This window comes from Prunus avium, chromosome 2 (assembly GCF_965620075.1).
Source record: "Prunus avium chromosome 2, drPruAviu1.hap1.1, whole genome shotgun sequence".
Taxonomy (NCBI): domain Eukaryota; kingdom Viridiplantae; phylum Streptophyta; class Magnoliopsida; order Rosales; family Rosaceae; genus Prunus; species Prunus avium.
Window position 1 is genome coordinate 34,317,893 of NC_142285.1, and position 109,304 is coordinate 34,427,196.

At 36.5% G+C, this 109,304-nt stretch overlaps 14 protein-coding genes, 1 non-coding gene and 1 pseudogene across 23 annotated transcripts; 7 read left to right on the plus strand and 9 right to left on the minus strand.

Moving 5' to 3' along the window:
* The first annotated feature begins 2,685 nt into the window (after positions 1–2,685).
* Positions 2,686–3,438, plus strand: LOC110744764 (uncharacterized). The gene has a single exon (XM_021944771.1). It carries the CDS (start codon positions 2,686–2,688, stop codon positions 3,436–3,438), a length of 753 nt encoding a protein of 250 aa, XP_021800463.1.
* A 5,761-nt stretch (positions 3,439–9,199) lies between these two features.
* On the plus strand, positions 9,200–12,109 carry LOC110744755 (receptor-like protein EIX2). The gene has a single exon (XM_088248168.1). The coding sequence runs from the start codon at positions 9,497–9,499 to the stop codon at positions 11,774–11,776; it is 2,280 nt and encodes a 759-aa protein (XP_088104294.1). The 5' UTR covers positions 9,200–9,496; the 3' UTR covers positions 11,777–12,109.
* A 3,798-nt stretch (positions 12,110–15,907) lies between these two features.
* On the minus strand, positions 15,908–15,980 carry TRNAK-CUU (transfer RNA lysine (anticodon CUU)). The gene has a single exon. It is a non-coding gene; the product is annotated as a tRNA-Lys (tRNA).
* A 157-nt stretch (positions 15,981–16,137) lies between these two features.
* SKIP4 (SKP1 interacting partner 4) lies at positions 16,138–18,727 on the minus strand. Its single transcript, XM_021944749.2, has 3 exons — positions 18,534–18,727; positions 17,121–17,613; positions 16,138–16,859 (listed from the first exon to the last, which is right to left on the minus strand). Exons 2-3 carry the CDS (start codon positions 17,600–17,602, stop codon positions 16,262–16,264), a joined length of 1,080 nt encoding a protein of 359 aa, XP_021800441.2. The 5' UTR covers positions 17,603–17,613; positions 18,534–18,727; the 3' UTR covers positions 16,138–16,261.
* Positions 18,728–19,539: 812 nt separating this feature from the next.
* On the minus strand, positions 19,540–25,628 carry LOC110744916 (acyl-CoA hydrolase 2). The gene is made up of 17 exons (XM_021944955.2): positions 25,472–25,628; positions 25,275–25,367; positions 25,041–25,108; positions 24,854–24,935; positions 24,403–24,449; positions 24,023–24,148; positions 23,583–23,660; positions 22,836–22,923; positions 22,625–22,737; positions 22,197–22,259; positions 22,063–22,118; positions 21,032–21,136; positions 20,822–20,878; positions 20,392–20,493; positions 20,196–20,244; positions 20,047–20,115; positions 19,540–19,960 (listed from the first exon to the last, which is right to left on the minus strand). Exons 1-17 carry the CDS (start codon positions 25,485–25,487, stop codon positions 19,886–19,888), a joined length of 1,287 nt encoding a protein of 428 aa, XP_021800647.1. The 5' UTR covers positions 25,488–25,628; the 3' UTR covers positions 19,540–19,885.
* Positions 25,629–26,527: 899 nt separating this feature from the next.
* Positions 26,528–29,790, plus strand: LOC110744617 (uncharacterized). 2 transcript variants are annotated; one of them, XM_088249562.1, is made up of 6 exons: positions 26,528–26,658; positions 27,499–28,209; positions 28,509–28,567; positions 28,702–28,830; positions 28,980–29,115; positions 29,259–29,790. In XM_088249562.1, exons 2-6 carry the CDS (start codon positions 27,505–27,507, stop codon positions 29,574–29,576), a joined length of 1,347 nt encoding a protein of 448 aa, XP_088105688.1. In that variant the 5' UTR covers positions 26,528–26,658; positions 27,499–27,504; the 3' UTR covers positions 29,577–29,790. The 2 variants fall into 2 exon arrangements, with proteins under 2 accessions (XP_088105688.1, XP_021800298.1); XM_021944606.2 differs by lacking the exon at positions 26,528–26,658 and adding an exon at positions 26,673–27,121.
* Positions 29,791–30,049: 259 nt separating this feature from the next.
* Positions 30,050–38,941, minus strand: LOC110744578 (beta-amylase 7-like). 4 transcript variants are annotated; one of them, XM_021944568.2, is made up of 11 exons: positions 38,470–38,931; positions 37,443–38,084; positions 36,934–37,209; positions 36,118–36,195; positions 35,707–35,910; positions 35,189–35,383; positions 34,796–34,960; positions 34,419–34,679; positions 33,899–34,117; positions 30,655–30,874; positions 30,050–30,376 (listed from the first exon to the last, which is right to left on the minus strand). In XM_021944568.2, exons 2-11 carry the CDS (start codon positions 37,896–37,898, stop codon positions 30,342–30,344), a joined length of 2,109 nt encoding a protein of 702 aa, XP_021800260.1. In that variant the 5' UTR covers positions 37,899–38,084; positions 38,470–38,931; the 3' UTR covers positions 30,050–30,341. The 4 variants fall into 4 exon arrangements, with proteins under 4 accessions (XP_021800260.1, XP_021800272.1, XP_021800280.1 ...); XM_021944580.2 differs by lacking the exon at positions 33,899–34,117 and having other exon boundaries at positions 38,470–38,930; XM_021944588.2 differs by lacking the exon at positions 38,470–38,931 and having other exon boundaries at positions 36,934–37,240; positions 37,443–37,618.
* A 447-nt stretch (positions 38,942–39,388) lies between these two features.
* On the minus strand, positions 39,389–44,151 carry LOC110744607 (beta-amylase 2, chloroplastic). Its single transcript, XM_021944598.2, has 9 exons — positions 43,684–44,151; positions 43,521–43,598; positions 42,844–43,047; positions 41,359–41,553; positions 40,938–41,102; positions 40,474–40,734; positions 40,180–40,398; positions 39,793–40,012; positions 39,389–39,663 (listed from the first exon to the last, which is right to left on the minus strand). Exons 1-9 carry the CDS (start codon positions 43,951–43,953, stop codon positions 39,641–39,643), a joined length of 1,635 nt encoding a protein of 544 aa, XP_021800290.1. The 5' UTR covers positions 43,954–44,151; the 3' UTR covers positions 39,389–39,640.
* Positions 44,152–54,723: 10,572 nt separating this feature from the next.
* LOC110744985 (transcription factor EGL1) lies at positions 54,724–59,204 on the plus strand. Its single transcript, XM_021945035.2, has 8 exons — positions 54,724–55,225; positions 55,775–56,029; positions 56,195–56,291; positions 56,444–56,458; positions 56,915–56,971; positions 57,083–57,973; positions 58,318–58,755; positions 58,859–59,204. Exons 1-8 carry the CDS (start codon positions 55,101–55,103, stop codon positions 58,928–58,930), a joined length of 1,950 nt encoding a protein of 649 aa, XP_021800727.1. The 5' UTR covers positions 54,724–55,100; the 3' UTR covers positions 58,931–59,204.
* A 913-nt stretch (positions 59,205–60,117) lies between these two features.
* Positions 60,118–61,708, minus strand: LOC110745003 (2-oxoglutarate (2OG) and Fe(II)-dependent oxygenase superfamily protein). The gene is made up of 2 exons (XM_021945058.2): positions 61,284–61,708; positions 60,118–61,015 (listed from the first exon to the last, which is right to left on the minus strand). The coding sequence occupies exons 1-2, from the start codon at positions 61,643–61,645 to the stop codon at positions 60,391–60,393; spliced, it is 987 nt and encodes a 328-aa protein (XP_021800750.1). The 5' UTR covers positions 61,646–61,708; the 3' UTR covers positions 60,118–60,390.
* Positions 61,709–64,366: 2,658 nt separating this feature from the next.
* LOC110744742 (Calcium-dependent lipid-binding (CaLB domain) family protein) lies at positions 64,367–65,931 on the plus strand. Its single transcript, XM_021944736.1, has 5 exons — positions 64,367–64,433; positions 64,711–64,776; positions 64,882–65,020; positions 65,181–65,316; positions 65,896–65,931. The coding sequence occupies exons 1-5, from the start codon at positions 64,367–64,369 to the stop codon at positions 65,929–65,931; spliced, it is 444 nt and encodes a 147-aa protein (XP_021800428.1).
* Positions 65,932–67,429: 1,498 nt separating this feature from the next.
* ROPGEF3 (RHO guanyl-nucleotide exchange factor 3) lies at positions 67,430–70,341 on the plus strand. The gene is made up of 7 exons (XM_021944996.2): positions 67,430–68,112; positions 68,217–68,333; positions 68,435–68,589; positions 68,676–68,750; positions 68,857–69,156; positions 69,476–69,820; positions 70,033–70,341. The coding sequence occupies exons 1-7, from the start codon at positions 67,728–67,730 to the stop codon at positions 70,153–70,155; spliced, it is 1,500 nt and encodes a 499-aa protein (XP_021800688.1). The 5' UTR covers positions 67,430–67,727; the 3' UTR covers positions 70,156–70,341.
* A 1,432-nt stretch (positions 70,342–71,773) lies between these two features.
* CCT (RNA polymerase II transcription mediator) lies at positions 71,774–85,277 on the minus strand. 3 transcript variants are annotated; one of them, XM_021945067.2, is made up of 13 exons: positions 84,933–85,277; positions 83,488–83,668; positions 83,007–83,066; positions 82,593–82,698; positions 82,182–82,250; positions 81,977–82,030; positions 81,735–81,842; positions 80,868–81,017; positions 80,409–80,756; positions 77,898–80,311; positions 74,582–77,200; positions 73,193–73,517; positions 71,774–72,634 (listed from the first exon to the last, which is right to left on the minus strand). In XM_021945067.2, the coding sequence occupies exons 2-13, from the start codon at positions 83,613–83,615 to the stop codon at positions 72,182–72,184; spliced, it is 6,834 nt and encodes a 2,277-aa protein (XP_021800759.1). In that variant the 5' UTR covers positions 83,616–83,668; positions 84,933–85,277; the 3' UTR covers positions 71,774–72,181. The 3 variants fall into 3 exon arrangements, with proteins under 3 accessions (XP_021800759.1, XP_021800765.1, XP_021800773.1); XM_021945073.2 differs by having other exon boundaries at positions 83,488–83,676; XM_021945081.2 differs by having other exon boundaries at positions 83,488–83,714.
* A 2,182-nt stretch (positions 85,278–87,459) lies between these two features.
* Positions 87,460–91,804, plus strand: LOC148296926 (uncharacterized; annotated as a pseudogene).
* A 46-nt stretch (positions 91,805–91,850) lies between these two features.
* TRM15 (GPI-anchored adhesin-like protein, putative (DUF3741)) lies at positions 91,851–97,832 on the minus strand. 2 transcript variants are annotated; one of them, XM_021944538.2, is made up of 7 exons: positions 96,627–97,832; positions 96,225–96,434; positions 95,927–95,994; positions 94,130–95,783; positions 93,861–94,024; positions 93,221–93,407; positions 91,851–93,123 (listed from the first exon to the last, which is right to left on the minus strand). In XM_021944538.2, exons 2-7 carry the CDS (start codon positions 96,373–96,375, stop codon positions 92,477–92,479), a joined length of 2,871 nt encoding a protein of 956 aa, XP_021800230.1. In that variant the 5' UTR covers positions 96,376–96,434; positions 96,627–97,832; the 3' UTR covers positions 91,851–92,476. The 2 variants fall into 2 exon arrangements, with proteins under 2 accessions (XP_021800230.1, XP_021800227.1); XM_021944535.2 differs by having other exon boundaries at positions 96,225–96,438; positions 96,627–97,831.
* Positions 97,833–103,041: 5,209 nt separating this feature from the next.
* On the minus strand, positions 103,042–107,697 carry PRD3 (putative recombination initiation defects 3). 2 transcript variants are annotated; one of them, XM_021945048.2, is made up of 12 exons: positions 107,460–107,697; positions 106,414–106,564; positions 106,047–106,200; positions 105,712–105,846; positions 105,297–105,349; positions 105,005–105,208; positions 104,674–104,745; positions 104,524–104,576; positions 104,202–104,355; positions 103,854–103,935; positions 103,579–103,675; positions 103,042–103,403 (listed from the first exon to the last, which is right to left on the minus strand). In XM_021945048.2, exons 1-11 carry the CDS (start codon positions 107,522–107,524, stop codon positions 103,581–103,583), a joined length of 1,218 nt encoding a protein of 405 aa, XP_021800740.1. In that variant the 5' UTR covers positions 107,525–107,697; the 3' UTR covers positions 103,042–103,403; positions 103,579–103,580. The 2 variants fall into 2 exon arrangements, with proteins under 2 accessions (XP_021800740.1, XP_021800734.1); XM_021945042.2 differs by having other exon boundaries at positions 103,579–103,681.
* Between the last annotated feature and the right edge of the window lie 1,607 nt (positions 107,698–109,304).

Below are 109,304 nucleotides of genomic sequence, written 5' to 3' on the forward strand. Positions count from 1 at the left end.
TATACAAACAAGTGAATTCACAATTACCCAATATTACATATGTATATGTGAGTATAAACATTTATCGATAGAAACCATGCTTAAATTCAGCAGAAGAAGCAATTAGATAATAGAATTGACCGTAGTGCTTCAAAATGACCAGCTGGGCGACTTTCTTGAGAGAAGAGCTGGGAAGCCTCTGAAGCAGAGGAACGCAGCCCAGGAACTCAATCACTGCAAAATGCAAATGAAACAGACAAACGAATACAGAGAAGCAAGCTCAGAGACTAAACAGAGAATTGAAATTAGGGTTTGAATTTTGGTCTTTCGCGACGAAATCCATGGTGGTGATTGGTGAAGCTAAAGTGCTTGCAATCGTTTCAACTGAAAATGAGAGAGAGAGAGAGAGAGAGAGAGAGAGAGAGAGGCCTATACTACATGGTTGAATTTGAATTGATGGTTTTTAGATCTGGTGCGTCGCGGTGCATGGTAAAAGTTTGGACTTGACGTGCCTTGGCCAATGAACTGTTGGGCAGAAAAAGAAACGTGTTTAATTACGCGGGAGAGAAAGATTGGTCCGCTTCCAGAAAACTAGACTGATCCGTATTCCGTTTTGCTATTTTTCAGGCTGACATAAGTATCAGTGATGATGAGTTTCTATAATTTACACAATCTCAATTTCAGTAATGTTTTTTTTTTGGGTAAAAAATTTCAGTAATATGTTCATCATATAAATTACTTTTTCTTATATTTGCATAGTAAAAATTTATTTCATTTATAATAAGCAAGTAATGAGTGTGAGAAAAGTATAAACAAATTACTAGGAAACTATTATTGACTCCAAAAAAATAATTTAAAACATACACACGATAAGTTTTTTTGAAGTGACAATAATCATATTTTATACCTTGTAGTTTTAAAAAGAGAATTTTTTTAAAAGCAATCATTATATTGATTTAAATTCACCTTAACGACTAGTTCTTAATCTAATAATATTTCTTCTTAATTGAATCCCTCTTCTCAACAATAACATTTTGTCCAAAATCAAATTTATTTTCTCCATTCAAATGCAATGAGTTTTTTATACATTTTATAACTATTATAAATCTGTCAATAACGCAGATATGGGTTTAGCCAAGTTAGCTAAAGTGAATGTACTCCTCACTCTACACCCGAATTCAAATTGTATTCAAAACAAAATATCTATCAATAACAAGAGATTTTTCTTTGTTTTTGGTCAAAACCCTTTCTTGCTTTGAGGCCCAAAATAAATATAAAAAAAACTCACAATTTTTTTATTTAATTATTGCAATTTTTATGACGTTGAAGTTTTGTTTTGACACACTGCTCTCAAGTTCAGAAAGGAAGGGTCCAAATCAAAACAAAGCCCATGTTCTGAAAATATTGGGCCAATCAATGTATAAATGGACGCTCACCCAACCACTTAACTGGCATTGAATTTTAAGGCTCAACAATCCAAAGTGCATGTGTCATATACTTTCTCATGGAACAACAATCCAAAGTTAGCACAGAACAGAAGACTCAAACTTTACCTCTCACAGCCATTCACGTCGAGTTCAAACCCTTGGGGATGTCTAGCGGTGCAAGTGTTATAAATAGCTTCATAGCTTATACTTTTTAATCAAGAATGGTAAACCAACAAATCTTATAAATAATTTCATGTTTATGGGACATCCAAATACATCCAAGCATGTGCACTGAATATATTATACAATGGTAGATCTTTTGTACTTTTTTGGGTACAGATAAGAGCTTCATCTTTTGATAGTTGCACTTTCATCCCAAATTCAGTACTTCATCTTTTGTACTTTTCTTGTGAGCCACGCATTCAGTCTCCCAATACCAAATTTCCACAAGTCTTCTCATCCATTTATTTTCATAAGTCTTCTCTCATCCATCTATTTCCACAAGTCTTGTCATCCATTAATTTCCCTAAATTCAATGAAATTCCTATTCAGAGCACTTGTGGAAACAAGGAAAATCAGATGTTCTTATTTGGACACTCTTTAGCTTCATTTTTGTGCAACTATCTCCCTGCAGTATATCCTTTGGAGTTTTAAGCACGGGCATGGCTCTTTGTGGGTTGAAGACTTGCACCGTATGAAAGATTAGAACAAAAATCGTAAACAAAACGAAAGGCAACAACATTTAGAACCAACAATAAGAAACCAAGAATAGCTAGCTGGCAACCGCCCCTCACTCTCTTTTCCTCACACACACCTTTTTTTTTTTACTAGGTTCTATAGTTGACAGGCACATATAAGATTTTCAAATGCAGTATTTGTGGCCAATTAATTTTCAGTTATGAATTTGCATATTTAATTGCAATACTCTTTTAAAAAGATCCGAATTTCATAAAATCTCTTCCTAGGCCTTGTTGAGAGTCGGTAATCCCAAATCGAGGGAGGGAGAGAGGAGAGAGAGATAGAGAAACAGTTCTTGGGTGTCCATAGAATCACCTTGGCATAAGGAGAACAAATAGACAAAGTCGGACTCAGTCACAAGCTGAGAAATATCCCTATCTTAAGCCAACCAAACTCAAGGCCCATATATAGGAGGAAAGTTAGTTGCAATCCTCTATGTCCTTTTTGTGATCTATATGAGGAATCTATTGAGCATATTTTGTTTCTCTGCACGTGGGTGAAAGGTGTGTGGTTTGGCTCAACTCTGAGCTACAAACCAGATATGCAGAGAATCTCCAAGATCGATAATTGGCTTTTGGCCCTGATTTCCAATTCGGCTTTTCCTATTCATGTGCGAAAGGAGTTGTTGGCATCTGTTAGCATTATTTGCTGGGAGATTTGGAAGGAAAGATGCAACGCTCTCTTCTCACATTTCCCTCCAGATCCTGGTATTGTGCTCAGGAAAGCTACTGCAAGGATTTTTGAAAGAAAAGGCTCTATCCCTGACACTACCGATGCTGTAGATGTAAGCCATGTTTTTTGGCGCCCCCCTAGGGAAGGTCTTATCAAAATTAATGTTGATGGCGCATGGCATAAGAATACGATGCATGGAGCTGTGGGGTGTGTAATCCGTGACAATCGTGGCAACCTTATCGGTGGGGCATCCTCCTTTACTGTTCGTTCCTCTCCTGAGGAGGTGGAGGCAGAAGCTATCTTGGAAGGTTTGAAGTTGGCTCGGACTATGCATCTTCAACATATTGTGGTGGAGAGTGACTCAAAGGTTGTCATCGAGTCGATCTCCAAAAAGAAGCTGATGCTGTGGAGGATTTTTCCTCTTCTAGCAGAGATTTGGCGCAGAACTTCCTTCTTTTCAAGGGTGGTCTGGAGCTGGGTCCCAAGAAAAGCCAATTGTGCTGCCCATGCAGCGGCGGCTTTAACAAATTCGAGGGTGAGACATGTGAATTGGGCAACTTTGCCCCCTCCCTCTTTGGTTCTGGTGCTCTCAAAAGATGGACTCCCTTGTCCTCCCCCATAACCTTGTCTTTCTTTTGTATATATTTTCCGCTTTTCCTAGTTTTTGTCTTTGTAGATTTATTGCGGTTTGCTTTCCTGGGAGGTGTTCTCTGCTCCCTGTTGGCCTTAGGCCAGTGCTGCTTTTCTTTCTTTTATGTTTGGCTTTTGTATCCGTTGACGTTCCCATGTGCTTTCTACATGGGAGGTTATTTTGTTTCTATTGAAGAGCGTGATCTTCCTGACCAAAAAAAAAAAACTCAAGGCCCATATTTATGCAATAAGCACCTATCCAAATAACATTAAAGCTTTTATGATGGGAGTTGATTTTTTCACTCCTCTTTAACAATGTGATACCCGAAATTCACAGATTTTTCAGTCAAAAATATCACTTTAAATGTGTTTTTGGGAAATTATTTTTTAGGGTAGGACCTCAAGCAATTTCAATACGGTTAATTAGGTGGAAAGTAAATTGTCTTCAACTTCAACAATCATTTGATGCCACATGACTTGCTGCACCATTTACTAGACATAGGGTCCCATTAAAATTGCATAAGATTTTTCCAATCTCAACACTTCCCACTTTTACCCATAGTCAATGTCGTCGCTCGGACTAGACTCTTTTAACACGCGTTCTTTTTGGTTGATGTAATGTATGCTTATCGTCATACCAATCAGCTTAATTCAAAGAACTTTCGTTTTCTGCTTACTGTACAAGATAACTTTTACATTCTCAATTATTCTATAATTCCATTACACTTTACATTCTGTGCATACTGTACAAGAAACTTTGTCCCTTTTAATCCTTATAAAATGGTAGGAATCTAATAATATCTTATAACTTACCCGTTTCAATCCCCACAAATTATAAAAATCTTCATCCCTAGCTACTTCATTTCTTAATTCAAGATGTGTTGATTCTACTGAGTTATCTCATCCAAAGCAATCCTAAACACCGAACGTGATCTATCAATATGACGTTTTTGTGTTTGCATGTGCATGCGTATAATATGGGAATAGAACAAATTGTCAATTGGTGGAGCCACCTAGCTAGTCTCTTCATATTGACATTAATGCACTAGTAATTATGATAACTCTTTAACATAAAAGAGGCAACATCATCATCTCTTAAAGTAATTTTCATCTCAAATTCAGAGTTCACACTCGAATGGTAATTTACTTCTGAAAAACGGTGGTTTTGGCACAATTACTTTTTAGGGGAAAAATAGGAGGCATGAAAACGGTGGGCACCTCTACTAGAGATATGGTACAAATGTGGTATGAAAAATGTGGTAAGCCTAGCATTACCCTATGTAGAATTGTATGTATATATTAAACAAAGTCACATCAACCTGATTGTTGATTCCCTTTGAATAATCCACATGACAGTGACCACCAATGAATATAACATCTGCAGCTGCAAGCATATGCAATTTGCAAGTCAGCTGGAAGTCTTTGACGGGTCAGTGGTCACCACCACCAACGACTAGTACTATTCAAAGTCATGCATGCACGACCTCCCAATTTATATGTCTCTATATATACAATCACAATCACTCCCAATTTGATTTTTCAAAACAATTAAGTAAAAATATAATTAACAAATATTTAAAACTCGGGGATAAATTTAGAGAACAACAATCCAAAGTTAGCACATGACAGAAGACTCAAACTTTACCTCTCACAGCCATTCACGTCGAGTGCAAACCCTTGGGGATGTCTAGCGGTGCAAGTGTTATAAATAGGTTCATAGGTTATACTTTTTAATCAAGAATGGTAAATCAACACTCCATTGGTGAGTTTTGAGTGAAATCCAATCTCTAAAACTAGGTTATACACCAACCACTCCATTTACGGAATGAACTTGGTACGAACTTGAACTGTCCAATTTCTTAGACTTATTGATTTCGGATTGAGCCCAAAACTTGGCCAACGTCATAATAGGGTGGGAGGAGTCCTTTGGTGAGTTTTGAGTGAAATCCATTGGCTAAAACTAGGCAATACACCAACCACTCAAAATTCTTCTTATAAAAGTGAGAAGAATTTCATCTTTTGCACATTTTTGGGTACAGACAAGAGCTTCATCTTTTGACAGTTGCACATTCATCCCAAATTCAGTGTTTCACTTTTGAAAAAGTGTTTTTGATTATAAAAAAAAAAACAAAAAACAATTTTACAGGTTGTGAGCGACGCATTCAGTCTTCCAATACCAAATTTCCACAAGCCTTCTCATCCATTTATTTCCACAAGTCTTCTCTCATCCATTTTTTCCACAAGTTTTATCATCCATTTATTTCCATGGCAACGTCTATAGTGTACCAGGTCCACCGTAGAATTTTCATTATTTCCATAAGTCTTTTCTCACCCATCTATTTCCACAAGTCTTGTCATGGAAACAAGGAAAATCCGATGTTCTTATTTGGACACTCTTTAGCTTCATTTTTGTGCAACTATCTCCCTGCAGTATGTCCTTTGGAGTTTTAAGCACGGGCATGGCTCTTTGTGGGTTGAAGACTTGCACCGTATGAAAGATTGGAACGAAAATCGTAAACACAACATTTAGAACCAACAATAAGAAACCAAGAATAGCTAGCTAGGAATTCTTGCTTTTACCCAACTTCATGAGAAGACTATAAGTACGTCAATCAATTTTATGCGTTCCAAATTAATAATTCCAAGATGCATTCAATCACTAGCACAAGTGCAGATCATTGCTGTGGTCCTGTTTGGTGAATATGTGGCTCTGCTTTGGTCACCTGTGGCTAGATTCTCCTTGTGACTTGTGAATCTACTTTTCTTTGCAGCGTGTTTTAGAGTTTCGAGTGAAACAATTAAGTCCATTACTTGTCTACTTCAGTCGAGGAGAAATTTGAAGCAGAAGACAATAATGGAAACAGCACGGTCACATGAAATAAGCAATGACGCTTCACATATGTATGTATGGCGTCCAAATTGGCAGCTCAGAAATATCAAGTTACGTAGACTAAGTAGATAGGGAGGGAGGACCAAATTTGGTAACCACTCCTCGTTCATTTTCATGCACTGAAAAGTCTCCACTTACTAAAAAAGTTGTATGTAAAGTAATTGAATAGGTATACATGTATACATAATTGGATGTTTTTATTTTTGCAGACTCTTCGCAATCGTTGTGGGTTCAGGTTCCAAAAGAACAAGCAAAAACAAGAAAAAGAGCAGAAGGCTGCGGAAGCAGCTTTCAAACAGCTTCATGCAGCCTCCAGGCTTTAGTAATTTGGATTAGAATGGATTTTTTTCCAGGCTTCAGTAATAAGTTGGGTTTGTGGTTATTATGTTTGCGATGACTTCATTGAGTTTCTTCTATCTTTTATTTTGGGATGACAATATATTTAACTTTATCAAATGAAAACATTTAAATTTTTATGAATTTGATTTCTGATTGTCATTACATGTTTATTGATGGTGACTTTTAGTTATAAAAAAATTGTTTAGGACATTAAGTTATGGCAAATTTTAATTTATAGTATTTTCGTATTAGATTATGTGAGGCCCCAATTTAAGTTTCGCAAATGGCCCTCAAAATCTTAAGGACGGCCCTGTCTGTTTGCATAATTCCTTATGAAGCTTAACTTCTGCAATTTTCAACGTACACGGTCATAAGCACATCTCATAGCCAATCCATAAAAATTTACTTCCTACTTAATAAGCACTGTCTCTTGCAATTGGCTCCATCATTGAAACTTGATTATGAAGAAGCATAATTTGTTTTTCCTTTTTTACATTTCATGACTTTTGATGAATTAGTACGCAAGTTGTTGAAATTAATGTCCTAGTGTTGTTATTAATATGTACATGTCTTTTGTATAAATAGAAAAGCTAGTGTCGAGAGCAATATCCTCTCCCCTGTTTTTGCTCTGTTTTTTTCCTTCTTCATTTCTATTGCTATTTGCTTGTGTTTATGAGACTGGGATAGTTTATAGCCCAATGTAGAATACAGCAAACTTGAGCAAGCCCAATGTGTCATCAATTTCTCTTTTCTTCTGTTTTAAGACAAGTATATTCTTTCTTACACAGACGAAACATAATGTTAAAGTGCCTTTCCCAGACCGACAACCCTTCATCTCTGGGATTGAACTACTTAACTCAAATTTCGTTGTTTTATTCATAACGGCAATACAGTAAACAGCAATTCAGCGTCTCCACTTCCTTTTGGAATTTCCTGGCCGCCACTCCACTTCCTGGGCGTCCTTAGAAAATGATTGGTTGGTCAACTCACAGAAACAGTTCTTGGGTGTCCATAGAATCACCCTTGGCATAAGGAGAACAAATAGACAAAGTCAGACTCAATCACAAGCCAACCAAACTCAAGGCCCATATTTATGCTATAAGCACCTATCCAAATAACATTAAAGCTTTTATGATGGGAGCTGATTTTTCCGCTCATCTTTAACAAAGGGACACCCGAAATTCACAGATTTTTCAGTCAAAAAGATCACTTCAAATGTGTTTTTGGAAAATTATTTTTTAGGGTAGGGCCTCAAGCAATTTCAATACGTCCATGAACCAGAAAAAAATAGTTAATTAGGTGGAAAGTAAATTGTAAACAGAATCAATTCCTTACAATTGTAATTGTAAGATATATCATTATTCCTGTTGTGCTTTTAACTGTAAGATATATCATTATTCATGTTGTGCTTTTAACTGTGTTAAATTAAGATTCATAAATAACTACACCACAACGCAAATCACAATTAAACAAAATAAAATAAACGAGTAAAAATACTAGTGCACGAGAGATTTACGAGGTTTGACATGTATATATACGTATTTAGACAGAATTCACTATGAGAATAATAATAGTACAAAATACACTTGAGTTAAATCAACATAAAAACAAGAACTTTTTTTATTTATTATCTCTTGCATTGCCACCCGTGTTTCATCTCTTGCATGCTCGTCTTTTTTTATTTGCTCTTGGTTTATCTCTCAATGCAACCCGTGTTTCATCTCTTGCATGCTCGTCTTTCACATCAATCGCTTGCTGCCCGTTAATAGACAGTTGGCTCAATGTGAAAAAACAATGCTCTTTTTTCCTTCATATGCCTATTTTTCCAAGAGCAAATAAGACCAAAATTGTCTTCAATTTCAACCATCATTTAATGCCACATCGCCCGACAGACTGGACTCTTTTGACTGCAGCAATCAGCTTAATTTCTGTGGTAGCAGTCAGCTTAATTTTTGTGGTAGCAGAGACCTTGCCAGTCTCTGCGTATTGTGATTAATCATAGATGCACTAAATGTGATAATCTAGGGCAAGATACTCCTCTCTCTCAAAGCAACTTTCATCTCTAATTCAAGAGTTCACACTTTCACTTCTGAAAAACGTGGTTTTGGCACAATTCCTTTTTAGGCTAAACAAAGGGGCTTTACTGATTTCTATGCCTCGGTGAATTAGGAAATGTAGTAGTTTACTAGGTGGAAAGTAGTTTACACGAAATTTTAATTTGGTCAATGAAAAAAATTTTAGCCAAATTGATCATTGAAAAAAAAAAAATTCAGAATTCTGTTTTAGGATAACGGGGCTTTATTGATTGCATTAAGTGGGAAAGCAGTTTTGTCAAATTTCTGTTTTAGGATAAAGAGTCAAGTCAACCATGTTTCATTAATCTTTGTTGGTTTTTGCAAGGTATTGCAAACATGTTTGAATGAAATTAGTCCCACATTGGAAAACTATAGTTCCTTGAAGGTCTTTATAAGGCCTACTCTTGGTGATAGAATAGTTAGGATTGGGGCTTGTTGGGTTTGGCCTTTGCGTCAAAGCTTAATTAGTTGGGTCAATTGTTAATTAATATATATAAATAATATATATTTAACTAGTCAATAGATGAGTCTTGGGCCTTGGGGCTCTCCAATTAATTAAATTAATTCCGAGTTAATTATTTAATTAATTATTTGAATTATTTTTTAAAATTCTGTTTTAGGATAAAGAGTCAAGTCCACCATGTTTCGTCAATCTTGAGATATCATACAAGCATATATATATATATACTTCACCAGTTTTGCATGTATGCTTACTTTGGTTGTGCTTTACTTTGTTCGTCTTGATCATGACTGTAGCTAACATGGTTGAAGCAAGGTGCTGCTTCAAACTCCTCTATGCAATTCTGGTGGTGGTTTTACTACACATGAGCAGTCCTTGCATTGGATGTAGCGAGAGGGACAGGCAAGCACTCCTTGCACTCAAACAAGGCCTCGTGGGTGACGACGGCGATCGCCTCCTTTCATGGGGAAGAGAAGCCCAAAACAAAAATTGTTGCCAATGGGAAGGAGTCTACTGTAGCAGCAACCAAACTGGCCATGTTGTTAAACTTGATCTTGGAGACCAATCTTTGCAAGGTAAGATTAGTCCTAAACTCGTTCACTTGCAGCATTTGGAGTATTTGAACCTTAGTTTCAATAATTTCGGTTGGAGCAAAATTCCAGATTTCATTGGATCTCTGAGCAATTTAATATACCTCGATCTTTCTTATGCAAATTTTGGAGGTCAAATTCCAAACCAACTTGGAAACCTTACACACTTGCAATATCTCAATCTCAGCTCTACTTCATCTTCTGATATACGACCACCCCCTGTGAACTCTATTCATGCAAAAAATCTCAATTGGCTCCCTAATCTTTCAGGTCTGAAACACTTGGACCTAAGTTACACTAATCTCAGTGACATTGTTGGTTGGCTGGAAGCAGTTAATATGCTTCCTAAACTAACAAACTTGATATTATGGCGCTGTAAACTTCCTCCTCCAATTATATCCTCTGTTTCTCTCATGAATTCTTCTAACTCTCTTGTTCATGTCGATCTCGGCCTCAACAATCTCAACTCTTCAATCTTCCAATGGTTGTCCGGTACTCATACCAACCTTGTTTATCTTGATCTCTCGTATAACAATTTCAATGGTTCCTCAATTCCTGCATCTTTTGGAAACATGAGCTCTCTTGCACATCTTAGTCTCTATGATAGCCAACTTGAAGGAGGGATCCCGAATTCCTTTGCCAAGTTATGTAGGCTGCGAGAGTTGGACCTTGGGGTTAATAGTCTTAGTGGACAACTTTCAGACTTTGTTGAAACGTTGTCCAAATGCGCTCAAAAGACATTGGAGAGTTTGGATATCTCTTTCAATAACATTTCGGGTTCATTGCCTGATCTTACGAACTTCTTATCATTGAAACACTTGCTTCTCCAGGACAATAACTTAAGTGGAAGAATACCTAAAAGTATTGGACAGATGTCCAAGCTGGAGACTATTGGTTTTGGTTGGAATTCTTTGGAAGGAGTGATTTCAGAAACTCATTTTTCAAAACTCTCCAAATTAAGTTATTTGAGTTTATCATCTAACTCACTACTTTTAAACTTCAGTTTTGATTGGATTCCTCCCTTCCAATTGCAACGCATACAATTGATGTCTTGTAAGATGTGGCCGTCGTCTTTCCCAAAATGGCTTCAAACTCAAAAAAATTATATATGGCTTGATATTTCTGATGCTGGAATTTCTGATACCATTCCAAGTTGGTTTTGGGATTTGTCACAAAAATTAGAGATTATGGATATCTCTCACAATCAAATGAGAGGAACAGTTGGAAATATTAGATTGGAGTTCACAGCGGGCCTAAATTTGAGTTGGAATCAATTGGAGGGTCCAATCCCTTCAATTCTATCAAAAGCTTCAGTTCTAGATCTCTCCCATAATAACTTTTCAGGGGCAGCTTCTTTTTTGTGTGAAACCAAGGATAGTAATTTAACCCTTCTTGATCTCTCAAGCAATCATGTATCTGGAGAACTTCCTGATTGTTGGATCCATTTTAAAAAATTAGTCTTCCTTGATTTGGGCAATAACTATTTATTTGGAAAAATTCCCACCACGATAGGGCACTTGTTTAGTATCAAGACACTAAGACTAAGTAACAACAGATTTGTGGGAGAGTTGCCTTCACAATTGAAGAATTGTACAAAGTTGACACTTTTTGATCTTGGGGAAAATAACTTATCATGCTCAATACCTGAATGGTTAGGGGCTAGCCTTCCAAATTTGGGTATCTTAATCCTTCGAGGTAATCAGTTCTATAGAAGCATCCCACCCCAATTATGCCATCTGACACGCATTCAAATTTTGGATTTGTCGATGAACAACATCTCTGGAACTATACCCAAATGTCTCAACAATTTGATTGTTTTGGCTCAGAAAGGAAATTCAAGTCGAATTATCCAACATTCATATACGGTTCAGCTAGAAGTAAGTTATACTTTGGATTATGAGGAGGAAGCATCTCTAACATGGAAAGGGGTACGTTCTAAATACAAAAGTACTCTGGTGCGTCGCGGTGCATGGTAAAAGTTTGGACTTGACGTGCCTTGGCCAATGAACTGTTGGGCAGAAAAAGAAACGTGTTTAATTACGCGGGAGAGAAAGATTGGTCCGCTTCCAGAAAACTAGACTGATCCGTATTCCGTTTTGCTATTTTTCAGGCTGACATAAGTATCAGTGATGATGAGTTTCTATAATTTACACAATCTCAATTTCAGTAATGTTTTTTTTTTGGGTAAAAAATTTCAGTAATATGTTCATCATATAAATTACTTTTTCTTATATTTGCATAGTAAAAATTTATTTCATTTATAATAAGCAAGTAATGAGTGTGAGAAAAGTATAAATAAATTACTAGGAAACTATTATTGACTCCAAAAAAATAATTTAAAACATACACACGACAAGTTTTTTTGAAATGACAATAATCATATTTTATTCCTTCTAGTTTTAAAAAGAGAATTTTTTTAAAAGCAATCATTATATTGGTTTAAATTCACCTTAACAACTAGTTCTTAATCTAATAATATTTCTTCTTAATTGAATCCCTCTTCTCAACAATAACATTTTGTCCAAAATCAAATTTATTTTCTCCATTCGAATGCAACGAGTTTTTGTTTACATTTTACAACTATTATAAATCTATCAATAACACAAATATGGGTTTAACCAAGTTAGCTAGAGTGAATGTACTCCTCACTCCTCACTCTATACACCCAAGTTCGAATTGTATTCAAAACAAAATCTATAACAAGAGATTTTTCTTTGTTTTTGGTCAAAACCCTTTCTTGCTTTGAGGCCCAAAATAAATATAAAAAAACTCACAATTTTTTTTATTTAAATGGTTGCAAATTATTGCAATTTTTATGACATTGAATTTCAAGGCTCAAAGCCCTTTCTCAATGTATAAATGGACTCTCACCCAACCACTTAACTGGCATTGAATTTCAAGGCTCAAAGCCTAATCGCCCAATACCCAATCATCTTTTAGAATAAAATTAAGAATATAAAACCAAATGAAGAAACAATGATTAAAGATTCTTAAAGCAACCCAAAAAGATATGAGTTTGACCTCAGCACAAATTTAGTGGGCAAACCTCTTTCTTCTCTTTGGGTCTGTCTTTTAAATTTATACAGATAGATACATGTGTATGTGTCATATGCTTTCTCATGGAACAACAATCCAAAGTTAGCACAGAACAGAAGACTCAAACTTTACCTCTCACAGCCATTCGCGTCGAGTTCAAACCCTTGGGGATGTCTAGCGGTGCAAGTGTTATAAATAGCTTCATAGCTTATACTTTTTAATCAAGAATGGTAAACCAACAAATCTTATAAATAATTTCATGTTTATGAGACATCCAAATACATCCAAGCATGTACACTGAAGATATTATACAATGCTTCATCTTTTGACAGTTGCACTTTCATACCAAATTCAGTGCTTCATCTTTTGTACTTTTCTTATGAGCCACGCATTCAGTCTTCCAATACCAAATTTCCACAAGTCTTCTCATCCATTTATTTCCCCAAATCTTCTCTCGTCCATTTATTTCCACAAGTCTTCTCATTTATTTATTTTCATAAGTCTTCTCTCATCCATTTATTTCCACAAGTCTTGTCATCCATTAATTTCCCTAAATTCAACGAAATTCCTATTCATAGCACTTGTGGAAACAAGGAAAATCCGATGTTCTTATTTGGACACTCTTTAGCTTCATTTTTGTGTAACTATCTCCCTGCAGTATGTCCTTCGGAGTTTTAAGCACGGACATGGCTCTTTGTGGGTTGAAGACTTACACCGTATAAAAGATTAGAACGAAAATCGTAAACAAAACGAAAGGCAACAACATTTAGAACCAACAATAAGAAACCAAGAATAGCTAGCTGGCAGCCGCCGCTCACTCTCTTTTCCTCACACACACCTTTTTTTTACTAGGTTCTATAGTTGACAGGCACATATAAGATTTTCATATGCAGTATTTGTGGCCAATTAATTTTCGAATTTGCATATTTAATTGCAATACTCTTTTAAAAAGATCCGGATTTCATAAAATCTCTTCCTAGGCCTTGTTGAGAGTCGGTAATCCCAAATCGAGGGAGGGAGAGAGGAGAGAGAGATAGAGAAACAGTTCTTGGGTGTCCATAGAATCACCTTGGCATAAGGAGAACAAATAGACAAAGTCGGACTCAATCACAAGCTGAGAAATATCCCTATCTTAAGCCAACCAAACTCAAGGCCCATATTTATGCAATAAGCACCTATCCAAATAACATTAAAGCTTTTATGATGGAAGCTGATTTTCCCATCTCTCTTTAACAAAGGGACACCCAAAATTCACAGATTTTTCAGTCAAAAAGATCACTTCAAATGTGGTTTTGGGAAATTATTTTTTAGGGTAGGGCCTCAAGCAATTTCAATACGGTTAATTAGGTGGAAAGTAAATTGTCTTCAACTTCAACCATCATTTGATGCCACATGACTTGATGCACCATTTACTACATAGGGTCCCATTAAAATTGCATAAGATTTTTCCAGTCTCAACACTTCCCACTTTTACCCATAGTCAATATCGTCGCCCGGACTAGACTCTTTTAACACGCGTTCTTTCTTGTTGATGTAATGTATGCTTATCGTCATAGCAATCGGCTTAATTCAAAGAATTTTCGTTTTCTGCTTACTGTACAAGATAGCTTTTACATTCTCAATTATTCTATAATTCCATTACACTTTACATTCTGTGTTTTCTTGAAGAAATTTTGTAGGAATCTAATAATATCTTATAACTTACCCGTTTCAATCCCCACAAATTATAAAAATCTTCATCTCTACTTCATTTCTTAATTCAAGATGTGTTGATTCTACTGAGTTATCTCATCCAAAGCAATCCTAAACACCGAACGTGATCTATCAATATGACGTTTTTGTGTTTGCATGTGCATGCGTATAATATGGGAATAGAACAAATTGTCAATTGGTGGAGCCACCTAGCTAGTCTCTTCATATTGACATTAATGCACTAGTAATTATGATAACTCTTTAACATAAAAGAGGCAACATCATCATCTCTTAAAGTAATTTTCATCTCAAATTCAGAGTTCACACTCGAATGGTAATTTACTTCTGAAAAACGGTGGTTTTGGCACAATTACTTTTTAGGGGAAAAAGAGGAGGCATGAAAACGGTGGGCACCTCTACTAGAGATATGGTACAAATGTGGTATGAAAAATGTGGTAAGCCTAGCATTACCCTATGTAGAATTGTATGTATATATTAAACAAAGTCACATCAACCTGATTGTTGATTCCCTTTGAATAATCCACATGACAGTGACCACCAATGAATATAACATCTGCAGCTGCAAGCATATGCAATTTGCAAGTCAGCTGTAAGTCTTTGACGGGTCAGTGGTCACCACCACCAACGACTAGTACTATTCAAAGTCATGCATGCACGACCTCCCAATTTATATGTCTCTATATATACAATCACAATCACTCCCAATTTGATTTTTCAAAACAATTAAGTAAAAATATAATTAACAAATATTTAAAACTCGGGGATAAATTTAGAGAACAACAATCCAAAGTTAGCACATGACAGAAGACTCAAACTTTACCTCTCACAGCCATTCACGTCGAGTGCAAACCCTTGGGGATGTCTAGCGCTGCAAGTGTTATAAATAGCTTCATAGCTTATACTTTTTAATCAAGAATGGTAAACCAACACTTTTTTGGGTACAGACAAGAGCTTCATCTTTTGACAGTTGCACATTCATCCCAAATTCAATGTTTCACTTTTGAAAAAGTGTTTTTGATAAATAAAAAAAACAATTTTATAGGTTGTGAGCCACGCATTCAGTCTTCCAATACCAAATTTCCACAAGTCTTCTCATCCATTTATTTCCACAAGTCTTCTCATCCATTTATTTCCACAAGTCTTCTCATCCATTTATTTCCACAAGTGATTCAATCACAAAAATGAAAGGGTTGTCAATCTGATAAAGGCACTTTACTAACATTATCTTTCGTTTGTGTAAGAACGAAAATACTTACTTTGAAAGTCCAGTAAATTTTTTAAGTTTTTATGGTTCTTTTTTTTAAAAAGAGTTTCTCTTTCTGGTTGAATACAAAAACACAAAGTAGAACATTTGTAAGCGCCCACCGTGGGGCTCGAACCCACGACCACAAGGTTAAGAGCCTTGCGCTCTACCAACTGAGCTAGACGGGCTATACATCTACTCTAAGTCTCACAAGGTATGTATGGTAAATATGCAAATCTTACCACAACATCACAGTCAACCACGTCGAGTTCAAACCCTTGGGGATGTCTAGCGGTACAAGTGTTATAAATAGCTTCATAGCTTATACTTTTTAATCAAGAATGGTAAACCAACAAATCTTATGAATAATTTCATGTTCATGAGACGTCCAAATACATCCAAGCATGTACACTGAAGATATTATACAATGGTAGTTTTCCAAGACTCCTTCGGCAACAATAATTTCAAATCAAATTGATAAACATTTACAGCTGATTACATCATCATCAGAATTCAATTTAGGTATTGAAGAACTAACCATCACCCCTTCCATATTCCCTGCATTCTCAACATCAAACATGACTGTGCTAAGCCCCTTTCCTACAACGTAAAATTTCTTCCCAATAGCTACAAGTTGACAGGGCGGCCTGGTGAGCAAGGATGACAGCCTCCCAACAGGAATCCACTCCCTAGACTCCTTCTGCCACATCATCAGCCTGGTTCCTGAACTCTGATCCAACACATAGAGGGTCCCATCTATGACAACTGCTGGACCCCGCCAGCCGGCAACCATGTCGGCATCTGCATGCTGCCATGTGCCACTTGATGGTTCATAAACAACAGCGTACACATGAGAAGTTACAGCAGAAGTCCCACAGCGAATGTAGATCTTCCCATCCATGACCACAGAATCCTCAATTTCAGGGACAATGTTTGGGTCAGAGTGAAATTTCCAACTATTGGTGCAAGGGTCATAGATGTCCCAAGAATGTGGATCACTTGAATTTGAACCTAAACCACCAATGGAATATATTTTTCCATCCAACACTTCACAAGCGAAATAGCACCTGCATGCACAAATCAAATAAAGCAAAGGCTCTTTACAATTATAATAATGACAAAAAGCAAACTAATTTGCATGAATTTTTACTATTCATCACGACAGCATATATGCTCTGACAGGTCAAAAGACGAAATCGCCAATCTTTAGCATTGCATGAAATATAGTGTTCTCTCAGCAGATAATGTGATATATTTGAACCTGGGAGATATTATTCCAGCTTTAACCCATGAAAAACTCTGCAGAAAGTACAAGTGAGAAGTATTACCTAGCAGTGGATAATGGAGAAGCTTCACTCCAAGCGTTCAGGGAAGCATCATAACAGTAGACCTCGCCAGTAGCATCTTCACACCAACCACAACCACCCAACAGGTAAACTTTCTTTCCCAGCACTTCGAAACCCATGCCTTTTCTCTTCAAGACGCGAGGCGGAAGTCCATGAACAAGCTTCCATGACCTTCTTGATGAGTTGGGATCCAACACATACCAGCAAAGTTGGTCCAACTTGTCTCGACACAAAGCATAGATCCAAGTCTCATCAAGTTTATGCTTTTGACGGTAAGAATGCCACTCTTCACTGCACACTAAGTCTCTCCATCTTTTTGAAACACACTTTAGGAGTGTATGATACTTCCGGGGAACCCTAGCCAGGCAAAAGAGAGCAATGTCATCTGGAAAGCCAGATATAAGCGATTGTTGGCTCAGTTCCATTTGATTGATCCCCTCTAATACAACACCTGGCTGGTACATTCTAATGTCGCCTGAAAAATTAAAATGGAACCATAAGGACTTTAGATAAGTAAGACTGATATAAGCCAATCTTAGTAATATGCAAGCCAACTTACACCTTCAGCTATGACGCCCAGACTAGAACTATTTGAAATTAAAATGGGACACCAAACTTTCCCTTTCCTCCAATAAAGCTTGCAATTTCAATAGGTTTACAGCTGATTAATTTTGGAGAATCTATTTGAAATTTACCCTTACCATCTGCAAATCAAAGCACTGCCACAAACGTTTCCCCCCCTCTTGATGAGGCATTCTTTCTCTAACCTTGCATTTATTCTTTTATAATTTTATGGAATGGAAGAACTTATATGTTTCTCCAATCTAGTAGCTTAGCATATAGCATTGCATGTAATTACCATATTTTCACCTCAATGTAAGTTCTGAATAAATAAAGCCCTTAAAGAAATTGAAATTGAAGTTAAAGTTTCTCTTTTCCTCATTTGTAGCAGCAGAACTCTTCAAATCCACATTAACTTAAACACTCAGTACACGACTAAAAAGCCACAATTCGACAAAATAGGCAACAGCAACAAGACCAAAAATCCAATTCCAAGTCACACAGAAAAAAAAAGTCACACAGTTCGGGAAACATTCTCTCTTTCATTTCTCTTTTTTTCTTTGATCCCCGGAAATATATAGAACCCAGAAGTTTCTTCAAACCCAATAAAATTCAAAAGCAAATTCATACCAATTCTCAGGAAACAATTTCAATTCGATTTTATTTGCAGATTTTTTTTTTTTTTCACAGCAACCAATAAAATTCAAAAGCAAATACCAAGCCTAACGAGTTGAATTGAAACCCTAATTTGACCGAGATAAATAACCGTTCGCAAGAGAAAGAAAACATATTTGATAAGAAGACAAAAAAAGAAACGATTTGGCGGAAACTGACCTGTGAGTCTCAGAAATGGGAATTTGATTGATTGGTTACTGGAGCCACATTCTTCTTTACCTCCAATCGATTCAAAAGGAACCTGAGAATGGCTCAAGAGCTGAAGAACACGTCAAGTTATATAATAATTAATTACAAAACCTTTCTGATTAAGCTCTGTTTTTCTTAAGTAATAGAAAGCTTACCTTTTTTTTTTTTTTGGTCGAAGCTTACCTAATTCTTGGTAAGTTTAAACTAAAAGTAAAAGGAAAGAAATAGTGCAAAAATGCAGACTCGTCGTCGTTTTCTGCAAGGTATTAAATATCGATATTATCGGCGATATTATCCTGATAATATCTGATGGTGAATTGCAACACTTAACAAAATTCAGGTGGTTGAAAATAAAAATTAAAAGTTCAGGTGGTAATGATGTACTTACCTAAAAGTTCAAGTGGTATTTATGCAAATTTCTCATTCATATTTTATCTGCCATACTCAGCTAATCATTTAAATAATAATAATGCCATACTCAGCTAATCATTTAAATAATAATAATAATAATAATCTTGTAGAAATTGGGTTAAAGTTTAGAATTTAAAGCTTTACATTAGAAAAATATTTAAACAGAGCTAGCATACATTTGGTATCAAATAAAAGTAAGATAGATAATCCACGTTTAATGAAGAACCCTTTTTTTTTTCATAACTAAAAAAAAAAATATTGTGAATGAGGAGATTTGTTTTTAAGAAATCTTAATTTTGTCAATAAATTGATTGTGTATAGAAATTTTTAATTTATATTGTCTTTTAAGAAATCTTAATGTCGTAAACAAAGTGGTCATATATTTTGAAGATGAGGCAAAGCCATCATCAAAGCATGTACATTATCTGATTTCCGACAAGGATCCGGATCCTCTGCTAAGCTTTTTCTCTCCTCATCCCTCAGCTTTTAGTTTGATACAGATATGTAATGAAGTAGATTCATCCACCACAAGCCACCTATCCAAAACAAGAGTAATCATAAAAAATTTAAAAAATTGAAGAGGTTGCTTCACTTAAACGTTTAAACATTCGATTACACATTTAATTTCACTCCATAAAACTGTAAAAACATTCTTTAGTTCATTTATGATGCTTAGGCCAAGGACTACAGTTCGGAGGCTGACAATGTCAGCAATCTGGGCAACTGCTACATCTTAACAGAATTGAAATTACACACTTCTTGCAAGCATTTTGATAACAAATACTATGATTCCATTATTCTATTTAGCTGTAAAACCCGGGGCAGAAACCCGGAACCTGAACTAAAACTGGTTCACCAGGACATGATCGCCGGCCGTGCTTTTAGGTGCCATGGGATACTGCAACACCAGCTCACAACTTAGATGTCGGAGCAGAAATTGGTCTAATTGGCCTATTCAGGGACTCTTGAGTCAATGAAACAATGAGCTGCCATCAAAACATGCAATAACTTTAGTGCATTACACACTCAAGCAATGCTTGGATGAATACAAACCTAACAGCAAAGTTTTTACCTCTCCATTTCTATTAAACATTTGGCCTGAAACAAATCCACGTGCATTATAGGCAATGGGACTTACTATCTGTTAAAAGAAGGCATGCATGCATCAGCATTTTAACAAAACTAAACGATGTGAGAAAGAATATCGATTTTGAGACTTACCACATAGAGTAACCAGTCATCAGCTCTAACTGGGCGGTGAAACCACATCCTGGGAGAAATTGAATATATATATATATATATATATACACACACATATATAATAAGAATTTTTCAATCACTACCAGCATGGAAGAAAAAAGGGACACCATGCAATTTATGGCTCTTGCAAACTCTTGCATATATGAAAAGGACTTACGCGTGGTCCAAACTAACTTGGGATGACTTAACTCCTCTTCTACGATGGGGATTCAAACTTACACCAGAAAATATCAAATCTGAAGCATATGCTACAACACATCTGCAAAATAATCATACAACAACAATCAATCATATATCTACATACAGATATCGAAATATGAACAATAGAATATCTACAGAAAGCAATCATATACAAAACAATCACCACATCGGAAAACAATAATCAGTAATCCATGTTGAATGCTCCATGAAATTTTACTTACATTTGGATGTATGAAAAGGGGCAAAAGGGAGGCCCAAAATGAGCTACATTGCGAATGTATTTACTAAATGTGCTAGATACTCACAAACATAAATAACCCGATAATTGACCTTAAAAAAAAAAAAGAGAACTATCAGCTTAGCTTACTGATAAAATGGGTGCATACCTATGCAAAGCCTGATCATCTGAAAGTTTTCCTTTTGCTCTAAACCAGAACCTCAAACTGCAACGTCACTAAATTCTACTTAGATAAAGAGTTTAGTATCAAAACTGGTAAATCAACGAAACAAAAAAGAAATATTCATCTTCACATAGTGTGAAGCATACTGAGGGCACAATAAAATTTAGATTACGAAATACAGTAAAGCAAGCAAACCTTGGTGGGGATTTAGTCTGATTGGTTGAGCTGCTAGGCTCACAAAATCGTATCTCTATAGGCCAAGGGACAAATTTCTTTGCAGCTGCCTTGATTCGGTAAATCCTGAATCAAGTAATCATTAGTATCATATAAATTTGAGATATCAATTATCCAACAAAACAAAAGCTTCACATATAACGAAAATCATGATGATGTGAAAAATAGATGATCATTCTGATCATTTAGTAAAACTATGCACAAAGTTTCACAACACTTACTATTAAATTTCTTGAAATACTATGCACAAAGTTTCTACTACATACAGCAGCTTTTATAAAATGTTTACCAAACAATTTCTTCCTTCAGCTATCAACCAACATAGCTTTTTGGCAACGGAACTTTTCCACAGAAGTTATAGAAACTCTCCAACAAAAGCAAAAACCCTTGAATTACACTTTCATAAAACTTAAGATGGTTCACTAAATTTTGTGCTAATGGAGGAAGCCTAATACAAAAAGTTAAACAGCTAGCAACTTTTCTGAATTTTTTTATTTACAAAAACATTAAACAGAATGCTCTGGCTGTTCTGTTCAAAGCCAATATCTTTGGAACAAAAATAAATCCAAATGATACTAAATTTTCAGGAAGGAAAATGTCACATCCACTTGAGCAAATTCAATTTCATACAAAATGGAAGGCGCCAGTCCAGAGAAAGACATTTATTGTCCGTGGTTTCCGCCCAACAAAAGTTCTGTTCCATGAAAGGTCCAGATGCATGAACCATCCCTAATTTTTCATACAAATGGGGAAGAGCCTTTACAGTATCCGACAGGATATTCTGTTCCAGAAGGCTAAAAGTGTAAAATGCATAGCTATGTGACTGTTTCAACTATACTCTAAAAACAAAGTTTATATAGAAATCCCAACTGAACTCCCCAATACCCAGAAAGGAAAAAGAAGAAAAAAAACAAATTAGTAAATTACAAGGCGAAATTAGAACAGGCTTGATTGCATATAGCAGAGAACTATAATGCAACTATATATCTTACCTTGGAAGACGCGGATCAAGCAGACGTTTTTCACGTAATTCTTCCATTGACAGAAGCTGTTATGGATCAAGAGTTCAACATTTACAGCCAACATCAGCTGGAAAATTGTTAATAAATAAGCAAGAAAATGTTACCCTATCTGGATCAGGCACAGATGGCATTTTTGCTTCCTGATGGACAGACCCTTCTTCTTCTTTCTGCAAAATAAATCTAACCAATCTTAAAACCAACGTGCAACAATGCAGCAGTTCAACCGTAGCTACCACTTTAGCATACATTCAAGATAAGAAAATTTACAATATTTATTAGGACACAAGATTTATTATACAACATCATTCAGCAGGCATATTGACTCTCTGGATACCATTATTAAGGCATGGTTCTTAAGACCTTTTGCAATCTGATAAACAAATCTTGATCAAGACCTGACCTCCTAGCCACTTTGATATGCAAAACATAATGACAAGCAAAGAAAGTAATATTCAAAAGATTTTTATCTGATCATTTGTTCGACCAAAAACAAAATTCTGATCATTTGTAAACTGACTAAATAAACACATACTTTAAATGAAGCCAGTATCGTGAAAATGTTAATCCCTTTTTGTATTGCGTCCACTCTTCGAGTAGCAAAGCTCTTCCCATCACGTACTCTGTGAACTTGATATATAATTGGTGCTGCAAAAGCAATATTACAGACATAAGCTTTCTAAACATATTTATATCGCCTCCACATTTAAGATTCTCATCTTCATATATTAGGCTCATATACTTACTGTTAAAATCTCCAACAAGCAGAAAATGCGCATGCAAACTATGGACAAGTTTAAGACAATCAACAGTTTTCGTTGCTGCAGCCAATGCCTGCATTTTATAGGATATATTAGAAACAAGTATGCTATGGAACTGCTTCTAAATAAATTCCCAGCCATGATACAACTTCTGTGCCTGAATGAACTCAAAACTATATAGATAAAAGAACAATCATTTCGAGTTGCAGATATTATTATGAAGCGGAAGGAAATTAGAGAAAAAGCAAATATGGCCATTCACTTAAGAAAAAAGAACATTGCATTTACAGTGTTTATAACAAATTTTGCATTATTTAAAAAATCAAGTTGAATTAAGTAGAAACTGGGTGTGTAAACATATCAATATTTTCATAAGCACATTTGAATTATTTTATAAAAAATAAAGTTGAAATCTCAATAAAAAATTATTGTACAACTGAAAATTAATATTTGAACAAACATAAATCACTGTAGAAGATTGTTAAGTGAATATAAGCAATCAATTTCAAACAAGTGCGGAGTTAAACTTTGTCCACTTAGAAAGGATGTACTCTTTTGTGCTTTCCCTTTTTTTTTTTGGGGGGGGGGCAGAACTAGGAGGATCATGCATGCAAGTTTAAGTTCTACAGTTCATCACACTATTTCAATATCATTTATATCTACTATACATTCATTGAGAAACATCCAGTAGAAAAATATTAAGGAGGAAGAGAAAAAGTTACTTAATCATGCCTGTCCAACTAACTGTCCTCCAAAAACCTGTCCGAATCTTGGTGCATCTGGCAAAGTAATCCCCTTAAATATGTTTACCTTTGAAAACAAAAGGAGTACAGAATCTTATCAATCAAAATATAAAAGAAAATCACATTAGAATGCCACTGTCAACAGGCACCATGAAACGATTATTAAGTAGTCTATATTTCTAAGCAGAAAGAATCAAAGTTCCGAATCAATTTACATATGGCATATCCAGAAGAGAAATAATAGTGGACTTAGACATGCAGAAAAATCTACAATCGCTAAAGTCAGATAGCACTGTACAATTGGCACTATAAGCATCACATCATAACTAAACAATCAATATATCAAATCTCCTAGACAGCAGTATAGCACTGAACTGAAAATATAAAATATAATAAGAGTATTCTCTTAAAAACTTCGAAGATACATACTTCAATTGGTTCCAAATGCAATATATTCTCAACAAGAGAGCATGTATCATGAGCTTTATCAGCATTCCAGATTGATTTTGGCTGCAGAAGAGTACAGTGTTCATGGGGCAGCACCAAGCATGTCAACTGCCATAAGTAACAACACATCAGAAAGCCACTATTAGCATACATAAAACAACATTTAAAGGAAAACCTTGTGAGCTTGAGCAACCAGAAAGATGTAATTGCCACAAAAAAACAAGGCAATAGTCCCTACAAGTGCCGCCCAATCTACTATTCAATCCCAGCCTGGTAGATTTCCATCTCCAAGCACCCAAAGCTTAATCAAAATAAATAAAAGAAATAAAAAAGCTAAACTAATATATATACGTTTCAACTACCTTAGATAAAGCAATCACATCAGCCTGATGTTCCAATGCTGCAAAACCTGCAAAATTACCTTCGCATTATACTTCCTTGATAATTGATGGTGACAATTACAATCCCAGCTAGATTATTGCAAATCATTGGCCAAACGTCCTAAGTACAAGATACATAATCTATATCCTCAACCAAACTAAGACTTCATCTCAAGAAAATGGGGACAACTACATGTGTCTGGTTTCATGACAACATGACACCTAAACTTAAGAAATGCACCAAGATAACAACTCCATATACCCTCTGACAATCTCAAATCAAGAAATCCCTGCAGGCCAGGGACTGATCCAAGAAACTCAAATCTTATATAGATAAAAATTGTTGACGCATTCTCATGTAAGCATCACCAAAACCATAATCAGAAAGTAACCCAATTTCTTAAATTCAAAGAAAAAGGTTCTCAGTTCTCACCATAACCAAAATAATCGTATCGTTTCAATTTGAACTCAGGTCGATTTCCTTCATCAGCATTAACAGAACCAGTAACTTCAGCCTGTGTAAGAAAACCACAATATAAGCTCACTCTAAGATCCAATATAAGTAACTACTCTAAGATCCAATATAAGTAACTAATAAGTAATGACACAATCAAACTAACCTCTCCATCCCATATGAAGTAAACCCCATCTCCGGTTTCACCTTCACGAACAACATACTCTCCACTATCTGCCCAAAGAAACACGCTCAAAATATTCAATACCATTACAAAAACTATACAAACAAGTGAATTCACAATTACCCAATATTACATATGTATATGTGCACATAAACATTTATCGATAGAAACCAAGCTTAAATTCAGCAGAAGAAGCAATTAGATAATAGAATTGACCGTAGTGCTTCAAAATGACGACCCGGGCGACTTTCTTGAGAGAGGAGCTGGGAAGCCTCTGAAGCAGAGGAACGCAGCCCAGGAACTCAATCACTGCAAAATGCAAATGAAACAGACAAACGAAAACAGAGAAGCAAGCTCAGAGACTAAACATAGAATTGAAATTAGGGTTTGAATTTTGGTCTTTCGCGACAGACCTGATTCGGAATCCATGGTGGTGATTGGTGAAGCTAAAGTGCTTGCAATCGTTTCAACTGAAAATGAGAGAGAAAGAGGCCCATACTATATGGTTGAATTGATGGTTTTTGGATCTGGTGCGTCGCGGTGTATGGTAAAAGTTTGGACTTGACGTGCCTTGGCCAATGAACTGTTGGGCAGAAAAAGAAACGTGTTTAATTACGCGGGAGAGAAAGTTTTTCTATTTTCGAGGCGTCTCAATTTCAGTAATGTTTTTTTTTGGTAAAAAATTTCAGTAATATGTTCATCATATAAATTAATTTTTCTTCTATTTGCATAATAAAAAATTATTTTATTTATAATAAGAAAGTCATGAGTGTGAGAAAAGTATAAATAAATTACTAGGAAACTATTATTGACTCCAAAAAAATATTTAAAACATTCACACAACAAGTTTTTTTGAAGTGGCAATAATCATGTTTTATACCTTGTAGTTTAAAAAATAGAATTTTTTTTAAAAGCAATCATTTTATTGATTTAAATTCACCTTACCAACTAGTTCTTAATCTAATAATATTTCTTCTTAATTGAATCGCTCTTATCAACAATAACATTTTGTCCAAAATCAAAATTTATTTTCTCCATTCAAATGCAACAAGTTTTTGTATACATTTTATCATTATCATAAATCTATCAATAACGTAGATATGGATTTAACCAAGTTAGCTAGAATGAATGTACTCCTCACTCTGCGACAAAGTTCGAATATTCAAACCAAAATATCTATTAATAACAAGATATTTTTCTTTGTTTTTGGTCAAAACCCTTACTTGCTTTGAGGCCCAAAATAAATATAAAAAAACTCACAATTTTTTATTTAAATGGTTGCAAATTATTGCAATTTTTAAGTTATGTTTTGACTCACTGCTCTCAAGTTCAGAAAAGAAGTGTCCAAATAAGAACAAAACCCATGTTCTGAAAATGTTGGGCCAGCAATGTATAAATGGATTCTCACCACTTAACTGGCATTGAATTTCAAGGCTCAAACCCTAATCAGCCAATGCCCAATCATCTTTTAGAATAAAATTAAGAATATAAAACCAAATGAAGAAACAATGATTAAAGATCGTACAAACCTTGTGGAATAAAAGCATTTTAGCGAGTAGATTCTTGAAGCAACCCAAAAAGATATGAGTTTGACTTGCAGGTAAGACCTCAGCCCAAATTTAGTGAGCAGATCTCTTTCTTCTCATTGGGTCTGTCTTTTAAATTTATACAGATAGATACATGTATATGTGTCATATACTTTCTCATGGAACAACAATCCAAAGTTAGCACAGAACAGAAGACTCAAACTTTACCTCTCCCAAGCCCCCACTAAACCCCTTTTGTTTATAGGAAACCCCATTTTCTTTCCATAAACATATTTTCAGAACCTGGGTTTTAGCTAATTAATGATCTTTATGGTGGTTGTTCATTCTCAACCATTCCCTGTTCCAAATTTTCAGAACCTGGGTTTTGTTCAGTTACAACTTTTGACTCATGGGATTTGATCCATATTGGTCTGAGACTGCTGTTCTTTAGCTGCAACTCTGTTCTGTGCAAAGTTACAGATTCTGCAAATGTTTCTGTTTAGATGCAAGCTCATGGCACTTTGAGCTTTGATACATGTAATATCTCTGATACTTGATTCTTCCATAGAGTGCCTGTTTAGCTGTTGGTATTCTAATGAAGAATGTTTCTTTGATAGATGGAGATAATCTGTTTGAAAACCTTGAACTATAGATCTCTATCTTAGTTCCTAGTTTTGTTTGTTTAGTTGATATCTAAAGCTATTTCTGTTATTCTGCTCTGCAATTCAACTAGATTCTAGAATTTCACCCAAATATAGGTGTTCAACGCCTATTTTCCATTTATAATTCAGTTTAATCCATTCCCAAATGTGTATCTATTGAGCTGGGCGGAGGGCCCAAAGTAATTGTTTGCTTTGTTTTTCCTTGGTTTCACATCGAGTTTTTGATATGTGTTTACATGATTTGCTTCGTAGGCGTCCATGTCAATCTGCTGTGGGCTTCCTATCCTTGAGTCTGTATACTGTCTGGCCTGTGCTCGTTGGGTGTGGCTGAAATGCCTCTATACTGCAGGCCGTGAAAGTGAAAACTGGGGTCTGGCCACTGCTGAAGAATTTGAGCCTGTCCCTCGTTTTTGTCGCCTAATTCTAGCACTCTATGAGGAAGATCTCCGTAACCCGCTTTGGGCACCCCTCGGAGGTTATGGCATTAATCCTGATTGGGTAATCTTACGTAAAGACTACGAAGAAACCTTTGGCCATGTTCCTCCCTACATGGTCTATCTTGATCATGATCATTCTGATATAGTCTTGGTAGTTAGGGGACTCAATTTAGCCAAGGAAAGTGATTATGCAGTTATGCTTGACAACAAACTTGGGCAGACAAAATTTGATGGTGGCTATGTCCACAATGGGCTATTGAAAGCAGCAGAGTGGATGTTTGATGCAGAGTGTGAAGTTTTGAGGGAATTGGTAATTAAGTATCCAAATTATACCCTGACATTTACTGGACATTCCCTTGGGGCTGGTGTGGTGGCATTGCTGACATTGTTGGTACTTCAGGATCTAAAAAAATTGGGAAATATTGAGAGGAAGAAGATTAGATGCTATGCTACAGCCCCCTCTAGATGTATGTCACTGAATCTGGCTGTCAGATATGCAGATGTTATCAATTCTATTGTACTTCAGGTATGATTATCGCATTTGATTCTAAACTTGTGCGCTTTGTTCCACATATATTGGCGAATGCTCACACGGTTTAATTTATCGATATAATGTAGTGAAACATGAACGGTTAAGAAAAGAAAACCTTCATGGACTGTACATCTAATACGTCGGATAGGCAAAATTGCCACCAATTAGTAAATAAGGCTGGCCACATAAAATGAGTCAATGTTCTTCACCAGGCAGGAAATAATATATGCTTTTTGCGCATGGATATGATTATAGGTCCTCAATGTTCTAATGTAGTTGCTATAATGAACCAGGATGATTTCTTACCTCGGACAACAACCGCTTTAGACAACTTATTCAAATCACTTTTCTGGTAAAACACAGTACGTTTTTTGTCACCTTTCTTGCATTTAGTAGCCCAATGCAATATATACTGATACAATTCAGATTGTACCTGTATTATCTTCTAGAGATGCTAAGTGAGGTTGCTTTCCTTCATTTGCACAGTTTGCCATGTTTACTTTGCATAATGTGCTTGAAGGAAACGTGCACGCTGCAAGAGAATATGCTTACAGATCCAAGGAGATTATATGCACCCGGACGTCTCTATCACATAATTGAGCGGAAGCCCTTCAGGTATATTAAAATGTAGTTGCATTACAACTTCTGTGTGTTGATTGTGTTGTTAAATTTTAAATGGCACCTGCATCATATAATAAGTTGATAACTTTTGGGTGAGAAATAGATTCAATTACAGTCAATCATTGGGAGCTTACTGGTTGCAGATTTGGAAGGTTTCCGCCTGTTGTGAAAACAGCAGTGCCTGTGGATGGGAGGTTTGAGCACATAGTTCTTTCTTGCAATATTACTTCTGACCATGCCATAATCTGGATAGAGAGAGAAGCACAAAAGGCTTTTTATGTAAGTCCTTAGACCCTCCATTACAGTTTGAATTTCTGCAAGGTTTCTAAATGATAATCCCACCTAGCTTAAGCTTCAAGATCTGAGATTCTGTCCTTGTTCTAACTTCTAGTAATGGTGTATTATTTTTCCCATGAGGTCAGTTAATGCTCGAGGAAGACAGAACTATGGAAGTTCCGGCAAAGCAGAGGATGGAGCGAAGAAAGTCCCTTGTCCGTGAACATAGCCTGGAGTACGAGGCAGCACTTCGGAGATCAATAGCTTTGGATATCCATCATGCCTACTCTGATTCACCGTATGGAACATTTACATTTACTGAAACGGCAGAGGGGGAGAACTCTGGAAGATTGAACGGGGAGACTCCTTGTGAATCATTAAAAAAGAGGACAGAAAGCTGGGATGACTTTGTGGAGCGGCTTTTCGATGTAGATGAGTCTGGTGACATGGTGTTCAAGAAGTAATAACTTGGCCGATGAAAGCAATTCTTTGATTCTTGTGAACCATTCTCTTTGGGGGTTCATGATTGTGTTTTAGATTGATGGTGGGGAAGGGGCAAGAGAGGCAGCGTATGGAAATGAAGCTGTACATAAAACGTTGGTCTGCCATGCCATAATCAATTCTAAAAAAATCCCAATGATTATATTATAAGATCTTCCGCTCATGATTTTGTGATCATTGATTCATGCGCCTTACTTTGAACAGATGCTTTGATTCCTACCTACCATGTTTAATAATTTTCTTATTGCAAATTCAATAGTGTATAAAATTTCTGTGAAGAACATTGCTAATCAGAAACAGCAGCCGGCCAGAAACTGCTTATGGGGAGGCAGCACCCATGCTACAACCACGACCACAATAATCTTGAGTAAATCGGTGTCCACTTATATACTCAAGAGAACACATTGAAAACTGTAATTTGGTAGAAAAATGCAAGTTCTGCTAGCAATGCTTTCTAAAAGACTACGAGGATTTTACATTTAAATCACTTTTACATATGAATCATGGTCGGTGTTCGACTACAAAAAAGTTCAATCTCGTTGTTAGCCACTGTCCTATCAACTAGTATAGGTAATTGACTAATACTAATACCTCATCTGGAATAATGGGCACAACATTTTTTGGGGATAAAATGTTTTTTCTCTGAGAAAGAAGAAGATAATACGCTATCTGGACAAACCTCTTCCTTCAACAGCAATTAATAAAACACTATCCGGAGAGACTTCATTCTAGTTGCTATATACTTGGAGGCCAACAGCTTCCCCTGCAGTAAAATTCAAAGCTACAACTCATAACCGTATTCAGAAAAAGGACAGCAACAATTATGTAAACTAATTCTGATTCTTTTTGTTTATTAATTTTTTTTATGTTCTCCAACATTAACAGTTTTTACAATCATGTGAACTGTTTTGATTCTGATTTATTTTTGTTCTCCAATGTGGAACAGGGATATCGTTATTTGCCATTACTAGATCATGAATGCATCAAGCTAAATCATAGAATAATCCATTGCTATGATTTGACCCCAAAAAAGTTCCTTACCGTGCATTCTCTTAATAAATCGTTCAAATTCCATGAAGTTGTGTCTTTCCATGAGAAGTGGACTGAGCCTAAGGTAGGTAAAAGATGACAAATGCCTTCCATCCGGATCAGTCAAGGGTTTGGCACTATCCAATATCTTCTTGTAACTGACATGATCATGACAAGGAAGAGCATTCTCACTAGAAACTGGTATGCAAACATCCCATGCAGCATTCAGCACCTGAAACAGTATATTATAATTTTAAGTGCCAAAGATTTCCACCACGAACATGCATATATTGTTCAATCGAGGGTATTTCTTTCACAATGAGTCCCGGTAATTTCCAAAACAGACAGACTTCTTATATTCAATAAGAGTCCCTGTCTGCCAATGAAATTTTTTTTTTTTTTTGAATAGAAACGAATGTATTAAGATAGGAGCAAAATACAGCAGTGGATAAGGAATCCACAGAAGACAGAGAAACAGACTAAGAAACAAAACAACCCAGCGCCCACAGACCACAAAGAAAACCCAGGACAAGCCAACACCCTAGACAAACCCAAACGAAGCCCTCAACGAACTGGACGTTTCGGGACACCGACACCCGATTTCGTGACGAAATTTCTATCTAAATTCCCACCCTGAACCTTACAAGCAGAGGCCAAGCCACCATTTTTCCCAAAAATAAGGGTTTTCTTGAGCGGAACCACTGAAATACCCAATTTAGTAAGTAGCCCACTGTGCTTAGCCTTAACGTCTTTTTTGATGGGCACAGGAGGTAACTCCTTCCTTCTGCAGTAAGTTTGAATTTTGACGCTATTGTTCCCAGTCTTATCCTTCTTGCCGACAAGACTAACAGAAGAACTCGAGTTGGAAAGACCTGGAACATCCACTTGAATCTTCAACTCCCCCTCCTCCTTCCCCGTAAAATCGGGGATGACCTCCATTTCAGGAGTCGGAGTTAGATCCCCGAAGAGCTTCTCCAGCATCCCATCTTCGCAGAGAGTAATATCCAATCCCTCTCCAGCCTCTTGTTGTGATGAGTCAGCATCATCAAAATCCAGGACTGACCCATCCCCCCTAAGAAGATCCTCTCTGACACTATCCGTACAAGAATCCAATCCGTCCCCGAAGTCACTTAACAGCTCCAACTCAGAATCAATCTCATCGGTGTCGCACGAATCTTCCTCGCCATCAGAGAAGTCGGTAGAGGCAGCGGCCTCTTTGGCTTTGAAAGACCCGAAGAACTTGGGATCGTTGCGTCGCAGCGTGTGAGCACCGTTCCCATACTTAGAGAAGAAGCTGGAAGCAGAAGGAGGATTTTTAGGAGGTGCACTGGGCCTGAATAAACCAGGCCCAAAATCACTATGGCGGGAAGGCTTGGAGCTAGGAAGGAAAAGATTGGGAACAGGCCCAACAGGCCCAGCTCCCAAAATAGACCCCCCATGCTTGTTTGGAACAGTCTTTTCCAGCTTGGGCCCAGTAGAATTAAAATCCAGCTCACTGTCAGAGAAGACAGCTGTGATAGGGACCACTTTTTCAACCCCAAGGTCGTACAAAAAATCCTCCACCCGATAAAGAGAGCTAAACTCCTCGGGAGCAGCACTACCCTTCAAAAAAACATCCTCCCCAAGACAGCAATTAATAAAAGGAGAAAACCTGTTGCCAAAATGAGTAGCACGCGTGTCATTCTCCATCACCTTCCCCTCATTTTCACGCTGAACCCCATCCAAGGCAGAAAATCCTCCTTTCTGCGCAGTACCCAATTTAGTGCAAACATCTTTTCTGCGCCATGTCCCATCCTTGTCAGCGCGACCCACGGGAAAAGACCTCGACTGCCCCTCGTCCTGCTGGAAGGCAGAAACACCGTCTATGGCCGTCGACTTCAACTCTCGACCATTGGTAAAGGTAACCATCGCCTTTCCAATCGAGGGAGGTTTGATAGCAGGGGATATTGGGGAAATAGTGACGAACACCGCGTCGTCTCCCTCCGACACCTTCACGAATTGAGGGAGGAAACCAGAATTGTTTTCCTTGACTTTGATCTTTGCCTCATGCAAATACAGAAAACGATCAGTCACCCGATCAATTTGAAGAATCCCTCCACAAGCCTCTCCCACCTGGGAAAGGAATTTCGGATTCCACCAGTTTAGGGGCAGCCCAGACACGGCCACCCACCCCCCATAACTAACCACCTTCGCATCGTTCAAGCCCCAGCTTTCTTCCCAACTAGAGAAAGCAACCTCAATAAGACCTCCATTCAACGAAGTGCTCCCCCACAACAATCTCTGCAATTCCTCTCCGCTTTCACAATCCATAAAAGCCTTACTAGGTTGGAAAGGAAAGATATGAACTGCTCTGCCCCAAGAAACAGACAGTGCCCCAGAGATCTCCTTCCACGAATTGTGGACTTGCTTCCTTTCAATTACCAAAGTCAAATCCCAATTGCGATTCGCTCCTCCCATAGAACGACTACCACCCTTCTGAACTTCGTTACTACCCTTGACCGCATCCCTGTAGGAGAACGAGGACGAACGCGATCTTCCATTGTCGCACCCATCATCGGACAAACTCTTCTTCCCAATAAAATTCAACAAGGATCCAAGACTTTCCTCCATAGTCCTCCAACCGATTGCATTCTTGCCTTGAGGGATCACCAATGATCTCACAACGCCACGAGTGCATTTAGATAAACGCAAAAACCAACCCTTGCTGTTATAGTGTCTTTCAACCCAAAAAAGGAACGAATCTCCCTTGAACTGCCTGAAAAACTGATCCTCGCTACCCTTCAGAGCATCGCCCAGCTGATTTCGAAGCCACACCACACAATCCACCTCAAGGGAGATAAGAAAAGACTTACCTCTACTCTTTTCAGTAATGAGGATAGCTCCCCCTCGAGAGAGGTTGTCAGTCCTCACACTGAAGGACTTGGACTCGATCCTGAATACCCTAGACTGATTCATCTTCAGTCCCGGTATCCATGGATGAAATGTAACCACCAGCCCTAAACCCTAAACCCTAAACCCTCAAACCCCAAGTCTAACACGAGCCGTCTTCCAGCCCCTCTCTCTCTCGCTCAGACATAACCCGCGACCTCTCTTCTTCAATTACTCTATTTTCCTCAGTCTTTTTTCTATCAATGATATCGTTTCATTTCCTGTCTGCCAATGAAATGATAAGTTAACTAAGACAATTGTTGCGTCTTGGATTGGAATCATGATATTTAGTGTTAACCGCAAGGTTGCAGATAAATTTGATGCTTACTTGCCAGAATAAACCCTCAGAATCTCCCAGTGCCTCTTGGAAGTCTTCATGCTGGTCTAACATGTGCAATTCAGTGCACGCTAAGTTTAAAGTAGCTTCATGCTTCTTTAGCATTGTCACAATTGCAGCATAACCATCTCGATTGCATGGATTATAGAAGCCTGCAGTCAATTCAGCTGCATGACTGGCTGTCTTGTACCACCAGTGAAGACCTGATAGCTGCTTAACAATTAAAATAGCAAACTGACTGATCAATTCATAGCTAACCAAATAACTTCTCATTTCCAACCCCCACTCCCAAAAGGGGAAAAAACACTTTCAAAACTTAAAGACATTAGGCATGAAGAACATGCATAACATTCTTCATATGTTGATAAGAACTAGGTGTTCTTTGAATCCTTTGAATGCTTTGTCCGCATTTTCAAGGAAAAGAGCATAATTGTCATTTTTTTTCCTTTCAAATATCAGATATCAAAAATTCATCTTTCATGTATGTTCAAAATGATGGAAGCTGACTCACCTTTGCAGCAATGCAGGTGCCATTGAAAGCTAACTTTGCTAGAGAAAGCACACGATCACCATGATCAACTAAAACTCGAGAGTACCAATTAAGGAAGAACCTGCCATAGTAGCTATCATAATCACCCCCATCGCAAAAGAAACCGGTTTCATGTGGCCGGGAATTATAAGAACCTGCATTATCTGGACCTCTACCCCAGAAGGAGTGTCCCCTTGCTTCTGCCGCCTTCCTCAGACTTTTCAGCAAATACAGATCATAACACTGCATGTTTTTAAATGTTCAGAGTGAAGAACGCAACTTGCAAATGCAGTGCTCCAATTCTGCAGCAATCGACAGACTCATTCACTTGATAAACAGATAATATTTCAAAAAGTTACCTGAAATTCACCAATGCCAGGATATCTCCAACCATGCTTTACAGGACAAGATGGGTATCGTAATTCCCCACACGGACCTAGTCCAACTTGAATCATGGAGATATTACCATTTTTAAAGTACTCGTCGAACTCTACACGGAAGCTTCTCATGCAGTCAAAGTACACCTATATTAGTTAAAACATTAGCATTTTGGCGCTGCCTACATAGGACTACCCTTCAAAACATGGTTCACTAATACAGAATTACTGCCATCTGTATATGGCAGTAATGAAATTTTCCGCACACAACCAAGTCTATAGATCAATAGATGTACAGAGTTGATCACTACCAGGTTTAATACCAAATTCAAACAGAAAGATTAATGACTGATTTATCATATCTGAATGTAATACCTCAACAGCTGTTCGGCCTCTTAAAACTCGCTCCTTGTCAATTCCCCATGAAAGGCATTCAGGATTACGTCTTCCCTCTCTATCAGTGAAAAATATGTCAGGGTTGCTTCTACCAATTTCAGCCACCCAATGGGGCAGTGGAATACATACATCGTCACCAACATTGCCTCCACATTCATGAAATGACATCACAACCTGAAACAGGGAAGTTTCCCATCAGACCCAGAATAAATTTTCAGAAGAACTAACCAAAGAACCATGTCTAAATGAATAAACTATCTCCACACTTTACAGTAATGGTTAATAGTGAGTGAATTCACAGTACGATAAAGGGGAGTAAGTTCCTTGATTCCCACATTTTACAGACAAAGTCTCAGACGTTTGCCAAGAATTACAGGAAAACTATGGAAAAGATACAGATGACCACGAAGATAGCAACTATTAACCGCACATGTTTACATGACCACTAAGAGCAAAAAGATTCTGCAAGTGAAAAAACATGCCCATATAAAACTGACCTGCAGCTTCAGCTTCAGCTCGCACACCATCTGAAAGAGCCTCTTGTATCCATTCCAGTTATACTCCCCTGGAGCATGTCCTTCTACTATTCCCCACCAGCAATCAACCATAACACCATCAACGTTAACTGATTTCAATATCCTTAGCTGCTTTAGTAGACCATCTGGATCAACCATCTCACACTTCATATTAATGACACCTAGCTGCCACCAAAAGATATGACACAATATAACCATAAATATCAGAGACTAAAATTTAAAAACAACCATATCTATCAAATAAGTCTTGCACTCCTTGACATGGCAACCTCTAACGCAGGACATTGAGTAGAAAAGCACGGTACTGAAAAACTAGAGAAGAAAAATTATAACTTAGATAGCAAAAGAATAAAGTAAAATTGCACAACTCACAGGTAGCATCACATAAACAGGAATGCATGCGGTGTTGGAGTAATCACGTTCTGGTAACTTCAGGGGCATGTCAACAATCTACAAGAAAGATTTCGAAGTGCGTTTAAGGATGTGACACTGCCCAACAAGGAAGCAACAACTTAACATTCAAATAATGATTATTACTAGAAATTTAAATGAGCTATATGAGAAACAGAATTTCACTACTTATAGGGTACTAGTAAATTCAATGCAGTTATAATCATAAATGAAGAAGGTATACATCCATTATTTGCTGCAGAGTCATGCCTCCATACATTGGTTTAGAGAAACACCTGTCAGTCTCGAACCCAGGACCTGCTGGGTTGTGTATGTAGCACAACTCCAACAGGCTACCAGAGACTAGCCATGCCTCCATGCATCTTCTAATAAAGGCTAGTGTTAAATAGGCTATTTATCGCCTTATGTGATATGTGATAGCAAAATCAACCAAGATGATACAAAGAATGACCATATATTAGAATTTAACAACAGCTTACCAAGAGATATAACCATTAAAGTCTAAACAACTTTGTTTTAGGAGATTGAATTTTGAACAACTTAGTCATAAGGAAAATGCTATGTGTACAGAACTTTACATAATTCTTTTACTTTGTAACATGGCTACTCATATAGATTGCCACACAATTCACTCACACTTGTCCCCTGAATGTGTCACACACATATCACCACGCTTGATGGCAAGACACATAATGTGTCACATTACGAAGTAAAAGAATTTTATGATATCGTTTTCTTTTGTAGGTGTGGGTTGTAGCATAGCTCTAGTCATAGTACCTGTTTGTCACCAACATTATCCATGGAACCACCAATAAGAGGATGGCTATCTGTTTGACCTCCTCCATCTCCCACAATGGATGAATTTTGTGACCGAGCACTTGAGGGGAGATCATAAGGTGATGAACTAGGAATAAAAACACCTTTCATGTTACAAGCATTAAGCTCCCCAGAGCTCCGATAGGCAGAAGTAACTCCTTTAAGGGAAGCAGGAGTTTGTGGGGACACCATTTGGGAAGATACTGCCGCAGAATTGACACCAGCAGGCCTTGGGCCCTGTAAAAGTGGAATAGAAAGCATTCCCATTCTGAAATTTGTTAGAAATGAGAATCCACAATAGGATGCACCCGCTCTCTCTCTCTCTCTCTCTCTCTCTCTCTCTCTCTCTCTCTCTGTGAATTCGTTGATGCAGTGGTGCTCTCTCTCTCTCTCACTCTCTCTCTCTCAAATAAACAAAGCAAATACTTTCAAAACAGCATAAACAAGCTTCTTCCCTGAGAGACAAGTACCTGAGATTTTGCAGGAAACGTTGTTCCATCTGGAAGAACAACCCAGCCAGCTTCCCTAGCCAAAGCCGCAATTACATCATTGATATCAGCCCTAACTCTAAGATTATAATTTCCATGCCTCCGTAACCCTGCTAAGATCCTTGCAGTGATCGCCCTGCGCTGCCGCTCTCTTAACTTGGTTCTCTCCTTCTCCTCTATCGGTCTACACCTCCTGACTCCTCCCCCTCCTGGGGTCCCGACTTGTTCTTGAATTTGATGGTGCTGCTGAAACCGGTTATTATTACTACTTCTTGTTGGCATTCCTCCATCAACCCCCGCAATCATAGAGGTGGCATCAACATGCTTCTCCCCATCTTCTTCATCATCATCATCGCCCTCTTCTTTCACGTCCATCTCCATTTCTTCGTCCTCATCTTCTTCACTTGTTCCAATTAACTTCTGGATATCCGTAGCCATATTCTCCTTATTCCCTTAATCCTATACTTTTGACCCCCTGATTATCCTAGTTTCTTGATCCTTCTATCATGAATGTAGAAACCATAACTGCTTAACTTCCCACACAACCACTGGAAGGATTAAATTGTTCCAAACAATGCAGAAATCATCCTACTGATTCTGAGTTCCACGCTAATTTAGAATTTTCTGTCAAAAATTGGGACTTCAAAATTAGCCATATCTCATATTAATTAAAACCAACATACCGCCCAAAGGAGGGAGTAGGGGAGGGGAACAGAGACAGAGACAGAACAGTTGGAGGTTCAAATGAACAAGAATAATTCTACTTTAGTTAAAATTACAGACACAGAAAATACTAAAGTAACTAGGTTACACCTATCTGGCTTAAATGAGTTGACTTCCATGAAAAACCAAAGCAAAAGAACAGACAGAAATTAGAAGACTTCATTCTTCATTGGTATTACTTTCCACGCACCTATGCTCACAAAAGAGAAAGCTCTGAAATTTTCTCGGAAACAACTTTCTCAGTAGCCAAAAAGCAAAAAAATTTCCAAGTCCTGAGCTAAGTTACCTTCTCAAACCAGCTCGGAACACCCAAGTCTCGCAAAATCGACTCCACATTGGCCGAAAAGCTCCATTTTTCCCTCGAATTCCACCTTCTCGTCCTCAGTAAAAGCTCACGCCACCATTCATTTCACCGATCCATCTTCTCTTCCATTTCCAGAACTGATTCACCGGGAAATCGTGCCCGAGTTTTCCGGCGACCGGAACTGGATTACGGCGCCGTTTAAGGGGGAGAAGGCGGGGCTCCGACAAGGAAGACTGAGGGGTCGGCGGGTCGGGTCGGGCTGGAGAGGGATTGGAGAAGGAGAAGCGTGCGAGCGAGCGAGCATGCGAGGAAGATGGCTTAGGGATTGTCACGCGTGTGAGCGTGTGTTGGGGGGTTTGTTTGGCACGAACGAGGCGTGTGTGTATGAGCGAGTGCTGTGAAGGGCATACGTTTCACGGGTTGGGCGTGTGGAGTGACACGAGTCGCACGTGCCCAGAGCGTGGGCTTGAGAGATCCGGAACACGAGATTTGGGTGTATCCTGATGGTGCAATCACGTGAACTGTTTTTTTTGGCGCCAGGTAGTTGTAAAACTGTTGTGAAAGTGAAATGTTGTGTGAATATGAACGGTAATGTCACCACGTGGATGAACGATTATGAGTCCTTTTTATTAAAAAAAAAATAGAAGCGATAGTTTAAATTACAAAATGAAGATGATGGTCTATAAACTAAAATCCTTTTCTAATATATTAGACCCCATTAGTTAGGAATTAAATAATTATAATTATAATTATTTGTTCTTAATTATAAAGTTTTAGATGGACCGTCGTTATTGTCGACATGTTTGAGCATGCATTACACAACGTTAACTGTAACATTGACGGGTATTGTTGTGCATTATGCAACGTTAAATATATCAATTTAGAATGGACGATTATCAACTGTAGATAACGACGTTCTAAAATAATTATAATTTAGGATAAGGAAAGGAACAAGTTTGTAACCACAGTTTGATCAGTTTGTGACCAACACAAACTTGTAGAATGCTATACATTCATTTTATTCCTTATTATACAGTATTAAACTGCTCTGGACTTAGCAAGGGGCTTTAGCTCAAGTAGTTAAGAGTAACATCAATGCACTTGAGGTCCCGTATGTCCAAATCCCTTTCATTCATTTGAGTTCATCTAAAGATCAGGATTTCGGTGCGGCCTCTCCTGCATTTGCAATTATCTTAGAAGTGAGGCATGGATAAATCATGATTTCAAAACCCTACAGAATGAGATCAGGCCAAAAGCAAAAAAGAAAGAGAGAAAGAAAACACTAGACTATGTGTGTTCTGTTACCATGCATTTTCTTGACAAATCGTTCGAACTCCATGAAGTTATGCCCCTCCAAGAGAACAGGGCTTAATCTGAGGTAGGTAAACGCTGATAAATGCCTGCCATCTGGATCATTTTGGGGCTTAGCATTTGCCAATATCTTATTGTAGCCTTCTCTGTCATGGCATGTAAGAGCATTCTCACTGGCAACCGGAATGTTAGCATCCCATGCAGCATTCAGCACCTGACCACAAAAAGGAATTCCGAAAAAAAAAACATCAAATAAACAAAAATGCTTTACAAACAACATTTCTGTACAGAAGTATACACAAACTGACACAGACACTTGGTTAAATTTCAAATATAAAAACCAGACCCAAGCAAGAAAGAAATTAAATCTGTGCTAGCTACCTGCCAAACTAATCCCTCAGGGTCTGCCAGTGCTTCTGGAAAGCCCTCATGCTGGTCTAACGTACGCATTTCAACACATGTGAAATTCAGGGCAGCCTCATGCTTTTTCAACATTGCTGCAATTGGAGCATACCCATCATGGTTGCAGGGGTTGTAAAATCCAGCGGTTAACTCAGCAGGGTGGCTGGCAGTCTTGTACCACCAGTGAATACCTGATACCTGCTCATACATCAAATAAAGCAACTCCACGAAAAGAAAACATGTGAAGAACTAATCTCCAAGAAAGTGACTCACCTTTGCAGCAATGCAAGTGCCTTCGAAAGCTAAATTGGCCAGAGCAAGTACACGATCACCATGATCAACCAAAAAACGGGAGTACCAGTTGAGGAAGAATCTGCCATAGTAGCTATCATAATCACCTCCATCACGGAAAAACCCTGTTTCATGTGGTTGAGAATTATAAGAACCTGTATTATCCGGTGCTCTGCCCCAGAAGGAGTGGCCCCTTGCTTCTGCAGCCTCCTTCAGATTCTTCATCAAGTACCAATCATAACACTGCACTGAACAAGGTCGAATCAGAGAACTGTTGCACAGTTTAGATAGAAATGATAAATTATATGCGCTAGGCTTAAAGGTCATAACCAAGATGAATGAAGGGCTATTAACATAATCTGTGACTAATTATCATGCATGCCAAGACCTTATCAGTCTCCCAGTAATGGAAAGTGAAAAGTAGAATGGTCACCATTTTAATTTACCTGGAATTCACCAATACCAGGATATTTCCATCCATGATTTTCAGGATAAGAAGGATAGCGTAGCTCCCCACATGGACCTAGTCCAACTTCAATCTCCGAGATTATTCCTCCCTCAAAAAATTCATCAAATTCGACTCTGAAGCTCCTCATGTAGTCGAAGTAAACCTGCATCAGTTTCATTATAAAATAACAAAATAGAAGCTCAGATTTTGAGTTCTGCATCAAGCAGAAAATGTCTTAAAAAGAATGTGGGAAAAGATAAGTTATAATTCCCATAGCATACAAAAGGAAAAGATTTTTGCAAAAGTTACTTTTTAAAACATGAGTGAAACCTTTAAAACAAGACATATATAGATAGAGCAATGACATTCCGTAGAAAGAGTACAAAACAGCATAATTTCGTAGTTCTAGAATGCTATACCTCAACAGCAGTCCGGCCTCTTAAAACCCGCACCTTATCAATTCCCCATGTGAGACATTCCTTGTTGCGTTTCCCCTCTTTATCAGTAAAATATATATCAGGATTTTTTTGACCAATTTCTGTCACCCAGTGCGGAAGTGGGATATGTACATCATCCCCAACATTGCCTCCACATTCATGGAATGACATCACAACCTATGGCAATATAGAGTTAGATAATGGAACCGTATCTGACATTCATCTTCAGAGGAAAACTATAAAGCAGAAAAGCTATACCCCATATAAAATGAGATTTAACAGATAAGCAGTCTCACAAAATATTATACAAAAAGAGAACTACTGATATATTTGCTTTTCATCAATCCACATAAGACTATAATGCTACCTACCAAGGACAGTAACCAACCATTTGCTAATGAAAACTAATCAAAAGGCTAGTTTTAGTACAAATCACCCAAATGAATTCTCTGTATAAATCATAGCTTTTTCAACTGTTTCAGAATAAGTATCTTGACTGAGACACTGACAAATGTTGGCTCTAGGAATGTTTCCAAGACGATCTAAAGGAAATAATTTTATGTTTTTGGACCATTGTAATGAATGTATGTTTATAACCTTAAGGATAAGCAGTATGATGAAGTTTAATTCGCTTAATTTAATTTCAAAAAATCATAGGACTTAACCTATTTAGTAACAAATGGATATCCTGAAGCAACTAAGAGCATCTCCACCCATAAGGGCTAAGTCTAGGGCAAGGGCAAGCAAGGGCTGCCACTATTCATGTGAATAGTGTCAGCCCTTGCATTTGTGGTTCCACCCATAAGGGCTAAGTCTAGGGCAAGTCTAAGGCAAGAAAGGAAAAAAATATTATGCAACAAAATATAAACAATTTAGAAAGTGAATAAAATTGTTATGTATTTATAGGGAAAGCATCTATAATTTTTTGGTATTTTTTTTTAAAAAAATTGAAACTTTTTTGGATTTTTTATAAAATTTTTGGATTTTTTAAATATTTTTTTGCTCGCTGACGTCACAGCCCTCGGGCTGAAGCCCAGGCGAAACCTGCCCTTGGGCTTGCCCGGGCTGGTGGGACCCACGCCAAACCAGGCTGCAGGCTGCAGCGCTGGAGCTGCCTTAGGCTTGCGAGGGGGGCCTTTTGCCCGGTTCTGTTGCTGCGGTGGAGATGCTCTAAAAGCACACCAAGTCAGAACCATTTCCTCTGCTATGATGCTAAACAGTATCGGTTCTAATAAAACAAACCAAAATTGTGAGATTATTTCAGGTTAACATTTGTGTAAACTGGAAATTTGGAATCTTTACCGGAATTTTATTTCAAACCCATTCAAGATTTAAGAACTACTTTTTTCATCCTTTAGTGCACTGTAATGACTTCCAAAAGGAAACAAGAAACATAAGAGGCAAAGGCATATTGAAAAGCACACCCAAAGTCAAAAAAAAATGCTGGTAAAATTCTATACCACTCACCTGTAACTTGAGGTTAAGATCACGCACAATTTGGAAAAGTCTCTTATAACCACTCCAATTGTATCCCTGTGGATTGTGTGCCTCTACTATTCCCCACCAGCAATCAACCATAACACCATCAACACCAACTGACTTCAGTACTTTTAGTTGATTTAACAGAACTTCTGGCTCAATTAGCTCACAGTTCATATTGATGACACCCAACTGCCACCATGAAACACAAGAACAACTGCATTTAGCCATGACTTGTAATAACATAGTATCATGCAGAAGATTATAAACAAATAAATACAAATTTAACAGTGATGTTGTGAATGAGGCCCATATGATTTTGAACGGGAACCGGATTAAAAGTATATACATGAGTACCATTGTGTTGCTATACAGACACTCTGTATATTTATATTATATAGCAAGATTGTTAATCAAGATTACACATTCAAACATGATTTCACTTAATCAATAATCTCGATAACGATTGAAACCCAATAAGAATATATTTGAACGACTGAAACCCAACAAAAATATTGTTTAACTTGTTAATTAGGATCACACTTACATATTGTTTCACTTGATCAATGTTCTTGATTGACGGTTAAAAACTTGAAAATGCACATAAGCAAAAGATAACCACAATAAGCCAACACACAGTATAAAAGAGTGCATCAAAAACTCACTGGTAACATCACATAGATAGGAACATAAGGTGTGCCACTAAAATCACGCTCCTCCAATTTTCCTGGTGAATCTTCAACCTATCAATAAACCAGAAAAACTTCAAAAAGTTTCTAACTTTATATTTATCACTGCATTTAACCCTATCTCTCTAACTTTCCTCACCTGATTGTCACCAACAGTCTCCATAGCAACACCCCCCTCACTTCTCTCTGCACTGTCCCTCACCAGGGCCAAATTCCGAGACCGATCACTCCCCAAAACGCTCAAACGGCACGAATTGAACTCCGCCGAGCCCCAAAAACCGGGAGAGACCTTCAGAGAAGCTATTGGGGTCTGTGTTCCATACGACAACGAAGCCATTGTCGTTGAGCTACAAGCACTGGGCGGCCGTGGCCTCAGGCTATTCAATACTTGGGCTGACAATTGTGACATTTTTTATTCTCCGTATCTCAGTATCTGCAACACCACTACTTCTCTGTAGGAAACATTTTAAGGGGACTGAGGAGTCGGTGTGGAAAGTGGATTTTCCTTTTCATTTTCCACAGTTTTCTCCGGAACCAAACAGGTGGAGTGGCGGGGAGAGAACCTGTGATGGGGTTTATGGATCCAAGATACGGTTATTTCAGCTCTAAGATACTGAGATCACCTTTTTAACGGAAGGAGTGTGACAGACCATTTCCCATAGTACACGTAAACAAATTGTTAAAGCTAGTTATTAGATTGGGCTCGGCCCAATTGATCCAGCTCGTCATGGGCGGGCTCAAATACTACGCACACTCCTTTATTTATTGTAGACACCCAATGACTTATAACACTCATCATATTCTATTTTTCTCATTTGTTATATGGAGACTTGAACCTGGGATCTCTACTGTCGCCTCATTGGTCTCATTCCAATTGAGCTAAGGCTCGGGGCACTAATACCCCGCTTTTAAAAATTAGGACGTTTTCTCAGTTGTCGGCGGTTGCCCTCTCTCCTACCCAATTTGGGCGACTCCCCCTCCCCATCTCATTGCATCCTTGATACATTTCTTTTCTTTCTTTCTCTTTTTATTTTCCTTTCAAATGAGCAGACAAAGTCGTCCTAAAAATTCGCCTGCCGTGTCTTTATCAATTTGCAAATGTCAGCCCAATACAAGTTGACAACAGCCCATTGCCAACGGCCCAAATCAAATTATGTTGTTTGGAATTTGATGATATTAACCAAATTCGTAATGTCATGAAAATGGGACCCTTCTATTTTTGGCAAAAGAAAATGGACCCTTCCCCCAATATCTTCTTTAGGTAGCCCACCCTATGTAGGCTGCAGCTCAAAAGTGTGGACCTGCCCAATTAAAAAAGAAGGCAAATGATTAAGTTCCATGTGGTGTGGTACGGATGCAAATAATTATGTAATTTCCAATTTCATATATTTATTTCTGGATAAAGCACATGAGGCACAGAACTCAACGTCACGAGATTATTGAAATAGAAGAACTGTTGTGATCATCGAATTGAAGACATAAATAAATTAAAAACAGGGCGGATAGCTTCCTTAAAGTTTGTAACGCATGCCACATTAATAATTTTGTCCTATTTTCTTCAATATAATCTTTATTATAAGTTTGTATTGTATGGTGCATGCATTAATATGGCTCAGCTGGTTGTCATTCGAGGCCAGATTCAATTCAATGAATTTATCTAAAATTTATGAGACTTTGTTTATTAAAAATATGAAAATACTTAATTGGTCAGAAATAGCAAAATAGTGTTGTTCTTGATATATGCAATCTTTTTTCCAGTCGTGAATGTTGAACCATGGCTATGAGGAGTAACAGAGGATGGGCCATGGAGGGGGGAAAATGAGTCAGGGGGTAGAGGAATAGGTAATGAGGACGAAGAGAAATAAAATTTTCATTATGTACATATTACATTAAAATAAGATTCAAATATGAAAACATGTAAACAAGGGTTCACCATTTTGTTTTTAATTTTAATTTTTAAATCTACTGGAGAAAAGGAGGGATAAGGAAGAGAGGAAGACTGATGAAAGAAAATGTATGAACGAGTGGTTCCTAAACTTTTTAAAAGTCCTCATTTTAGTTCTTAAACTTTCAAATCAATCAACGTACATAATTCACACATCAATTTAATTTCTCGTCGTAATTCATAAATAAATAAATAAATTCCTTGTGGGGTTTAAACTACATTTGAAAGGGAGAATTCTTTATTCCATTGTCTGGAAGCAAATTGCTCACAGAAGAACAAAATATCTGTGAAATTCAAGGTTAGATTTATTCCAACATGTTCCAAATGTATCTTTACAAAATTTACTTTCAAATCAATCAACATACATAATTCACACATCAATTTAATTTTTTGTCGTAATCCATAAAAAAAAAATCTCGTGACTACATTTGAAAGGGAGAGATTTCTTTATTCCCTTCTCTAGAAGCAAATTGCTCACAGAAGAACAAAATATCTGCGAAATTCAAGGTTAGACTTATTCCAAGATGTTCCCAAAGGTATCTTTACAAATGTTACTTTCAAAACAATCAACGTACATAATTCACACATCAATTTAATTTCTCGTCGTAATTCATAAAAAAAATTTCCTCATGGGGTTTAAACTACATTTGAAAGGGAGACTTCTTTATTCCCTTGTCCGGAAGCAAATTACTCACTGAAGAACAAAATATCTGCGAAATTCAAGGTTAGATTTATTCCAACATGTTCCCAAAGGTATCTTTACAAAAGTTACTACGCTGTAATTAATTAACAAACAATTTTGCGTTGACGTTGGATTATTGGACCACAAAAATCAGGCGCCTTCAAACAATACAAAACGCAGGGAATACTATCACAATAATTATTATTATTTTGCCAATAACAATAGTACGACAGAACCCTTCTTTCCAAGCCCGTGAAGGCTTTTGATTTTATGGTTTTTTTTCTCTGAAAACGAAACAAGAAAACAAACAGAACAAACCCATAACAAAAGGCAAAAACCAGAGGATGAAGACGACCGAAGCACCCCAAGAAAAGGTACCGCTCTTTAAAATAATGGCTACCCCAAGGCAAAAATCCAAACACACTTTTCACCTCAGAGCCTGACTGACTTCGGGCATATTTTGTTTGCCTTCTTCCCATAATTTGGGCATAAAAGTCAAAACTCAAAACAAGTACGCATGGGGAGGATTTGAAAAAGGAGGGGAAAAAAATAGTATAGTGCACTATTCATTTGGATTTATGTAATTATCTGCATGTGATTACTGCTCTCTTATCATCTTTAATTACTGATATATTAGAAAAATAATGCTAATTAAACAATATTCTCCTTAACAGCGGATTGATCTTTGATTTAAAACAGTAAAGAGAGTACATTATAATTCAAAAGGGACTGTAGAATTTGTTTGGTACTAAAAGTCATGTGTTACGTACTAACGATGGAATATTTGTCAATAGTAGGGGTGAAGCAATTTCTTCTCTCGTATCCGAAAATTTCCCTAATATAACCGAGATTTCCCCTTTATCCTACATTGATTTTACATAAAAAGAAAGAAGAGGAAAAAGAAGCAAGGATGACACACACAACCCTAATTGTGTTTTAAATTCCTACTAAAATCAAATCTAAACCGAATAAATTCAAGTTAATTATCACCTTTAATCTCTGATATATTAATGCTAATTAAACAATATTGTATGGTACGTACTAAAAGTCATGTGCGGCCGATAGTAGGGGTGAAACAATTTCTTCTATCGTATCTGAAAATTTTCCCTAATATAAGATTTTCCCTTGTCCTTGAGATTCTCCAGATGCCAGCTTTAAACATAGCGAAAATACTTGATTTCAACAAACATTGATTTGACATAGAAAGAAAGGAGGAGGAAAAATAAGCAAGGATGACACACACAACCCTACTTGTGTTTTAAATTCCTTCTTAACTCAAATCTAAACCAAATAAATTCAAGCTAATCTACTCATCTAGATCTACTAACCTTGAAAAAATTGGCAATCACCCATATCGACTTATTTTCATCTTTGGTTATAACATGTGAGCGCCGAGTTACACGTGACACGACGAGTTTCTCTACAAATATTGTGCTTATAATCAAAATTGTGTTGATTCTAAAGTGTAAAGCTTTAGCTAGAGTTATATTATAAAGACACATACAAAAATATAAGTGAAGTATCCGGCCCCTACCCTACGTACCCCAAATCTCTAACCAAACTGAGTCAGTTGGAAGTACTTGATATATATTACAGACATTTCACAGAAAAAAGAATATGCTTTTGTTGGTTTTAAATATATGCATCTATATGTTTGTTTTCATTTGTATGGACTTGGCTGAGCTTTTAGATTTACGATAGTTTAACCGATTTTACTAAGTACATAGACAGTATCCACCATTGAACAGTTGTTAGATAATGATTGTTGACTGCTTTTAAAACTAATCCAACGGTGAATACTGCTTATGTACTTAGTACATAGGTGTACCCAAAAAAATTCGCAGTTTAACCGCATCGAAAGTTCAAGGATTTTACCACAAGCATAAATTTGAACATATGACCATATATATCAAACTTCTACATATAATAGCAAGGAAGTGACCACTCAATGAATCAATCCACATCATGTTTTTATTTTGTTTTATAGAGAAGTACAAATGAGAAAGACAACTCAATGCCCTTTTATTGTTCATATAGAGATATGGTTTTCTCTATGGGACCATAGGAAATTGAAGAGCAATTAAAACATTAAATTCAGCGATCTGCTAATTTCCCTATGTATGGTTGAATTTACGTACCATGCATTGAGTAATTGACACCAAACAAAACCTGAAAGCCGTAAAAGGAGAGGACCAGGGACAACGTTAAACGTGAATATCAATAATGGACTAGTGGACACTGGACAGTGGCAAATAAATGGAAGATGCCCTAATTTTATCACATCATATAGGAGTGGACAAATATATGCAATCTCAATCAACTCAAGCATCCCCAAAAGTGGGTTTTAAAAGGGTTCAAATATATACTTCTAAACCTCCTTTTGGTTCCATTGGTTTGTCTAGCTTTCTAGGGTTTGTGGCGGGTTTGATGAAATGAGATTGGCGGTGGATTCGTTTGGTCGAGGTGAGAGAAAGAAATAAATACAATTACAAAGAAAGAGCCAAACTGGTGGGTGCAATATATAATTTAGGGCTTGTCCAATATAGGTCCCTACAATTTCTATTTCCTAGACATATACTCATCATCCTATAAATCTATGTGTAAAACCCAATTTCAAACTTAAATAACCAGTAGGATATAAGAGGTCATAGTATTCCTATGTTTTTACATCATTGCCATCAAACTTCATATTTAATTTATAATTTATCCATGCATTTCATTACCTGCCATAATTGTAATTAAAACTCCCTATTAATAGCATATCAATATGGTTGCTATACCCTCTAACATATCACCCCCTAAAATTACAAACCAAAAATATATATATGTAAATTACATATCCAATAATGTACATATGAAAAAAAAAAAAAATATATATATATATATATATATATATAGGTATATTATTTACCAAAAAAAAAAAAAGAGGTCAGTTAATTTGTAATTGAAATTTCAGTACATTTTTCAAAAATTAAAAATAGGTATACAATAATTTATAGAAAATAGGTGCATTGTATAATTGAAATTTATGCACATTTTTTATAAATTAAAAATAGGTACCTTATTTAGAAGAAAAAAATAAGTTCATTATATTAGGTAAATTGTTTTACTAGATATACATTATTAGAGAAAAAAAAAAATAGGTACATTATTTAGAGAAAAAAAATAGATACAAAATTTAGAGAAAAAAATAGGTTCATTATACTAGGTACATTATTAGAGAAAAAAATAGGTACAATATTTAGAGAAAAAATAGGTTCATTTTAAAAAAATATTTTTCACAAAACAAATAATAAATAGATTATCAAATTATTTTTCAACATAATTAAAATTTACACTATTATTCATAAAAGTATAATAAAATAGATTACTAGTAGTATAATTCATAAAAGGAAAACAACATTAATTCCTAAATTTAATATTGAATGTAAATTACTAATAAGTTAAATAGATCACTAGTAGTAATTCATAAAAAACAACATTAATTCAAAAATAGATTACTAATACGTTAATGTTGAATTTAATATTTAATTTCAAATAAGTTTCTAAATTAATTCCTACATCCATTACAACCATTTGATAATCTTTCCAAATTCAACGTGTGTCATTAGTTACACCCCCCATAACACATTAAGTCATAAATAGGGATAGTTTTGGAATCCGAAAAATACAATAAATCAGATTTTAAGTTATATTAGGTAACTTGCTTAGTTGGATCCTAGTCATCGGGTATTATTTGAAAATTTTGAGTATTTTAAATAGAAAACTAAAATAAAGGGTTGTAGGTGATTTAAAATGAATTTTATGGGTTTAAGCTTAATTTACTATATAATTTAATATGCATGGTGTGGTGGATTATATGAAGGCAAATAGGAAAGAGAGAGACAGTACATGTAGATGTGGGGTAAGCTAGTGGGGTGTGGTACTGGTGGGAGACATAGTAGATCGTAAATATAACAGGGTGGGAAATATGTGGGTTGGTGCAAATCTATGTGAGTTATGAGTTATGACTTATAATGTGTATTGGGTTTTAAATATATACAAGAATCTTTAGAATATTTTTAATAAGTGATTTTATAGAAACTATAAGAGCATTTGCATGGTCATATTTGACCTAAAATGATACGGATACACCTGTCAATGGATCGGATTTTGATTCAAACTCGATTCGAATCCGCTGCAATATAGGAGATGGATTGGACTTCTTAAGCTGGTAATCCAATTATAATCCGAATCCGATAATTCTATTATAAATGGATTTGGATATAGATTATGGTTGATCCGATCCAACTTAATATGAAGCATAATTTAGTTTTTCTATGCTTTATATTAATATTTTATATGTGTAAATAAGTAATTTTAGTTTTATATGCATTAATAATACACTTAAAAACTAATTTTTATGATAAAATATCAAAAATTGATATAAAAAGTAGATAAATACAATAAAAGGACAAGGCTACTAATGATTTTTTTTTTTTTTTTTTTGCACATTAAAAAATAAATCTGATAATAATCTGATCCGATCCGAATCCAATGCTTAACGAATATGGATTGATAGGTGCAATTCGACAATCTGAATACGATCCAAATCTGATAATCCGATTATAAATGAATTTGTTGGATTGAGGTATATTCGATCCAAATCCGACCCGTTTATAAGAAATAACACTAAGTGCTGTTGTGACTCTCACATTCAAGTATTTTTCAAAAGGTTATTTTCTCACTCCTAGCAAACCACATTTGGCTATCAATTGTTGACAAGATTAAAAATAAACTTTTTAGATAGCTCGTTTGTTGGAGTGATTTTTCTGAAGGAATTTCAGTTAAATATGTTATAAAAGTACATTTGGCGAGTCTGCTGGTAAAACAATGATCAACAAAGTCCAAATTCATGTACCTACTAATACGTAGTTTCATTAGTAATTTACACGCATGAAATTTGTTAATCATTTTACAATTTCACTGATGCTACCATGTTATCCTTGCATGATTTCAGCAAAAACCTTTTTACATGCATGGAAAGATTTCATAATTTCAACATATATCTCTTTGTTTTTTTTATTTTTTTTTGTTTTATCTCTACTCTACAAAACTCGATGATTACCTTTATCTATTGCTTCAAAAATGCTAGAGGCGTAGTATATTTGAAGATTTCCACCTACTTTATGTACCAATGGAGGAAAATATTTACCAACTTCTGTTGATTTATAATTTCAAAATCAAGGACCACATGCTGTGACGGCTCTCATTATCATTATTAAAGACCAATTGTCGGATTGTGTTTTCAAAAGCTGGTGATCTAGATAGGCTATTCAAATTCAATAATAAAAAATAGGCTTTTTATCACAAATGGTCCTTAAAGTTTGCGAAATTATCACCTTTTGTTCATAACGCTTTTTTGTGACACTAATGATCCTTAAGATTAGCCTCCACACATCAAAATGGTCCATGTCGTTAGCTTCCGTCAAATTTTCTGTTAAATTGATGACGTGGCAAAGATATTTAAAAATATATAAAAAAAATTTAAGATGCTTTTAATTTATTTTTTATTTATGAAATTTAAGTTTTAAAAATATTTAAAGTATATTATATTATATTTAAAATCACGTGGCTCTATACCATTGGATGCAGGGACGAATCCACAGAGGAGCAAGGGTGGTCAAGTGACCCCTGCAACTCTTGAATCTGCCATTAGAGAGGAGAAAATTGACCCATGTAAACTACTCAATGAAACTCCTCAAAGAGCTACTCTTATGTTTTCTCCCCAGCGTGCAGTGCTGCTTGCAATCTTGCGCATCTTTTTTTTTTTTTTTTGTCGACGTCATCCCACTAAACTTTTTTTTTTTTAATAAAAAAAAAAACCTAGCCAAAACAACGTTATTTTGGCTCATGTTTAAAAAAAAATATATATAACCGCCTCTGTTTTAACAGAGGTGCAAGAGCAGAGCAACAGACAATTTCCTCCCCTCCCCAAAAGAGTTTTAGCTCATTTCTTCATATGTCAAACCCTAAATCCCTAAATCCTACTAACCAACCTTCACCCAATCCGGTGGCGGCGACATCCTCATAATGGTGGCAGCAACAACAAAATAAAAAAAGTCACCCCCAATTCGATTTGATTTCAAAGGTGGATATTTTCCATAAATTTGAAAGTATATTATCCTAATTTCTAATCTTTAATTAGTAAATATTCTTATATGTTTTTGTTTCTCTTGATTTTTTTTTTGTTGGGTTTTTATTTTGGTTAGTTAGTATTAGTAAAATTAGGGGTTTTTATTAGGTTGTATATGCTTAGATTATATCTTGGTAAATTGGATTAGTTTTTGTGTTTGTTAATTAATGAAGATTCTTATATACTTTTGTTTTATTAATTGTTGGGATTTTATTTTGGTTAGTTTGAATAAATTAGGGATTTTTAATAGATTGTATTTGTTAGTTTGTATGCTTGTATCTTCTTGGCAAATTGGATTAATTTTTGTCCATTCAATTGTTGGATTGCATTGGTTGTTCATGCTTTATTGATTATTTCTACCTATACAGTTTATGGAACGATATTTTAAGAGAAAGTTCTCAACAACTACTTCTAGTTCAGATAATGTGGGTAATTCGAGTTCGAGAGATGTTATGGGTAGTTCGAAAGAAAGTGAGTTGCAAGATGTCTTGACTAATCTTCTTGCAGACCCTAGACTTCAACCTCAAATGGATTATGATCCTAAAATTTGAGACAAACTTAGACGAGCATATCTACAAAATGGTCCATGTCAACCTAAGGATCACACATTTCCACAAATCGATCTTTTAGGGAAAATTCTTTTTAGACGTTGACCTCTACAAGGAAAATTCCTGGATCCGTCCTTGATTGAATGTTTGGACTCCATACATGTGCCACGTTAGCAATTTAATAGAAAATTTGATGGAAGCTGACGACATATATCATTTTGATGTGTGGAGGCTAACCTTAAGGACCATTAATGTCACAAAAAAATGTTAGGGACGAAAGATGATAATTTTGCAAACCTCAAAAAAAGTAAAAAATATACATATATTTAACAGATATTTGATAATATCTTATTAAAGTAAATTAATATATATATATATATATATATATATTTATTTATATGTATGTATGTATAAAATGTTTGAGAAAGTTTAAAATTAAAGAAGTTTTTTTTTTCTTTTGATAAAATGAGGACAAGAGATTCGAATTTAGAGAATTTTTTGACATAGAAAATAGAAATGTAAGTAGAATAAAATTTAATTATTAAAAAGACTCAAAATTATTTATAGAGATTAGTGAAAAAACAAAACAAAATATAGGTTCTCAAATAAGTTGTAAATATATTTTGTGAAACAGTTTCCAAAATAAAAGCATAAAAAATCTTATCAATTAAAATTTGGGGGTTTCACTAAAACACCCAAAATGAGGGCTGAAATTATAAAAAAACCCAACACCCAAAACACTTTATAAACACACCCAAAACCCATCATTACACACACTCAAAACCCATTTATAAACACACCCAAAAAATATACAATTGTTGATTTTGGGGTTGATTTTGGGTGTGTTTCTATGTTTAAATAGTGTATGAGTTTTTTTATAAATACATGCCTAGGATTGGGTTTATCTATAATAATCTATTAAAATTTACCAAGCTTAGTTTATTTGGGTTCGACAAAAAAAAAAGTGTATTTGTGGTGACAAAGTACGAAGTACGCATGGAAAAAGCAGCAGCACGCTGGTTGGAATAATTGTAATTAGTAATTAGTAATAAATTTGACTGACATAAAATTCAGTGGATATAAATTTGATCACGTGTATCGGTGCAAGTGGGCAACAGTCAAAATCAGATGCCCATTCATCATTGATGCGTATGGTCCGAAAGGAGTAACTCTATCTTGTCTTTGGCTTCTCTCCAGCTTTCTTGTATTTTCTTTTTTCTTTTTAATTAATGGGAGTAAGAGATTCGATTATTTTATTAATACGTACAGATTCACTGTGACTAACTAACCTAATCCACGTTTGTTTAGATTCAATCTTCTTTAGATCTCTTTCAATATTGAAGATGAAAATTCTAACTTATCAGGAGAGCACATACTCTTAGGAAAAGTTATTGGTTATTAGATGAGACACATACTCTTAAGAAAAGTTATTGGTTATTAGGTGAGACGTTACATCACGTGATGTTACGAATCTATCTAAATTCTACTTCCGTGTGTACATTCATTAATACTAACATTTTACACTCAACAAATGTTATAATTGATATTGTTGTACTACAAGAAAATCATCATGCTCCCTTTAAAATGTAAATTACATTTGGTTTGTGTAAGTTAATTAGTAACTCCACGTGTGGCAACACCGTAGAAAGTGATGTTACTGTTCGACATTTGGTTTGTAATTATGTAAATTACTCTTTTTGTTTCAATGACATAAGAGAGAAGAGAATCCCAGAAGAACTACCACGTTGTTTTTAACTTTTTATTAATAATTTACTTCGAAAAAAGAAAAAGGAAAATAAGAGACCAAGATTCTTGTATAATTCAAGCTTAAAAGACAGAACTCGAACGCTGTGTACGTCCCCATTGCATTGAGTCGCTACTTTTCCACCTAAAGAAAGTCATAGATGTCTTTGTAAAGTATAAAACCAAGATAAACTTTTTTCAGAGCTTAATTTTCAGTCTTCTGGTTTTCTGTTGGCCTCCCAAGAACTCTGGTAAGCCACTCCACTGAAAAAACTGAAAGCCCCAAGCTGGTTTGAGAGCCATGTTTGGTTGGTGACAGAATAATCATGGGTTGTTGACAGAAATCTCTAGTAACATTCAGCTGAAACCAAAAATCCCAGACAGAACCCAATTTTGCTTTTCTTGTTTGATGAGCTTGCTGGGTTTTTCCATTGTGTAAGTTCAATTACATTTGTGGGGAAAAATGGCCAATGGGACTCAAAACCATGAGCGGGTGCCAGAGAATCTGAGAAAACAGTTTGCTGTTGCTGTGAGAAGTATTAAGTGGAGCTATGCAATTTTCTGGTCATTGTCAACTTCACAACAAGGGTAATATTTTTTATTCTATTTTTTTGAGTATTTATTTTTATTTTCATTATATTTCTCAGGTGAACATTTCTGTCTTGTTTCTTGAGACACCTCTGTCTGGGGATTTTTATGGTGTTTAGCTTTAGTTGGGGATGAATGCCATATTTTTTTTGTACATTTCATGGAAAAAGCTTTCAGTCAGACCTAGACTAGAAGAGGTACACTAGTTTTTGAGTAAGTAAAGTGATAAAGTTCTGCAGGATAAGATTAAAATGGATTTTGATACTGTTTAAGAACTCAAACTCTCAGGCAAGTAAGTTTCAGGGCAAAGATTAAATAAATTTGAAAGGAAAACTGGAAAATATGGTAGTGTGAAAATGACAGTTCGGAAATGAAAATATCCTATTTTAAGAGGAAAGTACTTGGCTAGGAATTCAACAATTTCTACCCATGTGAAATCTATGTCCCTAGATACTTTTTTTCTTAGCTTGGTATAAGTTATTGTTGCCTAGGACAGGTTTTTTGGTTGATTTTGTGTTCACCCTTTACATTATGATCACTATTTTGTAGGGTGCTGGAATGGTGTGAAGGGTACTACAATGGGGACATCAAAACCCGGAAGACCGTTGAAGGCGTGGAACTTAAAACTGATAAAATGGGTTTAGAGAGGAATGCACAACTGAGGGAGCTGTATAAGTCTCTTTTAGAAGGCGAAACTGAGCCACAAGCTAAAGCGCCTTCTGCTGCATTGAATCCAGAGGATCTCTCAGATGCCGAGTGGTATTACTTGCTTTGCATGTCCTTTGTCTTCAATCCTGGCGAAGGGTACTAAACTAATCTCTTCAACTGGTGTAAAATCTTTCCCTTGTCACTAAATGTTTGTGTTTGTATGTGTTTATGTACTTTACTTTCCTGCTCTTTTAGATTTCATATCAGTTTGTAGTTTCCATATTATGATTTTTTTGACTTATTTCTCCACTTTTTGCGTAGTTTGCCAGGAAGAGCATTAGCAAATGGGCAAACCATTTGGTTATGTGATGCTCAATATGCAGATAGTAAAGTATTCTCTCGCTCTTTGCTGGCGAAGGTTGGTTATTCTTGGCTGTGATTTGCTTAAAGTTAATGATAATTTCATTTCCTGTAAATTTTCTAATATTTAGAGCAAAGTGAACTAACTGCTAGTGTTTTCTCTGTCAACTTATTTCTCTATGAATGGATGACATCGACGGTTGCTCTCAGAGTGCATCTATTCAGGTATAACAAAGAAAATATTTTGTTGCTACTCGTTTAATTTATTTAGTTATCAAATCACAAGTTATTTATTTTTAATGATCAAGAAATCATGTATTGGGATCAGGCTGCATGAGTGAATCAACTGCAGCTAAGTCCTAGATCTCATATGAACTGGTTGCATCTCATGTCTTCAAAAAAGTATAAGGAATATTTACTCCTTTTGGTTTTTTTTTGGTAACAAATTAAGAAAATCATTTCAAGCTTTCTGGTTTTGTAACTCAAAGATGCAAGGATGTTTCTTAGTGATATATCATCTTTTTATTCATTTCCCCTAAAGATTTCATTGTAAAACAGTTCTCCATTCATGTCTTACAACTTAAGAAAAAAGTAAATTGATCATCAAATTCATATATGTTTCATTTGTTATTTTACTTGTATGGCATCATCATTATATTTTCAAATGTTTTTGCTTCTCAGACTGTGGTCTGCTTTCCCTATCTGGGTGGTGTTGTTGAGCTAGGTGTGACTGAGCTGGTAATTTCTTTTCCTGAGTTAACTCCCTTCCCTTCAGTTTCCAGTAACAGTGTAGCAGTTTTAAATTTTCTCTTCTTTTAAGTAAATCTTCTCTTTCTGTGATATCTAAAGGTACCGGAGGACCTTAGTCTCATTCAACACATCAAGGCTTCTTTACTGGATTTCTCAAAGCCCGATTGCTCTGAGAAATCTTCCTCTGCACCTCATAAAGCAGATGATGATTCAGACCAAGTGCTTGCCAAGGTTGACCATGAAATAGTTGGTACATTGGCTTTAGAGAACCTATATTCCCCTTCAGAAGAAATCAAATTTGATCCGATGGGGATCAATGATTTACATGGAAACCATGAAGAGTTCAACATGGACTCTCCTGAGGAATGTTCTAATGGTTGTGAGCACAATCATCAGACAGAAGACTCCTTTATGCCTGAAGGTATCAATGATGGGGCTTCTCAAGTTCAGAGTTGGCATTTCATGGATGAAGACTTCAGCATTGGTGTTCAAGATTCCATGAACTCTAGTGACTGCATATCTGAAGCTTTTGTTAATAAAAAAGGGGCTCACTCTTCCCCTAGACACGAGAGTGTCAACCGTAATCATTTAAAGGAACTTCAAAACTTCAATGACACAAAATTTAGCTCCTTGGATCTCGGACCTGCTGATGATCATATACACTACACAAGAACTCTTTCTAATATTCTGGGAAGCTCCATAAGGTTGACTAAAAACCCATGTTCTTGCGATGGAGGTTGCAAATCCAGTTTTGTGACATGGAAGAAAGGAGTCGTTGATAATTGTAGGCCAACAGTACACCAGAAAATACTAAAGAAGATTTTGTTTACAGTTCCTTTGATGTGTGGTGCGAGCTCCCAAAATACTATCCAAGATGGGCTCTCGAAGTTGCGAAGTGATGATATTCACAAGGGACATGTTATGCCTGATAAACTGAAAGAGAACGAAAAATTGCTGGTCCTGAGGTCAATGGTTCCTTCTATCAGTGAGGTAATTTCAGATGCCTTGTGTTGGAAATCATATTTACATTTTATTTGACAGAAATTTCATGTTCTGTACTATTTTGTAGTAGTCCTGTAAGCATAGCAAACTGCTAAAGCATGCAGTCTTGATCTAGTTATTATTTTTTTTCCCGTTTAGTTGTCAAGTAAGTCTTCATAATATTTGACACAAATCTTTTTCAACAACTTTTGCATACCAAAGCGACTCTGCACTGAAGTTCTACTGCTGCATTAGTATTGGCTTTGCAACTATTTTAATTTCACATACTTTTCTGAAGTTTTCACTTTTTTCATGAGCTCCCATGACTGAAAAACCAGTCCAAAATTTTTCAGGTTGATAAAGCATCGGTCTTGGATGACACAATTAAGTACTTGAAAGAGCTTGAGGCAAGAGCAGAGGAGATGGAATCCTGCATGGACACCGTGGAAGCGATAGCTAGAAGGAAATACCTGGACAGGGCTGAGAAGACATCAGATAACTATGATAAAATAAAGATGGATAATGTTAAAAAGCCTTGGTTAAACAAGAGAAAGGCCTGTGACATTGACGAAACTGACCCGGATCTCAATAGGCTTGTTCCCAGAGAAAGCTTGCCACTAGATGTGAAAGTCATTTTAAAGGAGCAGGAGGTTCTGATAGAGATGAGATGCCCTTATAGGGAATATATCTTGCTTGATATAATGGATGCCATTAACAATCTGTACTTAGATGCTCACTCAGTCCAATCATCCACCCTTGATGGTGTTCTCACATTGAGCCTTACATCAAAGGTTTGTATTTCCGCCATTCAAACTTAATTTTTTCTGTGAATTTGTTTTCATATTCAAACACCCTGATGCTGAATTAACTGTTCTCACTATCGATTGGTTTCAGTTTCGAGGAGCAGCGGTTGCACCAGTTGGGATGATAAAACAGGCGCTTTGGAAAATTGCCGGTAAGTGTTGAGAAGCCGGCAAAGCTAATAAACTTGTATTTGTAGGATTTCTATAGGCAGGAAGAGTAATGTAGCTACTTGAAGTTAAAATTTGTAGCAGTAACTGGAGCAGTTTGATCTAGTTCCTAACATGCACCTCTTCTCTACTGTTTATCACTAGATAATAAGCTTCACCATTGGTGACTTTTGTCATGTGATGAAGAAATGGAACATCCATTGTAGTTTATCTAGTATCAGCTAGAGTTAGAATGTGAGTTCAATAAAGTAGTAATTTTGTCTCTTTTATATTACTGCCAGCCACCTAAACATTTTCACTGCCTACCTATTCAGAGGAAATGTTCAAACAGATTAATACCAGGGTAAAAATCCTGACAGTAGAAGCTGGAAAAATCACTGTAAAAATGACCCAGAATTTAACACTTCATCAAATGAACATGCCAACCCGGTTACCCAGAGATCCTCTTTTATCACAGCAGGCAGCAGAGGATTGAAGATAATTTGATTCATTAGTCAATAATTAGGTTTCTTAAGTAAGCTTTGTGGCCTAATTAGCACCGCACAAAACGAGGACATTTTTAATGCATTGCTCACAGTTCAATGGTTGCATATCATTGAATATGTTGCTAAATTGAAAGTTGGAATTGGATTACTTTATTTGAAATGCATTGGCAAAAATAATCCCAAGTTGACAAGTGCCATCTTCATGTGTGCTCACAAATTTAATAATTTTTTCATTAATTCTTCAAGAAACAAAAAAGTAGTAGGCAGAAGAAACCACCTCCTTTGATCTCTTGGACTCCAATTAATCTCCCCACTTCAAGTTATAGGAATTCAAATTAAGTGAAGCAAGTTTATTTCATATGATCAAACAAATAGAATGGATGAGTTGCCTCTACATGAAAATACATTTGATCATTTTAGAAGAATAAAACTTCCAATGAATAATTTTATTGAGACTAACACTATTTGTACGTACCACATTTATTGACCGCATTGCTGACCATCTCTCCAATAGAGATAGCCCCACCAGTGTACGTGGGATCCACTTATATTAGAGTGAGAGATGTGGTCAGCAATGTGGTCAATAAATGTGGTACAAGAAAAAATACATGTTATAAGGACCATTACTCTTAGCACAATCATGATAATTATAAATTTTTTTAAAAAGAAGAAGAATATACTAGAAATTCCATAAGAACACCAATTCAAGGATTGTATAATAATAATGCAAATGAGTTGAAAGTTGAGATTCCAACTGTACAGCTTCTCTCCTATCAACTACCAACAAGTCAAGGCTCCTCAAACTCAACTAACTCCTACCAATTTCTTCTCTGCATCTCACTCAAGCACAATGGCACAAACAAATTTAGCACAAACATTACAATTTTAAAGCCAGATTATTACTTAATACAATGTCTAACTATAATTACTTTAATTACAAGAGGAGCTTCAATTTTTTGTTTTTGTTTTTTCAACTGTCACATTTGGCTTGCTGTTTAATCCCAGCAAAATCCCTTACAGTAAACCCAACCTTTTCAAACTTCCCTCTCTCATTGCTCTCTCTGAATTTCAAATAGTTCAAGCAAACAAATGGCTTGTAAATCCTCACATTCTCTTCCCCCACCACATCATCTGGTGCAAATATCACCTTCTCATCTTCAAAACACCAAAAGAAGGCCAGAGAAAAGCGGTTCGCCGGCTGCTTTAAAATGACTCTATGTTCTGATGACCTTAACTTCTCATTGCTCCAGGCTTGAAACATATCCCCTATGTTCACCACCAAGGTCCCCTCACATGGGCTTATGTCCATCCACTTACCCTCCTTTGATCTCACTTGAAGCCCTCCGATTTCATCTTGGTACACAATTGTTACACAGCTCATGTCTGTGTGCATTCCAAGTCCTTCAACCTCATCTTCATGAACTTCCAAGCTTTCTGGAGCTGAGTAGTTATTTATTCTCAAGTAACCATGACAATTTTGGAATTCAGATTCATAAAATTGCTTTACCAAACCATCCCCCAAGCTCATCAGCGTGATCTTCACGATTTTCTTCGATAATTCTGCCATCTTGCTCCCATATTCTTGTAATATCTCACTATTAGAAAGAAACAGATGATCAGAAATAGCAAATTAATTATAACCTCAAAGTAAATTTATTTTGATACAAGCAACAGTGGGGTAGGGGAAATCAAACAAAGGGCCTCGGGAGTAGGGGTGAATATTCTTAATCGCTTGAGCTACAAGCCCTTTCCAAACCACAAGAAAATTAATATGAAGATAAAAGACATAAGATAACAGAAGCATATATATATTTAAGAGGATGACAGTATGTATATATACAATTATCTATATATATAGTATACCTGAATTCAGAGTTGTGTTGGTCAAAGAGAACATTGGCAGAAGTTTGAGCAGACTCAAAGAACTTTGGGCCAGAAACTCTGAGGCTTTCAAAGAATGGAGAGGCTATGAAATGAGGAGTATAAGTTTTTGCAGAAGAGAAAGGACCAAGTTTGAGTTTAGTATCAGAAGGGAGGCTGAAGAGGCCATTTGAAAGTGAATATAGTTTTCTGAAAAGATCTTTGGAGATCCCATGATTGGTGATGTGCAAGAAGCCCCATGTTTTGAAGGCTTCAGCTAGAGAGGATAAAGAAGAAGGGTGCAATATTGGCTGAGAAATATCTAGCATGGGAAGTTTAACAGAAGTTTGAGGTATTTCTGACATTGCCTCTAGAGTCTAGCTAGAGTCTATAATCTAGGTAAAAAGGTTTACTTTGTCCACATGGGTTGGGCTATTAAATAGATAGCTGGTTAAGTTTAGTTAATTAAATGGGGTTTAGCCTCTGCACACTGCAGATAAAAAGGTGTACAATGTTAAGACATTGATTGTATAATAGCATAGGAAAATGGGAATTTAGTTGTTTTATCACCTAATTAAAACCATTTTTAATTAAAGCAATGTATCAAACTTTTTTTTTTAATACAAGCGATAGTCTAAACTACAAAGGAGAGGGAAGTTTCTCACACACACTATCAAGGTGTCATGGGGGTTCGAACATGAGATCACTGGTATGCAAATCAATGCCCTATTTCATTGGGCTAGACTCCGTTGGGAACAATGTATCAGACTTTAGTTATAAATCATGAGCAAAAATCAACCATATAACATGTTTGACTATAAAGACTTGCAATTAAAGTATGAATTCTTGTTTTTATGTGAAGCAATCATAACTAAGTCAATTGAAGGAAGCTGATTAAATAATTTAATTTGCAGTTTCTTGGAGCCAAGACAGGCTGTAGGTAGGTATCCAGGTCATGCATATGGACTTTCTTAAATTCTGTTATAGCATGTTATGCATGGCTTCGGGGGGGTTTTTTTTTAAAATCCTTCATATATGTATTTTTCTGGAAAACGTTTTTGACCCGCAAGCATATGCAGAAGTGCAGAAGTAGAACATCAAGTGAAACCTCCTCTGGGTTTTAGAAGAATTAATGGAAATCATTATCATGTGAAACATTTATGTTCATAAAGTATCATGGCATGTTCGCCACTCTAGCCTTCCACAGAGGAAAAGCCGCAAAAAGGCATGCCACATATATATATATATATATATTGTCCATTGGTTCTCTTCCAGTAATTTGTGCAAGTGCAAGCAACCCCATGAGGGCTAGTAATTAGTGATTAGTTTAAAAATTAATTTGGAGTAAGCCGCTTGTAGCTTAAGTGGTTAAAAGTCGTCACTTTTACACCTAAGATCTTTTGGCCCACGTACATAAGGATTTGGCTCCAATTATTAGCCTTCGACCTAGGTTTGGAGCTACAAAGCGCGGAAGATGTGGGGTTGCATCGGGTTCGAGTTTAGCCGGTATGACACTATAGTTTTAGCTTATATGATGCTATGACTCTCTTCAGATTGCCTTGGAGGATGTGGAGCGGTAGTCCTACTTCTTAGTTTATTTTCGTTTAATAATTTTCAAAAACTCTTTAGGAGTTTATTGTGCTTTGGTTTCTCTTTAGGAATTTTATCCCTTTTAGTTTTTGACTTTCGATATGGATCTGCCATTGCACGGCCAATCTGTATTGCAGGTTTGAGTAGATTTACTTCTCGTTATTGAATTAGGGTTTTAGTCATCTTTTGAGTTGTGTGTGATTCTATCCATATCAATTCAACAAAAAAAAAGCAAGAAAGCCACAATGTTTACCATCTGCCGTTATTCTCTCCGTATCAATTCATTGCCAAGTAAATCTCCATATCATTGCCAATCTCTCAATATCTTTTGTTTTACTTCTCATTGCCAATATCTTTTGCACCAATAAAAGCAAGGATAAACTAGAATGATTACCAGCTAACCATGGCCAATATCTTTTGGACCTGTTTTCTTTCCACGAAACCATGATGAGCTTTAGACAATATACAATAAACAATCTGCACAAAGTAGGACACTTTTAGGTACCAGATAGATAGTGCGTTTTTTCTTTTATTGTTCTTTTTATCCAATTTGGAAACTACACCATCATCACATTTCATTGTCAAAGAAGTGTTCAATGTATAGACCTTGTTTTAACACGCACCTTTAACTTACACCAAATATGCAAATCCCACTAGGAGGCCACAATGTTTTTGATTTTTTTTGCTCATAATTAAAATGAAGAAGTCTTCTAGCAAGTCTTTTTCTTTTTCTTTTTTCCAAAAAAAAAAAAGGGAAAAGGGAAAAAGAAATTTTTGAATGGGCTGTGTTGGGCTCAGGCCTGTAATGAGATCAAGTCGGGGAAAGCCCATAAGACTTGATAGGGCCTTACACCCTACTTGCAACTTTACATGTCTTTGTGAAAACGACATGCCGTTTTTTTGTTGAAGACCTGACATAAACGTCTATAACTCATTAAAACAAAACACTCTCTAATTACACCTTAAAACGCCCATTTAATTAGTGAATTGTCTGTCGTTATAGTCTCTTTTGCCAATTCCATATTTACTTCTGTTTTCATCAATTGTTGAAACTTAAAACTCCTAAAATTAATTCAATATGAATTGCCCTTAACTTCTAAAATTTATTAGACTAGCCTCTCATTGGAGTGCAGAGATCTTTTATTAATCACGCGCTATGCCCAATCTATAAAATAAAATAATAAAAACTTTTGAAAAGAGCATTTAGAAAAATACAATTGCGAAAAAAAAATAATAATTTATACAATCGCGTGTATCATGCGTGATTAATAAAAAAATCTATTTTGTACTAGTTATGTCTTATCCTATCGCTATTCTCTTGAAAAAATAAAAAAATCTATTATGCGAGAGGCTAGTAACTCATTAAAACAAAACACCCTCTAATATAATACACCTTAAAACGCCCAGTTCATTAGTGAGTTACCTGTCGTTATATTTTAGCATAAATATATTAGACCCTTCCCATCAAATGAGTGCATGCCCACATGCAAACATACATGACAGGGGGAACCCTTGAAGTACTTCTTGTAGATGCTGAAGGCATTAGGCACACAAATCTTCTTGGTAAGCCTACTCCTAGTAAATTTGGTTGCACACAAATCTTACCTACAACTGTGAGTACGTAATATATCCCTTGAGGAGTCTACACTCGCCACGTGACTAGGTCACGTAGTGAGGTATGTAGACGCAACTCAAGGAGATATGGTCCAGTAACACATCAGATCCTCTCGGCTAAAAGAACAATTTTTCATACAATTCTACGTTGAGACTTATCATACAAGAGTATATCTCAATTATTATTTAAAAAGATCCTAAAAATTGCACTCAATTACTGTTATAGGTAGAGCATCCTACTACGTGATCATAGAGTGTGGCACTCGAGAATATAGAAGCAAAGAATCATCAAGTATGTTTACTTGGTTCCTTCTCTAAACTCCCAATTTATTCAGACATGCTATGCATATCATTCTTAGGCTATCCTAGTACTAGCTAAATGGGTTGTGTGATGCAGGTGAAGATGACAAAATTAGCTGGAATGAAAAATTCACGTTTGAATATCCATTGTTAGATTGGGAAAACTTAACTCATCTCAAATTCAGAATTATGGACACCGAGTTGTTCACAGATGCTGGATTTGTTGGTGAAACCATGTACTTAATTTATGCCTTCTTTTCTCTTCTTTTTTTTTTTGTGTAGTTTTGTAAAATTTATATACATCTTATTCATAAAGATCTCATATTCTGCAAATTATTATTATTTTTTCCCTAATAATTAGCCTTTGAAAGAATGTGTTTTGGTTCTGTTATGCAGAGTTCATCTTGGTGGAATAATTACTGAGGGGAAGGACAGAGGATTCATTGAATTAAAACCAGCTCCGTACAATGTGGTCCTTGAAGATGACACCTATAAAGGAGAGATAAAGATTGGGTTTCGATTTATCACAAATGTAAGTATGCTTATAGGGACATGTTCTCTTACTAAAATACCTAGCATATTATGTTGTCCGTGAATTGATAGAATCTCATACTCATACTAGATTTTACAATCAACAATTTTGATTCACAATTTAACAACATAACTTGTTAGACTGTCTTAAAAGATAACATTTCCCACGCTTAATATCGCACTTCTTCCCCTCTTAAACATATTGTTAGAGTGTGAGTTCAAGAGTTTAATATCTAAATATGGGTGTATAGTTCCTATTAATATATAATTTGTCAAAAAAAAAAAATTACAATGCTAAATATATGGCATGATGATTGTGCTATGCAGAAAGAAGCGCATGTGACAGAGACAAGGGAATTCTTGGCAGAGGACAAAACTAAACCAAGAGGATCAATCCGTAGGAGCATTGCCAACCTATGGAGAAGTTTATGGTGGAGATTCTTGTTTTGTCATAAAACGGATTCTAAAAATAAGCACAAGCTTAAGTAGAGGATCATAAGGTCTTAATCATGGCTATATTACGACCTAGAAGGTGCACTATGTATTTTTATTTTTATTTTTATTTTTATTTTTGGGTCAGAGAAGGTCAACTTGGAACATTTTGATTGCACCTTAATTTTCTTTTTTGGGTGCGGGGTTGTGTGTTGGTGTTACATTCTATAATTGCACATTTTAATTTCATTAGATTTATGTCTTACTCGTCTAATTTTTTTATTTTTAGTATAAGCGACAGTCTAAACTACAGAAGAGGGGATTTCTCACACACACAACCAAGATGTCATGCGGGTTCAAACTTAAGACCTCTGTTCTGCAAATTAAGACCATTTTCTACTGAGTTATATCTCATTGGGTACTCGTTTTTTCTTTACAAAATAGTACAAGATAATGGCTTTATAGCTAGTGAGGTTCATGCATTGATAATTTAAGGGGGAAAAAACGTTTGACCTTAAATATAATTATAGAAAATTCTTAATAATTATTCGATGTCAACCTTATCACCCATCTAAGCACGAACCATGATGATCAAGTTATAAGAAGCTAAGTGACAAATGGGAGGCACGTCTTTCAGAAGCTATCAGAAGCTGAATTTTGCTCTAAATATTTTCAAGTCTTTTTATTATTATTTAATTTTCACCAATAATAGTTCTACACATGCTTTCCAATCTAACCTCCGACCAGACTAACTAATATTTCATATTAAATTCACAAACATGCAACTGAGATCCCCATGTTCTACTCATTTTTAACATTGTATTTTTTTTTTCTTTCGGTCCAACTAGATACGGAATTTTCATCTTCCTCTTAATATTAGCCTATCAACTCGGGGGAACGAATGAGAATTATATTAATTTGATGAATATTGTTAATTTAGAGGTGTGAAGACTAAATCAATTTGTATTTCATAAGGTGCGAAGCACCGAACATGTCACTTAAGAATAAGAATATGCAAACAACTTAAAACAAGGCCGATGGAGGCAATTAGGGCACAACAGATGCCTCTAAGGTTGGTGGAGGTAATTGAGGCTTGATAGAGATTTAACGGAGTTAACTTAGGTGATGGAGATAACTGAGGGCAATTTATGAGAAGATTGCAATTTATCTTTCTTTTTTTGTAGTTACAATTTATAATTTAATATCCAAAGCCGATCTTAAATTATATTTAATAGAATCATATAATACACCCTGCAGAACCATTACCATATATACATGTTCAAGTCCAACTAAGATGCAGTCTACATGTCTGGTATAATTTTTCAAGGACCAAACCATTTTTTTTTATCTTAGTCAAAGAATTCAGCCATTTTTGCTTCTGGGTTTGTTTGTGCTGTTTAATTTCATAACTCTAGCACGGGACGATCAGACGGCTGAAAATGTTCATTTTCCATGATCATGGTGATGTGAGTACTTAATTTCTGGGAAAACTTTTCTTTTAGAAAGAAGAAAAGTGTTTGGCGATCAAAGGCGAAGGCGAATGCTTAGGAGGGAACTGTTTCAAACGGTCTTCTTCAGCCACCTTCAATAGTTCAAATTCAAAAATCTATGCTCTTTAAAGGTGACATAAAGACTGTTCAATATACCGTTGCTTTTTCAATTAAACGTTTCCCTTCAAATTTTCAAATTTCTGTTGGTTTGCCTTTCGCCCCAAGAAATATTTTCCAACCTTGCTTTTTTGCTTTAAATTTTAACTGCATACTCAGTCAATTATTTTAGCCTGCTGATGAAAACAACCTATCATAAACCTCTTTTGCTTTTTGCTTCAAAGAAGAAGAAGATTCATGCTTTTTTCTTCCTTTTTTGTTCATTTGTCTTCTAAATCTAAGATTCTAGATGGTAGAATATAAACCAATTCCCGGGTCTTTTTTTCGGATTTGAGTTCTAACATTAACCCAAGTCCCAAATGGTAACACTTATATGGTTGACTATGTGCAGGGTTTTGAGCAATTAAAATTTAGAACACAAGTTTTGAAGGCTCCAATGGACAATTTATCAAATTCTGATGAAAACTATGATCTGGGATATCATCCTTCACCTTCTTCTGTGGATCAGAATGATCACTCACTGACAGAAACTTCAACAAGTGGTGATTCTTTTATGTACCGCCGGACGAATTCAGAGACCTCAGCTTTCTCTGAGTCTGTAGATGACAGCAGCTACTCTGGTGAAGCTTCCCCTTGGTTCTGCCCAAATGTGAAAACCAGATTTCATAACCAGGTTGCTCTTACCAGACTAGGAATGAAGCAGCACAACAAGAATGCCACAGATGATAAGCTTGAAGATCATGAAGCAGTAGATGCAGGTTGGTTTCAATAGTTTTATTTCTCGACAATCTCTTTGCCTCATCAGGAAACAATTTTAAAGCAGTATAAATTGGCCAAATAACTTTGATATGAATGTTGGCAGAGCTTGAGATGATGAAAGAACGATTTGCAAAACTCTTGTTGGGTGAGGACATGTCAGGAAGTGGGAAAGGGGTGTGCACCGCGGTTACGATCTCAAATTCGATAACCAACCTCTATGGTAATTATATTTTTCTGAAATTTGTAAGATTAATTAGAGGTCGATTTGTTGTTTTTCATTTCAATCTCAATGAATCATTTTGTTGGGATTTTCTTCTGCAGCCACTGTGTTTGGGCAAAATTTGAGGCTAGAGCCCTTGAACCCTGAGAAGAAAGCAATGTGGAAGAGGGAAATGAATTGCCTGTTATCAGTTTGTGATTACATAGTAGAACTCATCCCCATATCCCAAAATTTGCAAGATGGGACAGAAATGGAGGTGACTGTCAAAAATCCATGACAAAAAGTTCAATTAGTTTCTGCTACCGGGGTCTGTTTTTGACATTTTGTATGTTGTTCTTTCAGTTGATGACAAGCAGACCGAGATCTGATCTCTATATCAACCTTCCAGCTTTGCAAAAGCTTGATGCAATGCTTATTGTAAGACCAGTTTAATGTGCCAAGTTTCTTTTCTTGAAGAAAAGCAATTCTGTTTCAATCAAGGCCTAAATAAGTTAATGAATTTGTTTGTTTTTTCTTTTGGCAGGAAGTACTTGATAGTTTCCAAGATACAGAATTCTGGTATGCAGAAAAAGGGAGCATGTCGTCAAACTCAAACCATTCAGGTTCAGGATCGTTCCGAAGGGTTATTGTTCAGCGGAATGAGGAGAAATGGTGGTTGCCAATTCCATGTGTTCCTCCAGGTGGCCTCTCTGAGAAGTCAAGGAAGCATTTGAAACACAAACGTGACTCTTCTAATCAAATCCACAAAGCAGCCATGGCAATCAATAGCAGCATTCTTGCTGAGATGGAAATTCCAGACTCATACATGTCAACTCTTCCCAAGGTAGTCTTCAACCAACCAACATGAATTTTGTTATGCTTCTTAAATCCTTAGCCTTCTTAGATCCAAGGCCGACCCTGAAATTTTCGGGGGTTGAAATGAACAATAGACCTTTTTCCTTGGAGTTGAGATTCAACTTTAGCCTCAAAATTGTCCTAGGCTAAAATTAATGCAGAAAAGTACTTTTATCTAACTTGGTTTGGTTTGTTTCATAAAAAATTTATAAAAAATTAGTTTTAGTAGTTTTATCTTTTTGGTTTGGTGTGGTTATAGAATTTTTTTCATCTAACTTGGTGTTTTAACAAAACAATTGGGTGTGCAGAGTGGAAAATCGTGTCTGGGGGATTCCATTTACCGCTACATGTGCACCATGGACAAGTTCTCCCCAGAACATCTTCTCGACTGCCTCAATCTGGCAACTGAACATGAAGCACTTGAGCTTGCAGACAGGGTTGAAGCTTCAATGTACACATGGAGACGTAAAGCATGCATGAGCAATTCAAAATCTTCATGGGTCATGGTGAAGGATCTAATGTCGGAAACAGACAAGAGCGACAAAAACCATATTTTGGCAGAGAGAGCCGAGTGTTTGTTGTTCTGCTTGAAGCAGAGATATCCTGAGCTCTCTCAGACATCCTTGGATACATGCAAGATCCAATACAATATGGTAAGCGCATTTCGTGGTTGTGACTCGAATTTGAAGAAATGAAACACTACCACATCAGTTGGAAATTAAATTAATGGCTCTAGCATATTATAGAGTAACTAATAGAAACCTCGAAAAAAAAAACTATTGGCATTTACATTTCGTCTAAATTTGATCAAACAAAGTGTCAGAGTTGATCTGAAGAAAGCGTTTTTTATGGTTGGTTTTTGCAGGATGTGGGGCAAGCAGTACTGGAGAGCTACTCAAGAGTGTTGGAAAGTTTGGCATTCAACATTGTTGCTTGGATTGAAGATGTAATTTGTGTTGAAAGATCTGTGAGAAACCAAGGCAAATAATTAGAGACTGCAACTAAGTTCAAGCTTTCTTCTCCAGCATTTTCGTTCAACATTTTTTAGACATTTTTACTTTGGCTGCTTGTTTACTTGTATGAAGCTAATTTGTTAGTTGTACATTTAGCTCCCAGTAAAACAAATCAGAAAATTTTAAGTGTTCCAGAATTTATATTCAGATCTTAAATTAAATCCCCAAATTAATGAAGCTTGAATGAAAACACAAAAAACAAGGCCATCCCAAGTTCCCCCAGCCCCGTCAGAATGTGGGGTAACAATTCCCAATATTTGCAAAATGACCCTTTGCTTACATTTCTTCATTAAATCCTCAAATTAGATAAAGCCGTCATAGAATTCTACTACATTTCATCCTTGGTAGCTTTTCCAATACGGATTTGTGTTAAGGACTTCTAAGATTAGATATGTTGATGGGTTAAATATTTTTTTAACATATACCATATACGCGACCAATAACTGAGATTAGAAGTCCTTAACTAATATTTTAATTTTCCTTTATCCTTAGTTTATCTTTCTCAACAAAATAGTTAGTTCCATGAGTTTCCACGGTTGCAAATAGTGAACTTGGATGTTAAGACTAGAAAGTTTTAACCCTTGTCTAGATGGTCTTTATAATTAAATCAAATGACTATTGGTTATGATCAATGCGTTTATTATCATGGGAATTCAGGAGAATTCAGAGATTGCTAAGGATAGGATAATTCCTGTTACATTAAATTCTCAAATGTGGTGGTTGCAATGTGACCCCTTGGTTCGTTTTTTCCTCCAAGTAAATACTCTTTTAAGTGCAAAGTTGCCACAGAATTAATTGCATTGAGATGCACCAAATATTAACAGTAACCAAAGGGAGCCGCAAGCATTGGACTGTCTAATAACATTGCTCTGCAAGTCAAAGACGCTAAGCAAAACATGACATCCATTTCTCCCAAGACAAAATGGAATGCCGACGACAAGATTTCGACAAGCGAAGTGGGCACAAGAACATTCTATACTTGCAACCGTAACGAATTCAAATGCAAAAGTAATGTTCCTCCGAAAGCAGTAAAGATCATATCAAAATATGCATATACAAAATCACCAGAGTATCATTGCAACCCTGAACTTCCATAGAGAGCCATTGGGAAATCACCAATTACAAATATCGACACCCCACAGACTATATGTTTTCCTTGAAGACCAGTTTCCTTGGAATGCATGAGCATCCATCCAATAATACTAATAACAATGAATTTGATGCATATCCACTACCAACTGAACATCGACTCCATATTGTGCACTTCGATTTTTTGACAGATAAAAACTTAAGTGGATTTGGAGAATCGTAATACATGATCTCCCAAGCAAAGTTATAAGTCACTTTGTTTTTCAATCAGACCAGATTAGACATGGACAAAAGATCCCATAAAAACTGAAGCAAAGTTATAAGTGCAATGTATGAAATAAGATGTACACATTTAAACACATATGCAAATATGAATGCATGTGTGTACGCGCACACGTATAAATGCATGTGTGAGTTTGTGCAGGCACACATCCGTGTGCATGTGTGTGTGTGTGTGTGTGTGTGTGTGTGTGTGAGAGAGAGAGAGAGAGAGAGAGAGAGAGAGACTAGAAAGTATAAATTGATTATAAAGAAACAGCTACATATCATTCTGGAGATATCTTACTCAGATCAATTGGTAAAGTGAACAAAATATCCCTATATACAACAGACCTCCGAACAGCATGCAGAGGTGCACAGTTGGATGAGGGGAGATCAAAGGGTCAGTAGTCAATCAGGCACAAGCACCGGCTGTATGGATTGCGCGAGAACATCTTCACATTTCTTCCAAAAAGACCCCACGCACCCCCCCAAAAAAATTCCCTCTCACCAGCTTCTCCGTCATCAAAGAAAAGGACCCGCACAACAAGCGTGATCCTGATACCAATTATGCACAATGAACGTAAACATGAAGTTACCTGCTGAGGGGGTTCTCACTCCCGATGGAATTAACAACAAAGTTAGCTTTTAAACTCAGCTGTCATCATCCACAGCACCAATGTATGTGAGATCCTTCCGTCTCACCCTTACAGCCCCTTTAAGCCAGCTAGATGCTCGAAGATTTCCATGGTCTGCACTGCCTATCAAAGCACTGTTACTTGAAGATGGGCCTGATCCCGCACCATCTTCCAGCAGCGTCCATGGATCAACATCCATATCATAATCCTGTGACGGCAATGACTTAGACTTCCCTGGTATGTTAGCTACAGTTCGTGCCAGAGGAACCTGATTTCTCTGAGGTGGGTTTGAGATTCCAGAATAAAACCCAGGAGTCGATATGCTGGTTTGAAGAACAGCCAAAGCAGTATTCGGAACAGGTGGTGGTTGGCAAGAGACAAAGCACCTAATAGAAGGGACAACTACAGGCATTGCAGTTTGAATACGCCAGCGAATCCTTTCCGGCAGTTGCATGCGATCCAAGTCATTCTGCATCCACAAGACAAGTAGAGAACCATTTACTTCTTTACTGAAATTCTTAACCAAATTTAGCAAATGAAGGCTCAATTAAAAACCTCAACTAATATCGAATCAGACACAATTAAAGGAGAAAAGGTACCCAGCAATAAGTGTATTTGAGCTTAATTAATTTTGTTGGCAATCCCAACACACCCTACATTCATGCTAAATGGCATGGAATGTACCATATAATGTAATATACATCAGTTGACACAATAATTTAAAGTGAGGAGAGGACTTCCAAACAATAAATTTCTTTTGAGCATGGCCAAATAGAACTGAAACTGATGGTAGCAATTTGGAACTAGGACTACAGGTCCATAGCTTTTTTACCTTTGTTCGAGTGCAGAGTATGTTATAGAATAGTTACAAGGAATTTGTTACATAGCTTATAACATAGCACCACCACTACATCCGAAAAAAAGAAGCACTTTAGGACTTTGCTTTCCCTCCTTTCTTTGCTTTCCTATTTTTATTTTTTTTAGGACAGGGTAGGGATGGAGGATATGAAGGTTACAAAGACCGAACCTGTAAATGGTCTGCCATTTCGCGATCAAATGCAGCAAAATCTTTTCCACTCTCATTTGTTGACTTAGTAGGCCTCAACCAACTTGGCTGGCAACTGCTTAACAGCCCATGCAGAACCAACAGTAACTGATCAAAGAGACTTTCACTTGACAAGTCTGCAAAAGCAGCAGAGGCAGCCTCTGTTGAAGACTCTGCCTCCCTCTTGGAAAAAGAACTCTGCATGAGATTGACACATAGCTCCGCATCCTCATTCACAACTCGGTTTCCTAGAAGACGTATTACTACAGAGGCTAGCCCATGCCTCATGTTTCGCCCAGATGGCTCCCTGACAATTCCAATATGTTCAAATTAGTCAATTGCCAATCTGCTGAAATGTTTTAACATGACAGAATAACCTTGCTATGAACATCTTCAACATTTTTTTATCACGTGCAACACAGATCACTAAACATACAACATACAGATGTTGAAAAGGTAACAGAACCCAAGCCAGTATTTCTGAAGCATATCTTAGTATCTTACAAAAAGAATGTATTTGTCTAGGCTAAAATAACCAACAGTGGCAACAAGTGGAGTGCCTGAAAATATACCAAAAAATTTGCTGTGACATAAAAATTATAAATGGCAGAGGAAAGAAAATTTCATGCTACTCATTTTTCATTATATAGACAACAGGTTGATATTCCTTTTAGTTTTATATCTTATTTTACAATAAGTTGGATTCCAAGAGGTACAGTACAAATCAATAAAATTTAGAAGAAAAAAAATTCATGTGATGATCATGTGTCCAAGTTCCATCCGTTTGAAGGATAAAGCATTGACTGAAATCACCAAAAAAAAAAAAAAAAAAAAAAGAGAGGATATTGCATCACAAGTGAACTCCAAGTTAACTTACATAGATCCGGATAGAGATTCAAGGATCTCTTTCCTAGAACATGAAAAGAAAGTCTTCAAATTAAATAGTTCAGATCAAAATGATCCTAACAGAAATGTCACCTTTTTTTTACCACCAGATGCACCCACATATATGTCTGTGCATCAATACAATCAAAATTCACATCTGTTTACATCTTTACACAACAACCAAAGACAAAATGCATCAAAAAAGAATGCTAAGTACACAGTTCAACTAGGGTAGTTAGACAGAGATTGAGACTATGGTAGAAATAAATTAAATTAACTGATTGATGCACTACACCTTAACTGGCTCTCAACTCTCAAATCATAAATATATATATGTAATCAAATAAACAGGTGTATGTAAAAATAGTGTTGAAACGAATCAGCAGCGACGGAGACACAGGCAACTAGTAATCCAAGACAAACAAGCATATTCTCATGCTAACAAAATAAGTACAATATTTGAACCAAAAAAACCTGTAGAATTACCTGTCTGCACAAATGATAGGAAGCAATCTTAAGAGTAACTGCAATCGCAGCGACATAGAAGCTCGCAAAGCTGCAGGGGATGGTGGAGCAGAATCTGCTGCTACTGCTGCACGTCTAGCTAACCCAGGACTCCCACCCCTTATACCTTTGCGATTATTTCCTTTGCTTGTGGGACCTTCAACGCCAGAAGGAGCTGGCCCTGCTTGCTTATTTGTCCCACGAGTAACTGCACTAATTTGTATCTCAATATTACTCAACTGCTTGATCAAATCATTCGCAAAGGTATTGCGTGAGTCATCGGAGCTTTGATCTATACAAGGAAGAAGTAATTCAATGAGAGCCCTCTCTGTCACACGCTGCTGGGTGACATTGTAGCTTTCAATATCAGATGTTGGAGTGAGCCCTTTCCCGTACTTTTTTGAATCTATTCCCTCTTCAACCATCTCACCCTCTTCAAGGGAGGTGACTTCAAACTTCTTCTTATCTCCCCTGTTTGTCACAGGATCAAAACCATAACTACACCATCCCCAAGGCTTCCAAAACTGGGTCTTAGTTGAGAGACCTTTACTCTCAGCAATATTGAGAAGACGTTGTCTAATGGTTTTTCGTCCAAAAAGAACATCTGAGCCACCCAAGAACCACTTCACCTGCAACAACATAGAATCTGCTAGTGACCTCCCGAAAAGATGAACCACATCTGAGAAAAGGGGTGCAGCATCAGGTCTAACCAATAATCTCGTAAGGATGATTTCAATGAAATATTTCTCATTCTCAGAGGCAGCAGCCTTTTCAGGACTAGGGGAGGACGAACGAATGGCATCCACTAAGGACATATCCTGAGTCTCAAGCTTTTCAATGAGTGCTTGTTCGTTCAAGAGGAGCCTGAGCTCTACCCACTGCCAATGAAATTTTGCAGGTTGCAGGGTATCTAAGATATGTACAAGCTTATCTACAAGCTTTGTTTCACGTTCTGCATATTGAACCTTCGATTCGCCATGTCCAGAAACCTGATTTCCTTCACTCTGCATAAATAAAGACTGGGGCATCTTACAATCCATGATAGCATTTAGAAACAGCCTTGCACGCAACGGAACAAAAGCCTTGGATTTTAAAAGCATGTCTGAACCATTCAACTCTAGTATGGCTGCAAATTCAGCATCACTGCCATCTGCAGCTACGAGATCATAGAAACCCTGACTATCTCTCAAACACACATCACGAAAAGGCGAGTGCTTTACAGCATCACCTATAGCTGTTGTTAAAGATTGATATAATTGATTAAAATCCTCCCGGGCTGCAATGCTAGTGTTAAGAAGGAATGGCCGCCATACAACAAAAGCAAATATTGAATAGGCCGGTGGAAAGACCAAACCAAGGGGCAGCATACGCTGCATCCTCGAAAGAGCTATCACAGTGGGTTCACCCAAGAGTTCCACAACCAATCCATCAGAAACAGTTCTGCAGTTTCCGACAAGCAGTCTAAACCAATGCACATAAACTTCAAGCGAGATATCCCCCTTAAATGCCCCAGAAGACCGAGCATTACCATTAGAGTTGGATCTACTACTCCTTACAAACTGAATTATATCCAACCTTTCCTTTAACTTGAATACAGTCACCAATCTCTCCAAGCTAGTAACCCCCTGAGCAACTGCCCCGATAATTAGCGCAGAAACTGCAGCTGCAACTTTTGTTGTTCTCCCAAGACCAATTTTTGTAGAACTGTTCAAAATATCATTAGAAGCATTAGTGTTGGAATCATGGGATTCAGGAGATGACTGATATTGATTTCGAGATGCCTTTCCAGGAGAAAAAACCCCAGCAAGAGCAGAACAAGCTTCTGTCGCAAGAGCTACCTCAAATACACGGGTTTGGCGCTCTCCAAGAGCTTCCTTAAGGAGGCATAGGCAACTTATATGGATGCGCAAAATACGCCTTGCACAGTTCAGGGAATCAGTGGCAGCTGGAAAACTTGAATAGCTACCCCCTGCTCTAAAATCAGAAAGTTTTGCTATAATTTGTCCTACATTACCCACAATAGCAGAAACAGCAGAAGACACCAAAGAGGGGTCCCCTTCTTGAGCAGCACCACCAGTCTGCCGAATGCAGTCCATCAGTTCTGTAATTACTTTTTGAGCTATCTGATATCCATCATCCCATTTTTCAACAGGAGGGCCTTTATGAGCACCAGCAGCAAAGAGTTTTCTCTCTTTGCCATAAAAATAATGAAAGGCATCCTCGACATTCACATTTCGTTGCACTATTTCTCTCATGTTTAAGCCCGCCCTGGACAACCGGACACCACTAATCTTTTGGCGGAAAAAATCATCAAGATCTTCAACCCCTGCTGGAACACCAAGCGGAAACCCCAACTCTCCATCCACTGATTGTCCAGAATCGAGTTCAGAAAGAAGTCTCTTATCACATGTTGCCTTGAAATTCTTCTCCCATTCAATGACACTAGCCACATTACTGTATCGCTTCGACAAATACCGACTGTATGCTAAGGCAGGTGACCCTGAAAGTCTTCCATTAGATGCCACTACTGCTGAAGCACGGTGCATTATAGCTGACAAGACTTCTGGAATAAGATCTGTAGCAATAACTACGTTCTCATACCTGAACCAAATCCATTGTTAGGAAATGCAACAGGATCTAAAAAAATGCTCAAGTACCAATATGAAGAGAAAAGCAATTAAGTAGTCGTGGACAATTAGAAAAGTGGGGGGGAGAGATCATAAATGAAAGTAACAGCAATTTCTTTATGAGAATCAAGCATGACTAATTAGCATATGCTGGATATTTGTTATCAATTGTGTGCAACAATACAACTGTGAACTAAATTGGACAAGAAGAGTCGATGCAATGAATTTATGTAAGTTTATTAAAGAAGGAAACAAACTACTCCCAAAAGATGGAAGGAGAGTTTGCTGTTTGGGGAAACTACAGCAAGTTTGTTCTGACTGCCTTATACTTGCCAGACAAATAATTGTAAAAAAACAAAAACAAAACAAAAAGTTAACAAAGGGTATAGACTAATCTTAATATGTTGAATGTGGTTTGTGCAATGTGCTCTCAAGACTGTAACTCCACTATAATCAACGTCTCCCTACTTCCAAGAGAATCAAAAAGTGAACCTCATAAATGATAAAAGTACTTGTTAAAGGAGAGAACAAAAAACTCATTTGTCCCTGTGCATTTCATTCTTCTCCTAATTATATTGTCAAAAAAGGGATAGATAAGTAAAATTGTAATTAGAGAAGAAGCAGAACTGTCAACATATTTTTTAGCAGATTTATAGAGATAGAAAGTGCACCTTCGAAGGGATGATATAAGAAATGCCTCCCCCACTTCACACACTTGGCTTTCAACATTTTTCGGCAACAGCAGAATGTTTCTCCCACTATGGAATGTAGAACTGGGGCTACTAACCTTTGGCAGCAACCAAAGCAGAAACTTGACTGCTAAAACTAAATCATTTGAAACATCCATCAAATACAATGCAGCAGAAAGTTCATCTTCACCGAGCTTCCACCGTATGGAGCTCCTATCATCAACAGATGTGAAAGTCCTACCAAATTGGCCAACCTTAGCAATAGTCTTTTCAGTCTCTTCAACAAGCTGCCTAATAACAGTCATCAACCAAACCGTAATAGTCCTCTTCTCCATAAATCGTAGCTGCTTTAAAGCTTTTCCAATTGAAACAATATCTCCACCATGGCTCACTTTGGTTGGATCTGTAGACTTTGGAGTTTCTCCCTCCAGTCCAGTTCTATGATGAGGACAGCTTACTTTATTATTGCACACATGACTTGTAGATGCTCCCTGGCTACCCTCAATCCTAGCAGCTGCTAGTTGAGCAAGACTTTGAGTTTTACGAACTATTTTCTGCCGATTCCTAGAGACCTGTTTGGTTGACTTAACTGGTGGATCAACCTTCATTGGCTCCAAGGATTTAAGTCTCTTCCTCATCCACCAGGTATCTTCATCGTCAGAGGGAATTGGAGAATTTCCTTGGATATATGAGCTCCTTTCATCACTCACCTTTTGCCTCTTTGCCCTTTTGCATTCTTCACACCCAGGGGTGCCTTCTCCCAGATCCATCTTATTATAAATTGACCCAAAAGGCCTCTTCACACTCCCTTGGGATTCATCAAGTCCTGTTTCTGTTGATGGGGATGAACTATTTGGGAGTTGCAACAGAACTGAGATTGCTTCCTTTAGTTCTTCAAGATCAGCATCAGATTTGCCACCTTTAACAGACAATATGTTGGATGATGACTGAACCGCCTTCCACTGATCAACAGAAACTGGCAAAGGACCGTCCTTTCCAGGGATAGGAAAATGCTTTTGCTTCAGAGCAGACACAATCATATTCGCATTTTTATTTTGATCAGAGAGAAGCCCACGAAGTATTAGGCGGCGCTCAGTTGAGTATAAGTTCATAGCCTCTGAAAGTTGAGGTTCTTCAGCAATCCCTGCTTCTTCCAAAGCATCACGCATAAAGAGCCCAGGCAACAGCTTCAGGATTCGATAATGCCTCTTCCGTCTGTCTACTTCAACCACTGGTCCATTCGTATCCATAATTCCACTAACTATCAGCTGCCTAACATAGGCATGGGGGTGAAAAATACCAGATCGTATGAGTTCAATTACAAGTAGTTGAAGGCGCTTGAAACCTTCTCCTTTTCCTGCTTCATGTTGATCAATCCAACACACTATAATATCATGTAAAGGACCTGGGCTCTCAAATATATTTGACGATTTTATACTTCTTTGATCACCATTTTTTGATCTATTCTTAGTTTCATAGGAATTTCCCATGGATATTCTGACAGGAAAATTATTATGCTGGGTGGAACCTTTTGCAACACTGCTGACTCCAAGGAAGCTGTCATTCTTACCTTGAGGTGAACATTGTAAATCTCTTATCTTGAGTTTCAAAAGCTGAATTACAACATGTACCTGAGAAAAATCCTTTCTGCCAGTAAACTTCAGCTCACAAGGTGGGGCAGTTCGAAAATCCCTGAAATCACATGTTGCCCACTCACAAAGGAAAAACACAGAGCAAACAAATGACAAGTTCGCAGTTCCAATCCACTTCAACGATGTTCTCAAGCATGGACTAACTCCTGTGATCCAACTTTCATTTGCGACTCCATCACAAGGATCTTCAAACAGAAATCTATAAGCCCCTCGAACATCTCCCTGAACAAGAGATCTATCCAGGGCCTGTACAGCTTTAGCAATACTATGGACTGGATAACTAGGGCTTGCAGCCTTTGCAAGATTGTCAGCACGTTTCTGAATGGATGAAACAACATGATCAAAGGCCAAGGACTGATATTGTGCATCAAAACCTTTACTTCTGAACGCAGAAGCAACTTCTGCCGAACCGTTTCCAATCTTTCTCACATCCTCGGACATCTTTGGTAATCCATCATTCACTACATAAGAGACTACACAAGATGGTAAAGGAAAGCAGTCCAAAGCTACGAATGTATCAGGTACAGCAAGTATTAAATAACGAAGCATCTCAACCACGGTAGACACTGTATATGCCCTACGAGAGTTATCCACAACATCTGACCCTCCTTGAGAAGGTTCGCGAATGAAACGAACGGCTACCCCAACAAGATTGCGCACATATGTTTGAGATAAAACAACAGTTTCCAGAACACCATATACAATAGGCAAGAGCAACTGCATAATCTCAAGCAATTCTTTCTCCTGCAAGAGCACAAATATTAGTGTTAGAAGCATATTAAGATAATTTTAACATTGGTAAATAATCTTTAAACAATAAACATATAAAAAAAACTAATACCTGCAGTTGACTAAGAACCCACTCAATAATAAGAGTAGGAAGAAGCAGCCCCTCGGCATGATGCCATTGCAAGAGCCGCACCACATACCACCACTTGAAATGTAGGGAAGGCTCCTCACCGTCAAGGACTGCTGATGCTGGATCACTCCTTTGTGGAACTGACCCAGCATAAACCGTTTGTGGCGAACGATCTCTGTTGTGTGAAGTAGAATGAGAATTATTTCTCGAGAATAACTCATCGAGAAGGTACTGCAGGTAATCGATAACATCTTTTGTCCAGAGCTCTGTGCGGGACAACTGAGCTTTATCAGGTGCCCCAGAAGAAATAATGGCAGAACCTGGCTTGACCTGCAAAAAATGCAGCAATAACATGCTACTGGAAACTTCCAACATGAAAAGTATTGACAAACAGGTTAAGGTCAGAACTCAGTTCTGTTGTGAATGTGCAAGCATATATACCTGATTAAGATAAGTTACTTTAATAAACCAAGTTGCTCTCAGCAATGGAACATTATTCCTTGTAAGAACTTCAAATAGGGATCTTTTCCTATACCCGTGAGGAACATGATCAGCCAACGAACGCAAGCGCTTGTGTTGTTGTGATAGACCCTGGAACAGAATGGGAAAAAGAGTATATAATCAACATATAAAGAAGAAATAAATAGCATGAGTTATCAACAGCAGAACTTCTTATCAGTTTTTCCTAAACCTCTAGGTATGCCCAACCCAGTATTTCACAGGTAGACCCTCCACTAGCCCGATGACTTCCTGACTTCATTTCATGTCTATTTTCTTTATATTTTGAGGGATACCTCTCCATCATTATCAAATTCTCACTCACCAACTTGATGTACCTTTTTGTTTGAAAACTTTGGACAAGTTCATCGTTTGAGAGTGATTTTCCTCTTAAACACTCAATATTTGGCAATGTGAATAAAATTCCAAACTACAACTAATTACAGAATACCCGAATAGCTCAAGATTACTCAAAATTATGCCATTTTGCAGAAAGCCATGGTATATATAATAATAACTGTAGTCCTCATTTTTGTGAGAATAAAGGTGGCCCTCATTTTGCTGCCCTCAGCATGATGTTAAGATGTTTGGGATGAACCACAGTCACCATACCACAGAGTTTCCTATTTACACAAGTTAACAGTGCAACTGAAGGGGCAATTGCGCCTAGATGTTTCTATGTTTCAGAGTTTCTCAAGCATAAATGGACAATTAGAGAGGACAGCATGGCTACTGCTTTGCTCTTTTTATACAAAAATTTGGTTCCCATTATTAGAAACAACTGCTTAATTGAGAACACAAAAGGCACACCTCAATCCATTTTTTTCGTAAGTCTTCACCGCAGTGCCTCTGTTCAGGAAAAACGCCTGGCTTGGACAATAGTGTATCAACAAGAGGGACACCGTACACTTGACCAGCCTGCCATGGAAAAAATTAAACATATAATACACCATAATGTGACACCAATCATATAAAATCCTCAAAAACCGAAGAGTTTTATGCAGAAGAAATTTCCACAAACATCAAAAAATTGTTGAGAAAGGATAAACTACCTTCCTCTTTTGAGCACGAGATTCATTGATGGCCCTAAAACGTTTTTTTATGGCCTGAAAGGTAAGAGAAAACTTAAAATTCATATAATCTACTAAATGCTTTTCAATGGAGAGTACTAAAATCCAAAGAAGGCGGTAGAAAGAACTCTGACATTTAAACCAAAATGGAGATCTACCTAATAACTATACAAATTAAGTGATTTACCTCTTTGCATCTGAAGACAAGAGGCTTGTTAAACACTTGAGCCTGACTCAGCGATATCTCTCTAGATTCCTGAAAAATTCACCAAGTCATCATAAAAACCCACTTGTGATGGACCCACAAAAATTTGAATCTCAAAAGACCTTAACAAGATATATGATAATCCAAATTAAGATCAGGCCATAAAAAAGATGGCCTTGATAAAATATGCTTTGATATGGATTGGAAAAGAAAAGAAAAGAAACAAGACTCTTCAGAACAGTGCAGAGGGACGTGCACAAATGGTTATTAGGAGTAAATTTCTATTCCAGTGTTTTTGGATGAAGAAATAACTACATGGGTGTTTCAGATTGATAGTCTTTCTTAAGAGCCTCTTAAAATATTTTTGTAGATTACTTCATTATAAAATTGTACCTCAATTCCTTCAACAGTCTCTCTGTATCCAAACTGCACATATTCTCTGGTAAGAGTCTCCTCTGGGCAATTTGGAGTTTGGGGGTGAAAGTCAGGTGGCCCAAGTCTGAGATTATACAAATTAAAAAAGATTTTTCAAAAAACAAAAAATATATATATTTTGAACTAAGAACCATAGTCAGCAGAAATAGATTTATGATGCAAAAAAAAAAAACACATTAGTTAATATATCCAGCAGTAAAACCTTACAGCAACTTATGCACCTGTTTTCTTTTGGTCGGTATGATAATGAAATAAAACAAAGGAAACCCAGACTATAATGGCATATGAATGTCCCTTCTCTACAGATATTTAGAGCCTTTCTTCTTTACAGATATTTTAAGCAAAAGGACAATAATCAGTTGCGAAAATTACCGGCCATTCAAAGGGTCTTTTTCGCACTTCAACTTGTAAGGGTTTAACTGCGATGTGCGCCTACACAATTAAGAACAATTCGCCACATTTTATGACAGAGGAAACACTCAATTTATAAATAGAATAGTCAAAACATTGAATAACTCTCCCATGAAACACTTTAATAATACAACCATTATAGAGTCAATATAATCTTGGAAATATTGGAAGTTACAAAATTGTGAGCCAAAATAGTCTCTAAGTGATGACACAATAAAGATAATTTAAGTTATAATTATAATATGACCAAAAAAGGAAATGGAGATGGTATTGCCACTCCAAAATGGTAATCCTACACTCCTCCATAATAATAAAAAAAATTATAATAAGAGAGGAAGGAGTGCAGGATGACTATTTTAGATAATAACAATTCCCAGAGGAAAAATCAAATTTTTTCTCCACAAAAGAAAGGTAATACAACATACTTGTGGAACCCAGTTACCTCGAAGCTAGAGATAAGTTAGCAGGCAATGCAGCTGAATCAGCTCGCACAGAATCCCTCCCTGATGTCCCACCTATGGCGTTGTTATTAACTGCACTAGTGCAGCCGGTGGCATGATACCTTTGCATTTCTCCCAACTATCATCGGCATACTGCCCCCAGCATCGAACTGCTACAAGAAGCTGTCAAGCTAAACAACTTAGTTAAAACATCGTTGCCCTGTGAAGTCTGACAAAAGCCATCACCAGAAGAAGTAACAGTCACATTAAGTTGAATGCAGTTTGAGATAAGAATATATGCAACACACAAGGATTCAGAAGCCAGACCTCATGAATATAACGCATACATCAAGAGCTACATAATGCAAATTGATAGCAGGCAAAACATTTAGCTAGTAACCAGGATATAGTTTTTGAAACCCTAAAATGTATTGCATGGAATGCATAACATATGGATTTCAAAAAACAATGCTAGAATATACAAGTGAAAACTTGCTTTGTGGGGAACAAGACAGGATGGATTGAGTATGAAGCAAAAGGATTTCAGCTCTCACAAACAACCAATATGGAGCATCCAGTAAGTGTGATTCAAGTAAAGCAACGTCATCTATTGTAAACCTATCCAACATTTTAAGTTGAAAGTTTGACTTCTAAAGTTTCTGGGGCTAAACCAATCCGGTACAAAGTGATACTTTGCTCCTCCCAATAAACATTACCAAAAAGTTTGGAGTAGTAACACAAAGAAAAAAGTAACACCTATTCCAGAATACAGAATCCAAGTCTGGATTTATTCTACTGAAGCTACTAACATATAGAATTTTACACACGCATGTTCAAGGAAATCATGTCTAAGAATTGCCTGAAAGTTTGATTCTCTATTGTTTAAAACAATATTAAATTTACTCAGGGAAGATTCAAAACTAAAATAAAACACATATAATAGATTGTAGTTTCCAAATTTGATATCATAAACAAAACGTTAAGCTCTTAGGACAACTAATAAAATTTGTGTCCTGATAATTCGCAACACCCAATTTTTTCCAGTTCATATCTTTTAGATATATATATGCCCTAATTTTCATACGACGTAGAAAAAGCAACAGAACTTAACCAAATCAATTTGATCTGCAATACGTTATCTAAAACGCAATAGAATTCCCAATATTTAAACTCCAAAGCTAAACCACTCAGGTAGCTCCAATCAGTTCAATGCCTATAAAAAAAAGGGCCAAACTTTCAAACAAAAATAAAATTAGCGATACCAAACCTGAGCACTAACACAACCAAATCTGCTATTCAACCTACAAAATTCACAGCGCCCTAAAATCCAGCTATATTCCCAACGGCACTAAATAAAATTCGCACACCAAATCATCGAATCTAACCTTAAAAGCACCATAAATTGAAGCAGGAAATTTGGCTAGGGTTTTGAAAGAAAAAAATATACCAATTTTCAGACAGAAGAGCTATTGCGAAGCTTTGAATTGGGTTTTCAGCGGCAAGTGAGGCTAGGGTTTTTTTATGGCAATGGTGTAAAAAAGGCGAAGACTTTCGGACAAAACTGTAACCAATAATAAATACAACGATTTGAGATTGCACAAGCGTGGCTTTGAAAGGTTTCGGATTTCGAAGAGATAGAGATGGGTTTTAGAGAAACAAATGGGGAGAATTGAGAAGGCGAAGAAGAACTGAAGAAGGCTCTCTCTCGGGCTTTTGGACTTTGACTCTTAATCTTCGCTGATGACGACGATGATGCCTCTGTTGCTTCCTCTGTTAGAATAAAGGGAAAGGGTGGGCGATCTGGGACTAGTAAATTATTATAAAATTATTTTTTGTATTTTCCTATTTTCTTTCCGATTTTGCCCTTCTTTCTTCTCCTTTGATTTTGCTAGAAATCTGAAAAATGGCAACTTCTGTGGGGGTAGATTGGGGATAAAACTGGGATACCCTAATTAAGCAGGATTAGATTTCATAGTGTTGATATGAAGTGTGTCTTTCTGTGCTTTTAATAGGGGAATTGGTCATCTCATTCCTGGGTAAAATTGGAAGGGAAAATTATGGTTGGCATATGCAAATTCAAACCCATTAATGTTTTAGGATTTGTTTCCTCATAATTTAATGTCATTTTTTCATGGTAATTTTACACTTTTTTTTAAAGGATTGGTTGATCGGGATCGGTAAGTGAGTTATTTGATTCGTTTAGCGAATTGTTAAACACTTATGAACCGCTTCAAACTTAAAAAAGAAAAGGACAATTTCAAGCAATATTTGGTAGATTTTATTACTTTTAACATTCTCATCAGGTGTTATGCATCTAAAATTTTCTATTTATAGGGTACCACCAACTTCTTTTTTTAGGGCAGAGGATAGAAAGTATATACTATATCTTGGACTTGGTTATTCCCAAGGACAGTATCCTGTAGGTTTGAGCCATCAGTTAGGACACTATGCAACTCTGAGGCAGTGATGTAGCTGTCCATGCCCTCCCCAGTAACTATGGCCCATTTTTGGATATGTATGCATTTGTTTAAAGGCATGCCATTATCTCTAGCACACTTCCACTAATAGGACTAAAACCTTTAAGGCTTCCTTCTCCTTTCTAGAATGAGAACTTACCTTTAAAGTGCAATGCAAAGTTCTGCATGCATGCATATACACACATATTGGGGATGTTGGATTTGAATATTGCACAGTATTTAACACATATAGTTTTTTACAAGTGTATCCAATTAAGATATCTTTTTTAATAACTGATCACGTGATTGAGACTAACAAATGAAAAGAAAGAATGCGGATAATAACTTATCGAAACAAAAAACACACATGTTGTATACAACGATGGAGCCAGGTGTCCCCAAACCTACATATAGCTCGATGTACTCTTTTAAGATATTTGTAGTTACGGACAATTTTGAAACACAAAATAAAAATAATCACGTAATGACTCCCAAATTAAGATATTTAGCCCTCCATAAAAAGTTTGGTGACTACCCCCCCACTGACTGATTGTGTGGAAAATTTTATCGATACTTGCACTCACTAAAATTAAAACTTCTTGTCAAAAGTGTATCTCATATATCACGGTCGCAAAGTCAAAGACTCAAAACACCCAAAATTTATTTGAACTTGTGTTGATGCTGTTTCAGTTGTACAATTTGGTCATTTTGCACGTTCTGACCTATCCATATGTACAGAGGCACTCTTTTGCACTGGGAATATTTGAATATGCAGCAAGGCATAAATACAACCAATCAGAAAGTGACAAGTGGGGGTTTTGAGTTTGAGGGCAAACGGCCTATTCATCAGTGTAAGCTGTCCATGCTCTAAGGTTGGACTTTGGACATTGGTAGGTTTGGGCCGATGGTTTCAGTTATGCAATCAGTTATCTGATCGGATATTTTGGACTTGAATCTAACTGCCAAACGCCTTTATTATTTAATCTAAATTATTACAAAAATTAAAAGATAAGTTATTGGGTGTATTTGATACTTGTTCATTACTTAGCGTAGTAATACACGTGTTTATACTTTGAGTGAATTTCGTATACCACGTTAACATGTCACGTGGTGTATCAAATATACGCAGTAACTTTTCATATTGAAAATCTAGAATATGAATATAATAGATTCATTAATATGAGAGACCATTACAAGATTACACAATAAGAAAACTGAGCTCCGTATGTATTTAAATCACAGCTCACCCAGAGTTGAAGATGACATGATCCATAAAAACTCAAAAATCAGTTACCACTCACTCAAATTTCACATTGAAATCTTAGAAAAAGTCACAATATCTACATCACCACTCATGATTCCACAACACACCAAAGGATAGTAGATCCCACCAAATTCATCAACTCCACTTCCACATAAAAGAGATCTTAGAAGACCAACCACCAAACCCATAAATAGAATAACTTACGCAGCAATATTTGACATAAAAACAATGAAAATATTTTGTGGGCTTAACTTATGAGCTTCGAGGAGCAAACATTGGTAAACCAAAGAATCATTACAGTGCGAGTCTCTCATAATGAAGTCAAATAGATTACATAGATAAAGAGGTAGTCAAACTTTTCTTTCCAAGTTTCAACAACTCCATCATCAAAGAAATTGATGATGATATTTGAGTTAAAGTATGGCAAGCTTTTTCGACAAAGAGTCGTATCAGAGATCCCAACTTATTATCTAAATTATCGACATGTCTCAAAGAATTTATATAAAAAAAATTTAGTACAAGTGATATTGAGGAAAGTTGGTATCGAGTATAGACTTGGCTACACGATCAAGTGCTCTTAAATAAAAGATCATGCGTGTAGCAAAGAAGTAATTCAAAAATATAAATTTCAAGTTTCAAAAAGAAAAGCATATAATTTCAAAGGACTATTTAGTTAGTTCAAACTCCTTGGTTGCTTGTAAATATCTCTCAATTTTTTTTAATAATTAATTTGAATTTAAAGTAACGTGTGCTAATAGATTTGAGTTATTTGAATATCTGTCAACTCCACTTTAAGCCACAAATTTACTTTTTAATTTTCTAAATTAGGAAGAGAAATTCAAGCTCGCGAAACTAGAATAATGAATAATTGGTAATTAGTTTTTACATTTTGGAAATTCACTTTTTTTTAAGTTATCAATCATATCTTTTTATTTTGCCAAAAAATTATCAATCATATCGACAAATATTAGGTTTAAGGTTGAAGTATGAACAATGATACAATAATATCGACCATTTATTCGTATTTCAAAAAAGTGTTGTTAACTGCAGTATAGAAAAATCTTTATTATATGGTCTCAAAATTTTCTTTATTAAGCAAAAAAATTTATCATGCCTTATTTGAACCAACAAAAATACATTGGTGTGGGAAGAGCGGTGTTCATTAGGAATCGAAGTCATCAAAGTCCAGGACCCTTCTTCAGTTGAAGCCCAACAAAAGAAAACCTACAAGGATCGATCTTTCTCTCTGTTTCTGTAAAACCCTTCTCCTTTTGTACACCATTGCCATAAAAAACCTTAGCCACAGCTCCTCCTCAAATCCCAAATTCAGAGCTTCACAACAGCTAGCTTATCTGGGAATTGATATGCTCTTCAAAACCCTAGCTTTGTTTCCTACTTCAATTATTGTGCTCTAAACTTTTGGTCTGTGTCTGTGTGGTTACTGTTGGCCTCTTAATCTAGTATGAGATATGATCAATCAAAACCCTTTAATTGTTTAGTTGGTGTTGATATGTTTTTGTGTTTATATATACTATTTGGTGTTTCATGGTGTGATCCATGGGCTAGCTAATTTAGTTGTTAATGGAGTATATTGGTTTGAGTTTGATTAAGCGTCATGCCCTGACGTGGGGTCGGTGGAAATCCTGTGCACAGTGCAGGAGAAAATAAAATATATATATATATATATATATATATATATATATATACAGTCCTGATTTCTTGGACTACAGGGGTCCAAGAGATCTGTGGTCACTTACCGTTGGATATAAATTCAACGGTTCACTCACTCTTGCACTCCTTTTAAGAAACTTTTTTAAACCATTGAATTAATATCCAATAGTGGATGACCACAATCTCTTGGACTCCTGTGGTCCAAGAGATCGGGACTGTATATATATATATAACCAAAAAAATAAAAGTAGAAACATGGGTTTTAAAAGTTACTTATCTTATAAAAATAGATCCAAAGTCTTACAAGTGTACAATAAATAAATGAAGCTCTATAACTCTCATTAACTTTAGCTTGCCTATCCTCCGTCTTTTGGGTTTTAGGGTTTTACGCCTACAATGTCTATAAAGGGGTGAGCGAAACCACAGCTCAGTAGGGACATGAACATTTTCACGGTATATTAATATAACTAAATTAAGTAACATGCAGTCACTCAGTCAAATACCATATCAATAATAATAATGTACGTATGTCCTTCATCTATTCTCATTAATTCATATAACTTGACAAGCAGACCTGCACGTCCCATACCATGCTTATACCATTGGGTCCCGAATGCTCATTTATATGAACTAACATTTATCTCAATTATCCCAAAATTCCCCTTTTGTTAGTCATGTTGCCTAACTCTTTGTCGCCAGTACCAAATCTCCCAATAAAAACAATGTATACTGTAGGATCCCTGAGACATGGTACCTACCAAGAGTTAGACTCAACTTCACAAAATATCATTTCCATTACTAGCTTTTCCAATAATTATTTTCTCAACCCAAGAATTCCAATTAATTTCCATAACATGATAATAATTATGCCTTTTATTTATCTCATGTATCAAAATATAACCACACCAACATTGATTGAATAATTAATAACAAGTAAACACCTAATAACAAAGAATACCAACCAAATTGTAATACCATGCATAATATAATGTTTATGAAATTTAATCAAATCAATCTCTATAAAAGGCTCCCCAAAAAACTCCTACCTCAATTCCAAAGCATTGCGCCAGAAAACACAAGCCAAGCCTATATGCCATCCAAGAATTTCATCATCATCATCATCATCTCTCTCTCTCACAAACAGATAACTTGGTTGCCACTCTTTTCTATAAGCTGCTATGTGTCAGGGTCAGGAGTTTTCTTTCTAAGGGTTGTGGCACCTAATGAAATTGTGAACTCCACCTCAAGCTAAGATAAAGCCTAGTCACCAAATTGTAAGCATGAGTTGTCCAAATGCATGGTAATGCATCAACTAATTGACAACTAATTTAATGGGAAAAACCACCTTCAGCCTACTAACCACGTCCAAATATATTTCCAATTTAAGAAAAGAGAGAACACTCTTTCTCTCCAAGAAAACAATGTAAGGATGCCACGTATAAACTCTTAATCCATGTTATTAATTTTTATATATAATCAATTTAAATATATAACTAAGTATGCAGTAAAATATTTAATCCTCAAATTATTAATACATATACTTTTAAAAATATGGGTCTTCACATTAAGAGTCTGTGCTGTATTCTCCGGTCTGTGTGTAGGAAGTTGCAATGGGCACCAACAAGACTCCACAGAAAAAGGATCGTCCTCAAGTAGTTAAATTGGATAAAGCTTTGGAATTGGTATGATAATTTTGTTAGTTTTCTTTCATTGTGCTATGAACAATAAACTGATTTATAAGGACTCCTCGCAAGTCTGGTCTATACGGTCTAGAATAGCTAGAACTGTTGCAATGAACATCTAGTAGCATTTGAGATATGATGATATGAAGTGATAGGTTTCTTGAAGGAGCTATCTTTGTGTGTGTGTGTGTGTATTCACGTGAATGAACTTGAAATATAACTGTTGTTCTAAAAGAATGATTTGCGATTGGATTGTGAATTTCCGCAGCATACCAACAGTGAGGAAAATTATGGTGTTGGAATTTAAACTAATTTGAAACAAAACCAGAGTGCTATAAATCGGATCGTGTCAGCATATGATAACTATGTAAAGATTATGTGACTTTTATCTGATGATACAGATAAATAACATTTACATCAATGCAGGCTCTCCTTAACTTGTCCTGAAAGAGTACTTATTTCTGCGATTGATGTTACAGCAATCTTGTCGAAAATCCTTATGAATGGGGTGCAATGGAGTCTAAGTACAATACTATCCCCCACTGCAATGTCACTGCCTTAATATTAGATTTTCAAAATCTAACTTTGTTTGTGCTTGAAAATTTACCAATATGCAGGCTAAAAAATGGGTTAATAACGTGACTGAACCTGCAGAAGATGAGCCTTTTGAAATACAGAGTAGAACTGCCAGGCAAGTTTATATATTTGTTTATTTTGGGCTGAAGGGAGTATAATTATCTTTAATTTTTCAATATTACTGTTATTGTGTCGTTGTTGACTTTCTGCAGAACTCTTTATTGGTTTTCTCAGGCTTGGACTAGGTGCTAAAGTTCCCTGGCCATCCAAATTTTCACCTTCAGATGATCCCCTTGAAAGGAAATTACACTACAAGTTGGATGCTGGAAGAAGAAATGCTGCCAAAATTGAGGAGGAGTCTGCATTGGCTGCTGCTAGAGATGACGGTTATGACAATGAAGATTTAGACAGCAGAACCAAAGCATTTGAGAAGAAAAGACCAGCAGCTCCGGTCACCCCATCTTTAGGGGGAAAGAAAAGGAAGAAGTAACGTTTTCACTTTGACTTGTAACCAAAGAAAGTTAACCATCTCACCCTTGTCAAAAGTTAATTTTAGAGCTTTGGTTATGTTGTTCTGGTAACTTCATACAATTTCTTTATCTGTAATTATAGATGTTCAGTCAACAAATCAAAGCTTGTGAAAAGGGGGTAGGAACAAATATTCCACATTTCCAAGTGCAATTTTATTGAACCAAAGTCGCAGCTTGTTCAGTGCATATAATAAACCTAACATGAACTTCTTTTATTTCTTTGTAATTACAACCAGTCAGTCACAAGACTCATAACTCACAACTCGTTGAGCTCTAACCTTTGCAAATACAACAGAAAATACAAAGGAGGCAAAAAAAAAAGGAAAGAAGAGAACAAGACAAGAATGAATGAAATCAAGAACACCCTTAACTAACACAACGCTCGAACCCTCTACAAGAATCTACATTTATAACAACAACTCTACATTACAGCCTCAGTGCTTGACATGGACAATGACTCTCAGAAATGGTACTTACTAGTTTTGTATAATCCATTTGTGGAGAAGCACCCGAGTTCTTGCAAGGAGCATTTGCAAACCCTATCCATTAAGGATGTTTCATGTGATGACTGTTGCCCAGAATTCCCAGTGAGCCATAGTTTTCCGATGTGGCAGATTCTATGCTACCTACATGATTTCAGTTGACAAAGTTGCAAAGTCAATTCATCTTGGATCCAGGATACTCCAGGAAAGCTAAGAAGATCTCTTGGTGAAATGTTGCTTCTCTGGATGCACATATATGACTTGCTTTCTAACTGCCTCAACAAGAAGGTGGGTTGGTTTTCGGCATGGACAAATAAGCCAGATTGTGTTTTACAAGTTCAAAATGCTGTCTTTTTCATTTGACTCGGCCAAAACTAAAGCATTTTCACTTTTGGGACTACCATCTACATAGCTTAATATGGTATCTTCCATCAATTCTTGGAGAATGGCTTCACCCATGTCAACACCGATGGTCTCAGTATCAAATCGAAGGTCCATCCACGTTCCAGTTCTTGACATGTCTTTTGTGACAATTTGATCCAAAGTATGAGGCAATGGAAGCGGAAGGAGATGCCAATAAACTCCTGTCCAGACCTCATGTATAGCAGTTTTCATGTCTGGTACTAGCCTTATACTAGGTTTCACAGATGACACCCAAGGGAAGCAACCATAACAACGCCCACAAACCTCCACTAGAACTTCATTAATACAGTCAAAAAGGAGATTCTGGTCATAGCAAAGCTGGTTAGGGAAAAGCTCTACCTCATCACACAATGACGGCTCAATAAGTTGGTCAGAAGAAAGCCACTTCACACAGATGTCATCCCAATTGAAGCCGTAGGCTTGCATCACTGATTTTACAAAATCAAATATTACTTCCTTGTCTTCTGTACAAGTTTTTGCATTATTAGTTTGCTCTGTGGCTGAAGGGTCATGATCTTCAAATTGGATCTGTAGTGGTTGTATTGGCAGCTCTACTGCAAATCAGTGAGTGAGTTAACATTAATGAAGAAGTACTATGAAAAAAAAATGAAAAAAAGGTTCCAAATCAATTTGTATTATAATGAACCATACCTCGTCGAGAAATGGTTTTTGCAGGGCTGATGTCATCATCTGTGAAAAGTGGCTCAAGAACTGAAACAGGGCTTGGCCGCTCTGCTATATCAATAGCACTTTCTAAATCTTCAAAATGCTTGGTGGTTGAAGAGCTGGAAGGGGATGCTAATGAAGAAGATTGCACTTGGTTCTCTTCATTTGATTCCTGGAAGATGATTAAGAATGATTATCAGGATAAACCCTAAAGATGATGGATATAAGCAACAGATCCACCAAAGAAAATGCAAATAGACATAAGAATAATACTTGGGTCCTGCCCAGCTCATCCCATCATCTTTACATGTTGATATAGACGATAGTCCCATAAGATATTATTTGCATGAGCCAATTTTTCTAAACCAAACTCTTTTAAAGAGTTCGGTTATTGGGTTACTGTGTTAGCAAGAGTTTGAAGAAAACATTCTTGTGCGTGCCTGACTTAGATTTGGGAAAAAAAGAATTACCCCAGGGCCTTCATAGGCAGGGAATGTATCACCTCTAATTATCTATGTTGATTTTCAAATTGAAAAACATTTTAACACAATTTTTTTACATGTCATGAAAATTTGAGTACAAAAAGAAAACAAATTATATGCACAAAGAAGTAAGAAATTGTTACCTGTCTTGAGCATTCTGAATATCTTTTATCATCAGAAATTTCAGGCATGTCACGAGTTTCATCATCTCTGGCGATTGAAGAGCCACTTGGTTCAGAGGGAACATCCACGATAATTTCTTCTTCCCGAGCTACAATTTCAATTTCTTTTTCAATCTCTATATCACCTACAGAAATTTTGTAAACGCTAAATGTCAAAGAATTTAAAAACAAGCACAGGGACTTATCAAAATGTTTGTCATTGAATAATGAACAGCTGAAAGAATCAATACCTTCAGGATTCATCTCATCTATGATGGTAGGATGGGTTTCTTCTACTTCATTATCATGAACCAGATTATCTGAGATACTTGGAACTGAGTTAGGAGGCTGTACTTTATAATCAGGGTTGCTGTCAGAAACAGATGGCAGACTCTCTAAGTTGGGTGCTACATGACTGAGAGGGCTGGCATTTTTCTCTTGCTTAGGAGACCATGTATTCTCATTGGCCTTCCAAACTTTGTCAAAGGCGGATAATCTCATCTGTGCAGTAAAAAAGCCATTCTCCAAGTCCCTTCCAGGACTGCCAAAAGGAGAAATGTTGTAATCGGGGAGGGAGAGAATCCTTCCCAAGGTTTTAGGAAACTGTCGCCTCGAGATATCTACAACTTCATCTCCATTGCTCAGCATCTCAGAGAGATGCTTTTTGGCTTCAATGTAGATGTTAGATACCCTTTGATCCAGAATACCATGATTTTCATGCTCCAAACTAATTTCAGATTCTTTCACTTTGCCAGTCTTGTCTACCCTCTTGATACCACTGCGAGGTTTAGCAATTCTTTCGATGTAGAAGTGCTCTTTACCAGGAGAACTTCCAGCTTTTTCTTTACCAACTCCTCTGTCACTATCTTCCAAACTCTGACGTTTATAGGGCAATCTGTTTGAAATTCCAACAGTAGATGCCCCATGCTGTTGCTTTCCCATAGCATTCTTCAATTTCCTTTTTATTTCAGAGAGAAAAAAGTGGGAACCAACTCTTTCAGTTGTCCCTTTGTTCCTTGCAATGTAATGGGATTCTGGGGATGCACTATTTTCAGTTTCAGAGTTTCGTAAGCCTGGAGGCCCAGGCTTCAGAATGACAATTCTCTTTGAAGCTTCAGAATTCTCATTTGCCTTTGTTGGGTTTCTTTCCTGAGGCTTGATCTTTCTCCTGAAAAAGTAACGATGTTTACGGATAACAAGCTCCTCAGATTGCTTTAAATCGCCAAGGTTCTGTTCTGACAACTTAGACTCTGCAAGGGACTGGGATTCTTCATCTTTCTCTATCTGAGCATCCTGCAAGTTTTGGACATATTTTGCCAACAGTGAGTTCGGATCTCGCAAAAGTTTCAGAAACAATTCCTCATCTGAACTTAAGACTTCAAGTGCATCCATTAGTTCTCTGAAGTGGTGGATTTTCTGATCTTCTGTGAGATTTTTCCCATCAGTAAACTTCTGATTCATGAACTCCTTGATTGCCACACATAACTCTTCAAAATCAGAGTGCTTGTAGTTCGATTTTGCAGGAGCTTCACCATTCACATCATGATTCGCACAATTAATATATTTCTGATGGATCTGGCAACTTACCTCTTCCCTTATCTCATCTATGCCAAAATTACTTCTAGTTTTCTGCTCTGGATTCTGATTGCAAGAGCATACAGATTCCAAGTTCTCAGAAGCATTCAAATTATGGGTGTCCATGTCACGGCTTTTCTTGCGAGTCTTCTTTGGTTTCTTGTGGTCCTTTCTGATCTGGCTTGAATCAGACTGTTTAGTTTCTGCTTCATCATTGCTTATCTCCTTTTTTGTGTCTTGCTCAATGGACATTTCTTCTTCCATGAGTTTCTTCACACTAGGCTTACAAGCATCGGCTGTCACTATTGCTGTTGTGCTCACATCACCGTCCTGAAGCAATTTAGTATGGAATTATTAGTTATATAATCACTACAGTCTATTATGTGGTAAACTCCCAGTTCCTCCCCTCCTTCTCACGGAAACTAGCATATTAATTTCAAAGCACAAGTTCAGTTGGATATGCCCACACTTACAAGGGTGCCTTGGAAGTTTTTATCCAAATTACTCAACGTCTCAAACTGATTCCTTGAAAGTCCAGTACCTGCAAAAAGAAAAATAGAAATTCAACAACAATCTGGAAAATTGTCCTTTTGATGATTCCAAAGCAAATTTACTAAAAACCAAGTTCAGGTATGTGTTAACTATAAAATGTTGCTGCAGAATGCCCAAGAACACAATCACTCACTGCATACTCATTTCAGCCTGAAGAAATTTGGCAACAAATGGCAGAAAAGCACCATTTCCAATTGAAAAAGAATTCAGAGTTCTTACCAACAACATGCTTACTTCCATGCCTCCTATCAGAAATCAGCTTCCAGGTGGGGCGACCGTGCCGGAAATCAAATATACTGATAAAACCCGACATGCAGCCTAATTGATCTTTTTCAAATCGCACAGAGCGTTTCTGGGACTTCTTTGCCATAACTAATGGGTGAATGTTTAACTTTATTTGGCTTTCTATACCCAAAATCTGTTCCTGGCCTGGCTGCAAGAAACCCCAACGAACATTAAAGAGTAATTAATAAATAGCAGTTAAAAGGACACTACAGAGGAATGCAGTCATCTTGATTAGGAAAATCGGTCCATACAAACATAATTTTTATTTCACTGAAATCATAGCAAAATTTGACTCTAGAAGATCAAATAAAGACATGACATGCATGAAGCAATTACCTCAACTTCAGAGCCTTGAATTCGATATGGCGAAGATAGAAATGCAGCTGGATAAGTCTATTGCATATACCAATAAATTCCAATTTCAACCCCTCAAGTTTTCTAACAGAGTGAAGCTCAAGATACTAAACTTTCTGTGGATGGCAAGGTATCAAAGCCTTCTTTTTTCATTCATAAAAGCCTTAACCAGCACCTCACATTCTCCACAAAAGGCTCAAAGCACTTGCAATTTGGTATTCACTTCAAAGAAAAGACTAATCAATGCAATTATACCTCCTCAATTCCCATGATCACAAATGGGTCAAAGGTAAAAAATCCACCCTCAAACTTATATGAACAAAACTAAGCAATGATGTCGAAAATTGATCAGAAGCTTCAGATACACAAAAGCCTGATAAACCCAAATATTCTTTACAAAAATTCGATCCAGAATTCATGAGTTGTACACAATGGAATTGATAATTCAGATAATCCACGCATGCGTTTGGTTTTTTTATATTCAAAATCCTCTCTCAAAAGGTCAATGCTTGACACAACAAAGCATGAAAAATTCAGCACAGTACAATGCAGCATTAAAGACCATTGAAAACGACCCTCTTGAAACACCCAAAATAAGCGCTGCTAAATTCTAACATAGCTATTCACACGAGCAAAAGGTTTTTTTTCTTTTAGTGCAAAGTTCTCTTCAATGGCAAAGCTTCAAGCACCCAGAACCTCCAAAACAAAAAAAATCACAGGTGTTCACAAAACCCAGACCAAATTCAGGCAAATTCTACCAAACACATGGCGAAAAATAAAGACTTTTTCCAAGTGGGCATCTTTTTTGACAGCCAAAAAGAGAGGTCCAAATGCTTATCTAGCACCGACCCACTATTTTTTAAGCAGAATTCTCAAATGGGCAGCCATTAAAGACTGAGTAAAGTGGAGGGAGAGAAGGAAGTGATGGTGAGAAAGTGAAAGACAAAAACTTTACAATGCTGTTGGTGTTGGGTGGGAGATTATAAGAATACGTGACAGTTGGGTTTGGATTGATTTTGATGGGGTCCATTGAGAGAGCTTTGTATTGAAGAAAAGTTTGGACTGTCTCCATTTTCTCTCCTCTGCTCTTCCAACCATCATCAAAGTCACCACTCACTACCATCCCAATTCTCACCTCTCTCTCTCTCCTCTCTTTTCTCTCTCTCTCTCTGACTTTCTCTCCCCAAATACCTTTACTTTGCAGCTGTAGAGGAAATGTGTGTGCGAAGCTGCTGACGTGTACGCTTTTGCAAGAGAGTTCCTGAGCGTTGAGAAACACAAATGCGTGATACAGACGAGATTAAGGGTTAGAAATGTAAATATAATGCGATGCATAGGGTTAAAAGTGTAAATAAGTGGACAAAATGAGGGATGATTCATACTGGAAATGCACTTGAAAAAAAAAAGGAATTAAAAAGAAAAGATTTTACGACATCTTTTTCTATATTATCTACAGTAAATATTGTTATCACAGACTTATCTAGAATGGTTTTTTATTATGACCAAAAAAAAAAAAAAAGTTTTTTACCCTTTTTTTTCAAATGGGTTTTGATCCTTTTGAAGTGATGTTTAGCTCATGGGAGGCAAGTCCATGATGACTTCCACTTTTTTTTTTACAGCTACTTCCAATTTTTTCATTTTTTAATCTTAATAATATGTCTAGTTACTTTGAGTTAAGTATTGGAATTATCCTAATTTTTTATTGTATCTGCGTTAACTTATACAAAGGTATTATAATTATTACAATTTATAATTTCTTATGTGTTTGCTAATGCATAAAGAATCAAAATGTCTTTATTCAATATCTGAAAATAAGGAATTACATTAAGGAGATTAGTAGTTATGATTCGATGCTCGTTCATTCTTTCCCTAATTCCGACTTTCGCGATTCATGACCACTCCCATTTCAAATAAGTTCACATGATTATTCATCCATTTATATTGTATGTCATGGATTTAGTATAATCCCACAAGTTTTTTTTTACACATATATGCATAATACCGCTTTGCAGTAAAAGCAAAGTAACACTGTCATTTTCCCATGCAAAAAGAAAAAAGTTACTTTTGAGTTGAATTGTAAATGAAGGAATGATAATAAAAGAGTCAGTGGTTTGGTGGTAAAAACACTCGTCGTGCAGTCTTCTTCTACATTTAATGTATAATTCATAGACATCCATGTATGGATTCAAGTCGTTATAAATGGATGCATGCAGTAAGGCCTGCCTCTGAAACTCCTCCTATCAATTGGTATATCCATGGTCCCATGGATAAGGGGTCAAGAATCCCTCACCCTATTATTATGAACAAAAAAGAATAAAGGAGTATAAATTAATTTAAATTCAAAACTCCCTCCTAATTATTCCCCGTAATCAAGTATTTTTATAGCAATGATGGCTGAAATTTGAATTCAAAATCAAAACTGCATAATCAAAGGTCACCAGTTTAGCACTCTTGTCATAATATTGAAAAAAGTTCTGAATTCGATTCTCTCCTCCACTCGGAAATATAGATTTCTTTTTTTCACGAGGGTTAATCTTAAATCGAATTCTTAATCTACCCTAACTCCGAACACATTTTTTCGATATGCTGTCGTCATCACGTGAACCAACTCCAAGAACTGCATACTTTATCAAATTTAATACCCTCTGAATTAAATTTGGTGCAGGTAAGGAAGATCATGAACTCACCACCCCTTTGACTATAAACAAAAAAATAGGGCAAGAATTTGCATGGGAAATGCATCTAAATGAGATGGCAGTGAAATCTGAGATACCAAAGCTTTGTCCATGGTGGTGGCATGTGACTCTGTGAGGAGGAGCAGTTGGGCCTCAATGCAGCTCAGTTGGGCCCCAACTGCATCAAAGCAGTTGGGTCCACCTAAACCACACAGTTTACCAACTTCAATGCTGATTGATTCATTGTCTAATCACAAGGCCCATATGAGACAAGGAGCTACCTTTGCCTCTACCCTAGTGACCACTGAATCATTTGATGCGTCACATACAAACTTATGAAAATTAATTTTAAAAAAAACTTAATTAATACTATTTAAACTAATTTGATCAAGTGGCAATTTTGTTTGTTTATAAAGGTGGGGAAGCCAATAGCAAAGGAACAACGACTTGGTGTTGAAATGTTTCTTTTATTATTATAATTTCTTCAATGTCATTTTATTAGGTTGGGGTGGGTAAAAAACTTCAAACAAACAAATTCATGAGATTGTTTATTGTTTGGACAATGCCCAAGTTTTGGAATATGTTGGGAAATTTTTGTTTTTGTTTTAAGGGACCACAGCTAATATGAATTTATCACCCAATTTATTGTTAATTACGAGGTAATCATAACATCATCACATAATATTGTCAATTCATGAGTCATAATATGAGTGAATTCATAACGCTACGTGACATGTTCTGACAATACCATTTCACATCTTGAAGCTATTCATGAGGGCAGTGATGGAGATTGATATATATATATATATATATATATATGATTTTCTCACTCTTGTATGACACGCATAAGATCAAAAGTTTTATTATTATTGTATTATATATATAATAGTCAGATATACAGGATGGCAGAAAGAGAAAAGGGAGAGTGAGCTTGCATACAAACAATGGAGCAGCTTTTGTCTTGCTTGCCCTTGAAGATATTCCAGAAAATTGATGGGGTAGTAGTGGGAATGCAAGGACCACAAGAAAGCACTTATTCTAATACAATCATTTTTTCAAACCCAATCTCCTCATTGTTAAATGCAAATGAACACAACATTGGGTGCATTTCATTTTGCATTTACCATTCATCTTAGTCTTAATCCTTGTCTTTGAAGGAGAAACAAAAATATGAATGCAGCAAAAGTTCGAACCTTCCAGAAAAGGACTAGGGTTTCCATTTCATCATTTCATGGTTGCTTAAAGACCTAATCAGTTATTCGGTGCAACTTATTTATTTCTTTGGTTGGCTATTTTGGTGAAACTTTAATAATGCACACATAATTTTCGTTTGTCCTTTAAGGTTCGCAATTTTGTTGAGAATGAGTTATCGAATTTGGTCATAATCATATTGCAACAGCCTAATTTAATACTTACGTTTGTGTTATTTCTGGTTTGGAGAGGTTATAATGGAAAGCTCTCACCAAATTATGTCACCTAGTTGACCCTTAAATGTTCCATCGGTTTTTTTAAAAAAAAATTGGTATAAAATAATCAATAATTGAAAGCTTTTTATATCACAATTTATGGGATGTTGATGTTTATTGGGAAAATTTCGACTTCTAGATTCCCTTTCTACTGGTATATACTTTGTACCAAAGCCAACGGGGTCTAGCAGCCGGTGAAAAAGGACATTGACTTGAAGATGGTGGTCTCAGGTTCGAACTTTCGTGACACTTTTTGTAGTGTGTGTGAGAAACCCCTCTCCCCCTTATAATTTAGACTATCGCTTTTACTAAAAAAATATATTTGTACTAAAATGTTAAATTCTTCTTCATCTATCATAAAACCTAACTTTGCTCACATCACCCACTATTTTAACACCATCAATAAGAATGAATCTCATTACTCAATATCAATATATAGATGCAATCATGACTATCTCTAAACATGGTCACCAAAATTGTGTACTTTTATTTAATTTTTTTATTATTAAAATTACTTTCATATGGGTAAGATTATATTTGTAATAAAAATACATTTGTACTAAAATGCTAAATTCTTCTTCTTCTATCACACAAAACCTAACTTTGCTCACATCACCCACCTATTTTAACACCGAAAATAAGAATGAATCTCATTACTCAGTATCAATATATAGATGCAATGAGGACCATCTCTGAACATGGTTACCAAAATTGTGTACTTTTATTTAATTTTGTTCTTAAAATTACTTTCATATGGGTAGATTAGATTTGTAATAAAATACATTAAAAAAATATAGATAGAATGAGCAGAAATCTGTGGCAATACTTAATGGTTACAAGCTTGGGATGAAACTACAGCCTGGTTGTGATTTTATCCAGCTGTAACTATAGTATTGTGACAAAATGACTCTTCTTTACTACAGTGATTTTATCGGAGTATCATTGTGGCAATACGTGATTGGCTTGCGATACTAACATCCCGTTATGTTTGTGGGTGGGGCTACTTCTTCAACCTTGGGGGATCTGGAGTTTGGACATTCCTAATCTAACGATTCTCTCTTTAAACATTGGATGCTCTCCATCTTTTTGAGAATCCAATGTAATAAAAGTTAAAGTCTCATGCATGAGTTGCATCACGCACGCTCAACAAGTAATCAAAGATTAGATTAGAGGGTGGAATGATCCTACTTAGTTTATAACTAATATATGAGAGTGGTGATGAATTAGCCACCATAGGAAGTATCGGAATCACCCACCCCCATAGAATAACTCGACAAACTACAAGCTTATGGAGATTTTCGCCTCGCTTTTCCTTGATTTGTTTGAGCAATGTTTGGCTTATCATGAATTAAACAAGGGATAGTAAAACTATTGTTAAAATAATTTTTACCAGAATAAAATGCATGTAAAATAAGTGATGGAAAAAGAAAACTCCGTTTGAGTATGAGGCGAGCATTTCAAGATCAAGAGGTAGGTAGCTTTCTTGTTTCATCACCAAAATATAAAATAAGATAAAGGGGAGGAGAGTATATTTAATAGGAGTATAATTGAAATGCAATCTTGTCAACTATTTTTTTTTCTTCTAAAAAATTCCTATTAAAATTCGAATCTACCTAATAAGACAAGTTATAAGTCATAAAAAACCTTCGTTACTATAATATTCCGTTAAAGTTAGTCTAAATAAGCAGCCCCCCTGGGAAAAATTTCAGATAAGAACTCTCACAATGATGTTACTTTGAATGAAAAAGGAGGATGGGGAAATGGCCGTGTGACACCTTGGTCCTTGGAGGGCCCCATTTCTCTCTATGGATTGGTATAATTATCTTTAACTTTCATTAGTTTCTTAAATGACAATGATGATTTTGATTATTTATTGATTATTGCGTTGGTTTTGCAAAGGTCGTGCACCGACAGAAAAAACATGGGTATCTCTAGTTTATGGTACGAGTTCAATTGAAGCAGATAGGGACTTACGTAGGCATTGAACTTATGCCACGCTTCAGGCCTTAGGAGGATAGGGGCTTGGCTTTTGCTAAGCTGTTCACTTCCCTGTCGACCACGACGTTGACTGTACTCAGACATGAGGTGGGTGATAGTGTCCTAGGATAATGTCGTGTGTGTCGATGATTGTTAGTCGTTGATGAAATGTGTATATACTCACGTACATGGACAAGTGTGGCTTGCATTGACGGCTAACAATTTCCCGCGCATGGCGTAGCGATGAAATTATGGGCTTTGAGAATAATAAGCAATGGGGAAAGTTCAAACTGAGCCCAAGTTTACCCAAACCCACCAGGGATATATGGGCCTGGACAGAACTGAGAACTGACATATATAACATTGTTTATAGTTTTGATCATTCGCAAATTTTTACAAGTATTGTGGCTTGAACACGAAGTTCTTAGCCAATCTATGTGTCCCCAATGGACATCTATTTCAGTCAATTTGATATATATATGCTAGTCCTCAAGTGGAAGGTATAAGTATGGAAAATAAAAAAACGAGGAAGGTGAGCAATTGGCACGACAAGAAACATACCAAAAGTGATCAAACCACTTAACATTGCAGTTATGGGTTCCGCCCCCAGGACCCAGCACATGGGAGGAGACATCAAACACCTGTACAATTAGCAAAAAGGCACAAACAATGACTTGGTTATTCACAGGCAATTGAAAACGGTTGATTAGTGTGAGCTTCATAATGAGATCCTATTTAATCAAGGACTCGCAATCACTCAAAAAATGCATGGACGACTGTGTTTAGCAAAATTCTTATCGAATATGTAAAGTGTACCTTCAATTAATAATTATAGTGTTGCATAATTTTCTTTTTCGCCTCCTTGCCCTCCTCAAAATCCGTTGTGTCTCTTCCTTTACCTCTGCAGCCATGTCTACATCTTCCTCAAGGAAACAATTACACTTGAGTTTTGAGCAAAATGATTATATATACACATACAGCATAAACATAAGTGGTACAGTTTTTACTCTCACACCTTTTTTTCCCCAACAAAAATGTGTAGCCAATAGTCAAAATTAATAGATACTGCAAATGCTACTTTCACAAAGTACCTGTTTCTTTATCGTCAAGCAAGCAGGAAAAGGCTCCATCAATCTCCTCATCTGATTCAATGATAACTCTGCATTCTCTTTCCTGCATCATGTATTTTCATCTCATCTCGGCCATGAAACTAGATACGTAACTTATAATACCACAAATGAGCAATCAAAAAGCTTTTCACGCAGCACATAAGATAAAACCGCAACTTTTGCTTCAAGTGCATTAAACTCAATTCATACTTGTTATTAAACCAACCACCTTAATGCCACAAACATACTTAAATCAGAAAGCATACTGTCTATCCAATCAGCCCGAAAGATAGGAAAAACGATAACCAAAAACTAAAAACTCAGGGATACCTTTTGGATGGAAGTAAATCTATTAGGTTTTTGCACTTTCCGGAACCCGCTGTCACTAAACACAGCTTTTTCCGCCTTAACAGTCTTCCAGCCTCCTGTTTCTGTCTTTGGAACTACAACTGCTTGCACACAAGCCTTTGGAGGCACAGCTGAGCTGTAATCAAGAGAAGGCTTTTTAAATCTCTCCGAGAGCCAAACACTACAATGACAATATATACCCACGTATGGTGCTACTGGTGCCGTTTATCTCAAAGAAATAATATAAAGAACACATTACTAAATTCCTATCAAATAAACAATGGAAATAAACTTTGTTGCATACCTTTTAATAGGCTGTGGCTTTCCTTGTGGAATAGCACGAGAGGCAGCAACACCCTGCAGCTTTCCAGATATAAAGGCTTTCCGGCAACAAATCATAATGTATGAGTGATTGACTAAGTTAATTGACCGCAATTAGGGAAATTTAAGTCACCTTAGGTGAAAGTATAGAGGATATTTCACATTTTTGGATGGAGGTACTCTGATTCTGGCTGCAAATCATTTTCTGCAAGAAGTGAAAAGACGAAGAAAAAAAAACGGATTCAGCGACCTCATGAAAAATTTTATTACTGAGAGTTCAATTGTTCAATAGAAAACACCGAGAAATAGGGAAGATCAACATTTCTTATGTCATAAAAGAATTGCAATTCTTAAACACTTTCTCTGCCTCATCTCAAAGAAAACATAAGAGTTCAAAATTCATGATCTTAATGTCTTAAATACTTGCATGTGCCACAGAACCATCCATTATTCATCATACAGACCTGCATTTCCTTGACGAAGGAGTCGTGCAGCTTATTCTGTGATTTCAGTAGAGATGCTTCTATGATTTCTATCTTTCCTGGTAAGGCTGAAAGCACCAAGAACATCTCCTGTAATTTGTCTTGATAGGTATTTTTGCTCAGTTGTTCAGACATAGACTTGATGCCCCCATCAAGGCTAGCTTTGAAATCTTCTTGCCCCTTACTCTGCGTTACCATATACCAGTTAAGTTAGAAAGGCCAGAATCATGGACGCTTGAAACAACTAAGTAGGGACTTTATGTGTTACTATTACCATTAACTGCAATGAGTTATCCTGAGCTGTCAACTTCTGCCGCATCGCTTCCACTGATTTAAAATTGAAAAAAGAACATAATGTTTGAGTTAATTATGATCTGAAACTTTTGACATTGTGTGCAGTAAATTAGTACCATTTTGCACTTCAAAAATGAGCCTTAGTTGTACTGTGTTTGACTAAATCTCTTCGAATTATGAGAAAATGGAACATCCTACAGACTTTCTCTTTCAATATGCCAGATTGGTAACTTAATCCATTTTTTAGCTTTATATTTCTTGGTTCCTAGATCAGATACTCAGAATTATAAAAACATCTTATGCTGATTAGCCAGTAGTACAACTTCAAAATATTAAATTTACATATTTTATCTTCATCTCCTATATCTCAATGTGTAGAAGAATAGATTACTCACTCTCCATAGATACTTCCTTCATTCCTTTGTTTACTTGCATGACATCACTCTGGACTGAATCCAAGATCATTCCAAACTTATTCAACGAAGTTTCCATCATTCCAATCCGGTGTTCAAATTCCTCACTAGTCTGCCCTGCTCAGGCAAATAAAGAATTCAGTTTCTCTTATTAGACATATTATTCATACAAGAGCAAGAATTTAATTGACCTGCTATTCTTACCCATTACAAACTAAACTTAAGGACCTTCCCTGGCACATTTTTTTCATTACTACCTATACTTAGAAGCCCTTCTGAATACTACTTATTCCTTTCAAACTTTGGAGGAAACTTACATCGATGATCTGAACCAGACGCAGAACTCCACTTGCGCATGAAGTTGGTGGAAGATCTTGAGATTTGCATTTGACTCTCTTCACGTGCATGACTAATTGGGGGTAAGCAGGCAATCTTCTTCACAGAATTCTCTCGTTCTTGAGAGCCAAACCTCTGCGGAGATAATATGAACAAAAAGTTAATGAAAAAACCTTTGAATGAGAATCATTTCACTCAGTTTGAGACATAATTTTTTTTTTAATAAATGCTTTTTTCCAAAGGGATAACCTACTTATTTGATTTGTCTTGTCATCAAAATAAAAGGATGAAAACACAACTTAAGCTTTCTTTTCCTACACTAGGCTCGAACCTGAGACGAGATTTAACCTGATCATTGGTCAGAACGTCACTAAGAGAGTTCTGAGAGAGCTGAGAAAACATGCCATGCTGAGATGAGAATCCCTGAGAAAATGACTGCTCTGATGGTTGAGATCGAAGCTGCGATGCTTGTGGTCCATTTGGCGCAGCATTTTGCCTCCTTCACATGAATTTAAAAGGAAAAAAGATACACAAATAAGAATATGAACAAGAGAATTCAGGAAAATCCACTGTATTAGCCTCATCACAGTTGACATATAAAATTAAGTTTTCCTTTTCACGTATTTGCTAAAGCTTCACATAGGACAAAAACTTGCTCCCCCATAAACAGACTAAATTGGAAAGAGCAAGAAACATAGAAAGCAGTAGCAAATCTGAACAAACTCATTCACTTAGGTTAGTTTCCGTGAGTATGTTCGAAAGAAAATGAAATGCTATAGTTCCTTTTCCTATCAGAAAGTGAAATCGACACCTACATCAAAAGGCTTAGTTCGAACAAAATCTTTGAATCCAATCATCTTAATCTCTTTCAGTTTTCTATATTTTCTCAGCGATCAAACAGAGCTTTTTGAATTGGAACTGGAAGCTATTGAAATACATATGGTTCACAGGTCAAGACTTATTTTTCTAAGAATAGTCCCACACATTTTCGGAAATCAAACAAAACATATTCTGAAACAGACACAGAACCTTGCATGCATGTGGAAGAAAAACTGAGATCGGCCTCTAAGTGAGTCAAATAAGTGAGAAATCCTAGATGATACAAAGCTTAAGATTCAAAAGTTCATTTTCTCAACGTTTTCTCGTGAGCCAAACAGAACGCTCGTGCATGATTGGAAGAATAACTGAGATCGATCCTATGTATATTATCAACTAAATACACGAAGCAGAAGAAAAAAGCAGATCTAACAAGCTAGATTAAGCTAAAACTTTCTAAAACAGTGAGAATTTAAAATTTCAAAAACTTCGATATTTTTGTGAAGCGTTTTCCTGCGTTTCTCATGAACCAAACGGAGCACATAGTGATTGAACTTCTAGAAATGAAATAATCGAACCTTGTGTGTTGAGGAAGGACCGAGATGGAGCTGAGATCGCAGGCCTTGTTAATCTTTAACTTCATTCGTTCGAATCAGTGACTTTGAGGTCTTTTTCGATGTGCGGAGCAAATTGAAACAGACTTGAGACTCTACGAGATTAGAAGAGAGATTCGACTTTCGATTGAAGACGACGATCGAGTTGACGGTTTGAATTTGAAGAGAGACACAGAGCGGAAAAGGAAAGAAAGAGCGCGTTGCGAGACTCGTGAGGAATCTTATACGGAGCCTGGCGGGAAAGGGATTTGAGAATTGCTTGATTGTTTAATGGGCCGAACTAACAGTGAGGCCCATTTGTGATCCAACATTTTGAGCTTCCCACTTTGGAAGCCCATCATGCAGGCTTAGCTTAAACCTAGCTCGGAAATGTTAGCGAATATGGACGAGTTAAGGTAACAAATAGGTATGGCAATTTTCCCCGTGGGTGAGGATATTCGCGGGGAATTCGATTTTAATGGGTCAGGTATGAAGGACAAAAAACAAGTATGGGGATGGGTACGGGGAATTTTTTGGGTATTGTGTTCGGGGAGCGGAGGGGATGGTATTTTAATGCCCAATCCGAACCCTTCCCGTTTAGAATATATATTAAATTTTTGATGAGGTATATATAAATATAATATATTATAGTATATATAAATATGCTATTAAAGTGATTGTACCGAGTAAGTTTTATATTTTCGATTATTATATTATATATCTATAAAATTTATACAAATCTTAAGCCACATTACTTTTTTATTTAGTTAACTTACAATCCATATATAAACATTCTTATATTGTCTTATAAGTATATATTATATATATTCATTATCTTGCTTTAGTACTTTTTTTTTTTTTTTTTTCAACAACGTAGTTATATATTGATTTTTTCTTCTGTAATGGGGCGGATTGGGGAACCCATTCCCCAACAAAGGTGGGGATGAGAAATCCCCGATATGAACATTGCGGGTATGAAAGAGGGGATGGGGGAAAAAAGCTTAATGGGGATGGGGATGGGAATGACATACCCACCCCCGATTCGACCCATTGTCATCCCTAGTAACAAAGTAGAGTTGTAAGGGCTTTATAGTTTAAGTGGTTAAAAGAAATTAGTCATACACCTGTATTCATGTGCTTAAATCTCCACTCTCCAATATCATTTATTTGGACAAAAGATAATAAAAGGAAAGAAACTGTGTAGAGTTTCGATAGAGAAAATGACAATTGACTTATTGAAATTGAGGTTGAGCTTGGGTTGGGAGTTTCGAGCAAACCTATGCTCAACCCAAGTGTGCCCTCAAAATAATTTATTTGTTAGACCTACAAGTTTGCTCGCAAATTTAACTTGTTTGTTAAGCTAGTGTGTTGAACTTGATCTGAGTAACTTCGGAAACTCGAGTTTTCAAAATTACTTATGAGTTGAGATTTGTTGAGTTTATGCTAATATAATCGGCTTTGACACCCCAAAGTTGTATTTTCGTCGAATATTAGGTGAGCGCTATTTCATAGCGACTCAAAACCTAGCCGGTTTAAGCCTTCGGTTTTTATTTTTCATTTTTAAGATTCAATATCAATGAAAAGAATTGAATTTGAAACATTTCCCTACTCCGTTATAACCTTTCAGATTTTTTAAATTTTTTTATTTGGATAATATCTGTCTTAATTCATTCCCGTACGGCAAGCTAATTGGTGTTGCCGAAGACTTTTTTCAGAAAGAGGTTGGTGCAAAAAAGAACAAACATATCAATATCTCAAATTCGCAATACACAGTGCATTACGTTTGCATCATTTGATTATCCTCAATTATGAATGATTTTTAATAGTCAT

What these genes read in the sequence shown, in the direction of transcription:
- LOC110744764 (XM_021944771.1), top strand. Translation starts at nt 2,686, where the DNA reads ATGCAGAGAATCTCCAAGATCGATAATTGGCTTTTGGCCCTGATTTCC.
- LOC110744755 (XM_088248168.1), top strand. Translation starts at nt 9,497, where the DNA reads ATGACTGTAGCTAACATGGTTGAAGCAAGGTGCTGCTTCAAACTCCTC.
- SKIP4 (XM_021944749.2), bottom strand. Translation starts at nt 17,602, where the DNA reads ATGTACCAGCCAGGTGTTGTATTAGAGGGGATCAATCAAATGGAACTG. An exon ending in TCTCCATTATCCACTGCTAG is followed by an intron (nt 16,860 to 17,120) that starts GTAATACTTCTC and finishes TTGTGCATGCAG; the next exon opens with GTGCTATTTCGCTTGTGAAG.
- LOC110744916 (XM_021944955.2), bottom strand. An exon ending in ATGTGATTGCTTTATCTAAG is followed by an intron (nt 24,149 to 24,402) that starts GTAGTTGAAACG and finishes TACTTATGGCAG; the next exon opens with TTGACATGCTTGGTGCTGCC. An exon ending in CGATACTGGCTTCATTTAAA is followed by an intron (nt 22,260 to 22,624) that starts GTATGTGTTTAT and finishes TTTATTTTGCAG; the next exon opens with AAAGAAGAAGAAGGGTCTGT.
- LOC110744617 (XM_088249562.1), top strand. Translation starts at nt 27,505, where the DNA reads ATGTCAATCTGCTGTGGGCTTCCTATCCTTGAGTCTGTATACTGTCTG. An exon ending in TCAATTCTATTGTACTTCAG is followed by an intron (nt 28,210 to 28,508) that starts GTATGATTATCG and finishes ATAATGAACCAG; the next exon opens with GATGATTTCTTACCTCGGAC. An exon ending in AAGCACAAAAGGCTTTTTAT is followed by an intron (nt 29,116 to 29,258) that starts GTAAGTCCTTAG and finishes CCATGAGGTCAG; the next exon opens with TTAATGCTCGAGGAAGACAG.
- LOC110744578 (XM_021944568.2), bottom strand. Translation starts at nt 37,898, where the DNA reads ATGGCTACGGATATCCAGAAGTTAATTGGAACAAGTGAAGAAGATGAG. An exon ending in GAGGCCGAACAGCTGTTGAG is followed by an intron (nt 34,961 to 35,188) that starts GTATTACATTCA and finishes TAACTAATATAG; the next exon opens with GTGTACTTTGACTGCATGAG. An exon ending in CTGGCATTGGTGAATTTCAG is followed by an intron (nt 34,680 to 34,795) that starts GTAACTTTTTGA and finishes AAAAACATGCAG; the next exon opens with TGTTATGATCTGTATTTGCT.
- LOC110744607 (XM_021944598.2), bottom strand. Translation starts at nt 43,953, where the DNA reads ATGTCACAATTGTCAGCCCAAGTATTGAATAGCCTGAGGCCACGGCCG. An exon ending in CTATCTATGTGATGTTACCA is followed by an intron (nt 43,048 to 43,520) that starts GTGAGTTTTTGA and finishes TCATGGTGGCAG; the next exon opens with TTGGGTGTCATCAATATGAA. An exon ending in ATCTTAACCTCAAGTTACAG is followed by an intron (nt 41,554 to 42,843) that starts GTGAGTGGTATA and finishes ATATTGCCATAG; the next exon opens with GTTGTGATGTCATTCCATGA.
- LOC110744985 (XM_021945035.2), top strand. Translation starts at nt 55,101, where the DNA reads ATGGCCAATGGGACTCAAAACCATGAGCGGGTGCCAGAGAATCTGAGA. An exon ending in TTGTCAACTTCACAACAAGG is followed by an intron (nt 55,226 to 55,774) that starts GTAATATTTTTT and finishes ACTATTTTGTAG; the next exon opens with GGTGCTGGAATGGTGTGAAG. An exon ending in AGCTAGGTGTGACTGAGCTG is followed by an intron (nt 56,972 to 57,082) that starts GTAATTTCTTTT and finishes TGATATCTAAAG; the next exon opens with GTACCGGAGGACCTTAGTCT.
- LOC110745003 (XM_021945058.2), bottom strand. Translation starts at nt 61,645, where the DNA reads ATGTCAGAAATACCTCAAACTTCTGTTAAACTTCCCATGCTAGATATT. An exon ending in CAACACAACTCTGAATTCAG is followed by an intron (nt 61,016 to 61,283) that starts GTATACTATATA and finishes TCTTTCTAATAG; the next exon opens with TGAGATATTACAAGAATATG.
- LOC110744742 (XM_021944736.1), top strand. Translation starts at nt 64,367, where the DNA reads ATGACAGGGGGAACCCTTGAAGTACTTCTTGTAGATGCTGAAGGCATT. An exon ending in TAGAAGCAAAGAATCATCAA is followed by an intron (nt 64,777 to 64,881) that starts GTATGTTTACTT and finishes TGTGTGATGCAG; the next exon opens with GTGAAGATGACAAAATTAGC. An exon ending in GGATTTGTTGGTGAAACCAT is followed by an intron (nt 65,021 to 65,180) that starts GTACTTAATTTA and finishes TCTGTTATGCAG; the next exon opens with AGTTCATCTTGGTGGAATAA.
- ROPGEF3 (XM_021944996.2), top strand. Translation starts at nt 67,728, where the DNA reads ATGGTTGACTATGTGCAGGGTTTTGAGCAATTAAAATTTAGAACACAA. An exon ending in TTCGATAACCAACCTCTATG is followed by an intron (nt 68,334 to 68,434) that starts GTAATTATATTT and finishes TTTCTTCTGCAG; the next exon opens with CCACTGTGTTTGGGCAAAAT. An exon ending in AGCTTGATGCAATGCTTATT is followed by an intron (nt 68,751 to 68,856) that starts GTAAGACCAGTT and finishes TTCTTTTGGCAG; the next exon opens with GAAGTACTTGATAGTTTCCA.
- CCT (XM_021945067.2), bottom strand. Translation starts at nt 83,615, where the DNA reads ATGCAAAGGTATCATGCCACCGGCTGCACTAGTGCAGTTAATAACAAC. An exon ending in TACGAAAAAAATGGATTGAG is followed by an intron (nt 81,018 to 81,734) that starts GTGTGCCTTTTG and finishes ATTCTGTTCCAG; the next exon opens with GGTCTATCACAACAACACAA. An exon ending in AAGTAACTTATCTTAATCAG is followed by an intron (nt 80,757 to 80,867) that starts GTATATATGCTT and finishes CATTTTTTGCAG; the next exon opens with GTCAAGCCAGGTTCTGCCAT.
- TRM15 (XM_021944538.2), bottom strand. Translation starts at nt 96,375, where the DNA reads ATGGCAAAGAAGTCCCAGAAACGCTCTGTGCGATTTGAAAAAGATCAA. An exon ending in TGGAAGTAAGCATGTTGTTG is followed by an intron (nt 95,995 to 96,224) that starts GTAAGAACTCTG and finishes TTCTTTTTGCAG; the next exon opens with GTACTGGACTTTCAAGGAAT. An exon ending in AAAACTTCCAAGGCACCCTT is followed by an intron (nt 95,784 to 95,926) that starts GTAAGTGTGGGC and finishes AAATTGCTTCAG; the next exon opens with GACGGTGATGTGAGCACAAC.
- PRD3 (XM_021945042.2), bottom strand. Translation starts at nt 107,524, where the DNA reads ATGAAGTTAAAGATTAACAAGGCCTGCGATCTCAGCTCCATCTCGGTC. An exon ending in ATAACTCATTGCAGTTAATG is followed by an intron (nt 105,209 to 105,296) that starts GTAATAGTAACA and finishes ATGGTAACGCAG; the next exon opens with AGTAAGGGGCAAGAAGATTT. An exon ending in CCTTCGTCAAGGAAATGCAG is followed by an intron (nt 104,746 to 105,004) that starts GTCTGTATGATG and finishes CACTTCTTGCAG; the next exon opens with AAAATGATTTGCAGCCAGAA.